The sequence below is a fragment of the Asterias rubens genome, chromosome 3 (assembly GCF_902459465.1).
Source record: "Asterias rubens chromosome 3, eAstRub1.3, whole genome shotgun sequence".
Classification (NCBI taxonomy): Eukaryota; Metazoa; Echinodermata; class Asteroidea; order Forcipulatida; family Asteriidae; genus Asterias; species Asterias rubens.
This window is the reverse complement of record NC_047064.1, coordinates 22327661-22429028: the sequence shown is the minus strand read 5'-3', so window position 1 is coordinate 22429028 and position 101368 is coordinate 22327661. Positions and strand designations below refer to the sequence as shown.

The 101368-nt window shown below is 38.3% G+C and overlaps 3 protein-coding genes, 1 long non-coding RNA gene and 3 other non-coding genes across 7 annotated transcripts; 5 read left to right on the top strand and 2 right to left on the bottom strand.

Annotated features, from left to right (window-relative positions):
• Positions 1-332: 332 nt before the first annotated feature.
• On the bottom strand, positions 333-15041 carry LOC117288625 (protein zwilch homolog). The gene is made up of 14 exons (XM_033769547.1): positions 14863-15041; positions 11978-12167; positions 11440-11570; positions 10626-10843; positions 10335-10414; positions 9888-10052; positions 8910-8981; positions 7881-8015; positions 5775-5972; positions 5235-5391; positions 4485-4656; positions 3305-3400; positions 2109-2218; positions 333-535 (listed from the first exon to the last, which is right to left on the bottom strand). Exons 1-14 carry the CDS (start codon positions 14910-14912, stop codon positions 450-452), a joined length of 1860 nt encoding a protein of 619 aa, XP_033625438.1. The 5' UTR covers positions 14913-15041; the 3' UTR covers positions 333-449.
• Positions 15042-15522: 481 nt separating this feature from the next.
• LOC117287945 (60S ribosomal protein L4-A-like) lies at positions 15523-30558 on the top strand. Its single transcript, XM_033768595.1, has 10 exons — positions 15523-15605; positions 19827-20004; positions 22205-22311; positions 23321-23459; positions 24330-24454; positions 26587-26716; positions 27358-27514; positions 28450-28533; positions 28915-29077; positions 29609-30558. Exons 1-10 carry the CDS (start codon positions 15603-15605, stop codon positions 29759-29761), a joined length of 1239 nt encoding a protein of 412 aa, XP_033624486.1. The 5' UTR covers positions 15523-15602; the 3' UTR covers positions 29762-30558.
• Positions 20569-20638, top strand: LOC117288634. Its single transcript, XR_004518899.1, has one exon. It is a non-coding gene; the product is annotated as a small nucleolar RNA SNORD18 (small nucleolar RNA).
• LOC117288633 lies at positions 22765-22834 on the top strand. Its single transcript, XR_004518898.1, has one exon. It is a non-coding gene; the product is annotated as a small nucleolar RNA SNORD18 (small nucleolar RNA).
• LOC117288631 lies at positions 27007-27073 on the top strand. The gene has a single exon (XR_004518897.1). It is a non-coding gene; the product is annotated as a small nucleolar RNA SNORD18 (small nucleolar RNA).
• A 16921-nt stretch (positions 30559-47479) lies between the features above and the next one.
• LOC117288380 lies at positions 47480-64866 on the top strand. The gene is made up of 5 exons (XM_033769223.1): positions 47480-47771; positions 51849-51917; positions 59570-59631; positions 60522-60602; positions 61927-64866. Exons 1-5 carry the CDS (start codon positions 47678-47680, stop codon positions 61957-61959), a joined length of 339 nt encoding a protein of 112 aa, XP_033625114.1. The 5' UTR covers positions 47480-47677; the 3' UTR covers positions 61960-64866.
• A 10196-nt stretch (positions 64867-75062) lies between these two features.
• LOC117288169 lies at positions 75063-87945 on the bottom strand. Its single transcript, XR_004518860.1, has 3 exons — positions 87844-87945; positions 79546-79641; positions 75063-77647 (listed from the first exon to the last, which is right to left on the bottom strand). It is a non-coding gene; the product is annotated as an uncharacterized LOC117288169 (long non-coding RNA).
• Between the last annotated feature and the right edge of the window lie 13423 nt (positions 87946-101368).

The following is a 101368-nucleotide window of genomic DNA, read 5'->3' as shown; positions in this document are numbered from 1 at the left end:
TACATACTTGTTGCTTTCTGTGGGGGTGGGTCCGAGGTCTTGTGTATTTCAATTTAATAATAGTTCCTCAGTTTGTAATAATTGAATAAAATAAAAAAATTAAGATGTTGACTTAGTTTGATGATTTATCAAGTATACTTTATACCATTCAGACAAATAAAATAAATTATGTTCGTTAGTGTCTTAGTATTTGAAGAAACATTTCAATGCTTGAGAAACTGTCTCAGCAAGGATTTTTTATTTTGTAAAAAAAAGAAGTCTGGTCCAGCACATATTTTGAGCTAGAACCCTACAGTCTTACGTCCCCTGAACCCCAGCCCCCCCCCCCCCCCCCAAGAAAAAGAAAAATATTTAGCCCCAATTCTTTTCATGAAAAAAGTGCCGCATCCTCCCTTTAAGAAAGTAATTCACACAGACATTGCCATTTTACCTTCTGGCAAAGACGTCCCTCACAGAAACGAGACGGTATTTTCTCTTGAGTGTGCCACGTGGTAACAGAACGTTTCCCCACTTGTCAGATCACCCATACTCATATCTGCAAGACATCATAATTAAGATAGCATTAGAATTGTAAATGAGTCCTAATGTTCAACTCCAGCCAAATCAACTCTCCTCTTGATGCATTATTCACATTTATTAGTTTATAGTTTGGGGGTATGATACAGATATACATGTACATACACTGTGCCGTGCTGTAGCATTCATATTGGTACTCAAACTACATTACTATTTGAGTACCATTTTCATGATACTCAAACTCAGCTATGCTATGATACTTGGTACTCAAACTACAGTACTATTTGAGTACCATTTTCATGATACCCAAACTCAGCTATGTTGTGATGTAGTACTCAAACTTGGTACTCAAACTACAGTACTATTTGAGTACCATTTTCATGATACTCAAACTCAGCTATGCTGTGATACTTGGTACTCAAACTACAGTACTATTTGAGTACCGTTTTCATGATACTCAAACTCAGCTATGTTGTGATGTAGTACTCATACTTGGTACTCAAACAACAGTGCGACTCAAGTACCATTTTTTGAACAAAAACCCATTTTCTGATGCAAATGACTGGGAAAACTGGTGAGGAAAGAAGAAAAGAAAACACTTCCAAGCTAAAACGATCAAAACGTTGCAAAAATCTGAACTGTACGAGAGATTACCAGGTCAACAAACTGACAGTTCCCTGGACATTATGTGAGCACAAACAAGCACAAACTGACACAGCCAATGCAAATATAGAGCATAATTTCTGTAGAATTCTTCAGTGAAAAAGAACTGACAAAAGGCAACGTTTTTTCAGAATCGGAAGCAGCCAATATTATCTCAGCATTTGCGAGGCCTTTGTTTGTGCTTCTGTGATATAATTTGATCAGGGCAAGAAGTGGATGTCTCTGTGTTTTGAAAGGGCACAGACTAATTCAATTTGGGGCTAGAGCGATGCCTGAATAGATTAACTACAAAGTTATTGCGCGGCTGTGTTATATAATTGGTTTTCTTTTCATCAGATTGAGATGAAATTCATTAGCAGTTCCTAAGGAGTTTCTAAGCAGCACATCGAGTGGACTTCAATTATAAAGCCTCATGTATCAGAATCTTGGTATGGGAAAAAGTTGGGGGGGGGGGGGAGGATGAATGCTGCTGTTGTATAGGTACCGAGGCCGGTCTCCAGACCCTATTTGTCAACGTCTTGATTTTGATGATCTAGTCTGGGTCTGAGTCTCTGAGCAAAGGTCTTGAAAGGTCTAACGCCAAGGCCTTTCAAGACTGTTATTTATAGAAATAGGAAAAGGAAAAGCATTTTTTAGAAATAGGGAAAGGATTATTTTTTTATTTTTTTTAATAGATAAATTAATTGAATTGAATTGAATCCCAAGGTCACCAGGTGAAATGTGTTGTGTTTCACACAGATATGACTGGTGCCCTTCCGTGTTTTATCAATTTAGAAAATGACTCAGGTGTCATTTACTGCTTCACAAAGTTATGCAGTGTTTATAGCAAAGTATAGTAGTGAACTCGAGGTCTGCTTTGCATTTGAGTGAAACAAATCATGAAAGATGATTTGATTGATGAATGATAATAGTTGATACTAATTAATTACCTGGATTAATACCAATGACATGAGGTAAGGGTTGTTTAACACTCAGCTGATAGGATGAACAGGTCCCCGCATTACCTTTCACATTCAATCTCCAGACAGAAGGCTGGTAACTAGACACAGATCAAAATTAAGTATAATTTGCATCTCATTAATAATGCATGAGTGTATGGTCTTTGACAAAAAGAGTCAGCTTCATACAGTTGACTAATTACATCTAATTTCCATATCTGAATATGTCTACAAAAAAGTTAGAATTTGAACCAGAAATTGTAAATCTTTTAGGCTTTATTCAAAGGAGTGTAAACAGTAGTGCTAAGATTAGAAACATATTTAAGTGGTTTATTTTTTGTGACTTTGGTGACTAGTTTCACAGGTTTGTTATTTCAAGCTGTGCTGCCGTCGATTTCACAAAACTTGTCCTACCTTAAGATTAATCTTAGGACTTAGGACGAGTCTCAACCCTGCACTGTAGCATGCAGACCTTAAGATTAATCCTAAGTTAGGACGAGTTACTCGTCCTAACTCATTGTGAAATCGACCCCAGGGTCACAAATAATGTGGGTACTGGTCTTTCACCATCGCCAATGTTGTCCATTGTTAATTGGGGGAATTGGCAGTAAAATGTGGTAAAAATGCACAAATGTATATGCCAGACATTGATAAACCCAACAGGAGAAATGGATTGCGTTGCACTGATATTGTACCTTTCTGCTAAGCAACAGTGAAATGAAATGAAATGAAACAGTTAGTATACCAGATACTACATGATATATCAAATAGTATTCTACCTGTAATCTACCTTATTTCTACTTAGTAGACTTAGATTTCTATTTTTTTTTATTGGCCGCAGCGTGACGGTAAAAAAAGAGTGCAGAGTTTTCAACAACAGATCTTCATTTTGTGTCAACGAGGAACTTTAACACCATAGTAATTAATTATTGAATTTGGTGTCTTTTTCCAACGATAGCGTCCAAACTATTAAAAGGGTCAAGCAAGGTCAAACTTTACCATGTATACAATATTGCCTGCTATGAATACCACTGTGGTGCAGTTTGCCCTTCTGAGTTCGGTGATTAATGATGCATGGGTATACATTGGCATTCTTGAGCGTTCCCAGAAACACAACTGATTACAATGGAGGGGGGGGGGGGGGGGGGGGGGGGGGGAGATGATGAAACAGTAATGAGAACTCTAACCTTGTATAGAGTGGCTGTAGAATGGTGGCCTCTACAGGTTGGCTGAACGTGTGGCAATCATCCTCAGGATGTGACTGGTAATATATTAAGGCAGACCTAATTGGGGTAGAGGGATGAAATGTTAAACCATGGATGTAGAAAATGCTCAAACCAAGAAAAAAAGAAATGTAATGGTAACTCTACAGTTTACACCCAAATGTTTGGACCCAGATAAGACTGGTATGGCTTGCCTCAGTCTAAGAGTGTTTGTAGATGGTTAGGAGCCCTAACCCCCAGTGTCTTTGGCTATAGACCCTCCCACATCCTTCAATACACTCCCCTCTATGGTAACTCCATCACCCAAATGTTTGGACTCAAATAAGATTGGTATGGCTGGCCTCAGTCTAAGAGTGTTTGTAGATGGCTATGAGCCCTAACCCCCCCCCCCCCCCCCCCCCCACTGTTATTGGCTAGAGACCCTACTGTATCCTTCAAAATACTGCAGTCCATGGTAACACACACCACAAAGATGCCAGGCGTCATGTGGATTGATTGGAAACATATCAGCAAATCCATCAAGTTCAAGCAGAACCATTTAATGGATTTTGGAGGAATTGGGGCAGACTGTAGAGTTAAGTGGTCTTTTTGAGGACACTATAATGGCTACTGTGTCTTCTTAGAAATGAAAAGTAAAATATTCATTGTCAATAAAGGTTCATCAAAACAATCAGAAGCCCCAAGCAATTGTGATTTTGCTGCTTTAGTATCCATGCCGATACACCTGTACACAGCTTCAGTCTCTTCCTCTGAACAGGTGGCAATGACAATCAATCAATCAATGGCAAGAAAGGTCACTTTGTTTGATATACACAAACAAAATCAGCAATCATTGTTAATTGACAAAATGAAACACCTGCTCCCCCACCCCAACTATACTCAGAGACAAAATAATAGCATTTGTAATTATTAAACAAAGATATTCACAAAATGCTGTTTCGTTGCGAAATGTTCACAGGTTGACGTTTTGTTTCTTGACAACTACAACATAGAAAGGATACCTAAGAAGGCAATGATGATCTTTCCCTTAAAAAAACTCAGAATATCCCTAAGCAACAGCCACAAACAGCTACAGCTTAATGCTCTTCATCCACCCTCCATCCAAAATACTTAACAACCCCGGAGCGCTGCGTGTCTTGCTCACCTGACGAGTGACCTACGATGCTCAGGGGGTAGCTTTAACGAGGTGACAGAAACCACAGCTACCTCCAGGACATTGTGAAGAGCTCTGAGACGTAACACCTGCTCAACGATGTCACAGGACTCGGACGTCTTGATGTACCATTGAAGCTGGTTTAAGGTCGTCAGCTCACTAGCTAAAAAGAAAAGAATGTGTAGAACTCCTTATTTGAGATTTGAATGGATACTTCAGTAAAACCACTTATTAGGCCTATGGTGCATTAATGCATGAATTGCACCCTCCCACGGTCTGACCATTGCATATCATCTAACATGGTTTTGAATGATTAAGTAAACTATGGTGAATGCATCTATACATGTACACAGTCAACCCTCCTACTGTCTCACCGTTTCATATCATCCATTGTTATTGAATAATAGATTGGCCCCAGGTGCATGACCTCACCACGAGAGGGTGAGTGATCGTTTGATTAGCTCTTGTCAGGGACTCACCCGAGTGAGCACAGTGGGGTCGACACAGGGCAAGCTAATCGAACGCACCCTAAACTTATCCGCTGGTTGTTCTGGACTAAGTTGACACAGTCCCTTAAGGCAGCGGCCACTGCACATATAAAGATTGAAATAGCCTCCAACATCTAAAACTGAATATTTGATCTTCTTGTTTCCTATTCACCATCATTGGTGCTTGAGCTGTTGGGATTAATACAAAACAAATGAGCAGTTTCCAATGGCTTTTTTGTGAATTAAGACTTACCGATGAAGAAGTTTGTGTAATCCCTTCTGAGTTTGTCCAGACCGATCTCAACAAGCATGGTGAGATTGTCGACGCCCTCAATGTTGATCTTATTCATCTCCTGCTGGTAGGACGCTCTGATCATCTTGGCCAATGTGCTCTGATTATCTCCATGAACCTGCAAATAGAAAACAAGTCAGATTAGAGATGTGTTGTGGCTGAGCTGTCAAGAGCACTGGACTCAAGGACTATTGTTTCTGATCAGCAGAATGGGGGTTCAAGTGTTGTGGCACCTGGGTCTTTAAGCAAGACACTGAAACATAATTGATTCTTCCTTTGAATGGGACATTCAGCCATATGTCCCATGAACTAGGATTGATAGTGCACTCACAAGAACCCAGAACACATGTCGTGGAAGAGTAGCGGGTTAATCCTGGTGTTTCTTTTTCACATAGCAAGCACCCTTGTTTACAGGTTTCCTCAGGCTTGTGAGCTACAGTGATTGAGTTCGCTTATGAGACATCCCTGGTGTCATTTTCAGAAATAGTAAAGAACTCTTACAATTGGTTGAAGTTCCCCCTTTCTCAGTTCACTAAAGACCAATGAGAAGGCTCTGATGAAGTCATCATAACAGGTTGCTGTCGACCACAGGGTCGTCCACAGGGATTCTGAGAAGTAGAGATCTTGTCGCTCCGGGATGATGTAGCAGCGAAGGAGCGAGTCTAAATCGGTTTCACCATCCTGGATTGAAGTCTGCGGCTGAGTGTCATGAGAAAAACACAAATTGGGTTAGCCTGAGGGATTCAACATTTCTTGTCATTTCTGACAGGCACTGGCTGCTACATATTTTAGAAATTTTAATTTCGTTTGTGTAACTTTAATTGTTCTTCAAGTGTTTTTATTGTAAAATTTGTAATGGATGTTTTAAAGGGTCTATGTACTTTTTCCTAACACAAAACACAATGTCCACAGATTTACATTAAACTTACACAGTTTGAAGATTATGATAGTAGAAAGCTTCCGTTGAAATTTTACTAACTATGAGGTGCTGTATTTTTTTCAGAAATAAGTAAAACAAATAATTTTCGTCTCAGTTTTAGCATGGTTTTGGTATAATATTATAACTGGTTAATGGGACTTTACATGCTAAAATAGTTTTCGTCTTCCTAGGGATGTACCAGAACCTAAACGAAAGGACGTACGGAAACCTAAAAACTTCGTCCATGAGTGTGCAGTAGGCCGCATCTGATAAGCCTGTACGTGTCACATGGGTACCTAATTATTCCATTTGGCGTACGCCCAGTTCTGAATAATGAGCAATGAACAGTGCACTGGATAATAGAATTCACTCGCAGAACTATACATACCGCCCATTTGGGTAAATGGGGGGGGGGGGGTGGGGGCTACACTGTGTGGTTTTCTTTCTAAATAATAGCCTAATCCCGGTGGTATAGACGCATTTACAAATGGCGAAGGGAAATATTGTTTCCCCCTCTTTAGCCATGTATCTTCGTTTCGTGCATGTGACCTCTTAATAGTGACTATTGTTTTGTTTTCTCGGGGAAGTAATGTTTAAATTTTAACTTCAAATATTCAATTTCTAGGAGATTTTACAGCCGAGTTTTGCTTCTAAAACAGCCCTTGACTCCCCTGAGAAAATCGGAATGTGCATTCAGCTCCTTAGATACTTGAGTGGGGGTTGGGTGTATGTGGGGTGTACATTTACTCGAGGGACACACATGAAGAAATTAATGTTATCAATAAATTAACACAAAACTAAACAATTCAAACAAAGCATAAGAGAGTTCTACCCTAAATAGTTAAAGGTATTTAACACGTTTGGTAATTGTCAAAGACCAGTATTCTCACTTGGTGTATCCCAACATATCCCATTTTATATAGGTAACTTCCGGGAGTACTATTTCAAAGGAATATGCACGGCCGTTTCACACTTACGATCAAACCCAAGGAAATACTTATGGTGTGAAAAGGGCTTGTCTTATGTTTAAAAAGATCGACCAAAGGTTTTCCGGGAATAACTATAGTGCGAAAAAGTTCATGAGATTCCACACTTTACTTAATTCAATTTGGCGGGTTGAACCAACCTCATGTGGTTACACGCGTGCCGAGGCTCTAAGCTGTCCCACTGCACATGACTATCTCTTCTGTCAGGAGGTATGCCCATCCTTTGTGTGCCACAATTGGACATTAGGGCTACAGGTTAATCTGGGCCTGGTCGTTGTGCGCCCTTCAGACCGCCTCTCGGACAATAAAGATTTGCATACGTTCCAGTAATGAGGGGACAGGCAGTGCTGCTGATGCAAGAGTATCGAGTGACCAATCAAAATTCTGGTTACACGCCCGAGCATTTACCATACGTCCTATTTAGGTTTCCGTACGTTCTTTCGTTTACGTTCTGGTACATCCCTACTGAGACCAAATTTATGTGTGACTCATTTCTCAAAAACTACACAACCTCAGTTAGTAATATTTGAAGGGAAGCTTTCCACTATCATTATCTTCAAACCCTTTAAATCTGTGGACATTTTGAAAAAGTACCTGAATCCCTTAATTTGGTGTGAAAACATCATCACTGAGCATGGTGTTAGCAATAGGTGCGTTTGGGTGTTTTTTGGTCATCGGTCAAAGGTTAACATTGTTGCTGACCTTTGGCTCTGGTTTCCTCTGCGGACCTTGCTTCTCTTTCTCTATGAGTCTTGCTACAGCCTCCTCTACTGACTCTTTGGATGACTCTTTCGTGTTCCATTCTAACTCCTCCGTTTTCAACCCTTCTGTAAAACCCTGCAAGTTGAAAATCGATCAAGAAAAAAATGCAAGATTCGCTGTTTTAAAAGCACAACAAACTTGACCGTTCACATCTTAAAAACAAACAGGAGTTGATGAATTTGATCTATCAAAGGTCATGCTAATATTATTTTCATAATAGTCTGTTCGGTGGTTGTTCACTCATGGTGTTTTAGTATTGAAGATGGTTAGGAGCCCTAACCCCCCTAGTGTCTTTGGCTATAGACCCTCCCACATCCTTCAATACACTCCCCTCTATGGTAACTCCATCGCCCAAATGTTTGGACTCAAATAAGATTGGTAAGCCTGGCCTCAGTCTAAGAGTGTTTGTAGATGGTTAGGAGCCCTAACCCCCCAGTGTCTTTGGCTATAGACCCTCCCACATCCTTCAAAATACTCCCCTCTCTGGTAACTCCATCACCCAAATGTTTGGACTCTAATAAGACTGGTATGGCTGGCCTCAGTCTAAGAGTGTTTGTAGATGGTTAGGAGCCCTAACCCCCCAGTGTCTTTGGCTATCGACCCTCCACATCCTTCAAAATACTCCCCTCTCTGGTAACTCCATCGCCCAAATGTTTGGACTCTAATAAGATTGGTATGGCTTGCCTCATTCTAAGAGTGTTTGTAGATGGTTAGGAGCCCTAACCCCCCAGTGTCTTTGGCTATAGACCCTCCCACATCCTTCAATAATACTCCCCTCTTTGGTAACTCCATCGCCCAAATGTTTGGACTTTACTCTGCCTGTTTTGATAAGCAGTCATTAATAATTGTGGCTCCAATACTCTTTCTCACTTAGCCAGACAACTTACAGAACAGATTATTGAGGAATTGTAACCTATAGGTAGGGTATTTTGTCAAGTCTTTTATCAATATTCTGACTTAGTGACTCACCACAAGCGTTGCTAATTCTCTGTACATACTATGAGCAGCACTCCTCATGTCACCGGCCACAGCACACACATGCTTTACACAAAGAAAGAGAACAGAAGAAGAAAAATAGTCAGCTTTAACGTTCAGAGCACAAAAAGTTACCAACCGATGTTTATTTTAGACCAAAGAAAATCATGCTTAGGAGAATCAAATAACCAGTGAGCTAATAATATTGCGAATAGTTCCAACTCATTATTTGCTGAGCAATGAACTTGAACAAGGAGAATAACGTTGTCTAGAGTTAATAGGCTTTGCATCTTGAGGTGGGAACTAACTTATTACTGGGGTAAAAATAATAAATTAGGAGGACGCCCAAAGTGAGATGTCTTCTGGAAGGATTAAACAGCTCAAATTACACCTTAGGCTTGGTTCTGAGGTGGGATTCGAGGGGGCCACAGAGCAGTGGTGTAGCCAGGATGTTTTCATGGGGGTGCTTTTCAGTGGTGTAGCCAGGATGTTTTCATGGGGGTGCTTTTCAGTGGTGTAGCCAGGATGTTTTCATGGGGGTGCTTTTCAGTTGGGGTAAAGGGCAAGGGTCATGTTTCTTATTTTTGAGGGCACTACTGTATAGTAGATTTATCTTCAGGGAGGGCACTACTGTATAGTAGATTTATCCTCAGGGAGGGCACTACTGTATAGTAGATTTATCCTCAGGGAGGGCACTACTGTATAGTAGATTTATCCTCAGGAGGGCACTACTGTATAGTAGATTTATCCTCAGGGAGGGCACTACTGTATAGTAGATTTATCCTCAGGGAGGGCACTACTGTATAGTAGATTTATCCTCAGGAGGGCACTACTGTATAGTAGATTTATCCTCAGGAGGGCACTACTGTATAGTAGATTTATCCTCAGGAGGGCACTACTGTATAGTAGATTTATCCTCAGGGAGGGCACTGGAATGTTGTGGGAGTTAGAGACTTGAGCTAGGCCACTCACCACGTTGCACATTGCGCTATGAGGTCTCTCCAGCATCCCCTTTACATTATCCCAGCTACAGTCCATTGTGACTGATGTATGTGTTTGGCTGGCTACATCTAGCATAGAGACCTCATGATAAGACATTCCTACGATCTCGTACTGGGCAAAGGCTGTAGTGCTCACCTATAAAAACAGGAACAGGTTACCCATTAGTGAATGGCCATTGACTAATGAAAACTAGCATTTACAAAGAAAGACACAGACATGCACATTTCTAATTGTGAAAAAGAAGAAATGGCCGATAACACTTTTGAAAAGAAAAAGAGAAAATCAGCTGATCAGCTGAAAAACTACAAGCCTGGAGACAAGAGCTCAACTTGAGAATAAAATCTCACAAGATGACAGGTCTTGGAGCTCCGATTCTTTGATGAACCAGAGTAAAGTAAAGATTAGATCAATACTTACACTCTCCTTGTTTGCAAGACTACCACTCTGTTGTATAACCTGATCCACAGTTAGAAGACTTGACTTGGATGTGACTGGACCTAAAACAGATCATTGCAGAAACGTTAAGATTAAGTCTTGGTTTCAACCAGTTTGCTTTTTTTCGGGGTGTGCCAGTCAAAAGACATTCAACCTGTAAATGCCATATACCAGTAGTCAGGGATCACACATTGTTTTCAATACAACCCAAATTTCAACCCAAACTTCAACCCCCAATTTCTATAATTCCACCGAAACCAATCTTCCTCTTACCAAAACATGACACGGTAGTCACTGACACACCTGGTGACCTTTGACCTCGATGGTCACCTGACCCTGCCTTTACAGAGGAGCATCCCATCACAGCGATGTTCTCGTTGTCTTTCCCGTCACAGATAACCAGCATGTCCGGAACTGTAAACTCTGTGCTTTTGTCCAACGTCAGTGAACGGTTTGAATTTGTACACAGATTGTGAATGGATAGAAGATACCTGCATTCAAGGAAAAGAACCCAAAAAAACTCTCTGCACTATTCCAATTAAATATAAATCTGTTTGTTTTTACTCTACTGTAAAACATTTCACCTCATATTGCTCACAATCCAGGGAAAGACAGCAGGCTTAGCCTGGAATTACAATCCAGGGAAAGACAGCAGGCTTAGCCTGGAATTACACATAGGTCAATTAGGCCATAACTTCAAGATGTTCCAATGGAAGTGCTATTTGCAAAACGAGACAGGCCTCTCAAAGATGAAAGTCCAGTGGTAGGTTTCACAAAACTCTTCTTAACTTACAATGCATCTTAGGATTTATGATGCCTATATACATCATAACTTAAGATGGGACACATCGCATCGCTTCGTGAAATAAACCCCAGGCCTAAGACAGGCCAAGAATGACATGCAGGCCCCTGAGGCCAGGGCCTCCATTGCTCTGGTCTTGGCCTTTGTCTTGGTATCCGATCAAAATTTTACCATTGACTTTAAGATTTTCCACAGGAATTTTTCCAAAATGGTCTTGCCCTTTCGAAGATGGAATTCCAAGCCTGTTGAGACAGTCCAGTATGAGCCAGAATAACTCCAGTTTACCTGGCTTCGTCAACGGACACCGGATCACGTAATGAGCTGTCCTCCCCTTCATTCCTAATGGAATCACCCAAAGTTCCCTCCGTCTCCTCCATCGATTCATTGTTAAGACTGATGTCTTCTTTCTCAAGATGCTTTGATTCAAGAAAAAAAAATACAGTTCATTGGAAGACAAAACTGTCACTTTAATTTGTATTAACACCTTTTAAGGTTTTAAAAGAAAATGCTGACTGCAAAATGCTTTGACCAACCAGCCAATGTGGAAAAAAACTTCCATGGTCCAATGGAGAAACAGAAGTTGCAATGCTATCGTTTCTGGGAGTAGCTTTGTGCCAAAGATTGCAAATTTGTATTGAAAAAAAAGTGGGCACGAGGGCAACTGCCTTTGAGGCACCGGGAGCAATTTTTGTTGCCCATATGAAATTCAAGACGGTATACCCCACGTTACTCCGTGTGAAATACAAAGACATATTTTCAAGTATGGCAAACTTTAATTGAATATAAACAATGTGAAACTATTAACAACAGAAACTACACAAACCTTGAGTAAGTCTTCTTTTTCAACCAGAATTACTTTACTGTTCTTCGCAGGTCGTTGATTCCATTCTAACATAAGCTCACTCACTTCTTTCGATGAGTAATCAGTTAGACAAAACTTAAAGTCTTTGAAGACGGCGCTTGTCTTCTTCCCATTGTTGACGCTAGTATTTTGACTTTCTGATGACAATAATCTAAACAGTCGAAACAAACTATTTTAATAAATATTAATCTATAAATATACCAATCATTACAACAAAAATAAATTGATGAATAAAGTATGCCAAAGACACAAGGTCAAGGATGCAAAACAAACCAAAAGAACCTTCCTCACATCTCACCCGATCTTTCCCCCTATAAAAAGATCAGATCAGATTGATCTGTGTATGGCCATGTAGGAATGATCCTTCCTTCATGGTTGGTACGGTATAGTTGCAATATTCGTTGTTTAATACGAAATACAGTGTCTGCTGAGTGTAATCGGCCGGCCGTTTATCAATCACGATTCAGGGTTATTGAATATTATAATTGTATTGGAAAGGAATGGTTTTTATTATTTAATTACACTGTGTGACTAGCCTTGCTCAAGGCAGTCGCATTATTCGCTCCCAAAAAGACGCCGCTGTAAACCCACCCCTATACCCTGTGCGTGGTGCTTGTGATCACACCGCATGACCCACCCGTATACACACTGTCACATCGTACGACTACTGTGCCCACAAGTCATCCGCACTCGTACCACTACCCGCATGCGGAGGCCGTCAGGCCGACAGCCTTGTCGGGTCTGTAACTTCCGGGTTAAATGTGTTTCATGAAAAATGTCCATTAATGGAAAAAAAGGGGGGGGGGCTCTCGGATATGCTAGTACATGTATGCAGTCCATGAATATGTATATCTTTCGTCAGACCTATCAGACACAACAGGATATGAGGCAAATGAATTATTCATTTTGACGTCCAATCACGCACTTCCCTTATCACGACCTTTGGACCCTATCATGCTCACTGAGCGTCCGTGCTGGTGGTGTGTGATGTAAACATGTCTCGTCTTTTGCGGGAACTCTTCACTTATTATAGTAATGAGGTCAGTGGCTTCAACACAGACCCTACAAAGCTGTCGGCCTGACGGCCGACGCATGCGGATAGTGTACGGGGGCATCGTGTCGTGCGATGTTACGCACAGTGAATACGGGTGGGTTTTTATCAACGGCGGTCTTTTTTCGGACTGAATAAATCGACTGCCTTGAGCAAGGCTACAGTGTGACTGACACTGACATTAATGACAAGTGGAAAAGTTTCCGTATGGCACCACCACTTTTTCATTCCACATTATACCTCACATTCACAATCAATCCCTTTTTGTAAAAATGAAGGAAAAAGTGGTGGCGCCATACAAAAAGTTATCCACTCACTGTCACAGTTAGCCCCACTTGTGTGGCCAAGGATCATCATGGATTCAGCCATCCTTGGCCACACAAGTGGGGCTATGTCACAGCATGGAGGTAGAATCCTCCATGGTCACAGTGTGAGTGTCAGGAAACATGGACCTGAAAGTGAAATAGCCCATCCAGCAACATGGTGTGTCGTAGGAGGTCCTGTTTTCGAGGTGTCCCTAAAATCGTGGCAAATCTTTTACCTCTCTGTGCGCGATGTAAACAGTCCCTAGATACAAATTGTGTGGTTTTATTTGCCAAGCAAAGAGTCTCCTCTCCCTTGACCAAAACTTAGAAACACGTAAGGCTCCACTGGATATTTGCACTTGTAAATGCAAAAAGTTTGGTATTTTAGGCATTTCTACAAGGTACAAAAATATGTCATAATGTTGAGGCCATATACAAATATTTGCCCACCGAAAAAGTTTCATCAAACTATATTTCAATTTACAAATCATGATGATCAAACCATGTGACTGAATATTTTGCTGAGCATTCTGGAAAAAAAGTACAGAGGCTTAAAGAAGCCATGTGCCTTATATCATTTTCTAATATTTTTGGAGATTTATTTTTTTAACCCTCCGATCAATATTATTATTAATATTAAAATTTAAACGATCAGCTTGTTGATTCAATTATCACTGTTTATTTATACGCTTTATTATAAATTTTTTAAGAGAAAAAAAATGGGGGAAAATAAATAAAAATCAGATTTGAAAGCCAATGATTATTCACACTTTTTTTTTAATTATTTATTTTTGTTATTTTTTGCAAATTACCATGGTAATTTTAAAATTTCATAAAAAAATATTTTGAATAAAACGAAGACAACTGCTGGCTATAGAGTAATACACAGAGTCTCAAAGAACAATTGTAGTCACTGTAGATGTTTCTTCCATGTATGGCTTCACCGGGAAACTATGCTTTCTTGTTTGCCATGAAAACAGGAAAAACTCAAGACAAAACAAATGGGGCCAGTTGAAGTCATCGAAGATCGGTGTGTAGTGTGAACATTTCAATCATCAATGTCCATCAAGTTTTAATATATGTTTGCATACTTCATATTAACAAAAAAAGGTAATTAGGGCATCGGTTGATATAAGGCATCATTATTTTTTCACAATTCTAAGAAAAAGGCATAATAATAGCGTGAAAACTGGTATTGGTAAGGGGGAGGATATATGATCCATCACATTCACAGCAGAGTATGGCATATGATGGACGGATGAGATGAAGACAAATCTGTCTCTGTGAGGAGAGTGCATGCAATGCAGTGCTATAAAAACAACTGCACTTCGTTGTTGACAAAAGTCAGTAATTACTCTATTTTTATACTAATTTATATTATGAATGATATATCTATCTAGCTAGTCCTAGCATCCCATGGTCCTTATATATAGTAGAGTAGTAAGTAGGTAGTGAGAGACAACAAGTCAATTTTCATTCAATTCACTTACTCTTTTATGGTAGCCAAGAACTCGTTGATATCTGCCGTGAAGTTCTTCATGTTGAACGATGTGAAATAAAACAATCATCTAACCATGAACTAACTATAAAGCAGACGAAGACAACCCACCAAGAACTGACACATAACAAAAAATGTCAACATAATTTTCATGCAAACTTACCGCCTGGATATTTTTCCCCGTCTATTACCAACCGTGTCTCCATGAAACCTCTCGTTGATTCGTGCACAAAGTTGTGGTTACTCGAACTCGAACTCACAACAGATCTTCGTATGCATTGATGTAGGTGTGGGGACGGTTATGGTTCTATTACTTTAAACTAGTACAGTCGCTCCTGCTGTAACCTTAAAGAGCTTTTCAACAGAAGGACCTACAACGTTGAACTGATCCGTAGCAAAGGACTGAAGCAAGTTTAACCCACATTTCCGAGCCCCATCACAGAGAGCATAGTCGCTTGCGAATAAAAATGTAGTTCTTATTGCGATAAAAATTATCGTTCAAAATGAACCAAAAACACAAAATTATTAAAATCAATTGACAATTTTTTTCCATTCACATGTTTTTGTTGATGTTTTTAAAATAGTATCTCTAACTAAACCAATTACCGAAAATGGCTCAGGTCGACCCCGAAGACCGAATTACAATTAAACTCGTAAATATCAATCCTCTTATCCCATGCAGCCAAAATCGACGAGTAGGCAGACTAAATCTGCCCTAAAAAACGCTCCATAATGGTAAGAAACGACCAACAATACGGGAAGAGAGACTTTGTAATCGTGTCATGAACTATATTTGTACATACATTTGTGCTTGAAGTAGCAATTCATTTTGCATTATTTGGGGAAAATTAGCAATTTCTGCTAGGAAATTCTGTAACGTTTCCTTGCCGGTCGCCGCCATTTTGCAATGGTGTCCACGTGCCGCATGCCGTGAACTGAAATGTGCACAAACGAACTGGCAACATAATGTCGACGCATTTCTCCATCAGCAACCCATAGTCGATGCTCCTGAAACAACGCCAAAAACACGGATTTCTTATCCGTATTTTGAGAGATATATTTATGAGTCGTTGTTTAATAACTGACGTTTTTGTAATGTTAAATAAAGTAAAGAAAAGCCTTGCTTAGCCTTAGTAATAGTAATTAATAAAAATGGGAAAAAAAACGGATAACTTTCCGTATGGCGCCACCACTTTTTCACTCATTTTTACAAAAAGGGATATATCAATCAGGTAAATTAGATACTATATTATTTTATTTCGAATGAAAAAGTGGTGGCGCCATATGGAAACTTTTCCAAAAAAACACTTTTAATAAATGGTGAAGGCAATCTTAATTAAGGGAATAAAAGGGTAGCGCCGAGTTCTTCAACGTACGTTTAAAGCCGGCAGGGTCGGCGGGTCGCACTAAATACCGACAACTCACGACCCCTCACGACAACTCATAACAACAATTTTTAAATGCACTTTAACAGAACATTTGAACATATAAGTCAACCGGTAAATATATGCACAACAACACAAAGAGTCATATGCACCCAAATCACTTTCAGGGTCTCGCTAAATACCGACAACTCACGACAACAATTTTTAAATGCACTTTTAACAGAACATTTGAACAGAAGTCAACCGGTAAATATATGCACAAGAGTCATATGCACCCATATGCACAAAAAGTGTTTTTTACCCCGAATTTAGTAACGAACGGAAATATCCACCATGTTGTCTTTCGGCGTACTTGGACGATTCCATTACACCGCAGGGGTGATACAATATGTATGATGATTATTTACCATTTTATGTGCCTCTCACCTAGTCCCCATAGAGTTAAAAAAAAATATTCTATTTAAATCTTCCCTTTCAATGAATTCCAGAGTGTCGGCTTAGTTACTAACATTAACAAGAAAGAAGAAAAAAAAACCAGCTAAAACCCAAAAAAAAATACAACTCAGCCCTCAGAAATTACCCATGCCCCTGCGGTGTAATAGAATCGTCCAAGTACGTCGAAAGACAACATGGCGAATATTTCCGTTTGCTACTAAATTCGGGGTAAAAAACACCTTTTTTACAGTTAAAAGAACAAAATTTTCAACAGTTTAAAAGTGATTTAGATGCATATGACTCTTGTGCATATATTTAAAGGTTGGCGGCCGTGTGATAAAGGCCCGATCTGAAGGCGTGGGCCTTTATCGCACGGCAACGACCTAGCCCCACTTGTGTGGCCAAGGCTAGCTGCTGAATCCTTAGCCACACCTCCACACCATTTCCTCATGCAGCTAAGAAATAAAAAAATTCTGGCGCCTTATCTCGGAGCCACCTGGCAGTATAAACCAGCTGAGTGTGTTCACCTAACTCTAGTCTTTGTGTGTATTGGAAAGTGAAACAAATAAAATTTTAACAATAAATTTTTTACGATAACTTTGCTACCTTTCGCCGACTCTAATTTCATCGATTTGTACACGGCGCAGCCATCTTGGAATATTCGAATCAGCATGACGTCATCGGCCTGCCGAGCTGTGGGCCCGTGATGGCGCGAATACAAATCAACTGCTGTTTTATGTGAATTCAGCTTGTGTTCTTTTTACGCGCACGTGCTACTTAGTTCACGAAAAATACCCAAGCTCAATTCACATAAAACGGCCGTTGATTTGTATTCGCGCCCTCGCGGGCCCACAGCTCGGCAGGCCGATGATGTCATGCTGATTCGCACGTTCCAAGATGTACGAATCGATGAAATTAGAGTCCGCAAAAGGTAGCAAAGTTATCGTTAAAAATTTCTTTTTAAAATTTTATTTGTTTCACTTTCCAATACACACAAAGCAAGCTAAGAGTTAGTTGAACACATTCAGCCGGTTTATACTGCCGGGTGGCTCGTAGATAAGGCGCCAGAATTGTTTTATTTCTTAGCTGCATGAGGAAATGGTGTGGGCATGTGGCTAAGGATACAGCTAGCCTTGGCCACACAAGTGGGGCTAGGCAACGACCCTGCAAGGTTTTAAACGGACGTTGAAGAACGAGTCACTACTCTTTTATTCCCATTCATAAATGCCTTTTTGTTAAAAAATGTAAACAAATACAGTTATAGACACTTTAACAATTGAAAATTTGAGGTTTGTAAAAAAAAAATTCCAAAACCCTTGTGAAGAATCTGTCCGAGGCGCGTGGGTTGTGTGTACGTGCGCACGCTTAGTTAACGCGCTGATAGCATTCTGTGTGATAATCTTGCGCGCCCGACACGCGGAAGCCAGCTCAGTGTGCATAAACAGAGCTCCAGTGTGCATTAACAAAAGTTTTATGCACACCCACGTGACGCGCTCTCCACCAAGAGCAGTAGAGAAACTGTCTGGGGTATTTATGATTTTTGTTTTAAAGAATTCAGCTCGGGTTCAGGCAGGGTTCTGGTGGACTGCCACATTTTACAGTTTTGGTAGTTTGTTTGAGTACTGATATTGACAATGACCTTTGAAGTGTCGCTGTCATGAGTGTTTTGCAGACCTGTTGTGTGTGCTGGACAACGAAACAAATTTGTTAAACTTGCCTTTAATCAAATAATACTATAGATGGAAATGATGTCTTGAATTGTGACTGTTCAATAATGTTTTACCTCGGTTTTACTTTTTAGACATCAAACAAAGCCAAGTTTCTGTAATTTTAGGTAGATTTTCTTTATTATAAAAATACAACAACGTTCCAACTAGCTAAGTAAAGTAATTAATTTAACTAATTATTAATTGGCCTAAAAATAGTTATTCAATTGGAACCACACACAAGTAAAAATGGAGTCCATTGATTATTTTTAGCGCTGGAAACGTAGAAATGGATGGTCTGGTATTTTTTATTGGGGACTAGGTAGGCGTCGCCGAGGTTCCAAGATATTTTGAACCCTGCATTGTGATGCATTTTTTGGGTGATGATTGTATTTCTTTTCTTTTTTAATTGTAGTCATTTCATGTTAAACAATTAAGTATTAATTGGAAAAAGCTCACAACAATCATGACTGATGCAGGCCTTGCGTGCTTCTTTTTTGAAAAGGACCCATGAATTGTGGGGACTTCCACACATGTACTTGGCAGGATCTCTAAATTAGGCAGTTGTGGTAGTCCTGGCAATATCCCGCAACAAATTGTACAACCCCAGCAAAGTCCCCACTATTGCCAAGTAGGGCGTGGCAACAAAATTGTACTCCCTCGACCAAGTTCCCCAATAAATGATGCTATTGTCCTGGCTCACTAGTCATGTTTGTTTGCTTTTCCCTGTCAATGTCCAGTCACTTCTTCCAAGGGACTATGTTGGGACTATGATTGATACATCAAGCACCGTTTGGAAAATCCCAGTTTGAGACATTGCCATGTCAAGTTTTTGGTATATATTTCCACAATTCTGCATACTCTTATTTTAGAAGTGAAAAATCTGAGCTTTTGTCTGGTACTGAAAAGAATCCATTTTCTACATGGTGGCATAGAAAATGTCCTTGTGCCTGAACTCGCTTTAACAGCTAGTTACAAACCTATAACTTCTTAAAGGCAGTGGACACTATTGGTAATTGTCAAAGACTAGCCTTCACAGTTGGTGTATCTCAACAATATGCATCAAATAACTAACCTGTGAAAATTTGAGCTCAATCGGTCATCGAACTTGCAAGATATGAATGAAAGAAAAAAACACCCTTGTCACACGAAGGTGTGTGCGTTTAGAGGGTTGATTTCGAGACGTCAAGTTCTAAATCTGAGGTCTCGAAATCAAATTCGTGGAAAATTACTTCTGTCTCGAAAACTACAGCACTTCAGAAGGTGCCGTTTCTCACAATGTTTTATACCATCCAGCTCTCTCCATTACTCGTCACCAAGAAAGGTTTTATGCTAATAATTATTTTGAGTAATTACCAATAGTGTCCACTGCCTTTAATCTACTATCTAATATTATTTTCACTCATTTTATCTCCTCTTTCCAATTTTAGGCTCTAGCCGCCGCCCGCCCCTTGATCACCGTCTATTCGGAGAAAAATGAAACAAGTGGCGCCAATGTTAAACTACCGGCTGTCTTCAAGGTGCCGATCCGACCTGACATTGTGAACTTTGTGCACACCAACATGCGCAAGAACAGCCGTCAACCCTATGCTGTCAGCAAGAGAGCTGGTGAGAATTGTCCTCTTTCAAAATCAAACTGGAATTTCCAGTGGAATTTTTTTGTTGTGGCATAGCACAGACTGGTTTTTTTGCAGTTTTTGTTGTATCAACTCGTACAGATGTTGAGTCCTTTGCACATAGAGGTCAAACATCAACTCTTTTTGTGTTTGTAGCCCAAAAGTTTGTTCCTCTAGCCCCTCTTTTTTCAGCAAGGTGGTGATAGTAGCCTCTGAGATAGAGGGATCAATTATAGTGCTTAGTTAAAATCACTTGTCAAATGGAAACTTATTTTGTCTTGGCTCTGAATCAAAAACAAACAGTTAAAGAATCTTAGACTTTCATTAACCAGTGGCACAAAGAATCTGTTTATGCCTTGCCCAGTGATAAGCAGTTGTTATTTGGGCCTACACCTTTCTTATAGGGTATTGCAAGCGGTTGCTTACAAATAAGAAATTATTTAATTAATTTTTTCAGCCATCCCATATCCATGTGTTTTCATTTTGCCAACAAAAAATAATTTCTCCCATATTCAGGCCTTACAAATGAGCTGATGGCTTTGGTGATGTTCATTCAGGGAAATGATGATTTCTTTAACACTTGGTTCGTGTTTCTGAATAGTTGATGTTATTGAAGTACTGATCCCTGTTGCCCAAACACCAACAATCTTAACTGAGGCACTGATGTTCATTAGCCCAAATCACATTTTAAAATGTCATTTCCAAAACATTTGAAGGAGGCTGACAACATTTAGATCATCAAGACTATCCTGCACTATCCTTCACTCAATGGTCACTCAATACCACAACTTATCTTCAAGTAGGCTTGAATCCTTGATTCTGATTGTTCGATCCATGGCAGCAAGGAGTGTGATATTATACACATAATGAATGGTTATGAGTGCAATGGTGCGAATATGTTCATGAGTTGAAAGGTGGAATGTTCTATTCAACGAGGCGGAGCCGAGTTGAATGGAACATTCCAGCTTTCAACGAATGAACATATTCGCACCATTGCACGAATGAAAAACATTCATTATTTGTTTTATATAACATCCAAGTAGAACTTGGATTGAAAGAAACAACTTTCAAACAAACAATTTCAACTGTAGAAGCCGAATGCTAGTAATTTTACTATGCCTTCTTGCAGTAACACCTGCTGCGTTACCAAAGACACGCGCACGCAGTGATGTTTTTACTCAGCTTTTTCGTTCCTTCCGAAAAGTACCATTGCACGCTGGCAGCGTGCCAGCGTGCAATGGTACTTTTCGGATGGAACGAAAAAGCACGGCGAGTGACTCAGCGTGCAATGGTAATTTTATTTGCTATCACGTGACGGACAATCCTCCAATCAAATGGCAAGGATCTGCTTGGGTGTTATATAAAAACCTATATTACACGGCCCAAATCACACCTTGCTTCTTGCGTGTTCTTACTGCATGCCAAGTTCACTTGAAGATAAATATGTTCTCACACGCGCACTCATGGAATACAAAAAATTATAGTGCGTCTTACAACTTATTATGTTTAGACTTGGATAAGATTGGTATGTCTTGTCCAATAACATGCATTATGGGTATTTAGTCCTCAATCCGCCACTATCCTCCACTCTATGGTCACTCAATACCAAAATGATTGGACTGAGCAGATAATAATATACACATAATGAATGTTTATGAGTGCAATGGTGCGAATATGTTCATGAGTTGAAAGATGGAATGTTCCATTCAACGTGGCGGAGCCGAGTTGAATGGAACATTCCAGCTTTCAACGAATGAACATATTCGCACCATTGCACGAATGAAAAACATTCATTATTTGTTTTATATAACATCCAAGTAGAACTTTGTCATTTTGATTGAAAGAAACAACTTTCAAAACAAACAATTTCAACTGTAGAAGCCGAATGCTAGTAATTTTACTATGCCTTCTTGCAGTAACACCTGCTGCGTTACCAAAGACACGCGCACGCAGTGATGTTTTTACTCAGCTTTTTCGTTCCATCCGAAAAGTACCATTGCACGCTGGCAGCGTGCCAGCGTGCAATGGTACTTTTCGGATGGAACGAAAAAGCACGGCGAGTGACTCAGCGTGCAATGGTACTTTTATTTGCTATCACGTGACGGACAATCCTCCAATCAAATGGCAAGGATCTGCTTGGGTGTTATATAACATAAACTATTGTTACATAAGTATTTATTTGTTCTTGACAGGTCATCAGACGAGTGCCGAGTCTTGGGGAACTGGCCGAGCTGTAGCTCGTATTCCTCGTGTTCGCGGTGGTGGTACCCACCGGTCTGGTCAAGCTGCTTTTGGAAACGTATCCTTTAATGACAAATGTAACAAGGAAAACAGAACTACGTTTTCCCTCGGTTGCGAATCCTCAACTTGACAAGCATTCATAATTTTCTGAGTGCTTTCTTTGCTTTGTTCCATGTAATGAACGATCATGCCGCCTGATTTTGTTTCCCTCAATGCCTTGCTCGATCATAACCCCTGGAAGTGTTACTTTGAAATATCCAAATAAAATGGCTAGTTTAAATAAAATAGTCTTGTGGTTGGTCCATTTGGTGTTAGTAGCATATCCAGAGTGCATAATCAGAAGACAATTTTATAACGAACCCTTCGGAAGTGTTCTGGTTAAATTACCATTCAGCCGTCTGTTATCCATATATTTTCTTGATAACTCCACAACACTGTACAGGGAATTTTCCTTATCTTCAGCCCAGACAAATTTGCTGATTGGTATACATTGGGGTACTTGTGGAAAACAGGGAAATGATGATTTCTTTTACACTTGGTTCGTGTTTCTGAATAATTGATGTTATTGAAGTACTGATCCCTGATGCCCAACGACCAGCAATCTTACCTGAAGCACTGATGTGCAACTGCCTAAATTAAACATGTGAACAATGTCAACATTTAGATTGTTGAGACATTTTGTCAGAAACAAGACACACCCCTAGGCTTTTACAATGGTCTGACCCAATTAGCCCCAGTTAGGCTTTCATAATATGCAGACATGAGAACTTGCAGATTTTTTATCTGAATTCAGATTTGTTAAGTCGGCTACATTTCACATGGTGGCTGATATCAATCCTAATAATAGTTCACCTTTATGTTGTTACTTTGTTGCGTTGAAATGTTTCTGTGAATATTAAAATTCTCTCACGAGGTGTCTTTTTCTAGAGGAAACTGCCTTGCTCTTAGATAACGGCGAATAAAATATAAAGCCTACATGTCCCACTTTTTCATCATAACATAATATTATAGCATTTAAATTGTTCACAAAAGTTTCACAAACTGTTTTCTTTGACTGCTAATCTCAGATGTGTCGCGGTGGACGTATGTTCGCACCAACCAAGATCTGGCGCAAGTGGCACTGCCGCACCAACACCAACCAGAAGCGTTATGCCATGTGCTCGGCTCTGGCCGCTACGGCTGTGCCTGCCCTTGTCATGTCTAAAGGTAGGATTGATTCATGATTATTTCATTCATGTTTTAATTATTCTTCAACCATCCCATATTCATGTATTTTTTTGTTTGCCACGAAGAGAACATTTCTCAACACTGTACATGAAATTTTCCTCAATTTCAGGCCTTTCAAATTAGCTGATTGGTTTGCTGGTGTTTTGTTATAAGCAGGGAAATGATGATTTCTTTTACACTTGGTTCGTGTTTCTGAATAGTTGATGTTATTGAAGTACTGATCCCTGTTGCCCAAACACCACCTAGAAATCTAATGCCCGAGGCACTGATTTGCAACTGCCAAAATCATGTCTAAAATGTCTTTTCTTTAAAGTGAAGGAGGCTGACAACTCTTACATTGTCAAGGCGTCTTGTAAACAACAGACACCCCTAGGCTAGCACAATTGTCTGGCCCTTAGCCCGGGTACAAACAAGTTGAAATGCCTTCAGTTCAACGTACCCTTAGGATCTTTGTTTCTGACCTTTTGGTTAGCAATGGCTCTCATTCCTAATCATCTTCAAGTGTCTTGACTCGGTCCACTTTCTTCACCTAATCAGGTCTGTTTGTTTCATTTTTTAAATGGCAAGGGCACCAAGACATTTTCTCCTTGGTAGAGAGCACCCAATGAAGAATTTGCATGTTTCTACATTCAAGGGCACAAAGGCAATAGCCAGTGGGCATGGAGGCGATTGCCTTCATTGCCTTCGTGAAGTATCAGGCCTGCCTAATGATAAATTTTGTGTTTAGAATCTGATTCCCTTTGTATTACTGCAGAAGGTTTGTTTAGAATCTTATATATAGGTGTGAATCAGAAACCAAGAACCGTAGTTGTTCATTTGGTTGTTTGTTTGTTTGCTTGTTTGTTTTAGGTCATTGTATTGAGAGAATCCCAGAGGTTCCTCTTGTTGTCAGTGACGCCATCCAAGATTACAAACGCACCAAAGAAGCTGTTCTCTTCCTCAAGAAATTCAAGGCATGGGCAGACATCAAGAAGGTTAGTCTGTGGATAAAACCGTAGTTTGCATAAGAATGTGTGGAACTTTTTTCATAAAGCTGCGAAACATGCAAACCTGCTTAGCACTGAAAAAAACTTGCTTAGCAGTGACAGGGATGTGCCTGTGAGTTTTTCCCTGCCAGGGAAAATGTGCTCAGATAGGAAGACGGCCGATGCAAAGTTGAATTTTTAACATTTTGGCCATTGTTTTTTTATTAAAATTTGTTAAACTTTGGTCTCACAGCTGTATGTTTACAAACTAGAAATCTTTGCGTTGTAAAATGCTGATCGAAAATGTAAACAGCAGACGGTCACTTGCACTCCTTCACGCTCACAACAAGAATTGCCCTCCTTTAAATGTTAAGTGGATTGAAAAATAAATGGGGGCTCACTAGAATTTAAGTCAAAGCAGGAAATGAACTGCAGTTGTGGCGTTTATTTGCTTTAATCAGGTGTAACAAAAATAACAATCTGCCAATTAAATTCCATCTGCGCATGTGACTCATCAAAAGCACTTGAGCTGAATTTAAACAACTCGTAGTCAGATTACAAGAAAAACGTGTTAAAATATCAGTTTTCAGAAAAATATATGATCTTATGAGGTTTGATTTTGAGAGGTGCTACCTTCAATAATTTCAAACGAAATGCAGTTCAATTTCCTACAAAATGAAGGACTGCACAGTTGGAAAATAAGGGGGAAAAAAAACAATTAAACATTTTGACAGCGATTTGCTGGTGGAAGCACACACAGTGCAATAAGATACTAGTGATACTAGCTAGTGGTAAATCGTGCCTGGTCATATTGCAGTCAGCAGTAAACTGTCGATCAAGCTGGCTGGATCTGATTGCAACCAGCAGGCTGTACCCGTATACCCTTACCTATCTCATGGATGAGGTTGCATAAGGGGTGAGAGTTAAACGTGCAAAATCTGGCAAAATAGTAAATGATGAACTGTGAACACATCATAGAGTAAAGATTTGTTCACATATTTGATCAGCTGAGAGCAGAAGGAAATTGTAAGACCTATAAAGCCTTGGTCGGCTCGTAGCAGAAATGACTTAGAGAAAGGGCCAGTGGGCTCGGAGCATAGAGGAGTTATAACATCTACATGCAAGATGGGGTTTAAGACTTTCCTTCCCCTTTGAGCTGAAGATTTATTATGACACTCTGTTTAAAGTGTCTGGGGAAAAAACAGGTTTATCTTGAAGAGATGTTTAAAAAAAACTAATGGGACAGATGGTTTTGCTTGAAGTGCCAGAAAGCAACTCCTTCATTAAGTTTCAATCATCCTATCCTTTGCAATTATCCTATCTTTTGCCATAAAAAAGTTAGTTACGCATTGTACAAAAATATTCAGCCAATATTTGTTGATTGGTTTTGTGGTGTTCATTGAAAACAGGGAAATGATGATTTCTTTTACACTTGGTTCGTGTTTCTGAATAGTTGATGTTATTGAAGTACTGATCCCTGTTGCCCAAACACCAACAATCTTAACTGAGGCACTGATGTTCAAAAGCCTAAATGGCATTCAGTTAAGGTGTCGCACACTTTAACCAAGCCCTAAATAGGACTCTACCTAAGACGCTTGGGCTAGCCTTGACAGTTCCTTGACACATTCACCTGACCTTGACCACCATTCAACCTTGGTTGCCCTGATTTTAAAGGCACACCATTCACCTGACCTTGACCACCATTCAACCTTGGTTGCCCTGATTTTAAAGGCAGTTCCCGGCGACACACGTTTGGTGAAACAAACATTTTATATGCAAATTGATTCCCAAAATGGCATACTGTGTGCACAGAGTGGCTGCTTGTGCTGTCAGTGCAAGATGGAGACAGTTGTGATGTAACTTCAAAGTAATTCCCCCTTGTCCTAATTAAGAAACCACAATGTCCCTTCGTATGTGTATAAGTGCAGACATTGTTTATTCCTCAACCTTCCCAATCATAGTTTTAAATAAATGATATTTTGCTTTTATTTTTCAATATTGGTTTATTTATTTTCATATAAAAATACACGACCAAATAAAAAGTCATAGACTTATGGCATTTGGTTAACAATAAAATTACATCAAAAATATATGTACAAGTTTACATGATAAAACAATAATATTAAAAATATTATTTGCAGGTTTACAAATCCAAGCGGATCCGAGCTGGTAAAGGAAAGATGCGAAACCGACGACATGTCCAGCGCCTAGGACCCCTTATCATCTTTGACAAGGATAACGGAATCACACGAGCATTCAGAAATATTCCAGGTAGCTGAGCAAGTCATTATTTATCTGTCTGTTTCCCACCTTCAGGAGAGAAACTAATCAACAACAAAAATTGTTTTAATGTTGGCTGAACAAGAGAATTTTTACTTCAATGTAGTTTCATCTTGTGACAAATTCTTTTTTATCAATTTTGCCGGAGGTCACAGGTTTAAATTGTGTTCTGGTCAAAATTTTCTTTGTTTGACCCATAATTCAGTGACAAAATAAATATAACTTGTCAAGTGATAACTCTTGGATTTAAAAAAAGAAACTGCTCCCTTTTTACAACAACAGAGATATGATGATCTTCACACTTGGTTCGTGTTTCTGACTTAATGATGATAGTGACATTCTGATCTCTGTGTCTTACTAAACAGTGCCTCCAAGGTTAAATTCAGTTTTCTGACCCATCTTCTGGCCATGACTGTCATTTCACTGAACAAACTTGACCCAAACTCATCCATTTTTGCTTAGATTCCCTGAAATGTTCAATTTTTCTTATAAGACGTGACTTAATCATTCTGTAACTCTGGTTCTGAAACTGAAGTGATAAAGAAAGTCTGTAGGTCCTTTATTGTATCATGTTCTTTTTAAGTTTTCATCTCTAGACTAAAACAAGACCTTAAACATTGTCTTTTCTTGAGGAATCAAATTGATGAATGTCGCTAAGATGAGTCTCCTTCGTCTTGCCCCCGGTGGTCATGTCGGTAGATTCTGCATCTGGACCGAGAGTGCATTCCGAAGACTTGACTCACTCTACGGCACATGGAAAACACCATCAACTGAAAAGAAGAACTACAAGTAAGTCAACACAGAAAATAATATTTCGGGACAAAATCAGGTCATGTTAAAAGTTAATGACTTAAGCGATAAACTTTGTAATACATGTACAACTTTATTTTTTTTGTGAATTGTGCATTTTGTGTGAACTGACTGCAATTCTCCAAGTGAAATACATGCAAGCTCAAAGGTATATTAGGAAGGATCTAAATATCCATTCAAGCTGGTAACTGGCAGTATTCACAAGCCTCGAAGTGTGCTGTCAGATGATTAGGCTTAAGAAACAACTTAGTTAGAAGCAGCGCTATGATGTTTGGGATTGTTCGTTGAAAACAGGGAAATGATGATTTCTTTTACACTTGGTTCGTGTTTCTGAATAGTTGATGTTACTGAAGTCCTGATCCCTGTTGCACAATGACAAACAAAACTAAAATGTGAAGAAGGTTGCCTAAATATAAAGCAAGGTGTTCTGTAGATGCCTAGACACCCCTAGCTAGCAATGGTCTGAACCATTCAGCTCTAAGTAACACTTCATGTGCATTGGGTACACCATGATCGCAATGTGGTCAGTGTTTTGCAGCACTTAAAAATGTGTCAAGGTTATCCGAACTGTATACGTGTTATCGGACGTTCAGTGGGTCTCGCGTGTAACCATCAGTCATGCTTATTTAGTAAGAATGCACAACGCTAAATCTCAAATCTCTGATTTGGTGGGGTGGGGGCTTATTTATAAGGTGATGTTGATCAGACGCGATTTAGAAATAATTTAAACCTTTAATTCCAACCCTGATTCCTTTGTGTTTTGTTTGTCCACATCTTGTTCTGAAGAAATTAGGGAAGGAGTTAAATCTGATTCCAACTCTGGTCTCCTTTGTTTTTTGCTTATCCAGATGATATCTTTTAAACGAGATTTGGGAAGGATTTTAGTAATGAGATTAATTTGTCTTTCTCTGCAGCTTACCAATGCCAATGATGATGAACTCTGACCTCAGTCGTCTCCTTAAGAGTCAAGAAATCAGAAGAGCGCTCCGACCCAAGAAGTGAGTACGAATTTTCCATTTAGTGTTGTATCTTTCTTGCTCAGGACGAACATATGATGAATACCATACACACCTTGGTTCATGTTTCTGAGTTTAAAATCAGTGATGTTTGCAATGTTCTGGTCTCTACTATAAGCAGTCCACAAGGCTGTATGCTTTGTTTATTAAGGGGCAAGGGCACCAATGTATTTTCTCCTTTGTAAAAGGCACCTTACGAGGAAATTTTTACTGGAGCATTTCATGGAGGCAATTGCCTTCATTACCTCCGTGAAGTATTAGACCCGAGTTCATGCCAAAGATTCCATCAGTTTTGAGTTTGGGTTTCAGTATGGAGAGATCTGAGTGACAGCCTTAACAAGCAACTTGTTGATTATTTCTTAGGTTGGATGCCAGCAAACGCAAGGTCCTCAAGAAGAATCCATTGAAGAATATCCGCATCATGTTCAGGCTGAACCCCTACTACCAGACTCAGAAGCGTCAGGCTTTGCTCCAAGAGGAACGCGCCGTGGCACAAAAGAAGGCCTACATGGACAAGAAGCGTGGTGTAAGTTCTTGTCTTTTTGGGGGGTGGGGGACCACCAAGATGTCCATAACATGATAAGACAAATCTCAGAGCTGTGCTTTGTCCGTTAAGAGCCAAGTTCAAGGAATAGGTTTTAATTATTCCTATTGCATAGTTTCATAAAGCTGCTCGAACACATAAAAAAGCAAAGCACAGAACCATTGCAGAAGAGTAATGGCGCTTTTAGCAGGATAATGGTACAAGCCAAACTGGCAAAATGTCACTGAATACAGGGTCACTCAATACTTTTACCTGTTTGTTAATTGTGAAATTTCATTTGTGTAATTTTTGACTATACCTATTTGTTTAATACTGCTATTTACATGTATATGGTCAGCATTTTGTATTACTTTGTTACTTAAATAGTTTGTGTCTGAACAGTTATACTTTTTAAAAACGTTATGTTTTATTTTATTACTTGTACATGTACATTGTTAAATTTGTCACTGACTAATAATTTGTGTGATTTCTAGTAGTGTCTGATTTGCTGTTTTACCATTTGTCACATTACAGATTGTGCCTGCTGAGGAACCAGCTGCCAAGGTCCAGAAAGGAAAGGGCAAAGGCAAGGCCAAGGCTGCTGTCAAAGCCCAACCTAAGGCTCCAGCCAAGGCTCCAGCCAAGGCTCAAGCCAAGGCTCCAGCTAAGGGAAAAGGCAAGAAGTAAATCTGACAACAGCGGACATCAACACAGCTTCACAGCCTCATCCCATGGAGGAGTAAACTGTATAAATTAACCTACGACTGAGTACTTTTCTTTCTTTAAGTGCAGCACGCACAGCAAATTAACATCGCTGTAGAAGATTGACAGACAATTGGATCAGATTTCAACTACTTGAAAGCTCTGGTTTTATTTCCAATGTGATGTGATGATTTCAGTACACATACCCATCAACCTGACGTAGTTCTTATCATTGATGGTCTGGATTGAGACATCAGAGATGTGGTCAAGATTGGTTTTAAAGCATGTTCTAATGTCTACATTATGTTTTACTTGACTTTTGGAATCTAAGACATACTTCAACCTTCACTCATATTTTGTAATCACTCACTGCTTATTCATGGAAACAATATTTAAACAAAATTATCGGATTTTGCTCTGAAATTGAAGCTAAGGAAATTGTTTTCCTGTAATAAACTTGGTTTGAGAATAATTCGCTGATATGTGACATTCACAGTAACAGACTCTGCAAGATTTTACAAATGTTTTTATTCCAACACAATCTGTGTGTGAATGAGCATAAATGTAATTAATGGTGTGAAGATACTATTTTCTAAAGGAGGGACAAAGCGCTTGTAATAGTTTAATTTGTTCGATGAATTGTCCAGTCATGTTGATGTCGTGTTAAGCTGCATGTTTTGAAGTGGTTTAGTTTCTACACACCTTGGTAAATTCCTAGGTCTGTAAGGCTATACAAATACCACACGATCCTAAGAATAAAACTGAATTCTCGAATCAGTAAATGATGCTTCTGTCTTATTTGTTCTTGCGTGAGTTTAGCAAAGTTGTCTTTTTTTTGTTTCCAGGAAATCTAACGGCAAAGAAAGCTGTCATCATTAATTGAATGATGAATTATAGTAAATTGAATAATCATTGAAATTGTATCCCGTTTTTGCCTAGAGCATGGTGGTTCTGTTTGATTAATGAAAGTGACATTTTGGGGTGTATGAAGTTGGGATTCTGTGAAATGCACTGGACACCTTTAGTAGTTGTCAAAGACCAGTATTCTCACATTAGTTGGTGTATCCCGAATTGGACTCGTCATCGGTTACATCAGATTATCTCAATGTTTTATATTAACAGCTCTCCATGTAATTTTATGCGAGCAATCATCTTGAGTAATTACACAATGTGAGCCGCTTGAAGTAGATGTGAGTGTGATTTTTAGTTGATAATGTGTAATGAATTTAAAGGTTTCGTGAATGATTTGTGGCCTACAGTGTTATTTAAAGAAGCGTTAACAATGTATCATGTGCGAGAATAATAGTTTTCTTTATCCCAGCACCGCCTCGGGGAAACAAGAAACCACCGACGGATTTGATAAATTGTTGCCACTCCATCTTCTCGAAATGCTTGCGGGAGGACATTTTATACGTGGCCAATTACCGCTACATGTATATGCAATGACTGAGAGTGTCTTGAGAAGTTGAACTCGGTATCTCTGGACAAACAACCTGCGGTGGTCTGTAATTCATAGACGGTGCTGCTTCAAAACAAGGATTATGTACGAAGAGTCAGAAAAACCAATGAGCCTTGGACAAACATGAATGTTTTCAGAGTGCCCATCTTAATTTCCTTTCATTTTCCCCCGATCCTTGTGAAAATAAAGCGTTGTTTGGAAACAGTCCCGGTTTTAATTCTCTTTCTACTTTTGGATTGGGAAAGGTCATGATACAAAGTGTTCCCTTCTGGTCTGATTTGAAGCCGTGGTAACACGACGCAAACGGGGCAAATTACAAGCGGCATCTCAGCCGTATTAGGTGCCGTAGCAGACGGCGCAGCATTGATGGATGACACGCTCTTGAAGACTTCCTCTAATGAGATGTCGTAGTCGCTCATAAACCTTACGACTTAACTAGGTTTTAATCCGTGCAAGGGTTGAAGACGAGCATGCAACAAGTATATGCAGTACAGTACTATGGGTTGTTAACATTGACACCATGGGTGTTGCCACACATTATAAATGTACATACCGAAGAAAGAATCAAATAAACACTAAAAGGGTGTTCTAATAACACCAGTATGATTGTTATTTTAACATCCTTTTTTTAAATTTATTGTAGATGTATGTCAATGTGACAGCATTCATGGTGTCTAAATGTAACATTAGTTTAACTGTTGCTACCTACTATTGTGTTTTATACATTGAGTGTGTTGAAATGGTAACCGAAACCTCTGGCTGGTTTCATTTCAATTTGACTGCTTTATTTATTTATTTATATTTATTTATTTTTTTATTTATTTATTTTTTTTTTTATTTATTTTTTTTTTTTTTTTTTTGGGGGGGGGGGGGGGGGGGTACTCTTATGGGCCTTGTCCGAATTCTCAACGAGTCTACTGAAAAACAATTCAGTTTGTCATTTACCACCCCGCCACCACCCCCCCCCCCCCCCCAAATAAATAACTAAATAAAATAATCGAACACAATTAATAATTTCTAGACTACTGTACTATACTTATTATAAATAATACATCACAAAGCAAACATTCAAAAAATAATAAACAATAGATTACAAATACTAATTTATAATAAAATGTGAAACAATTTATTTACTATTAAACAAATTCACTACCTGTTTAATGTATATTGCGAACCTCGTTTTCCACAAACGAAATAACAGAAAAAGCCAAAAAACAAATAAGGAACAAAAACCTTTAAACCAATACTCCTTGTTATGTTTCCTAAGCAGGGATCGCCTAATGGTATTTTTAGGAATAATTTCCGATGGCAACAGATTACCACATAAGACGAGCCCACTTTCTTCATTTTGAAGTTTCATGAAATCTTCGCGTTGTAATTTCAGCGGGTAACCCCAAACGAGGTGCAATTATCAACGATCAATCAAAATCAAACGACTTCTAACGGGGGGGGGGGGGGGGGTGGGGTAAGCTCCATATCACTCCTCCGTCCATCCGGGCCCTCAAATGCCGAGTTTTTGCGGTGGGTGTAAGCGAAGAATGCCTGTATATAAACCAAGCAAAAGCTTCCCGGCTAACCTAGGAAACGACGCTCAACATGCGAGGAATTCACTGCTTCCATAAGCGCCGATTATTTGCTTATGGTAAACAGAGCCGAATATTGGGCCTCGATCTGCACGCACCTGTAGCGCGCCGTGTTCGCAATTTGCGTAAAAACGTGGAGTTATTATAAATGTACAACAACAGCTCTAATGGTGAATTAGTGGGGGTACTTGGCTACCAAACTCGGCATCATGAGTGGGTGACTTAAAAGCTTAATGGCGTCCGAGATAAGAGAGTGAAGTGATTTGCCAATACTATAGGGACGACCAAATAAGGCATTTATAATGTTATGGTATATATTTAAAGGTATTGGATATGCATGGTTTTAGTGAACAACAGCTCTTGACGTGAAATAACTTGTACAGTATTGGTTATGTAGTTGGCAAAATAATTGATGATAATTAATGTCGGAAAAAATTATGCTTATGTTTTTGTTGCTTTGGTTTTTGTTTGTTGTGTTGATGAAGTTTTGCCGATGTCCCTTTTGTTTGGTTGTTTGTTTGTTTGTTGGTGTGGCGGGTTCAATGTTAATTGTACAAAGATGGTAGCTTTGACTTTTGGCCGAATTTGTGAAAATTGGTTTATAATAAGCTGTAGTCCTACTTATATTAGTAATAATTAGCCCGATTTATCTTTTTCCTTCATCCATGGTTACATTTTAAAAGTAAGCTCTTTACAAAGAAGCCCCCCCCCCATCTCAAGAAAAAAAAACGTTGTGGGCGTGGTCAATCCAAGGGTAAAATGTGGCGCTCCCAAATTGAACCAATCCGTTTTGGATTTGGCTGGAGGCAAATGACTTTCTCACCCCACCCTAAATATGACTCTCCGATCAGTATGTTCGGACTTGCAAATAGAGCAGCAATGATTTGATTTAAGACCTAGAGGTCACCCCAATAGCCACATCAGTTTGTTGTCTCCGCTTTACGTTATTTTCATTCGCACAGAGAGATGTTGTGGCGTCATTGTTCAAATTGAATTCATTGAATAGTCAATAACTGGCCCAGATAATAACACAAAAACTGGAACTTGACTCGGGATTGCTATGGACTTCACGGCACAAACATAATGGCAAACTGACGTCAAATAAATAACTTAATTTAACAATGATTTTGTTTGGTACAATCTGACGAAATCCTCTCTTAAAATGTCTGTGGTTTTGTCAGCGTTGACTCGTTTTTTATATATTTTTATGTTGTTAAACTAAAAACAACATCCCTTGTGGTGGGCGGGGTTAGGGGATCGTTATTGCTGACGTCACCAATTGTTTTGTGAATAAATAAGCAACTTTATGTTCTGCTTGTTCAACATAGACATACAGAGCTGACGTGATTTTGGGCATGCAAGCTTTACCTCAAACCACTGGGGCTTTATTGTTGAGATTTCTTTCCCAAATCAACAGTTTATTGAATGTGAAGGGCCGCACTTTTGAGTTTACGAATTTATGATCACTTCCTGGTTGACCTGCCAGCTTAAAAGCCTTTTGAGTTTCAATCATGTTTTAGTGGCAGTGATGTCTTCACCCTCCTCCCAAAATTTATATTTCGACTTCATTTTTCCATTATTATGATTCATTTTTATTACCACAGAGATCTGTTATGTGTGCGTTTTGTGTCTGCGTTATGTGTTTCGAATGGTGATTACTGTTTCATAAAGTACTTTTCTCATTCTAAAAAAAATGATGCATTGGAACAGCTTAATTTCAATAATTAATTCAAGGACACAAGGGCCTATGAGTAACCACAAACAAGTTTGCACACAAACTTAATATGATGTGACGCAATTTATGATTATTATAATCAACCAACATTAACGATAGATTAACCTCCAATCAACTAACAGCAATGTTGACGCCAGACCTTGGAAATTTATGCTTTCATTTTTTTCTCTCTTCAAATTTGCACCAAAAAAGCAAATCACAGGCTGTGGAAAAAAACAAGCTTGTGGTAAACCTATTAGTATAATGGATTGGAGTCAAATCATAAGTGGGTTTGGCACTATTAGATGATGTGCATTATGTCATGATACACCTATAAAAGTTGACTCTACTTTTCTTGATTAGCCTTCTTTGTGATGACGAGTTGATGCGTTGATGAATCGATATGGAATCCATCGTGTAATGGATGAGAACCATTAAAACACCCATAACTCATTTTTTGATTCCGGTTGCTGAAAAAGGCAGGGTGTATTTATACCCTTTGTTTTTTAAACCGTTAGTTTTGTTTGTGAAAATTCCAAATCAAAAGGTGATAACCAAAAATCTGGATCGGTCATTATGTCCAGGCAGTAAGAATAATTCGTAAATAGAATTTACAACCTGAAAAACGTACCATGCAGAAACGTTTCTCAGGCTGACATATTTTGGAACCTCTTTCTCTGAAACCACATTTAAGGACAATAATGATTTCCCAACATGTTACACTGATAGATGATGTCATGATGCTGTAGTTGAGGAAGCTAAACAAGTAAACAAGTAAACAATCTAGCGAGGAAATCAACAAACGAGTCAGAGCATACCATTTTGACAATTTTCTGGCTTGGAACTTTTCAGCTATGGGTCCATAATTCAGACGTCCGCCGACGTCGTCATTGAACGCTTAAGGTTTCTGTAGCCAGAAACTGCCGATAAAACAAGGTAATTGGAGACACCAAATCGTTCACACTTAAAAAAACCTAAAGAAAGAACTTAAAAACCCATTCATATGATTCCAAAAGACTGACAGCAAGTTAGATTCTTGAAAGAATTGAAAGCAGATCTAATGACAGCTCGCCTTCAAAATTACTCCAGGGTCTTGTGTTTGTGAAATCAAGCCCTGGTATTGAAGCTAGAGCGTTGAATACCTTGCAATACGAAACAAAGTGACTCTAAGCGTCTGGAGTGGAGACTATTCAGCAAATTGTTTCAATTTGGTTTGTTAATAATAATTGTATGGCGCAAGAAAAAAAGATATCATGCGCGGGAAAATATAGGGGTCAATGTGTGACAATGAGGGGGGGGGGCTTTTCTGTCACTGTAGCTTGCCCTTTCTCCAGATGTAAGGTTGCCAATAACGTCCACAATTCAATTGTAATTAGATCCATCGATGGGTGTCCTCAAATTTATCTTTTGTGATATTGCATGTCTTTATAGGGCCACCGTAGTCGCTTAAATCATCGTTTTAATATTATCACTATTTAATCATATTCTGCTTTCTTAAATAGCTACGATTGGAAACCATTCAATTTCAAATTATCCCATGCAGGGTTGTGGGTTGAAATAGTGATAACCAGTTCAGAATGGTAAAGGCAGCTTTTGTGAGGTCAAGTTCTTGTGTTTACGAGTTGATGGTTCAAATTACGCCCCCCATCGGGGTTTTGTAGTGACGCGTGACGCGTGACGCTGGGGGTGGCGGTGCACACAAGTCCCACAGAGAAACACAATAGTGTATTACCCCATTTATTTCACTTAAACGTCGACACCTACCTGTATTGTTATCAAACCTCCTGTGAATTCAAGAACAGGGGAAACTGATTACTGGAACATTAATGTATGCATTATTAATGTGCTGATCGCGGTGCTTGGACGGAATTTATAGTAGTTTGGTACATACAATTCTGCGAAACCGAAATTGCAGACAATAAAGTAACTCATTAAAAATGTTTTATCAAACTTTAAAAAAAAAAAACATGAAGACTTTTGTCTTTAAAGATTAATTTGTCTGTTTCATATATAAAAACAATAGTTTTTAATGCACTCATCTTATGAACACGAACATAAAATACAAATCTCCAACCGCGTGTTAAAGGCAGTGGACACTATTGGTAATTACTCAAAATAATTATTAGCATAAAACCTTACTTGGCAACAAGTAATGGGAGAGGTTGATAGTATAAAACATTGTGAGCAACGGCTCCCTCTAAAGTGACTTTTTTTCGAGAAAGAAGTAATTTTCCACGAATTTGATTTCGAGACCCCAGATTTAGAATTTGAGGTCTCGAAATCAAGCATCTGACAGCACACAACTTTGTGTAGCAAGGGTGTTTTTTCTTTCACTATTATCTCGCATCTTCGATGACCAGTTGAGCTCAAATTTTCACAGGTTTGTTACCAATAGTGTCTAGTGTCTTTAAAAGACGGTGTAAGAGACATTTTTGTTTAGTACTCTTTCAGTTAGAGAGTCGGAGCGAAATTTGAATGATGACGTCACTGGACATCAGCAACACCTGGACATCAGCAACACCTGGCTCTGTACATTCCAAACATGATTTTTGTAAGTCAGTAAAAAGGTAAAATTCAATTCCGTTTTAATTGAGCATCATACGAAGTAGGAAATGAACTAAAACAATTTCCTGAACATTAATGGGTAGAATTGAAATGTGACGTCAATGGACGTTTTCAATATTGACAAAACTCCATTCGAGCGGTACCAAAAACAGCGGTTTACTCAACACCACTTTACGTGAAGTTAGAGACTTGTAATTTCCCCCCAATCTTTTATAAGGCTATATATATTTCGGAAAATGAGTTTATTACAAACCTGAATTCGACCTTGGAATCCCTCAAAGTATACAATCTTAAAATAAAATAAAATGATGTTTTATCCCGTTGAGCTTTTAGAGAAAAAAAAGCCTCAAAACGTTGGCTAATAATGTGTGTGCAGTTGTTGATGACGAGGTGCTCTTGATTCGATCCGGAAGCATTTTGTCCGAGCGTAATAGACAAGTAGTGACTCTTGATGAAGATGGATAACCATTGCATTGATTACACGCACTGTAATTTATGATGCCAAGTCGGCCCACTAATGGCAGCGATTGCGTTTATGAATCACTATTCCATCTCGTCCCCCATCATCGCGGTGTTTCCGTAAGAGCTCCATGCAGCCACAACGAGAAATACGATTTGCAATCAAGCGAGATTTGGTTTTATAGTACCTTCATTTTAAAGATGTTTCCAATGACAGGGCCACCACATGTAGGGCTATGTTCAGAAGAGTTCCAATACGGTCGGGAGGGGAAGGGCCCTCAGCTGGCCCCAAGTTTGATTATTGGTCGTTTTATTGGTCCTGATTTTTCAGCCAGGAAACGAGCCAATACTAATGTTGTCGACCTCAATCTTAAAACAATGGACTCCTCCCCAAGTTAATATATTAACATATGTATGCGGGCTCGAGACAGACGTGTATATACACTTTGTCTGCCCGAATTCTTACTCATACTTTGTCCGAATTCTTGTTCATATTTTGTCTGCCTGAATTCTTGTTCAAAGTGTGTCAACGCAAGAACAGAAACACCGACGGTTTTAAATGACTAAATCCATTTACTCTGGGTCTTATCCTCAACGACAACGTCTTGAGGTTCGTCCACAAGTATACTTCCTAATGCCCGGATCTGATCCGGAAAATTTGTGTCCATAATCTGGAGTAATGTGTGGCAGATAAGCATTTTATATCATGGAGACAGAGGAAGTAGAACATACGTCAGATCTCAAGTAACCGCACTCGAAACCAAATTTATTCAACCTAAACTTTACGGCTAGCTCAGTCAATTTCTCTCCGGATCGGTGGAAATTGATATTTTTTGATATGTTTGGATTAAATTGAGAAATCCTGACCCGGATTTATTCAACAGTCCGAAGTTTAACACACGTTATATCATTCTCATTTATTCATGGGCGAATTATTTAGAATCCCCCCCCCCCCGTTTTTTCTGGATGCCTTACCATAATTTAGTGCTTCTCTTTCTTGTCATATAAATGGATTTGTTTGTGCTTTGTGATTCTGATGGTCCATAGTTTGGATCGAAACCTTAGCTACAGCAGGGGATTTGGCAAGTTCATTGATTAAAAGTTTTCTTGCATAAAATCGCCAACAAAAAGCTACAAATATTATTATAAATACGTCACACTTAAAAACATGGTCATACTCTATTGCTACAGATCCTTGGGAAAAATTTGAGTATTTTGTTATCCGAAATGCTAATAATAATATGATGTGATGTTCTGTCTGATGTGTCCCGGGTGATAAGAAATCAATAACAATGTCTACACTGAATCTGAGAAGCGATTCATGCATGAATCTTTTTTTTTTATTTCAGTGACTTGGTGTCCGTAAAATAGCGAATGCTGTTGCCAGATATGCGGTTGGTACCCGCAGCTTGTACCTGACTATAATGTGGATGGATTCGATATTCTTAATGTGACAGTTTTCTGCTGTTCATACTGTATTCAGCTGTCACTTTAACATGTAATTTTTATTGTATCTGCATTAATAACTGGGCCTATTAAACAGCATTACATTTACACAAAACCAAACGGTGAGCCTACCTTTAAGCTAGCAAAACATAAGTGTCAATCACCTATACTGTCTTTAATCCCCACAAGTTTATTTTCCGAGTTGTGGTGAGACAATTTCTTGAAAACACAATTTGTATGACTCAATGATGTGTTGTATAACTCTTGTCTTCACCTTGCTGGCACTTTACTCTTCTGGGGACAATTCTATCCATAATTATTAGCCATCAATAAATAACCCCAAAGTTCCATTCATTATCCCGTAGGCCAACTCCTTCCACAAACCGTGTAAGACGAATAGAGAGGCTTGATGATGATGAACACGATTCTTATTCATGGACAGAACAATAATTAATTACCCTTGGCGATGGGGGATCCTGGAGTCTAAAGTAAAGTGGATAATTTAAAAATTAAGGGGACAAAATAACTATGACAAATGTGTTATAGCTGCACAAAATTAATAAAAAAGTTGCGGCTTTTGTGATGAAACAACTTAAATTGCAGAGAGATTTAGCAGTAATTGTTTCTTAAGGACAGAGTTAACCTTTTAAGAGTTAATGGAAATATCAGACAGGACGAGGAAACAGATCCGTCCAGATTTCCCGCCTTATTTCATTGTCTCGGTTTTGGCGCAATTTCCTTCAAGTTGTTTCAGTCGTGTTCTAAGGCCGAAATCGATATATCCGGCCGATTATGATCCCAGTTGACCCAAACCCGTTTATATTTTTATCGAAAATGTCAACGATGGGTTGCTAAAGGCGTAACAACTTAGGTCCTATTGTTGTGTTTACTTGCTATTGTTGTGTTTTATGACACATTGAACAAATTATGACGATTCAAATACAGAATAAAGTATTTTTATAGGCCAGCATATAATTGTATGACGTCATCGACATTGACGTAATTGACGTCATAGTTTTGCTTGCTACGTGTATACTCGCATGTGTGTTTGAGCCTGAAATGGTGTTATCTGCTTTGGAGCGGTGTTTGATGCACAACCGCTTCAGATTCATTTGTATTACTCACTTAATCTAAACAAGTAGACCTTACAAAAACAGACGATAGTCCTGAGAGTAGAAATAATCCATAACAAATTATTTTTGCGGTGATAAAGTTCTATTACATTAGCATATTTGTAAAGAATTTCAACCGTCCAGAAATTTCAAAAAAAAAAGTTTTAAGGCAAACAAATATTTCACGTAATGTCCGTATGATGACGTATTTTGTGGCCGGAGCTGTAGCGCAACAAAATGAACACATGCGTAGTGGTTACTTTACTCTCAACCAACCGGAAATACGTCACTAGCTACGGAGTCTTAAGCCAACACGTATGTTAAATATGTAATATTTGGGGGTTGAAAAAGATATTGACAAAATTGTTCTTTATTTTGGTGCTGTTGCCCTGGTTTTATAGTCTTCACCAGGACACCAGCACCATGCGCTTAGAAACGTAGTATTAAGCGCGGTATAAATTTGTACTATTATTATTATTATTAAACTAGCGAGACCGCAAACATAGAGCTGTATAGCTGAGATGGTAGAGCGCCTGCACATTAATCTGGAGGTCGTTAGTTCAACACCCGCTCTAGAACATAAACACCTTTATGTTCAAACCCCAAATCATTTAAATATGATATTATCTGAAAAGTCATATCCAAGACGTTTATTATGACCACGTGACTGATTACGTCATCAAGCTGTGATAGCCTGACAAACTTGGGCCAACCATATTGCTCACTTCGTTTGACCACTTCGTTTGTTGTCAAATTGGCATGATAACTTGGTCGGATTAAAAACTGTTGCATGCACCGTCGTGGTTGCTGTATCGGGAGAATGACCACAACAGTTGTCCGATTTTGTTGACCATGAAATAATGTAACCACGTTGTTTTAAGAGTGTAGACAACAAGCTGGATTTTTTCCCACTAAACATGTCAACAGGTTTCTATGAAACCGATAAGAGTGTTTGATTCATTATTCAGTTGGTGTTTAGTCTTTATAGCGAGATTCTGAAAAGGTCTTCCAAATTGATCTCTATTCCTGGAAAGCCTTGAGTAAAATGGCAAATGTTTATCCGAAGTCATGTACAACTGAGGAAACTTCCGATTTGAATATAAAACTCCATTAGAACACGAGTTAATTATGCAAGTTACCCTTTGAAACCGCATGCAGTTAATGCATGCCCAGTGTACTTTGATACGGGTCAGGTCTGTTTAAGTTCCCCCCCCCCCAGTTTCTTCCCTGAAATCATTTTAACGAACTTTGAAATCAATATAAGAAGGAGCCTTTCGAACTGGATGGAATTGTAGACGCTTTCGATCATCTTTGTCGACGATTGATAGTTTGCGTGGGTGATGGGGTGTTATTAATGGTAGAAATTCTTCATTCACTTTCCAGTTTGACAGTTATTTCATCGTCCTTCTGTCCTGTTCAGATTGACTAGAATAATCAAGTATCAGAAGGAGTCTATCGTAGGTAGAGAACCAGTGTTAGACGCAATCCCACATGGCAAACACAAATTGGTTTTATTATGGACCGCAGAATTGTGGTTATTTACTCCTATATAAGGGGTTGATATTTTTACGCTTATAGAATTGTTTTTCAAATATTGATCTTAATTTCTTAAACCTTATTTGGAACTTCAGAAGTTGTTGCTGTGGTTGTAGGTTGCTCTCTACGGCATTTTAGCGTAGACTTGTCGAAGTTTTATTTATTTTTATATTTTTATTGTCGTTGACGTTGTGTTGGTGGTAATGTCGTTGTTAATATTATGATCCTCATCGTTGTTATATTATTGTCGTAGTCGTCTTGTCATTGTCGTCGTTCCAGTTTTTGTGACAGCTGCTATCAGGTGTTACTGTCCCTCTATTCAGCCTCATCCAGCCCATTCACTCGCCAATTGCTGTCACTGCAACCCTCGTTGATCGTTAATTGCTGTCACTGCAACCCTCGTTGCAGTTACCGATTGCCAATCTTATTCCACACATCGTTTCTATTTTAGTTAAGCGAACAAGGAATTAAAACCATAAACACGAGCGTCATATGAGGCCATTCGCCTCCCAAACCGTTTCAAAATCGTTACTCTTGCTTGGGTAACAAACATTGACCATTTTCCTCCTCACACATAACACTGAAAATCTGATACCTATCTTGAATTACCTTTTCCACATCTCTAAAGCATATTTTTATACGTCTGAAATATCATATGAAATCGATATGTGGTGTAGATTCTCCCACAGACCACATGCAGACCGTCATATCCTCGGGAATTGATCCATCACAATTTTAATAGTTTGCAATTGTGTCTATTGAGAATGGGGTACGTGTTATTTACGTGGTTCCCCGGGCGCATCGGGGCTTGGATCCGAAACCCGGTTTAGCCTTTCACATTCTTTGTTATGCATTCATCAGGATTCAAGAATGAGCCTGCAAATGTCACAATATCAGTCAATGTTTCATGGCAACGAGAGGCAGCCTTAGCCTAGAAACTGCATTGTTTTAGAAGGTCAATCCCAGTACCCTTCCCGTCCATTTTCACCTTTTAAAAACACAATTGACAAAATCACAACATAAGAACTGGGTAGCGCCTTCCTGTTTTTAAAGACCGAAGGGCAAACTGTATAGTAATGACTAACAATGTTGTTGAGCTGACCGGACCCAGCCCTGTATCTGTTGTTTAAGTCATCCCAATCCATCAGAATTCCTACTGCCGAGTTTCCTTGAGATATTGCCCATGCTTAAGACGCGAAGGTTTTTGATAATTTATTATAAAACCTACCGAGGATGACCTGCCATTAGCGACGGTCTTTGATGAGCTTGAATTATAGGCGGGCAGCGACAGTGACATGACTGGTTCGCGTTGTTTTGAAATGTGAAACATCAGGCAGCATAAAAACAGTACAATATCTGCAAGGTTTTGTTTGGTTTTCCAAATGTAATCAAATAAAAGCAGATGAAATAATGTATTTTCAGCTTTTCTGTACGTTCTAAATACTAGGTTAGAAATGACTCGGATCGGGTCCAAGGGCTCTGTCCAATTGAGTCAGTCTGACAAATTGACCTTAGAATGGGTCAACTGTCGCTTAATCGAATTATGTGTTCGCAAACCAGTATCTGGGTCAGCCTGACTCTTATGTGCCAGGCTCTCTGCTCTTTTAGTGTTGTTTTTGTCAGTTTTATGTAGGCTTTTTACGGATTACAGGACATCTTTTGTTTTTCAGTGACAGGGTAGTGTAACAAAAACATAAATAAGTAATTAAATCAATCAATCAATCAGTCAATTATATTCGGTTAAACAAATGGAACAGAATATTTTGAGTGAACGTTAATTGTAACCTTCATGTATAAGATAATTTCCCCCATGGTTCCACGTTTTGGCTGTCTGTGGGTGAACTTGCCAACATTTTGTGTTTTATTGATACAGCATTAACTATCGTATTGTATTTCCGCTATATTCTCAGCATCATTTTGTATATCATTCCAGTTAATGGTTGATCTAACTTTTACATTTGAGCAGTTTCTAGTTGCCTGCTTATATCTTTTACAATGTAAAGACCGGTAAATATAATTGTTGAATCCTTTAGTTTTTGTTTTAATCCTGTTGGCAGGGTTTTGTATTGAGTTTAACGCAAGTCATCTATGATTGCCGTTTGTTTTTTTCCTTCCTTTTTCGGTTTTTCTTCCCGTTTTTTTCGGTTTTTCTTTTCTTGTAAATACATAGTTTGTTGTTCAAAGATTCAAAGCTAACGAACAATCTCTATAATATCAGTAACTTGATAATGTGCTCCATCACGGCTAAAACAAAACATGCTACAAACCGCATCAATTGTTGTGAAACAGTGAACCATAGCCACTGACCATTAATCACAAATCTTAACCAAGACCCCTTAAGAGCTGAGACTACTAAGACCCGGCTCGCCATCTGAGAATAGGACTACACGTAACACGCACTGATGTTGTCCATAAAAGTCGATTCCATCTTTCTTTGATAGCTGAAGTGCATCAATTGTTTAAGACTGTGGTCAATCAACCCATAAGATGCAGTCCTGAGTAGTTCGGAGTTAATCACAGAGAACATAACTAACCAGGGAATTGCCTTCTTGCAGAGATTTTATGCGAAACTAAATAATAACATCAAACTAAAATAAATCTATAGTATTCTGCGTTTATACGTGTACGATAGCGTGAACCTTTAAATTGCGGGCACAATGCATAGTTTTGATTATAAAGGAGTTAAAACTATTCTGATTCCACAACATAAACAAACCGCACGCTTCTGATCTATGAAGTTATTGAGTAAGAGGTTTTGGGGATATCGAGAGAAAAACAAATCGAAAATTATTTACTTCGTTGAGAAACGTGTATTAGTGATATAAACCGGTTATTTATGCACGTAAAAATACCTTCGTAGCTATTTATGCTAATTATAAACATTCTTTCGAGTGCAGTGGGTTTGAACTCTCTTAAGTAGAAGGGTTGGCTCTGGAAAGAGCTGGGTGGTTATGCTTAATATTTTGGACATATGTGCTCCAAAGGTAGGGTATTAAATCGTTAAATGCTAAAAATATTAGTACCTATACAAAACTTACAGTGAGAAGGGCTAGAGCTGTTGATGCTAAATTGAGAAAGGATTTCCGTCGTTAGAATAAATATTTGTCCAAAAAGCATTTGAATCTGAGAAACGATAATTGCATGAATCGTTTCCTTTCGCGAATGCTGTCAGAGACGACTTCCAGAGATGACTGCCAGAGATGACTCTGGTGGTACCCGCTGTCACCTCGCTAAACGTGGATTGATCCACGTTTAGCAAGGTGACAGCGGGTACCGTTTAGCGAGGTGACAGCAGGTACCACCAGAGTCATCTCTGGAAGTCGTCATTGGCAGCATTCGCGAAAGGAAACGATTCATTGTTGTTTGTTTTTTTGTTTTGTTTTCGTCAAGTAGACACTGTATTCAGCTCAATTATGTGACTTTCATTAATTCTGACTTTGTAATGTTGTACCTTAATAAACGCTGACATAGACCATTATATGATACGTAGAAGTTTTTGGGACCAATACACCCTTGGATGACAAATCTTTGAGCTCGAACATGACATTTGAAGTTTCTCCTGCCGCCCGCTCGAATGTTGAATAAACCGATTCATTTCATCGCGCTCGATTGCGTTCCAATGAATAAAAGAGAAAAGCACGTCCCCACGGGTGAAGCCTACAGCACAAAAACATGTACACTAGCATCAAGGTGAAGAAAAAAACATTATTACAGCACCGAAACAAGACTACGGTAGCTCACACCATAACGAGAGTCGCAGTGGGGGACTAGCCGTTCCATTAAGCGGGTCCAGAGGGGACGCAACCCCGACCGTAGTCTATCGTCTATGAACGGCCGAGTGGCACAGCGAGGATATCAAATGTCCAGTCGGTTGGGAGTAAACTCTGGAATAATTCGTTGATCTGCAAAACCATGAATTCAGGCATATCCGAATTGTCGCTCAATAAGGATTTATTTCGCTCGTCATTTAATAAAGAAAAAACACAATTCCGATCACTGCAGGAGCGCAATAGCGTTGTATTACATGGTGTGTGAAATGTATGAATAAAATATTATAGCGACAATTGCCGCTCTGCAATTTGCTTTGCCATTTTATCGCATCCTATTGATAACTTTCCCTTAAAGGCATTGGACACTATTGGTAATTACTCAACATAATTTTTAGAATTAAACCTTACTTGGTGACGAGTAATGGGGAGAGGTTGATAGTATAAAACATTGTGAGAAACGGCTCTCTCTGAAGTGACGTAGTTTTCGAGAGAAGTAATTTTCCACGAATCTGATTTCGAGACCTCAGATTTAGATTTTTAGGTCTAGAAACGTAGGATCCGAAAGTACAAAACTTCGTGTGACAATGGTCTTTTTTCTTTCATAGTTATCTTGCAACTCCGAAGACCAGTCGAGCTCAAATTTTCACAGGTTTGTTATTTGATATGTTGAGATACACCAAGTGAGAAGACTGGTCTTTGACAATTACAATTAGTGTCCACTGTCTTTAAGATACACCAAGTGAGAAGACTGGTCTTTGACAATTACAATTAGTGTCCACTGTCTTTAAGATACACCAAGTGAGAAGACTGGTCTTTGACAATTACAATTAGTGTCCACTGTCTTTAAGATACACCAAGTGAGAAGACTGGTCTTTGACAATTACAATTAGTGTCCACTGTCTTTAAGATACACCAAGTGAGAAGACTGGTCTTTGACAATTACAATTAGTGTCCACTGTCCTTAAGATACTTTTAAACTACTCTGCACTCATCACTGTCCACAGTATCTTATCTTGGAAATCAATGAGACTCATTTTAAAAAGATAACACTATAATTATTCTCAATTTAATTTTAGTATTATTATACACACTAATGAAATATCAATTTTCCCGTTTAGTTAAAATTATCGTTTAGCCTGAGAGAACGACTCTGCTAGGACTGAAACTTCTGGTCATTAACCTTTTCTGGGGAAGATATTCTTTCTTGGATGGAGACAATTCACAGCAATTATCGTAATTATCAGGTACTTAAACAAAATGAGCAATTTATTTCTTTAAGTTGTTTTGTGAGTTTCATAGACAAATGTCCGTCTGAAGAAGTGTACTCGGCAACAAATCATTCTATGGACAATTAAAATAAATAATAGTTACATTTGACAACTCTCGTTAAAGGAAATAAGCCCAAATCGAACTCGCACATAATTGATGTGGGTGGTTGTGGGGGGGGGGGGTGGTTAGGATGGAAGACCTAATCCTCCTACAAGGTTGCAGACTGAAGTGGGATTCAAACCGAGGTCCACAGATATGAAAGGCAGGTATAGAAACCACTCAGCCAACCTTGACCATCATACAACTTCATTTTTATTAGATTTGGTCAATCAGTAACTAATTTCAATATATTATTCTTTGATTTTATTTTAACAATTTTGGACTAACTTCAATGAAGAAAACAATCGGAGATAAGAAGGGGGAAGGGAAAAGTACAAACGAAGTTCAATAAAATAACATAATAGTTTACATAAAAACAAACAAAAATCCAAATGGATTTGCGTCTAAATATCAAATTCTCCGAATATTTTCAACAAACACATTTTGATTTATCCATTTAATATGATTTTAATTATTCAATTTGCCACTCAATAGTGTGCCTGGTCTCGATTCATTCAAGGTCATTATTGGGGTATCCGGTCGGTGAAGCTAAAAGCTAAATCACAGACTTTCACTCCAACGTGGTCTTTTTCGAGGTGAATAATTAATTCAATGGCTTTATATTCAACCGTTCACTTCGATATCACGTGATCTAAACTCCACGTATAAAGAGCGCGCTTGGCTGGCATTTCATCAGTTTCTTCAGCTATTTAGTCCCCGTATGAAATAAGTTCGCGTTTGTTTCACATCAGATCTAGTGGATTTGCAAAACCAAAACCTCGGAGCACAGCCAAGATTCAACTGAGGGAGACGGGCGATTACTTTGGGGTGTGTTTTTTTGGCGGGAAAGGCGAGGCGACTGAAACGTGTACAGTGTGTTGCGGTAACTATGGGCTACTACAGAATGAGTTTGCCTTCACTATGGGTCGTCATGTTGTTTGTTTTGACCACAATTCTCATAATAAACACATCAACAACAAATGGTAAGCAATATTATTTATTCAATTTTTTTTTTCAAAAGGTCTCCGATAGGCCGAGTCAATTTTATTCAAGAGGAGTATACGAACCAAGAATTGGTTGCAGTGCAAAACAGTAAGCTGGCACTGTAAGAACTTTATGTAATTCAAGATATAAATAAACTGACAAACGTATAGAAGTTTGAAATCCATCAGCCATCTGGGTCACGAGCAAACAAAGGTTAAAGTTCGATTACACATTTTGCATGACATCGATTCAAAATAAAAAGTGAATAAATGCTCACTGGGCGATAAACTCCAAACGGTAAATTAGTTTTTGTTGTCAAAAAACAAATATGACATTTCAGACAGAAATAATTCAAGCAAATGTTTCTACTATCATCGTCATCTTTAATTAGACCGTGTAAGTTTTATGTAAATATGTTCACGATTTGTTTTCTTTGCAATTCATCAAAGATCCACCATGTTGTACTTTTTACAAATTTTTTTAGCGTAAGACCAAAGGAAATATTTTGTTTTCAGTGGGGTGGATTTATGACGGTTTTAGATAACTGTCTTGAAGCTAAAGTTCCCCGCGTTTGTTCCCTTAATATGTCTTTAACTTATATTTCATCAGTCTTATACACAGTTTAAAATGTTGTAAGATAGTTGTGTGCTCTAATTAATAGAAAGTGGGACAATGCAGCAATAGGGGGGGGGTGATCTGATGGTTACTCGGTTTTAATTTATTTGTCGGTTTGGTTGCACTTGAATAGTTTAAAATGCACTGGACACTATTGGTAAATACTCATAATGTATAATGTAAGTAACGTATTTTTGTTTGAAATTTTTGAGTAATTTCTCACTCAAATATTTGAAAGCATCTGAAAGCACACAGAATTTGTGAGACATGGGTGTATAGAAGAACACTTTACACAGTTTCACATTTGAGAGGTTTTTGGAACAAGCAATATTAGAACAACCCCTTCTTCTGATGAACTCAAATTGTTTATCGCTAAAAAAGAATTCATTAGGTTTTGGTATTGATCATTTGAAATTGAAAATGCAGTGAGGTGTTATTTTTGTTAAAGAACGAGACCACCGGACTTGTATTGTCTTGCCCTGTGATCATTTGAAATTGAAAATGCAGTGAGGTGTTATTTTTGTTAAAGAACGAGACCACCGGACTTGTATTGTCTTGTCCTGTGAATCGCTAAAATCACTAGCCTCTGTTGAAGTAGAATGTGGATAATGAATTTTATTTTAATCTCGCCATTGCAACTATAAAATGTTTGAAAAACGCTGTGGTCTAATCTCTTTTCATCAAGAGAAGGTACAACGTTGACAGATGTGCTGCTGATGTATATGCATACTTAACTTTGGTGAATTAAATATGGTACATAATTGGTAATGTTTCAACCTGGTGAAATGGTCACAGCATTCGTGGTGAAAATCATGTTGCTATTGTCAAGCGTATACTATCTCTGAATCAAGCTATAGTATCACAAATACCGCTACCATGCATGCATACTTTCTTTGAAAGGTAAAACAATGGTATGGTTGACCTGTTGCAACAGATTTATAATTTATTCTTGTTTTGCTCAGTTTACAAAGATGTGCTTTACACTATAATGACCTGTGGGGGATTTCACAAAGAGTTAGGACTAGTCTTATCTCGAGTTACTAGTCCTAACTTGGGACTAGCTGTACATGTTTGATATCTTTTAGGACTAGTCCTAAGTAAGGACTAGTCCTAACTCTTTGTGAAATCGACCCCTGGTCATTTGGCCAATAACATTACTCTAATCTTGATCAACTTCCTGGCAAGAAAGCGGCACTGGCTAGCCGTGGCGCTCCAAAGGCTTTTTCATACACAACATCAACCTCTACTACCCTCGCAGGTACGAATTTATACCAGGGTACTTGTGGTGAAAATTGATGCTATGGCGTACGTTCTTTCTTTTTAATCAATCCATGAGCAATGTGGACGAGTTGTCACTGTTGCCAAAAGTTTGCTGATTTTTTGCTCTATTTGGTACAAAAAGCATACTACCCACCAGCCAGTAAAAACCGGTTGGTGTAGAAAGGTTTTTCCTTTTTTAACTCTCTTTTAGCTTCATGTAGTGTTCTCAAGTAAAATACATTGAACACTGTGGCAAAGTACAATCCTGGTCTGAAAGACAACTTTCACACGAGTCTCAGACGGAGAAATGCTGTGACTTTGAAAGAGCAAACAATACCCTTTGTGATGAAAATGTCACTGATAAAGTTTGCAGATGTGTGGGGGAATCGGGAGTGTTGAATGTTTTTCATGCCAGTCCGACACCCCTTTCAAACAAGTGCCCCCGTCTTAATAGAAATCATAGGTGGATTTTGAATACCTGGCAAACAATGCCGATGCTGCAATTGAAAATTTGTTGCCATTCCTAAAAAAAACAAAAAAAACAAAAACACGATACTTCGACCTGGTTTGATCTTACGAAACAAAACTCTTCAACAGTTTATCACAGCCCACTACACTTTCTGAAATTGATATGAAATCCTTAACGCCCAATGCAATCAATGCGTAGAGTTATAAGCATCTTTTCAATCAAGGCCTTTTCCGAATTAAATCGGATGATTTCTTCTTTCAATCGGCATGTTTTGACTTCCCTCTATCTTTCGAAGTCAGCAATCCTGTTGCTTTCTAAGACCGCTAATTCATTATAAACTATATACGCAGTCTCAGTCCGGAAACTGTGGTTCCGTTCTTTTATTGCGGCATATAATAGACAAGTTACCCATCCGTCTGTCTGATCTTGTCGCAAAGATTTTGTTGAGAAAATAGTTGAGAGAATAAGAAATCACTGTTAGACATGTCACCAGTCCATCTGTTTTATTATAACGCCGCTATTTGGTTAAGGTTATTGAGTTTTAATCGAAAAGCAAGTAGACAAGTTACCATTCGCACTATCATGGCATGTCGCCAACTATTTATTTAACTGGCAGATGTGGAATTAAAGTCTAGAAATAAGTGGACTAATAAGTAGACTAGTTAATAGTCTATTTAGTCTGGTATAATTTTCGCTTCATTTTGTCTTTCTTAATCACTGCATCGGGAGTGTACACTAGTCCCATTGTCTAAACAGATTGTTGTAAATGGCAAAAGCAACATGACTCAAGACTTCTTTTTGACGCCTGTTAACGGTCTCCATATTCTTCATATAAAATCACTTATATATTATAATAAACTAAGACATTGCACGTATTTATAGCAGTCTTTGTTATAGCAGCTGATACGATATTAAAGTATCATAAGTCAGGCTATAAGAACAAATTTTCTACATTATATTAATTCTGGGTTTACCCATACATCGGTGTATGAGTAAAAAAAGAAAAAAGAAAAACAGGGGAAAAAAATCTTTATCGATCCCCGATGCAAATTTAAAATATATTATTTTCTAAACATGTTGATCAAGTTGTTTTAGCACTTGGTGAAAACTCATTTAATTCTGGCGTCAATTCCTATACAAGTCCCATCTGGTATAGAGTTGTTGAAAGTCATTGGCTGAAAAGATTAAAATGTTGGTTGCCAATGAAACAGATCAAATCTCTCTAACCTGACGTACACATGTTGATAGTAAAAACCTCGTTTGGAAAAATGGCAGTTCATTGATACGGTCGGATAAATCACTGCACTGTCTTAATTATTGTTAAGCGTTTGTTTTAACTGTAATCAAAATTCGTAGCTCATATAAATGACAGTGACAAATTATAGCAATCATTAAAACTTTAATTTATAGCTATAGACAGGCCTAACTTGCGCAAAATGTTTTTTGATAAGATATTTTTGATTTTGTGCAACTACCACATTCTAAATCACCGGTGTGATTTATCTTAGTTCTAGGTGTATGTCCATGTTTATTATTTCTTAGTGTATCTTCTTGAAAAGACGAACAAAAATTAAAATGTTTTTTTTATAGAACGCGTTTTGTGCTGCTCATAATGATTTACTTAGAAAGCAGGATCCAAACAAATGATATTAATATTTTAAGCAGATTCTGGAAATACAAAGGATGAATTGTTTTGACAGTTTTGCTATTTTTGTTGGTATTTTCTTCTTAGCCACCAGCTGCGCCACACTGAACTGTGTAGACGTTAGTACGGCAGCTTGCAGATTCTGCCGCAGAAGAGGTAGGTTTGCGGCGTAAAATATCAGTCTTTATACATTTATTTCAGATGTGTAGGCGATAATAGTACATTAAGTCTACGACCTTGATGATAGGGAATTCTCGCAGTACCATTTAGTCATCAAGCTTCTTGAAGGGCGTGTAAATCTCGCCCTTCAGTATCAAACCACGTGAAGTTACGTGTGATTTGAAGCAATGTATCCGAGAAGCTGGAAGTCGATATCCTGACATGATTCAATGTAAGAAACAGAGATATGCGTACTTCATTAAAGTCAGACGACCTAGGGTAGGGTTCATTACAAATCATATCCTTTAAAGGATCTGTATGTTTGGTAATGACTCTGAAAATATGCAAATAAAAGCTTAGGTGGTAAGAAGTACTGAAGCTTTGGATAGTATAATGCCTTCTGAGAAACATTTCACTTCGAAGTACTGCGCCGCGGTTTTGCCAAAAATATCCCTTTTTATCCCCGAACATTTGAAACTAAGAAGCGTTAGGGCGTACCGGTAACGCCTCTAATAAGAAGCGTTAGGGCCTACCGGTAACGCCTCTAATAAGAAGCGTTAGGGCCTACCGGTAACGCCTCTAATAAGAAGCGTTAGGGCGCACCGGTAACGCCTCTAATAAGAAGCGTTAGGGCCTACCGGTAACGCCTCTAATAAGAAGCGTTAGGGCGTACCGGTAACGCCTCTAATAAGAAGCGTTAGGGCCTACCGGTAACGCCTCTAATAAGAAGCGTTAGGGCGTACCGGTAACGCCTCTAATAAGAAGCGTTAGGGCCTACCGGTAACGCCTCTAATAAGAAGCGTTAGCGCCTACCGGTAACGCCTCTTAAGAAGCCTTAGGGCGTACGGGAACGCCTCTAATAAGAAGCGTTAGGGCGTACCGGTAACGCCTCTAATAAGAAGCGTTAGGGCGTACCGGTAACACCTCTAAGAGTGTCTTTTCCTTTCAGGCTTCCTGCGTGGACTTATTCACTCCAGATTTTCGTCGATATCTAAAACAAACATGACCGCCTTTTGAAATGAGATTTTCCTGGTTAAGTTTTCCTAGTGGTTTAGTAGTTTTTTAATGTCTTATTTTTAAAGACATGAAACACGGAGGGCGGAATACCACCAGAGTAATATTATTTGGTTAGTGTGGACCCAACGAAGCATCCTAAATCATTTTCCACAAAAAGAACAATTTTATTTGTTGATTTATTTATTTTTTAATTTATTTCCAATATTTCCACCACGTCTAAGCTATATGAAAACTTACATTATAACTTAATTTCACATGATCAGTGTTTGAATCCAAGCGAACAACTCTCTTATCTTATTTTATTAGGGTTATTCCTTGACGCAGTATTGCGTAAACTAAGCAATAACCTTGTGGTCAGTAGGATTTGAAACTTTGCATGGTGGAAGTAAGATATAGAAAAGTTTGCGGTAACACCATGTAATAACAATCTCTAAATGAGTTGGGGTGGTTCTGACTTCTTTGGGTCATCTATACCCTCAGTCACCTAGGCCCCACACCCTCACTATCCCCTGTGCTTGTTCCTACTGACACGGTTCAGTGAGCACACACCCCCACACACCACCCAAGGCTCCACAACAGGTTTCACCACGCATCTTCGAGTTCCCTTCCCGCCTCTATTTCCCGCCTTCATGCATCACCGCTGATCCGCCGCCCAGTACTTAAGCAGCATGCAGCATCAGAGTCCAGCATTCTCCAGAAGACGATCAGAGCATACTGAGCGAAACGTCGAGTTAATCCAACGGTTCTTTTCAGAACCACCCCAACTCATTTAGAGATTGTTTTTACATGGTGTTACCGCAAACTTTTCTATAACCTTGTGGTCGTTATGCAGAAAGTGTTGATCAATGTCTTAACTTCAGTCGCTCATACATCAAAGTTCCGGCGTACGAGCTAAATCACTCGTTCGCAAGTTTGATTATGTTCTTGCAAAATTTAGATGTTGAAAAATTGATGGCACATCATTTTAACACGGTCTGAATACCGTTTGATATTTGAAATTGACAGTACATTATTTCCTCGGGCATGAAGTTTATCTTGCATGTTCTGAGAAAATACTGCTCTAGGGTCTTCTGTTTCATCTAAGATATGTCTCGCTAACATGCCCAATAAATGGGGGAATCTGCTTGATTTGGGGGTGGGTGGTTATATAGCTCCCGCTGGAAGCTAAAATTTGCGACAAACACAAATTGATTAAGCCCGGATCTCGTATTAAACAACATTGACATCAAAGTGACGTAGGGTTATCTTTAAGCTCGGCCCGTTCATTCATTCAAACTTTACACCATTTTAATCAAAATCAAGCCTTAAATTATAAGGGGGTGGAAATAGCTCAAGGCTTTTCATTAACGTTACTTTTTGGAGAAGTCTCTGTTATTTTGAGTATCCTGGTGAGGTTGTGTATATAACTTTGTTATCAAATGATGTTGGGTTGTAGAATCTTGACAGGTCGTTCATGGTTCAGATAAACAGCGACCTCGAACGCAGTTGTCTAGTAAACGCGTTCCTAGTAAACGCATTCCTCTAGTAAACGCGTTCCTAGTAAACGCGTTCATCCAGTAAATGCGTTCCTAGTAAACGCATTCCTCTAGTAATCGCGTTTACATAGTTCCTAGTAAACGCATTCCTCTAGTAAACGCGTTCCTAGGAAACGCATTCCTCTAGTAAATGCGTTCCTAGTAAACGTATTCCTCTAGTACACGCATTCATAGTAAACGCATTCCTCTTAGTAAACGCGTTCCTAGTAAACGCATTCCTCTAGTTAACGCGTTCCAAGTAAACGCATTCCTCTAGTAAACGCGTTCCGAGTAAACGCATTCCTCTAGTAAATGCGTTCCTCGTAAACGTATTCCTCTAGTACACGCGTTCCTAGTAAACGCGTTCCTCTTAGTAAACGCGTTCCTAACAGCGATATTTATCGGTGCCGATTTCAGTTTTTTCTTAAATCCCTTTGTCTTTTTTTAAATCCTTTTTTTCTCCCGGGGATGTTGGTTTGGTATACTCAATCATACTCGGGATCTATAAACAAACTGACAATAGGATACCAATTGGGTAAAGGTCCCCAGCTGGAAAGTACAGAACAACATAATATAAATGCCAAAAGGTTAGGTTCAAACACAAGAGGGACAAAAACTACATTTGTAAAGAAGAGGACTTGTATGCCAAATTTAGAGATAAGTTGTCTGGAGATGTTAAAGAAAAAAATAATTCAGGCAGTATTTGCGTGTAGGTCTATCATACAAATCGACTCTGCTTAATACGAATGGCTTCCGTGTGCACTTTAAGCCAAGAGGTGGGCCTAAACATTGATCCTGTCTCATTATAAAGAACTCATATTCGCCCTATATTTTGTTAGTAAACATAAACTTAATGACATTTGGTACTGTCTGCTCTTTCTCAATCAGCCGCGCATTTGAACGTCCCAAGTTTTCCAGTGGGATTTAATGCGGGCAGATGCTCCGACTAGGCCGGGATTTCCCCCCAAATTGTACCAAACGGGAGCGGAAGCAGTGACCCCTCTTACAGGGGGAGATGGGACTTATTAGGAGGGGGAAATCGAAACCTCTTCTTACCAGCTGCCACTTTGGTCTCTAAAAACAGAATATGTTTTATCCCTACAGGCAGATAAGATGTACGAATTGCGCACCGAGTTCTGTGGAGTTGGTTTTCTTCTGACAAGTTTATATTACATTCCTTTTTGCACATGCTGTTGTGGATACAGGTTCAAGTACACACACTTACTTTCCTTCCTGTTGGGGGAGGGGGCGGGGCGGGGGAGCAAATCATCGACGTGTGTGAGAGTTACAAAACGAATTCTTACGCTTGTCTCGTCTTGCAGAGCTTGAAGTGTGATCATGCTACTGGGGTTCAATTTGTTTGCAAACTGACCCTCAGGAACAAAACATTGGCGCGTAAAAAAAAAAACATTGTCGGCACGCGCGTGGGTGTGTTGGTGTTAAGGAATTAGTCTGGTGTAATGTAATTACATCACGTCAAATTAATTAAGGACGTCCGGGTATTTTTCCTGTTCGTCAAACCACTCCACAGAAATTGCATTTTCTCACCACCCTATTGTGCATCGCGAACTTTCTTTAAGGACAACCTTAAGGTAGACTACTCACAAGGCGGAAGCCAATGTGTTAAGTAATCGTTTACAGAACACTTCCGTTAATCGGTGACAATTCATGCTTTTTTGGATACAATAGTCTTGGGCTTACACAAGAGACCTTGCAGGGAAACGACACAGAGGATATCCTCCAAAATCAAAACTTGACATTGACGGGGCGGGAGAAGCAGTTCGTTTTGAAATTACCACTACATCAATATTTTCGTAAAATTAGTTGATAAAACGTTCCTTGACAAAGTTGTGGCGACAAACAAAATGGCCATGGTGGTTAACAAAGGACGTGCGCGTGCAAGTCCTTAACAAATTGCAAAGCAAATTTGCAGTGGTTTTTTTTCCGAAACGTGACAAACTAAGTTGATACAAAGTAAATAGATGGTATAATATATTTCACTCTTCTATAAACCACTGATGATTTATACCTATTAAGTCGTGGGTCAAGAAAGATTATCCCACAAAATATAATGTTTCTTAATCCTTCCCAGTCATGCGAATTAAAGTCAAGAGACATCTTCGCCTATCTTAACGTATAATACACAAACACCAGTTCAACAGCGATCTAATATATCTTCATCAGAGCAGACATACCGATAGGTCAAAACTATTGCCTTAAAGCTAAACACAAATAAACACCTGATAATTACATTATTTGAATGAGGGGTAAATTATAATCCGAAATGTACCTATAAATCAAGTTAACAATTCTCCTGTTCGCAACCTCCAACAGCAACCTCCAAGATACACTTCTAACAATCTCGCTTATAATACAGAGAGGCCTGGAGGTTGCAGGGGGCGTCGTTCTTCTTCTTAGGTAACACGGATAATTGCTCCGAGTAGGGCAGTTCGTTCGTTGATGTCCTTAAATTATGGAACAAGCTGCCGTGTGATATCAGGGAAGCTGCCTCTACTGCAACCTTTCTTCATTTTTCTTTTTATTTAATTCAGTCATTTATTGTTAGACGCTTTGCTCTTCAAAGCACTCTATAAATGTCTTTTATTATTATGACTAAACACACAAATCAGATGATTATTTTTAAAAGGGGGAAGCCTTTTGACACCACAGAATTTCTTTCTCTGGAAGTCATGAATTGTCTTTCACAACGCGGCCCTGCGATGCGCATTAATGAATGAATCGTTCCAGGTCGTATCCACTGTCAACTCTGATTATCTCTAACGATGCTGTGGAATAATAGTTTGATGTCTTGTGATTTAAAGTGGATAAAAGCTTGTCATGATTAGAGTAAAGGCTAGTTCTTAATGGAGATTGATTCCTAAAAAAATGACTCAGCTGCAAATCATTCTCTTTATTTTTCCACTCGGAGTTGAAGTTATTTTGGCCCATAGTCGAGCGCTATACTTTCTTGTACTCCCAAAGCGTAATTCGACAACACCCAACCAATCAAAGAGAACATGTTTCTGTAATGTTGCTGTAAATTTAAATATAAACGACGTCAATTGCGCCACAAATTGAACTTATAGTTTACTCGAAAGATTAATAACAACTGAATGTTTTTAAGAGTTTTTTCCTTTACTTGGGAGAGGAAGTTGAATTCTCAAAGACAAACTACTTATGTTTCCATGGGTTTTATTGCATGAGACACACAGCGAGAACAACAATCCCTGAAGCATCATAGTTCGATTGGATAGAAATGAAAACGCATTCATTAGAAACCATAAAAGATATAATTTAAAAAGAAGTCTTAGAAGTTTTGAAAAGTTTCTTGGACTACAAAGGTAACGATTAATGATGTTTTTGATTAGCAACGTGCGCGCCCATTTCACTACCGGTGCTGCATCATTCAAAGGAGTTGGATGAGATAATGTGAGGAGACGGCCCTAACTTTAATATGGTGAGGCGATGTGATACAAGGTTAAGCGTCCGTCAAATTCAACCTGCTTCCGCAATTATTATTCATTCATTTAATTTATTTGTATTAATTGGTCACATTGATGTAAAAGAAAATGAAATTCTTCTACCTGCAATGCGAAATATATTTTGTGTCAGCTTCTTGTTGCGATTCTGTGAAGCGCCTTTGGTATCTTGTAGAGCGGTTTTTGAGCTATGTATTAAGATGTAATATTCATTATTATTACTTCACACTCTCCTATAGATGATTTGCAATATATATCATTGGCCGCCATCTTTGATGAATATTGTGCACGCGTATAGAGCTACCATTGGCTAGCTGAGAGTCGTGCCCAGCTCGTATATGCGTGCACTTATCCCTTGTTTTACATCAAAGATGGCGGCCAATGACGCGTATTGCATTTCATCTTTTGGAGGAAAATTATTTGAAATGCTCATTTTATGGAAACGACCAACCGGTTGTAAAGATATCGGTGAAAAATACCGAGGTTATTTGCGAGTTCACTCGAAACCATCTTCCAGTGTATCATGATACGTTATGTTTGTAAAACCTTCCATAGATTGAAAACCCCGGAACCCATCCATTTACAAATACAAGGTAATGTTGTTATACCTGTATAATAAATTGCTTACCGAGATGCATGCACACACGACCCTGCCTGTGTAGCATCTTATAAGGGCCCCTGAAGTGCCTGGTGGGGAGGGGGGCATCGTCTTCAAGATGGCCAAACTGGCAACACGGAATTATCACTCTAAGGTTTAAAATACTTTAACCTGAGATCTCTATAAAAACGTATACTGTGACCAGTGTTTGCTTTCATATCAATAAAAGAACAGGTTGTAGTTATGCGTTTACGGGGGAATAAACGCAAAGTCAAAAAAATGTCTTATTTGTTTCTGATTTGAGCTGGTAATGGATATCATCAGCTATTACACTTGAACTGTATACTCATATCCATGCGCTTAATATCGCTAGTATACCTCGATGGAACAAATTAATCAAAACAAAACATTCGTAGGGGACTTAATCGGCGAGCATTGGTTATATTTTGCTACAGTTTATAAGTTGATGTTTTGAGTTGCTAACTCTTATTTTGTTTATTTGTTATTTGTTAAACAAAGCAGTTATTCAGTATCCATTAAATTTCATGGTCGCGTTTTTTAGATATCGCTAACAATCCGGAGCGAAGTCCTCGCTGGATTCCCTGAATGATTACACAATAAGAAACATTTTAATGACTTACAACGCCTCTCAGATTTGAATATATGGGGCATAAAAACCGATAAATTGTTACATAATCACGTTAGGTCCAATTGAAATGTTTCTCAAAATGCTTTAGACTATCGAAAGCTGCTATCGAAAAAAATGATTTGTTTTACTAAAAGATACAAATTCGTTTTAAGCTCAAAACTGAATTTGAGTCTGTGAGCGAAGTGGTCAGACTCTACCCCAATTCCAGAATGTTATTATTTGTGTGTCAGTCAGTTAAACAATCCAACTCGGTAATTAGTGACGGAGATTTGAAATCAATATTTGTTTGTAAACAGTCCATAGGGAAAAGACAGGACAAAACAAGTCGAGTATTTTGATACACAAATCTTGATTTTTCAATCATTTGTTCTGAATGTTCTCTTCTCTTTCAGGTGGTAAAAGATCCGCAAACTATGCATGGCGAGACGACAGGGAACTTGACGAATCTAACGATGTAAGATTCACTTTTTGTTTTAAATATCAAACCAAAATTAATGAAAGTTGTCAGTGAAATCCACATCAAATTTATCAAATTCCTCAGTATTTTTGTATGTTTATTTTATGGGTAATATCCCCCTTTTCAATGTGATATCCCTGTTTTGTTTCTTTATTAATGACATAACGCAACTCTTAAGAATAGATGTCACATAAGAATAACAAATAATGAAGTGTAAAAAATAAATACAATTTCTGCCAAAGAAATTACATTGGTGTTAAATCAACACCTCTGGTGTTAATTTGTAATTCTTTTTCGGTAACTCTGTTACGACAACGATGATGTCAGTTTTAAACACCCCAGTTATTGCAGTGTTGTTTTTAAGTCAGACTTTAATGTGTGGTTGGAGTTTTATTATTCTCATGCACGATATTGTTGTATAATATTGATACATTCTGGGAAATTGGGAAATTGGGAAATTGGACATTTCCAAATGTTTTAAATTTGATGTTTTTTAAATTGTGTAATTTTTTAATATATTAAAATAACAATCTAGTAAACTACATTTTTAACAAGGCACTGAAATGTTTGGGTTTTTTTAAGAAAAAAGGCTAAAGGAAACTCGGCCAGAATTGCCCAAATAGGGAAAAAATGTAGCTTGACCATTATGGCACTGCCAATGATTATTGGGGACACTGACGAAAATTCCCCTCTTCCATCTTCTGACGAAAAAAATGCGAACGCGTTTGTTCTGTTCCAGCTAAACATGACTTGTTTTTGTTTTTTAAACACATGTCATGTTCTATCAGGGTCTGAGGGATAAATGACGTCAGATTTTAATCTAAAATGTCTCTTGTATGTTGAGGCGGATCATTGTTCATTGTGTTTGTTTATGCGCATCTTTACAGAGAGGATCGATGACGTCAGAGTGTTTCCTTGACACTGAGGTAGCCAGGTTGCCGCATGATCTTCAAGAGCAAGTATATGAGGTGGGTAGCTCCCCCCCCCCCTTTTTGGACAAAAATAGAAATAAAGTAAAATAAGTAAAGTAAAAAATGCACGAAGGAAGGGGGAATGACCCTGCTTTTCTCTTCATTAAAGAGAGAAAAAGGGTAATTATTAAGATTTGTGTTTTGGGAGACTTACACCGAATCGTATCCATGCAAACATAATCCACAGGGTCCCCCTCCCCCTCCCCTCACTAGAGAGACATGGTGATGAAGTGGGTATAGTGGCTCCAGGGGTGGATTGCACATAGTGTTAGGACCAGTTACTCGTCCTAACTTAGGACTATCCATGATGCAATTTGTATATCTCCTAGAACTAGTCCTAAGTTAGGACCAGTTACTCGTCCTAACTTAGGACTATCCATGCAATTTGTATATCTCCTAGAACTAGTCCTAAGTTAGGACCAGTTACTCGTCCTAACTTAATAGGACTATCCATGCAATTTGTATATCTCCTAGAACTAGTCCTAAGTTAGGACCAGTTCTTCGTCCTAACTTAGGACTATCCATGCAATTGGTATATCTCCTAGAACTAGTCCTAAGTTAGGACCAGTTACTCGTCCTAACTTAGGACTATCCATGCAATTTGTACATCTCCTCGAACTAGTCCTAAGTTAGGACTAATCCTAACTCTTTGTAAAATCGACCCCAGCTCATGAAGAAATTTGCAATAATAAGGGACGCACAAAGTCCATAACTTCATCGATTGACCCAAAAAAGGCTTACCATAAAACACTCGTCTGCAATATTTGGCTGAGAATTGAAAATGAATCTGAAAAATGTACAATGACCGACGCACCAAAGCCCATCACCCAATCGAGTACAAAACCAAGATTAAACATAAAATGCTTAGGCTATCAAGCAACACTATGCTAAGATCTGAAAGAGAAGAACAGTCAGTACTTTTCAACACGAGTGTCAAATTTATTTAACTCTGAAACAAAATTATACTAAAATAAAGTGAAGATGTGTCTGTGACTCAACTAATCGTCTCCAGTTCCACGATTAGCAGCGTGTTCCGGCTGTGATCGTTCCGGTCTGCTCCGCCTTCTTCCTTATGGCATTAGTGTAATAATCAATTACGATTCCGAAGGAATTGCCCAATTACTTTGCTATTGTCTCATTTCCCGGAGCCATAACAACCACGGATCAATTAGCTTTCCTAATTGAGGTGTCGTAACTTTAAACCATCCCCATCATACATCAATGTCCGTTAGGTTTGCATCGCAGCAAAGAAATTAATAACCCCTGTCTGCAGCTAAACTTGTCTCACTGATGTTTTTTTCCCTCTTTTTTTTCTTGGCAGGTATTAGAGGTTGTGCTTGGCATGAATCGATAGAGGGCGCTGTGGTGTTCTTTAGTTTATGGATACGACACTCTGGAATTCGACGACGACGACGTGACTGAGATTAAACTACTACAGTGCTACAATTCGGACAAAGTGGTGATAAAATAATGTTCAGTGACACAGTTCTTGTTTAACGAGCACCCCTGTTGACTCTGAACTGTATTGACTTTTAAACAATGTTAAAAGCCTAAAGCTGGTTATATAAGGCACAATTTATAGAAAGCACCAACTTCTTAGTGTTGTACTTTAGCTTGATTCAAAGAGTGTAAAGAGATATATGACCAATGTTCCCATTTATATAAAGACAGCTATATCCCAACACCAACACCACTTTAGGCCAAGGTTGCTAGCCCTAACTTGATTCGAACGCAACACTCGTTGCACTTCGGCGACTATTTCTGCCGTACACTAATTTGATGCACAGAGGGTAATCAAATCGTCAGAAATAATTGGGCCTGCGTAAACGACGTTGTTCACGTTTACTTGTGAGTACACACAACATGGTGCCTCTGCCGTCATTACCAATGTTGTACCTTATCTTACTTCACCGAGAGTTGCGTAACTTCGTAGTCGGTTTATACGTCATCTTCAGTGCTGTACACTATCTTGTTTCAAGTACAGTAAACATGGCGGGAGTAGCACGCATTGGCTGGCCAATGGTACACCTTGTTTCTTCGACACCCAATTAAATAATTGTACCTAATATTAGATTTGTAAATATAGAATCTATTAAAGAAACAAATTAGAGTGTACTTAATAACACAAATCGATAACTTAAGAGGTAATTTTACACAATTATTTGCGAAATGGTCGCTCTGATGGACCAGTAGACCAGTAGGCGTCTTCAAATCATTCATGTTTAGTCTTAGGCCTAGTGTTAAGTCGTTTCAGTTTCTTTTTCTTAAACGCCCCCCCCCCCCCCCGTAATGGATTTGGCTTGACTCAGTTGAAGTCAATAGGGCAAACAGCCATATTCAAGCTCACAGTGTTGTGGCTATGGTATTGACTGTCGTACTACAACATTCCAGTCATGCAACATGTTCAGCCCTTTGCCTCAGCCGTATGTTCACACCCGACCTAAGCTCTGGTGTTGTAGCAGAGAGTGGGTTCCAATCCTGGTCAGGACATGTTTGCATTTGAGCTAAGCATCATGGGTAGTAACAGTGGTGCACTTACAGGAGTCTAGTGGTATCGAAGTTTGCATAAATAATTCATATTATTATTTGCTATTTTATGCTAATAGGGAATGCAATGTTTGGCGTTAAATTATAACTAAAATGTGTTTCAGTGTACAAGCTCGTGGCTATGTTTACAATACCGTTAAAACTGTATCTGACCTATTTTATAATGGCCGTTTAATAACTGTATCTTGCATAAAGGGTGAAATTTGATGTTAGTTTTTAGGCAAGTATCGAGTGACGTGCAAGTGCATGATATAGACACTGACGACAAACAAATAATAGCACGCCCTGAACAAACGATTTAGGTAGAAAGGTTAGATCACGTCATCCCACTGCTGTATATCAAGCCGTTTTAGTCCAAATCGTGACGTCACCATCACTCCACCCATCCATTCATACCTAACGCACCAGCCCTTCTCTGACCACGCCCCTTTGGATTGCATGCCGAATGAACCCTGTTAGCCGCAAATTGACCTCTATTATTAACGTTTACAGTGTGCGTTTATAACATACTCTTATTGAGTGTTTCCAGTTTTTGTGAGCCTGTTCGGCTAAGGTTTACTCGCGGACTTCGCATTCCTCTCCACACAGTCCTAAGACCGTTCTTATTCAAGGGCGCCCTCTAGTTTCCTTATGATTCCTTGTTTGCTCATCCCCGCCATCATTATGGTGTTTATCCAGTTTGATCTGGTATAGAACATTTTTTTTTTTTTTTTAACAGTCGTAGTTCAGCTCCCCCCCCCCCAAGTCCGATTGGTCTCAAGTAAAAAAGCAGTTGTAGTGATGAGTGAATAGGAATACGAAAGATGAGATTAGACTGGCCCAAATCAAACAGACAATGGTGGAACCTTCCTTGTGGGTGGACAGTGTATGTCACATTCATATTGCAAACCACATGATTAATAGAGTTACTGGTACATGATTAGTGTGTGTTGCTGGTGTAAGCACTGCGCCAATCAGCAGGCCAGTCAGCCAGTCTGCACCAATCAGCAGGCCAGTCTAGTCCCATCTTTACATCACCTGACCGCACTTGCATAACGTACTTAACTAAAGGTCATCGACCCATCCCAGAGGTATTGGTTGGGAGACCGATTGGGGGAAAGTGAATGTTCATTCTAGTTTGGGGTAGACTTCTCTGAAGATGTGGCCATCTTAATTTCAATCTATTTATAAAACTTGATTGGTGTAACCAAACCGAGGTTTCGGGGGAAATAGTCTCAGAAAACAATTTTTAAAATAATCCATTATTATTTAGTTGTTATATTTAGTACTAGTCATCTTATTATGACGAAAAAGAAAGAAATGTTGTAAACTTTGACATGCGACGCGACTTTAATTAATTGACAAATCCTTAATTGTAATATCCTATGAAGCATGTAGAAATATTAAGTAATTGTTGAATATTAATTAGTCCTGTAATAATTTGAAAACTAACATTATTATGCAGTTGTTTTGTTTTCTTCAAAATTATATTCAACTTTCCTGTTAGCTTTGTCATTATGTCATTATTTATTTCTAATTCGATGAGTTTATTCAAGGTTTATTTATTATTGTGTGTTTTTATTGTTAAAGATTTTCTTCTGGTGTAATTTTATGAGTTGTTAACTTCTAATTGGTTGACCCTCGACATTTCACCTTGCCTTTAAATGAATAATATAAACTGAACTTTACGTGTTGTAAGAAACTGATTAAAGCACATTAAACTACGTGTACCAAAGTCGGCGTTCTCTGTAGCAATATTTGACTATGTTGTCGTTGTTGTGTCTCGGGAACCTGGGGTTGGGGACATTGTGTTTGGGTTAGGGGGTTGAGGGGAGATCAACCTCGCTTGCTGTATATAGTGCCGTGCCATTTTATTCTTTCCCATAATGTGGTGTTCGATCATATCATTGAGGTAGAACTAAACCTCACTGATCGTTGTGACGAAAGGTTTCGTATGTACGGCGTGCTACCCATGGAAGCGAGGCGATGACATATTGAAATAGGTAGCAACGATGGGTTGCTACTGCAACGTCAGGGTGCTAGACAAACGCGAATCCTATCGGGTTATCGCTTAGTTTCCACATCACTTTAACCTTAATTAGGTGGGGTTTTTTTTAAGGTTTATCAAATCAAAACCCTTTTGACGTAAGTAAGAAATTAAATTCTATTTGCAGATCTGTTGATTATGCGCTCATCCCGTTTGTGATCATTTTGGGCCTCAAGCTAAGAATATTAACTATTTATGACCCCATCAAACTTCTTGAAGATCCTTGATGTGACGTCAAGACTTGAACAAGCATTATGGGAGTGCTTGTCCCGAGAATGTCAACTTAAGTCATTACGAGGCTGAATGCCTCAAAACCTACTATGACAAACCTGATGACGTCAATAGTACGTCATTGCCCTCCTGTGTACTTGTGTATGTTAGGGTGATATAGACTATTAAGTGTCAATGATGACATAACAAAATGTTCATTTTGCATTCATAAACGTTGTTCGAGTTTGTGTTTTCCGTACTGCTCAACGACGGCATGGTACCGCTTGTTAAATGATTATGTTCGGTGTCCCCATTAAATCTCCCCGGACATTCTGTCCCTCATAAAGGGAATTTACCATGGGTTGCGGAGGATGGCTCAAAAGAGGGCGCTATCAGAAGTAGTTTGTACTCAGTTTGCCATGGGGGGGGGGACGTGGGGGACAGAATCTCATCCCACGCCGGGCCTACTGGGTTAGTCTTAAAATCCCAATTCATGGAACTGTTTAAGCACCGTCAGTATCTAAAGAACAACGTCGTGGGTTCGAATCCCACCGAGTAATATGCCTGTGATTTGTTTTCACGGAGATCGGATAATTAGTACTGGGTGTAATTACTTACACATGTCAATATATAATATGGGTAAAACCACAAATAAATAATCTTGATCGCCCATGCAATTTTCCATCTGTTAAAGATTATGATTACCAGAATAACGTTACCAATAACTACCATGTCACAAAAAGAAATTGTGACTGGTAACCTGCTCAATTCCACTTAACAGAAAATTGTTAAGCAATATTTCCTTCTAACAGCCATGATGAATTGGTCCCTTTGAACGGATTATGCCGTACTAGATTCTCGAAGAGAGTGGGGTATTGGGGTTCTTTGTGTTCTACAGTGGCCTTGGAGGGCGCCCTAATTAATAGTTCTCAAAATAACAAATTGTGTCGCGAATATCAATGTATCACAGAGTCATGTCATGCGTTTTACACTGAAGTTGAAAGGGTTAGTCTTTCCATCTGTATTTTGAGTCCTAACGTGTATAAAAGCTCACTTTGTCTACTTGTTACTAATATTGGTTTTAATTATTTTGTGAACAACGGCTATATTTATTCTGTAATCAAATCATGTTGCGTTTAACAATTCTACCTCCATGGTTTAACCATGTATCTAACATGTTTATGATCTTGTTCCACTCTCGAATCTGAAGAGCGCCACCATGGGATTCTCTTCGTACAACGACTGAGGGGAGACCTGCTGTGGATTTCACAAAGGTAGTCTTAACTTAGGACTAGTCCTAGGCAATGCTAAGAGATAGGACCAGTCCTAAGTTAGGATGAGTTACTGGTCCTAACTTAGGACTGGTCCTATCTCTTAGCATTGCCTACTAGTCCTAAGTTAGGACTACCTTTGTGAAACCCATCCCTGGGCCCAATTTGTATATCCAGCATTGTGAGCAAAACAGAGCAGTGGCTGACGGTGTCCAAAAGAATGGCTTCCAGTAGTCAATGTAGCAAACATCCACAGTCGTAGCCAAAGGCGTAGCCAGTCGAAGCTAAGAGTGGCTCGTGGTCTTACTTCTTTAGTGTTTTGTTTTAATTCTTTTCATGGCCTAATTCTAGCACAAAAGGAGCTTATAGCAAACACAATAATGCTTACCATAATAAGGTACCAGCCAAACACCCATGTACCGTCTTTTACTGACTTCCTGCTAAGCAGAAACTGTTAACAACCATTTTCTGCTCAAGCAGCGTTATAAAATCGAACTCATTTGATGTCGGAGGCGGTCTTTGTTCTTTGAGTTCTTCTTAGATGATGATATAAAAGTCTTAGAGTAGAGTATATAAATAAAATCCATTAAGATCTTGAGTCTACTTTTTACAAAGCGGAAAACACTTATCGTTTTAAATGCATAATTCAACCCCCACTCCGAAGTTTAATGTAGCAGGGTTAAACAAAAAAGGCAAGCCTTAATCTGAGCTTACGGTATAACGGAACCCAGCGTTAAGTAGGGAATAGGCGGTTCACCTGGTTTATTATATTTGTCTGTGATTGACCTGGCTTTTGCTGACCGCGAAGGGTGGGAATGCACCTCGGGGCATCAGCTTCTTGAGTTCCCCTCGTCGATGCTGGCCGAGTTTGCCTCACACTGACCGATATCGTTGTCAAGATAGTAAAGAACTGACACACCCCCCAAAAAATACAAGACGGACAAAAAGTACGGGATTCGCTGTCTTCGAAAACAAAATTGATTAGTTTCAATCTCATGCTAGCACTTATCTGGAGAGGGTATGCGTCCAAGTGTATGGCACAACATACCTGACAAGACAAACATTTTACAATGGGTTTATCTATAATAGAAACTAATGAATTTTGTTTGCTATTCCACGGGTTTGCTGTATGTGTTTTAATGCAAGAAAACGGGTTGAAATATTACTCTTCCATTACCCCAAGTATTTTTAATAACTAGTTGATTGCTGAAAACACTTTGGAAAATGTGGATAGTTACAAATACTTGGGTGTTATTATCTCCAGGGACTTAAGTTGGAAAACACATGTTAATAAAGTCAGTTCCAAAGCCACTAGACTCAACGGATTTATTGGTAGAGTAGTTAAAACTAGAAACCCTTACATTCTGACTTTACTTTATCGCTCAATTAGCAGACCCATACTTGAATACGCAGCTCCAGTCTGGTGCCCTGTTCTTTCAACTCAGCAAAAAAACGCTAGAGAAGGTACAGAGGCGATTCACCCGTTTTTGTTTGGGTCTGCCGAGAAGGGTTTTAATTGATTCTGTAAATGAAATTGAATATTCTGATAGGTGTGTCAAGCTGGGTCTGCCTCTTTTAATCAACAGGGTTCATTCCCTTTCAATTACGTTTGTTATTAAATGTTATATAACAAATTTGACATTGACACGGACACTCTAATTCCCATTAATTGTAGACATATCGAATCTGTTAAATTTGTCCATCATCGGGCTCGTTCCAATGCTGCCCATCATTCTCTTTTTCACAGATTCCCTAGATTATGGGACAAACTACCGGCCTGCGTTAAAGATACAATTATCCATAGTTTATCCTCCTTCACAAATTCCCTCAGGAGTCATTTATTAGTCCCTGGCGAGGAGGTCCCCTTGACCAAAACAGTTTAACTTTCTAGTTGCCTTGCCCATTCAAATACCTTGCTGCTGTTTTTTATTTCTCAAATTTATAGTGCCTTTTGCATAATTAACTAGAATCTCTCTTTTAACGATTTTGTATGTTTAATGCCCATTAATGCTCTTATAGTTTTAACTGCTTGTATAGATCTATATTTTTATACTGTATGCCATGTTTTAATAATGTCCATCTGTAATGTCCCTTTTTGTCTCTTCGTAAAATGTGGCATCAGGAGATTAACTCGATAGTAATTTAGTTTCCTTTTTTTTTAATCCTTCAGGGGTGCTGCTTTTTTTGTTATTGTATTGTATGTTCTTGTTTTTGTTTTCTTACTGTTCTTACTGTCTGTGCTTGAATTTTTTCCTGTGAAATTAATAAATGAAATGAAATGAAATGAAATGAGTAAGGTGTTTTCTTGTGCATTTTTGTTTGTTGTTATTAGTGGAAAACCACACAATGTAAAATGTCTACTTAAAGGTGAACACAGGCGTCTTCACATACGCCTCTTTAATAACAGACAATACAAAAGTCATTAATTAAAATATGGAACTTGTAACTGCAAACCCGATTCATTGTTCTGTAGTAAAAAAAAACGTGATAATATTTTAAGTAAAATGAATCGATATAGAGGAAGCGTTTCATATTTCAATGTAATTTAACTATATCTAAAAACCGATATGTGATAATATTTCTGGTAGTGATACAGGAAACTATGGTCCTTGATCAATGCAGTTCAGATGATTGATCATTTTTAACAGCTTCACATTCGAATCAAACCTGCCTTTGAATGCTGCCTTTGGCTTGTCCCCTTACACTCGATGCACCTGATAAAGTAGCCGTTGCTACGAACGCTAGACTAGCACTTTTATTATTGACAATCTTCATTAATTGGAAATTAGCACACTCAAAGTGCCCTCCCCCGAGCTCTTCCCTTGTATCTGAAAGTCATTCTCCTTAGAGAGCTCTTTGTGAAAAAATGAGGTTATCGTTTTACGGAAACAGTCCAGATCTATACCAAATCTGAAACGAGATAAATTTTTTTCCGTCTTCTGCGCTCGTCAGACGCTGTTCCTCAGAATATTCGCTCCAATAATCTAGCTCAAGTTTCATTTTGGTCATATGATTACATCTCCACCCGGCACACTGAATCTCCGTAAGGGTATACACCTGGTCTCTATAGAAACATATAAATAATAGAATATTTGGGACCTTGTCTTTTGAATGATGGTAGCGGGGTATCAAACTTAATTATATGAGGACACAAAAACACGGACCCACTACTTCTTATTATTGGGGGAAATGTCAGCAAAACTCTGGAGAAATCATGTGCACAGCAGGCCCTGGCAATATTGCACTGGCCCTAGTACAAAGGCTAGCTTGGACACTAGCACTAACCCACACGTGCAAACTTCTAGAAAATTTGCTATTTTTGACATTTCAAATTCACTGCCATCAAAAACGCAGGACGCAGTGTCAAACGATGGGAAGTCAAAACCGTAGCAATGTGACGACCCATCAAATATAGTTATTATGACCTTTTGGATACTGTTTCAGTTTTATTCGCCATACCAAAACAAAATTTAATAAAAATTTCAAATCTCAAATTGTGGGAATTTGTTTGCGTCTCCTTTTTTAATTATTCGTAGCCATCATAAAAGCCCAAAATGTCAGTGAATGAAGCAACGGACAATGTCACAGAATATTTAGTTACAAAAAAGGCGAGATCTAAGACAGGGTCATAAAGTATGAATTATTAGATTGAAACTAGAGGTTGCTTTCGAGACGCAATAACGGCCATCACGCTCGATCGAGAAAACTTCAAGACGGCATATTCTGGAATCAGCAGTACGATGTCATCAAACCGCATACACGGAAGGACATTATATGTCCACAAGTGTTGACAGTGTCAATACATAAATAGTTAATTCTTTATTTGTCTGCCAAAGATGTCAAAATCTTAACCAGACCTCGAACACGAGGCGTAGAGGCTGAATAATTCAAATCAAGCGGATTGATTTTATTTTGTGGGGGGGGGGGGCGCCGCGTTGGGAGGTTGGGTGGGGCTTAGTTTAAGAAACATGGGAGTAATATCTTGGGTTTGCAACTCTTCACTGATTGGTAATAAGAATGAGGACTCTTTAGTTAAGGGGGTTATACCTCTTCCAATATCAATACAAACGTATGTTTTGCTTTCTAAGTTCATCTTCGTGATGTGCACAATTTGTTTTTGGGAGGCAGTTGCCCATCCCCGGGTCGCACGCCTATATGTAAATAAGGGTGGTGTAGTTTTAATCTCTGAAGTGGTCTAGCTACTTTATGTTGATGAATTGAATTGAAGGACTGTTCATTTTACATGGTACAGCTTCGCAAGTATACCCGTGCAGTTGTAAACAGTATTCCAAACAGTAAGATAGTCATACTGCAAACCTTTAGTTTAAAAACAATATATAATTATTGAATCATCTTTGAGATACATTGTTGAGATTTTCCCACTCAAAGATTACTCTTGTTAATATGGTTCCGTGTTTTTATCTTATTTATGTCTTTTTACAATTGTTGTGACCTTCACAGACTGCAACAATCCGAGAGAAATCTCAGAAATGTTCCGCTAGACGAAGCTTTCTTCAAGATGGTCGGGTTCCATCCAAGGCCCAATTTCAGAAAGCTGTTAAGCAGAAAATACTGCTTGGCGAACTTCTTTGCTTAGCAAAAATTGGATGGGTTTACCAAACGCAACAATTCAAACCTAATGTAATTTTGGCTGGTAACATGTTTATGTTCGGCAATACTTTTCTGTGCTTAGCAAATTTTCATGCTTACACAGGCTTTATGAAATTGGCTTCTTCTCAAACCATAATGTTCCATGTTTTTAATAGCTCTACCGTGCATTCAAGAGAACAAAACAGTCAACGAATCATTTAAAGTCGGTGTTCGTGAAATCTTCATTGGATGATTAAGATGGACTCAATGTTACCACTAGTGTATCTTTCCTCTTGTCTGTTCCAGCAGTATCGTTGATGTTGTTTATTCATGACCCAAAGCACTATGACCGTGCTCACGACGTAAAGGGTGGTAACGTTTTTAAAGGCAGTGGACACTATTGGTAATTACTCAAAATAATTATAAGCATAACACCTTACTTGGTAACGAGTAATTGGGAAAGGTTGATATCATAAAACATTGTGAAAAACGGCTCCCTCCGAAGTAACGGACCTCAGATTTAGAACTTTGAGGTCTCAAAATCATGCATCTAAAAGCACACAACTCCGTGTGGCAAGGGTGTTTTTTCTTTCAATATTATCTCGCAACTGCCAATCGAGTTCAAATTTTCACAGGTTTGTTTTTTAATGCATAATGTTGAGATAAAAGTGAGATGACTAATCTCTGACAATAACCAATAGTATCCAGTGGTTTTAAGCTATCGAAAAAGATCCTGAGCGGTCTCGTCCACACAGGGAAAATGACTTAGAATGATTTATAATGGAATGTACAAACTATCGAAAGCTGCTGCGTAAACTCCCAACCAAATACGTTTTTATTGTCAATAATTTTAAAAGTAATTACTGAACGCATACATACCCTTAAAGGCAATGGACACTATTGGCAATTACTCAAAAGAAAATTGTTATCATAAAACCTTACTTGTTAACGAGTAATGTGGAGAGCTTTATAGTATAAAACATTGTGAGAAACGGCTCCCTCTGAAGTGACGTAGTTTTCGAGAAGTATTTTTCCACGAATTTGATTTCGAGACCTAAAGTTTAGAATTTGAGGTCTCGAAATCAAGCATCTGAAAGCATACAACTTCTCATGATAAGGGTGTTTTTTATTCCATTCATATCTCGCAACTTCGACTACAAATTTAGCTAATGTTTAGATACACCAAGTGGGAAGACTGGTCTTCAAATAGTGTCCAGTGTCTTTAAAGTGCAAGCTTGACTGTTTTTCATACTTTTCTTTTTAGATAGATGATACTTCAGGTATGGTCCAGGCCTCAATTACAATCAACATAAAATCGGGTCTGTGCACTCTGCGGTGTTGACCCCGCCCTTGCCCCCAAGAAACCCACACCATAGACCCTACCAAACATCACTCCACACCCAGCACACAACCACCGAAATATAATAAATATCGCCCCTTCAAAATTGAACCCAATTCTCAAATTTTCTAGTGAGGCAGATTTTGTAACAATATTAATGGGATTGTGTCTTTGATTACACCAGCATGGGAGTTGTTTTTTGCTCACAGTTCGAGTATGTCACGAGAAAGATATTTGGCTGTAGGGTCATCGCAGATTATAATATCATCCTGCTTTTAAAGCAGTTCTCACAGTTTTCAAAATGGCCGCATTTACGTGCTATTATTACTTATATATTTTTTTTCCAAAGGAAATTATCTGTGAAATATCTTCCTCGTAACCTCTCGGACGTGCTATTCAGTTGGAAAGAGCTAAAAGAGGTTTTTTTCTTATAAGTAATGCTGTCGCATAATTATGCAGAGACGAAATTCAAAAAGCACTTGAAATGCAAGATGCAATATTTTATTAGATTATTAAAACGAAATGAAATAATAATTTAAAAGTCACTGAGCTTTATTTATTTCAATTCATTCCACGACACCCCCCCCCCCTCCATTCACATTCAATTTATATTTCCAGTCTCAAGGTTGACAACAAAACATAAAATAAAACAACAAAGAAACGTCTTGTTGAATACTCATAAAATTTATTGGCCACTACAATTAAATCATCAAATGTAAATTATTATGCACACAAAACCTTGATTAAAAAGAGCAAAAATGTTTAGACTTGTCGGCCAAATGAAAACACAAATTAGTTCGCGTTGCTTCCTTGAAAACATTATGAAGGTGGGATGTTCCATTTCGTGGAGGGGGGGGGGGCTGGTGGCTCGACACATTTCGATATTTTTGGGTTGTGCTATTGTGTCCGTGCACGTTATACATCTTGAAACAGAGACTCAATATGGTCCCCAGTTTAAAAGATCCCCGGTAGGAAAGTGTGTACAAAACAAATGGGAGCAAACAAAAGAGGGACATCAGTAGGACCCTTAGTGTGTGGGCTGTTGTTGTTGTTGTTTTTGTTGTTGTTGTGGTTGTGGTTTGGTTGTTTTATTTTTTTATTTATATATATATATGTTTTTTTTTTTTTTTTTTTGGCGGGGGAGGGGGGTAACCACCGAAGTAAAATGGGAAGGCCGATTCCGAAGGCCGGTTGGTGAGAAACACTAACAAATATTTATTTTGATATATTTGTGTGTCATATATCTTGGACTGGTTCCCTAGATCCAAAAAGCCTTAGAACACAATGATTCTCGTTACCACTGCATAGTTACCAGACTCGTTTCTGCCCATGATGTCACGTTTCAGCAGAAACTGAACGAGACAACGACCCTTTTCGAAACCACGACTTCGGCTCCAGACTCGGCTAAGGCTAGTTTGTCCCTACGGTTGTTTTTACATTTGCGTATGCTTCATGTACGCACTCTCGACTTCAAACGAGAGGACGGAGCCTGAAGCCGAATCCAAGGCCGAAGCCGTGGTTTCGAAAAGGTTTTTATATCAGCTAGGCCTAACCGATACTTGACAGTACTGACACCCAAGTAAATTAACTGGATTTTGTAAGCTTCTATAGTAAACTTGGTTTAACGCTTCTGTAAGCAGCACCTAGAGCTTGTTGAAGACGATCATCTTAAAGGGGGTAATAGCATAAACTTAAGTGGGCGGTTCAGGTGCGGGGAAAGTGACCCACAGTAACGGATTTTTAATTCAATAATATTCAACCACCTTTTAGAAATCGATTTCCGTAACACCGCCGCGCCTTGGGAAAATACATGTTCCTGGCTTGATGTTAAACTAGAACACGTTTTGTTGAATGGATTTCTGTATCACCTGAAGCCTATTGTTTAGTAAAAGCAATTTATGACGTCGACGAAACCTATGTCTACCCCCACCCCCCCCCCCCCCCCCTCTACACCAACCTAGGGAATTTAGACATTCGCCTTATTTTAATATTATAATGACAAAAGACAACCCTCTAACAACAGTTTGTTTCCTAGTCTATTTCTTTGGTAAAACTAGCTGGAGAGATAATGGTATGGGAACACATCATTACAAAACGACCCCTTTGAAGTAACGATTTTCACCTATACAATTTGAATGAGAAAGAGTTCCAGGCTTGAAGCATTTCTCAGGCATCTGAAAGATATTATTCTATACATTTTCATCAAGGTTTTTTTTTTTTACTTAATTATTTTCTTGTAACTTCGATATTGCCCAATAATTGAATAATAAAAAAATAAAAACACTTTTAAAATTTAGGCTCAATTATTAATCCTACATTTTCAAAGGTTTGTTTTTGATGCATATTTTTTGATACACCAAGTGAGGAAACTAGTCTTCAACACAACATTTATACCCGGTCTTTAAATTGTTTCCTACAGGGAATGTTTACTGCTTCAGCAACCTTAGTGTGAGAGGCTTTTGTCTTTTTTTCCCTTTTTTTTTTTTTTTTTTTTTTACTTTACTTCTATTAAGATAAAACATAGGTGGGAATTAACCAAATATCACATTGCCCGCCAAATACAATGAATATTTAATTATCTTAACTTCTTAAGGGTATATTTATTTGTATTATCAATGAATAATTAAGACTATATTCATGAATTATTCTTAAAAACTGACACCTATTGTAATATATGAATTAGTGGGAAAATAAGGCTGGATTTAGCGCTGCTCGAAGTTTCACACAGCGGGCGTTAATCGTTTTAAATAAAGGTACAACCGCTTACCGGTTTTCTGCGAAAGTTAGTTGTGCTTTTTTTTTTTTGCTTTTTTTTGGGGCGGGGGGGGGTGGACATAGGAGGTTATTCAAAAACCACATTGTCTGAAGCGTTTGCCAAAAAAAAAAAAGATTTTCAAAGACTCTGAATTTGATAATACTATGAATATGTTCATCTTCATCCAAAATGTTTTTCTTTACAATTCTAGCTATGCGAAACGAGTCAACCAAGCTTCCTTAAAACCTTCGCTTTCGAGGAAATTAGCTGTTGCAAACTGCTTACCAAACAATATGACCTAATAGTATACCAAGTCTAAACAATAACAATGTCCTCGCAATGCGACCCCAGCAGAAACCAACTGCAAATTCATAATGAGTTTGTTTTATGTTACCAGGTACTAGTTTACAAGAAGTGCTAACAACTTGTGTAATGCTAAGCTGTTTTACTTTTGTTTTTGCTGCAACTTGAAAGAAACTAAAGGTACCAGGTTTGACTAATAGATTGCCCTTTGATTTTGTGAATAATTATGAGTTGATATTTAACACTACTTTAGAAGGCACTTGAGTTGAACAATTTTGGCAAAAAGATCAACAGTTTAACATAGACGATTTTAATTACATTTAATGCACGCCTAAGTAATTTGCACCGCACAATAGTTTAACAATCTACACAAAGGTATAATTTTAAGTAAAATTCGGAGCCCAAAAGTTCAAAATGCAGAAGGGTTGCTCAGAATGTGGAAAACACATCGAGTGAAATGCGTGTTAGTGCATTCCATACTTCATAAACAAAACACAACACCACCGCAGTGTATTAAAAAATGCAGATTATGATTGGGGGGGGGTATAATAAATGAAAAAAATAAATAAAATACAAAATTCGCGTTTTGGAGAAGAAAAACGGGGAAAAACGAAAGCGGATGTTTTCTGCTCTCTGGGCGGTCCATAACATAGACTTACTTTTAGATCAAATTTCATAGTAGGCCTATCTTTAGAAAACTGGCAACTTGTAACAGCTCAATAAGTCATAGCTCATGGCCCTTTTTGAAACCACGGGTTGGGAGAAGGCTCAGATTTGACGCTTCGTCTGGCTGTTTGAAGCCAGTACCTAATGTGCATGAACGGGTCATGAGACCAGAGCCTGGCGTACATTGTACGTCATGGTGAGCAAATACCAAACAAAGTCGGTTAAGCAGGAATGGATCGCCAGCTGTTTAACCATAAACGTCTTAATCTGTAGTGACTGTTGTCCATGCCATGTTTTGCTTACCGAAAAAAAAACTACTAAGCAAATTATTTCTTCCTAACGGCTTTATGAAATTTTGCTTAAATGCAAAAGTCACATGCTTTTCTGCCAATCGTTTCCCATTATGAAAAGCAGAACATTTTGTAAGCATTTTTATTAACATGAAATATTAAAATTTACACATTAATTTTGTTTAACAAGTTCATGATTCGACTTGTTAAGTATAGACACAGTAGCACGTATTTAACACAGCAAACACTAAACGAAACGAAAGGTACACATCAGAATGTACATAAGTTGAGATAATAAAAGTTCATGTTTGGTTTATGTTAGTGTAGGAAATGCTTTTTGTATAGACGCTAAGAGCCAATACACATGAGTAATTATTTACAGACAACCAGTTCCAGGCAATCTCCAAGAATAGAATCAATTCATATTTGGAAGTTCTCATATCTTGCTTTGGAACCGTAGGCCCAAGCCGTTGTTTAACAAATGACTCCTGTGCTACTAAAGTGGTCATGTAGCATGCACTGCAGTTGGAGGCCTCCAAGCTACATGGACTAGTTGCCTCATGTGACAAGGCCCTAACAATCTGAAAGCAATTTTTTGTTTTGCCCCTTCAGTTTTCTATATGTTTTGAACTATCCTAGTCACCGTTATATCAGACATAATTTAGTTTAAGTGTCTGCAATAACGTTCAAACAACATACTACGCAAGTCTTGCGCGTATTCGAACATCAGATCCCGTACCGTGGAGTTTGTTTCCTGCACGAGTTAAAACTGTATGTGAACTCATGTCCGAATACACGCGAAACTTGCACGGTCTATTAAGACATAGGTTTGACAAATGAACTGTACCCTCCCTATGATGTAGAATTAAAGAAAGCAAAAGAGATACATTTCTTTTTTTTTACTGGCATAAATCTGCACCAGACTAATTTTCAAAAAATGATGTTGACGATCAACCACGTTGCGTGTTGAATGCAAAAATGTCTAACCGTAAGCATCGTTGATTTATTCATTGGCTTGCAGTCCACGTCGTGCCCACTCTACAAGCTGTTAGAGTAGAAAGAAACAATGGAAAGGGTGATTAGGAGATAGTTGATTGCGTTTAAGCTGAAAATTAAATTATATCTAAAAGAACACTTCAAAATTCACTGCTGAACCTTTTGCGCTGATTTGACATTTTCGATTTGATTATTATTTTAATCTCTCTAAGGTCCCTATGGAAGGAAAACAATCAAAAATTTGGTTTTGTTATGATCAGTAAGATCATTTCTGAGTTTTGTTGAGGGAGATTTTCACATTTGAAAGTTACAAAGCATCGATATGAATATAGTTTGTCTTAATTCTGCCTCTGCTTGCAATTTCGTCCCGTTTTAATGACAAACTGCTCATCTTAGTTTCTCAAAATGTTTAATGTCATTTTTTTAGTTAGGCTGATTTGCCACTGAAGTGCCGCCTTCCTCTTCGGCGATTGAATACCTTTATTTATTTATTTTAATAAAAAGCAAGATCACATGATCCAAAAATTGGGTCAAATACATCCCAAATTTACGAAAGATTTTCAAGGCGAAAAAACCCTCGCTCTTCGATCGCAATGAATGGTTCTCAATAATAATGTCGATTTTGTTTTCTTTCCAAATAATAGGGACGGACAAAATCTGTATTCACAGATATAAGATCCACACCTCAGTGTGAACATTTATAAACGCATGGTCCCAGTGTGTAAAAGTCAAATTCCTACTGGAAAATTTGATTATTTGTTTTTACATGGGCACACAATACTTCAAACCAAATCAAAATGTGGAGGCCAAATTGACTTGATTGACTGATTTTGCCGTAGCACCTTGTAAACCCTTATAAGGTGCTAAATAATTGGGTCTCAGAATTCATCACTGCAATAACCTATCTTTCTGAAAGTTTGTATATACTCAGCGCCTTGAGTACCTTGTTTGGTAGATACGTGCGCTATATAAGACTTTGATATTATTATTATTATTATTATATTAAATGAAACTGTAGGAGGGCTCAAGGCAAAACAATCGGCAATCTAAAGATCAGCTGTAATAATGTGGATTGCATGGTTGTGTGCCAAAGAATGCTCTTTTGTCACAATCAGCTGTTATAATGTGGATTGCGTGGTTGTGTGCCAAAGAATGCTCTTTTGTCACAATTAGCTGTTATAATGTGGATTGCGTGGTTGTGTGCCAAAGAAGACTCTTTTGTCACAATCTCACATTATTCACAACACAGGATACCTCTTAAGAATATTGAGTTTCTTCAAGATTGTAAACTACTCTGCCGCCTGAATAGAAAATTGCCAGGATACCAACCCAAAATAAAATAACTCCCCCGGGGAGGGGGGGGGGGGGTGAGTAGGCGGGAATACGTTGGAAGTTAATCATCTTTCGCCTCGTACCCAACATTTGTGGATTCATTTCCTCCCGGCGCTTTTATACGGGTGCAAGTGGAAATAGGGGGATTGCCCTGGGGAAAAGTCGTTAAAGCTAGACGAAGTGCGGAACTTGAACAGATCTCTGCAACTCGATGCGTTCTAGCTTTATTCAGGTTAATATACGAATGATACATAGTAGTAGACGAAATGACGGCACTGTTTACAAAACCATTTTGTTATTGACCTCGATTCATTATGTGTGAAAATACACACAATATCCAATAATGAAGGTAATGGATAGTCAATGGAGACGGAAATCCACGTTTTATTTATTTAAATCAGGAGAAAGAATCGGGAAAACCGTGAATGATGTTGTAATGGGTGCGATCGAAACTGAGTGAGGCTGTGTCGGAAAGGGCGTATTTGGCTACATGGCTATACTTATCGCGAGCATCTGCCTATTCTTTAACACTGGCAACAGACGCGCTGATGATCTAGCCGTAGCTGTAGTCGAAGTCGCCGTTTCGAACACGGCCTTAGTGGTTGGTTTACTTACCATGTCCAATGTTTCTGAGCATTCAGTTGGTAAGAGGTCGTATATTTGCGGCAGAGAACATTGCTGAATATCGTTCATGCGCTTGTATGGGTTCGCCTGTATTATACAAGGGGTGGAATAAAACAAATGTGATGAGAACAGTGTACTCATCTTGGGTTTTTCCAAATTAAATATTGTACGTAAAAAGAACCCAGTTCACTTATCAAAAAGAGAAGGAGTTCGCCATTACATGGTACTGCAAAAGGACTATGTCCCATAATTCAAACGTAGTCCTTGCAGGAAATACTTAAAGGCATTGGACACTATTGGTAAATACTCAAAATAATTATTAGCATAAAACCTTACTTGGTGACGAGTAATGGGGAGAGGTTGATAGTATAAAACATTGTGAGAAACAGCTCCCTCCGAAGTGACGCAGTTTTTGAGAAAGAAGTAATTTTCCACGAATTTGATTTTGAGACCTCAGAACTAGAATTTGAAGTCTCAAAATCAAGCATCTGAAATCAAGCATCTGAACACACACAACTTCGTGTGGCAAGGGTGTTTTTTTTTATGCATATGTTGAGACACACCAAGTTAGACAATTACCAATAGTGCCCATAGTTTGAGCGCCACTGATTGACGGATATGCACACTATATAATTGTTAAAAGCCACTTTTATTGCTATTAAACAAATAATATGACAAAACTCAGGCTAATTTATATGTTAATATAATTTGTTTTTTCCACTTTTTCAAAGTCGTTTTTTTTTCTTCTGAAATCGACCGGGTTACACGTAAGATTTGATACCATTATAAGAACAATTGTCTTGAACGGAATTCCCATTCTGACACACTAGACGATGGAGTGTTGGGGCGCGAGGTTCTTGTCTTTAGGCAAGAGTATAGACCATGTTATGTGATCTCTTTTAATGATGCGTCTGTTGGTTCTAGTTCAGCGGTCCACGATCGCCGATCGCCGATCGCTGATTGATTAAAACCACCTGCTGCATGGAGGTAATGTTCGAATCTAAATGCATGTTACTCTATTTAGCTTTGATTGATTGTGAGATTTGTGCTTACTGAATGATCGAAGTGTTACAAAACATTTTTTATTTTATTTTTTATTTTTTTTTTATTTTTTTTTTTGGGGGGGGGGCTAAGGTGGTTTGCGATACGTTGATTTAGTTTTCATTTGGCGACTACAGAAATCTAGACGTGTGATAAAGGAGTCCTAAACACTTGTTTCGGGGTAGTCTTGATGTCTTTAGGTATGGTCTTGATGTCTTTAGGTATGGTCTTGATGTCTTTAGGTATGGTCTTGATGTCTTTAGGTATTGTCTTGATGTCTTTAGGTATGGTCTTGATGTCTTTAGGTATGGTCTTGATGTCTTTAGGTATGGTCTTGATGTCTTTAGGTATTGTCTTGATGTCTTTAGGTATGGTCTTGATGTCTTTAGGTATGGTCTTGATGTCTTTAGGTATGGTCTTGATGTCTTTAGGTATGGTCTTGATGTCTTTAGGTATGGTCTTGATGTCTTTAGGTATGGTCTTGATGTCTTTAGGTATGGTCGTAGGCTAATGATACAATAGACCCACTCCAATACAAATGTCCAAACACATTTTGGGGTGAGACACTGCATCTGTTGAAATAAACACTATTTTGAGAAAGGAGTCCCTAACAATTAATAATGGTTTTAATAATAAACTTCTCACCCAAACACAATCAAATTTGAGTCACGATTTCTGCATAATCTTTTCTCAGATATCTGAGGAATAATGTTCGTTCACCTCGCTAAACATCTCATCAAATTCGTTCCGCGGAGTCACTTGCAGTTTTCAAGAAACATCTCAAAACTTTCCTGTTCAATGACTGATTGCTTTGACTGTTTACCCATTATCAGTGCCATTATTTATTTGCTTATTGTAAAGTTTCTTGTAAATCGCTGTGGTACCTCTTGTGAGAGCGCTATATAAATGTCTCTTATCATTTATTGTTATTATTAATTTGTTGCTGTTTTCTCAGCAAATAGCGGTTTATTCATGTGTCTGTTACTACTTTTAACTGTATCTTTCGTTATAAGTTTTCTAGTAAAGAAGTATTTCATTTCACTTCATTAATTTATTCTGGTCGTGAAGCCAAGGACCTCAGAAAAACGATATCCCAACAATACATTTAAATAACAAATCTGTGAAAATATGGCCCCAATTGGTCATCAAAATTGCAAGAGAAAAATGAAAGATAAAGATGAGATGCACAGAATTGTGTGCGCTTTCAGATGCATGATAAAAGCTTCCGGCCTGAATTGTTGTATTAACTATATTGAGTAAGACAATTACCTCTTTCTCACAAACTACGTTACTTCAGAGGGAGCCGTTTCTAACAATGTTTTCTATTATCAACAGTTCCCCATTGCTTGTTACCAGGTAAGTTTTTATAGTATCCTATATTTTGAGTAATTACCAATAGTGTCTGGTGTCTTAATAAGGCCTCTCTATAAGATGTCTGCTATGGTGCGATTGGCTGCAAACATGGTATGACGCTGTTGCGATTGTAAATAATTGAACAATCTTGCCCTATACATAAGTGAAAATCGCGCATGTTGGAATTGGGGCATAAGAAATTGGGTTTGACACGGTGTCTCTTGACACATTTCTTTCTTATTAAGCTTGCACCACATTAGCCTGTAAACCGCAAGAAGGTGTTATATGTATAAAGGGCTAATTTAAAGAAGATGGCTCTTATAATTCTTAACCGAGGTCTTCATAACACGTAAACAAAATAGTAATTGACGCTAAACTGGACGCTACTCGAGTATGAAAAGTAACTCAACTTAGGGCCCTAATCATACAAGGCGGGGGCAGCGTTATGCTACTCTCACACTAGGGAAATTATGCTAGCGAATGGGCTTACGAATGGAATAATTTGACAATCGCTCAAACTTCGCAACATTCGCCGTGTTTCGTAAGCGTTGGTGACAATTTCGGAACGTTCACTAGTCATTCTTCACCTCTTTTCTTCACCTCATTCTTCACCTCTTTTCGAAGATCACTCAATCAAAATGTGGCGAATATTCTTGCGATTATGAATAAATTCTTGCGAATAAAAATGTTAACATTCGCGGTGAATTCGCCAAACAATTGCGATTGGATGGTGAATATCACAGAAAAATGCAAAAGCTTGGATGTTATATGAATATTCATTTTCATCTTGGTCACCCCTCGGTCGTCCCTCGACCTCTCCTTAACAATATATAACGAATGCTTACCAGCGCTTGACCATTCCAGCCAATGCCTTACAAATAGGCAACGAACGTTGCGCACGTCGCGACTGAGCTTACCAACAATTTCAAACAAATGAAGCGATTGCTAGCGAATGTTACGATTGCTTGCGAATGCTTACGAAAGGGCTTACAAACGTTAATAATGCACTTCGGAATGCTACGAATGTCTTACCATCGTTGCCAATGTCTTGCCATTTTCTGACTAATTTCCGCGATTGCTATAAATACCGGGGCGAATCTCGCTCTGGCCACTTGTTCGTTTGACAAACAGCAACAGCACATTTGTAAGAAAGGGGACCCGCGAAGGTTACAAACGCCTTACGAGTGACTTTACAAACGTTGCCACAGCTTACGCATGCTTTACAGACGTTAACAATGGCTTACCAGTGCTAACGAATGTCGAGGCGAATGACCGTCTTCGCAACATTCGCTGAAATTAACAAACCGGTTTGTAAATTGACCGATCTTCGTAAGGAGATGGGGCGTGACGGGTTACCGCTCCGAATTTGATACGAACGCTTACGAAGACACGGCGAATGTTGCGAAGTATGAGCGATTGTCAATTATTTTCATTCGTAAGCAAATTCACTCTAATATTATTCGCAACAGTGTGAAACAGCATTTGGAAGAGCTTTTTAATTGCAGCGAATGTTGCGAAGACGGTCATTCGCCGTAGATTTTCGTAAGCATTGGTAGCCATTGGTAATGTTGGTAAAGCGTGCGTTAGCGTTGGCAACTTTCGTAAGCTATTGTAAGGCATTGGCAATCATTGGCTAGCATTGTTAAGCATTCGTAAATATTCGTAACATATTGGTTCGGACAGTCGAGGGGTGACCGAGGGCGAACGTGAAAATATTCACTATCAATTCGCAAATTTTGGGCGAATTCACCGCGAATTTCAAATATCCATAATCGCAAGAATATTCGCCCAAGTGTGAGAGTAGCATTAGGTCTCGAGATGCAAATGTTACAAAGATTTCCCCAAAAATAATAGTTACGATAGACGTACATGTATACACGACGACTACGTGTTTGCCAGCAGCGAAATACTTAAAAACCACAACACCTACCCCCCCCCTGTTTCCACCCCTGCCCCTCTATTTCACCCCGTGTTGGAAATTAATATCCGGAGTCTGCCGGATATTTTAATATCCTCAAATCAAAGAAATATTTTGTGATTAAGAAAAATATATGTCCGTATTGCCTTTAGACACAAATAACAGTTATTGTTAATATCTACCAGCCCCCCCCCCCCATCTCCAATCTTAAAAATAAAATAAACAAAACATCCTGTCTGTAACCAATGCTATGATAGACAATACCCGGGGGTGTTTTGTATGTTTCATTACACTTTGGTTATTACCTACAAAATGTGTAATTTTTGTAAAATTGTCTCTTGTAAACAACCATCATCTGTAGCCTACCGTTACGTCATAAAGAGACTGTAATACAATCATCTGTAGCCTACCGTTACGTCATAAAGAGACTGTAACAACCATCATCTGTAGCCTACCGTTACGTCATAAAGAGACTGTAATACAATCATCTGTAGCCTACCGTTACGTCATAAAGAGACTGTAACAACCATCATCTGTAGCCTACCGTTACGTCATAAAGAGACTAACAACCATCATCTGTAGCCTACCGTTACGTCATAAAGAGACTGTAATACAATCATCTGTAGCCTACCGTTACGTCATAAAGAGACTGTAACAACCATCATCTGTAGCCTACCGTTACGTCATAAAGAGACTAACAACCATCATCTGTAGCCTACCGTTACGTCATAAAGAGACTAACAACCATCATCTGTAGCCTACCGTTACGTCATAAAGAGACTGTAACAACCATCATCTGTAGCCTACCGTTACGTCATAAAGAGACTGTAATACAATCATCTGTAGCCTACCGTTACGTCATAAAGAGACTGTAACAACCATCATCTGTAGCCTACCGTTACGTCATAAAGAGACTGTAATAACCATCATCTGTAGCCTACCGTTACGTCATAAAGAGACTGTAACAACCATCATCTGTAGCCTACCGTTACGTCATAAAGAGACTAACAACCATCATCTGTAGCCTACCGTTACGTCATAAAGAGACTAACAACCATCATCTGTAGCCTACCGTTACGTCATAAAGAGACTGTAATAACCATCATCTGTAGCCTACCGTTATGTCATAAAGAGACTGTAATGACCATCATCTGTAGCCTACCGTCCCATAAAGAGACTGTAATACTTTTATTCGTCGATGACATAGCTATGGACAATTGGTGTACCATTGGGTGGGGGTTGGGCAAACTGACAGCCCTGCTTGTTTGTTGGTTTGTTGGTTTGTTTGTTGCTGTTGTATTGTTGTGTTTTGCGTGTTTTTTTTACCTGCTATTGTTTCAACTTGTAACCCTCCTACACTAATAATAATAAATAAGAACCTAAACAGAATTAAATGAAGCGCATCAAGAGGAAAATAAAAGCAAAATGAGGCTTTCGAAACAAAGAAATTGTATTTAAACAACCTACCGACAACCGCTTGATATAACGTACAGACATGACGAACAACTTAATGGGTATAAAACAGAAAGGTGCACCCCCAAAACACTATAGTAAACACCATACCAGAAAAGAAAGAAATAAGTAATTTCTCACTAAATAATTAAATTTAATTCGAGACCTCAGCTGAGGTCTCGAATTCTAGCATCCTTGGTGCAACAAGGGTGTTTTGTTTCCATTATTCTCTCGCAACTTCGTCGACCAATTGGGTTCAAACTTTCACAGGTTTGATATTCTATGCATATTTTATGTTTAGATTCACCAAGTGAGAAGACTGGTCTTTGACAATTACTAAACGTGTCTAATGCACAATCGGCATTGAACATACAGAGTACAGCACAAACTGAGATTTCTGCGAAAAGCTGCTGCAAAGTTGACTTCCGTTCGAGTTGATTGTGAAATGAATCACTTTTGACCGAGAAGACAAACTGCACTTATAAGCGAACTGAAATAAAGTAACGCGGCAGTTAAGCTGACCTCTTAATGCCGAAAAAATGATATAGAAAACCCATTACTGAAATAGGTCAACAATTTTAGTCGACATAATTATTCAATATTTTGAAATGGCTCAGTAAATCTCAACATTTTAGTGATTACAATATTTCTTTAAGATGATTCATGTATATCAACTCTGGAAGCAATGGAGAAGTATTCACTATTATTATAAAGTAGGGGTGTCATCTTTTAAACAATCTGGTATTAGGTTTGTGGTGATCGACGCCATTGTATAATCCCATTAGAGTGTTTTACTTTTTATTTAAATTTTTACCGGTTTAAGGGATTGTGTTATTTTGTCACCTCAAACCATATCAATTTATTATAATTATTTATTAATTAAATTTTGAATAGGGGTCATTTTTCTTCTTCATTTAACTCATTGGAGCATGTTCGTGGTTATTTTGAATTAATACTAAGTCCCTTTTCGCAAGAGAGCAATATAGCAAGTTTAGCAAGGGTCCCTTGGTATATTTAGCAAGGGTCCCTTGCTATATTTAAGCATGGTAATACTTTTTTTTTAGAGAGAGATTCTTCGGATGAAGGGACAATAATTTGTTTCCTAACCAAGCCGCTTGTGAAATCTTCTCAGTCATCTCAGTCTTCTCAGTCATAAGATGTTTTCACACGGCGGCAGTTTAGCGCGGTTTATTGAAGCAGGGTTTATACAATTTTATAAATTGCACTGCGTTTGAAATGACAACAATATACTACACCTAGTTATGGTAACTACCCCCCCCCCCATCCCAACAATTATGTTCCTATTATGTTCCCCAGTATTGCATGTGGACGGTCGAACTATAGCCCCCCCCCCCCCCCACACCCCCTCCTACAGTCATACTTGGCACGTGACACTCCGCACACAAACACCAAGCAGTGATATGTACTGCGCAATTCTCGCGCGTTTTAAAAAGGAGAAAATAATCCTTAGGAATATTATATTCTTCTATGAAGTCAAATCTGCTTTTTTATAGATATTATGCTTGTGTTTACAAAACTAAAACAATACTGAACATTTCCTGTCTGTCAATGATGACACCCCTTGTGCAAAACACAAGAACTCTGCTATAACTTAAGACAAAATACCACACTCTAAAAACTCCCGGGTCAGAATTGACCCGGATTTGGGTCCCAGAGGGCCAGACCCATTTCTGGGTCAGTTTGACTCTGAATCCTTTTCAATGTGTCCCGGAATCCGAGTCAAAATCACCGCTTTAAACTAAATTTCTGGTCACAATGACACGGATTGTGGGTCACATTGATGCGGATTCCGGGTCAAACAGACCCAGAAATGGGTCTAGCCCCCTGAACCGGGTCAATTCTGACCCTGGAGTTTTTAGAGTGCATAGTTTCCACAGTCTACATTCTAAATAATACAAATTTAATATTCGTTTTGATGAATCGGAAATACAGTATTTTCATGTATGCATAAATTATCCATGGATTCAAAACACAGGAAGTAAAGTTAGAAAAGCGTGCTTGACAATGTGTTGTGCAAAAAAGAATAGTTAAATGGATCGGGCGAGTTGGTCTATGAAAAGCGTTTGATGGAAAAAAGCTTTGAAAGTAGAATATAATGGTCCATACACAAATGCCTCGAAATTGTGGAATCGTCGACCGTGTTAGTTCGCAAAATAAAGGGAAAACCGCGCATATTTGTGTGGATCATTATAATTCTACTTTTAAAACATATTTCTATGCCTCGCCCGACTCAAGGCAACGTGTCCCTTTAATGGCCTGACGTTTCGACCCTAGCAGAGTTGTTCTGAAAGGCTAGAAAAAAACCGGATAAATTTAATTAAATTGCCATTATGATAAAAACATCATTGATAATACTTGATGGTTGTTGAAACCAGATTCATCAAAGACGAGGGTTGCAAGATGGTGCAGGAGATGCTTCGGGAATACAGGGATTATCAAAGCATGACTTAGTTGAGAAATATGGAAATGCAGATAGAAACTTGTAAACTATCACATTAACTCACCTGAAAGATATTGTAGCCTCCTGTATAAGAATCGTCGCTTAGTGAACTTCGCTTCCCACTATTGCCTGTGGATGAAAACAGTACAGCATCATTATTTCAAACTTTAAATTCAATCTTCTGATGCTTATGTTCCTTTATGGCTATTATATTGAAATGAAGTAACGTTTGAAACGGTTCAAAATTCCTCAACCGTGATATATTACGTGAAGGGTCGGTACTAAGACTTTTTACTAACTCGAACTTTCAGATAAAAGTTGTTGTGTTTGATAATAATTGATAATCCTCGTTTTTTCGGTTACTTTACACATCGAGGACATTTTCTTGAAGCAAGAACCTTAACCCACACCTGTGACGTCATGGTATTGTTAAATCGCTCCATTGTTAAATCGCTCCACTATTAAACATTACTCATACAAGTGACTTAAAAATTAAACAATATCGCGCCAATCGTGCAAAATAATGGAGCGATTTTAACAGTAGCATGACGTCACAGGTGTGGGTTAAGTCGCATAATGTCCTCGGTGAACGCGGCATTCGTGGGTACCCGGTACGAATGGCGCGCACCTCGGACAATAACCTATAAATAATGTTTTTTGTCGTCGTCGCCGTCGCCGTCGCCGTCGTCGTTGTTATAGTTGATAATCTCGCTAATTTGTAGCTTTTGTTATTTGGGTGCAACAAATAGTATGAAAAACCTTTGAAATACGAATGGAACAGCAACTTACCACGACACAGGAGGTGGTGTTGGTTCTTTTTACAGAATGTTCGAAGGTCTTGTTGTCCTTAGAAAGGAAATGATGAGGTAAAACGAAGTAAAAAAGGGATTACGTCACACACATTACCCTAAAGAGTTTTTATTTCATTTTATCACAGCATGCAAAACAAAAAATCACCTTGGCAACGGTGGGCAGTTAAATATACTGGACACTGTTGGTAATTTTCAAAGACCAGTCTTCTTACTTGGTGTATCTCAAGATATGCAAAAACATAACAAACTTGTGAAAATTTGAGCTCAAATGGTCGTCGAAGTTGTGATATAATAACGAAAGAAAAAACACCCTTGTCACTAGAACTTGTGTGCTTTAGATGGTTGATTTCGAGACCTCGAATTCTAAATCTGAAATCTCGAAATCAAATTCGTTGAAAATTACTTCTTTCTAAAAAACGATGTCACTTCAGAGGGAGCTGTTTCTCACAATGTTTTATACTATCAACCTCTTTCCATTACTCGTCACCCAGTATGGTTTTATGCTAATATTTTGTTTGGGTAATTACCAATAGTGTCCACTGCCTTTAAAAATAAATTCAGATGACGTGACGCTACGCAAGTTTGAAAACTTTTGAAAATAGACTTTTTGAAGTTTTTGTAAACACCTCAATGCCTCAAGGTGCACTTGTTGAACTTGTTTAACTCCCGAAGTAATGATGCGATCATGTTGAAACTTAGGTGGTTGTTAGATAATGGCAAGTTCTTGTGAATTGGAAATGACCTCATGATGACGTCATCACATAGTTTTTTTATATAAAAAATCATTTTTGCACCTTTAAGTTTGCTAACTGAACATGGTAATAATCTAAAATTATTTAACAACAAAAAAGGCTGATTCAGTTGAGAAATTTGAAAATGTTATTAACGAAACAGCTAAATACATGATAAAACATGTGATGTTCCTTTCAATTGAAGATAATAAATTATATTTTAGTACTGCAGTTGTCATCTTTCCTTCAATATGAAGAAAAAAATGTTTATATAAATAATGTTAGTTAAATACTTACGCAAAGTACCTGAGGATTGTGCTCCTATCCAAATACATACAAAGACTGTCAGCGTGTACGATGTAAAAAGAAAACGGCCGATTCTACGCTCCATGGTTGTTTATTTCCTTCCAAACTGGACACCGTATAATATCCACTTGAGCCGGGCTCGAGTCGTTGGTGAAAGCGACCTCACAGTCTGGTATGTTCAGGAGATCTCGTTGGTTTCCCTTCTTTTCTCAAACTCAATTCGGCATTATGCGGTGATGTTTGTCTGTCTGCTTGTATCTAGAAAATGACTAACGGTGACAATCAGCTAGCTAAAATAGACTCTGAAGCAGCCAAGCGGCAAAAGCAGTGAGAGCTGTCAGCAAATATTATGTCTCGCCTCGCGATTGGTTCAAACATCCTCCATCCCCTCCCTCCCCCGATCCTCAGTGTTTGTTCTTAGACTCGATACCAGTCTGGTGGGCGTTGCAAAGTGACACGTCAGATTACAACAGTCCAGTGAGCAATTGTTTGTCTGCATATTAGAGTTGCCACTGTCGTTCCTGCTGTCCAATGGAAAAATTGTTTCGAAATCGATTCAAAAAAGGGAATCCGTTTAGGGATGGCAACTTTAATAATATGCAGAAAACAAAATTGCGTGCGGTGAAAATTATTCGAGGTTTATACTGTTGTGAAGTTGTCAGGAACATGTAGTAGTATTTTCCTGGTGGTTTGACCACGAAGGAGCTTTCATTGTCATAAAAAAATATTATTATGCAGACAAAGGGTGATTGACATAATTGTTATATGAATGGTATGACAATTATATTATGACAATCGAATTGAGAGCTTAATGGTAGCATGCGGGGAAGCAATGGTCGCTCACATAAACTGACTAACCACTCTGTTACTGCCTAAACCTGCCATGCCCCCCCCCCTCACCTACCCCCCCCCCCCGCCTCCATCCGCCCACGTCCCATTTGCAACATAAAACTTACCTAAACAAATTTTACACTTTAAAATAAAATTATGTATTAAAATTAGTCTTAACGCAGAAAGCTTATTATGAATAAAGGAACATTGCAGATTGGTTTTTGCTAGCAAAACATTTGCTGGAAGTGTAAACGCTTTATGTAATCCATCATATACATAAACTGGCAAACCTGTGGAAGTTTGAGACCGATCGACCATCTGGGTCACGAGAGAATAGTGAAAAACCGATTTCAAATTTTGCATTGCATCGATGCCAAAATACAAATGAATAAAACGCCCAAGCGATAAACTCCAAACGCGAAGTTAGATTATTTTTTTCTCATCAAATATGACATTTCAGACAGAAATATTTCAAGGGATGTTTTCAACTATCACCATCATTAGACCGTGTAAATTTTATGTAGAACTGTGATCTTCACGATTTTTGTTTCTTCCCAATTCTGTAACATTCCTTTAACTTGGCCTAATGCATGTATCATTTAAGATTATATATTGTGATATTTGGAATAAACAAACAAACAAACAAACAAACATACCTTTAAATTCACATCGGAGAATCTTTAAACAAATTAACGGTGCACTGAAAAGGGGCGGATTGATATGGGCTAACAAACATAAAAATTGAATAGAATTTTGACTGGCCAGAAGTTTAAGTTCACAACAACTTTTTAGGCGCGCACCTTTTGCTCAGGCTTCATGTTATCCTTCGCAGTAGTGTAGTCAAACATAGGCATGTCATAGCCGAGTGTTGAAGATTACTTGACCCAAGTTCAGGGCCAAATTTCATGGCTCTGCTTACCGTAAGCAAAGAATCAGCGCTTACGGAAGCAGTGAATCCTTTAGTCTTACGTCAAAAAAATATTAACCCTTAATTGGAAGATCATTTAAAAAACAAACAACAAATACTATTACCCTTTGAAAGGCAACGTAAACCTTTGGTTTATAGTTTGTCAACTGTTTTAATCCCATATAAATGTAGATAATATACAATAAAACTCACCTCTGAACATTTAAGCTGCCGTAACTCTAACCATGTAGGTTTTAATGTCCATTTATTCTAACGTATTTGTATTCAATTTAAAAACCTGATATAATATTTCTTTACTTATTTCACAGTGTTTAAGTTTGAGCGATTGGGTGTCATCTCCCATTCTGCATTTCCATTTACCCATCGATCAACAAAAAAACAAGTGTCACTTTAGGGGGTTTCTTTTCGTCTTGAAACTAAAAGATAGTGTCATAGTTTGGTTCTGTCATCGGAATGCGGATTTATAGGCGGTGGACACTATTGGTAATTACTCAACATAATTGTTAGCTTAAAAACTTACTTGGTAACGAACAATGCAGAGCCTTTTTCTATGAAGTACCGGTAGAAAGCAATTCAAAGAGATAAAGAAGTTTGACGGTAAGGCACGTTGTGACTTATATCCTTGAAGACAATGATTACCGGATAAACATTTCATAAAGACGAACAAGTGTGTCCTTGTCAGAACTGTATAGTAAACGGTTGTCTTAACATATCACATTGTCGTAAAAACGCCACTTCACTAATTGTCTTGCCGAAGGTTGCTATAGAGAAGACGATTGATTTGAAAGGACTAATTGAGGCAGATCGCCACAAGCACGTTCCTGCTTGCAGCCATTTTCAATCGAAGGCGTGTAAAACATAATGACGCACTGGAATTGATGCCCTTTTTTATTTTATGGAAAATTTTAGAAGGAGATGTCGTTTATCTAAAGGCCGCTTTGGGTTATAAATAGATATGCTTCATGCGAGGCGACATTTTGTTTTATTAGATTGTTTTAGATTGGAAGTTGTGGAAGGGGTTTTGTAACAAATTCCTTGTAAAGAAATGCTTAGAGGTTGCGAGTCACGAATGGATGCTATCAAAATATTCACCGATGGTCATTTTACTTGTACTTTTCTTTTATATTTTTATGTTCATTTGATGCATACTTTTTTCTTTGTAAGTTTTATTTTGTTTTCATTTAAAAATGTTGACTCTTTAATCTGGAAACTGTTTTTTCATTATATTGTTACATGACTGTAAGTAAACACAAAAAGCCTTTTTGTTAAAAACTATATAACTTATCCATGTTCACCTTCGCTAAAATTGTTTTCATTATTATTTCAATAATTTCTTTTAACCTTCTCTTAGTTGCTTTTACTTCAAGGTTTAAGGAATTGAAATACCTAGTTGCTTGTGTTTACACTATAATCTAAAACATCAACATTTTTTTTACCTATTTTGTGTAAATTGTCACACTTCAGTATTTGACCTACCTATATTAACTATGACATTTATGTAAATTAATATATAAATTTAATTTGCTCTCTGCTTCAATTTTACTAGTTGTGGCAACTTCTCCACTTGACTGCTTGCGCTCAACCGACAACTTGAATCTGTTGCGTTTCTGTTTCACTATTAGAAAAAGACTCCTTTGCGATCCGAACGTATACCCATTAGTACTGATTATTTAGATGATTTATAACAATGTCCTTTTGATAAGCTTAGAAGCTAATGGCGCGGAATTCCACAAAATTCTTTCAATTCAGACCCAAGCTGATTAATTTGACTCTTCGTCAACACGACGTATTATTGTAATAACACCTCCGATAACAATTAGGCTCTGAAATGGGTCTGTTGAATTCCAGATGAATTATGAATGTATTCAGAAATATCAATGGCCGTTAAAAACGGAAGGGAAGGATTATTAAAATTCCGTTCGTAATTGCTTTGGACAATTTGTTGACTACGTTGCAAAAAGTTGGGTGTTAAAAATGACACCATGGATGTTGTCACATCTAGACATTTAAGATATAATCAAAATTAACATCATATGCTGTTAAAACAACCCCAATGTAATTGCGTTGGTAGAAATGAGTGTTATTTGAACATGATCCAGTGGTGTCAATGTTAATTACCCGTTCGGTATCTATATGTAACAAGACACCTATTGTGTTAATTACCCGTTCTGTATCTATATGTAACAATACACCTATTGTGTTAATTACCCGTTCGGTATCTATATGTAACAAGACACCTATTGTGTTAATATTGTAACACCTCTGTGTTTGCCGTGCAGTATTTGTTGTTGTTTGTGTACCCCTATGACAGTTCTTTTCCTATACGGGTTTAGTAAGCCCCCCCCCCCCCACCCTTCTTCATCCCACTCCACCCCTACCTTCTCCCGAAAAGATCAAGTTTCTTAAATGACGTGGATTTACCCATCATGGGATTGATTTGTCAGTAACTCAAACACCCAGACTCTCTCCGGGCATACCATATTGACCCGTATACCACATGATACCTCTAGTCTGGCACCAAACACCTTCCACGAGCGATCGATTCAACCAATTTACATGTTACTTGTCAACATTCAGGGTGTCGCAGTGGAAACAATCGCCTTCGTTCTGTGATCAATAAAAATCTATTCCACTCTATCTTTTGACCACGATCTACATTATTAAACGTCTCTACGTGAAACAACGACCTCAGCATCCGAAATCCCACACCACACTATTATACATCGTTTGGGTTTTTCTGACGTTTCGAGCCTACAGGGTCTTTCTAGAATGCTTAATGACAAAACAGATATTTTCCGCGAGAAAGAGGACAATTTTAACATAGACAAAAAATTCCCGAATAATTTGGAAACAAAATATTTGTTTAAACGAGAGTCGATTGACATGGCATGTGCATTCATGGCAATTAGTATAACTCAATGTTGCGATTTGCGACGTCCCTTCAGATCATCTGTAGGAGCGGAGACAGAGCCATGATTAATTACAAAAAGCAAAGTAGCATATTTTGTTGATATAATACTAATATCATCAAGTTTCTTCAATCAACAAATAGCAAAGACATTACTAACAACATAAACAACAAAAGCAACAGCAGCAATAATGTCAACAACAACAACAACAACAACAACAACAGCATTATGATTATCAACAACCACTACAACATCAACAACAACAACAACAACATCAACACGACAGCAACAACATCAACGACAACGACAGAAAGATCAACAGAAACAACTACAACAACAATAATAACAACATAACTATTATCATCATCATCATCATCATTGCCATCACTACCAACATCAACAACAACAACAACAACAACAACAACAACAACAACAACAACAACAACAACAACAACAACAACAACAACAACAACAACAACAACAACAACAACAACAACTATAACTAATAATATCCGCGGACTGACGCCCACCTCTGTCTCCCTTTCCCGGCCTTGGACAAACGCTCCCAATAGCTCATTTCCATCCATCTTTATTGAGTTAACATAATTATGAAATTGTATAGTAATTACCCCAATTAAACCGCCCACTTGATAACCAAGACACCATTGTTAATTCCCATTGTCATTACACGGTAACAAGGCCTTCAAAAACTCTGACGTCATGTGCTTATAAGAGGGGTAGCTATGAGGTAGGATCTGTACTTGTGGGGTGTTTTAACACTTTGGGATGCACCCTACAATGTTTTATTAGGAAATATTAAAGAACATGGATCATGGACCTCACCAGGGAAAGCCAATATGTCACTCTACTCATATACAAACATGAAGTACCACAATTTACGCACAATCAATGTTACTCGTTGCTGTATTGAAAATGACACATCTAATATCTAATAGGCTCATTTATCAAGAGACAGTTTACAGGCAACCAGTTCCAGGCAATCTCAAGCAAGAACATTCATTCACATTAGAATGGTCACATATTTTTCTAGAGGTTATTTAAATCTGATAAACGTTTCGGCATGAAACGTTTCTCAGATCGTGTTATGTTCCAATTATGGAATAATCTTCCTGTGGACAATATCTTAACAACGCTACTACATTTTGAAATTAGTTTTTCACAGAAGTTCTTTGTTCGTAATCGATTTAGCGAGATGTCCAGGTTTCCATAAGGAGCTCTAAAGTTTCGTCTTTCTGGCACTTCTTATCAAACCTTTACCAGCTGAAACTGTCTTGACATGTCATTTTCAAATTCGCAGCAATCTAAACAAAAGTACGAACAGTGGTTTGGATGACGTCATTGAAAAAAGAAAACGTACGACGGTGGACTCACCAATGTGTGAAATCCCTTGAGGGTAGGTTCTAAAGTAATTGCTGGAAAGTGCTAACGGAAGAAAGAGAGACAACAAGTTGTCTCTTTTTGACAGATCGAGTCTTTCCAACGACTATTGTATCAGCCCCCGGTAAGGGGGTGTTGGGGAGCCGATTAGTCAGAATCGATTCCACGTTCTTTTATCGAATCATGGAGGTAGAAATAGATCGAATCGACTACACTGTTTTATTCCGTGACGTGGTGCCGGATGAATCGAGCTTTCACATCTACAAGAGTGACAATTTATTTTCAGGCAACTTAAGGACAACCTACTGCACTGTTACTACTGGGTAGATAGAAGGGAACAGTGTGGGCGACTGTGATTATGCAAGCATGCAATTTGTCAGAGTGTGTCGTGAGAAAGATACTTTGCTAGAAAACCATGAGTTTTGAATTTAAGAAAACAGAGAAGGAATAATAACAATCTATTTTCTAGTGGTGAATGACTGCCAATACTTGTTAAAATAGCTGGGTTGTTATTTTGCGAATGTGAAATAGTCTTATGTGGTAAGCTATTGTGTTTCAGCAGAGTGTGGGTTCGAGTCCCGGTCATGACACTTGTGTCCTTGAGCTAGACACTTGACCATTATTGACGCGTCCTTCGGATGGGACGTAAAGCCATATGTCCCGTGTGTTGTGTACTGCATGGATACAAGAAACCTAGGCTTGAATTCATAAAGCTCAAAGATTCACTTTGAGATAAAATGTCTCATTTTGCCATACTGACTTGTGTTGTGACATCACACATCAATCTTAGCTCTCTAGAAACCGAGTGCACTTTATCGTAAAGAGAAGGTTCGCCCGGTGTCCCTGGTTTGAGTGGTAGCATTGGCGCCACAGCACCTTACAGACCATTACATGGTGCATGATGCTCCTTTTTTAGAAGGATTTTGTCATACTTCCACTACGTAGCTCAAAATAAAATAAACATAAAGCTGTCACACTATTTCGTTGAAATAACTCGAACCACGACTTGATTTCGCAAAACGCCATAGCTGAAGATGAAACATCAATATGACCATTGTTTGTATTATTGTTAGAGTAGACAATAGAATAAGTAAGTCAATACATTATAGATCAGTCCATTATGATACACCGGCAGCTCAAAAGAAAGAGGTTATTACTCAAGCTTGTTAAAATATATATATACACTGGTGGGTTTTAGTCAATACAAAAAACCCTTTCCACCTTCTTTGGCTGTTATTAGCCTGTTATTGTTATTGAAAGCAAGACTGCCTCATAAGTGAACTTAATCACTGAAGCTCACAAGACTGTGGAAACCTGTTAACAAGGGTGCTTGCTTTGAGAACCATAAACACCGGGGTAAGCCCCGTTACTCTTCCACCATAAGAGTACCTGTGTTTGACCAAATTTACAACTGATCACCCAAACCTCATTACTTGAATCCGATCAAGTTAAGTGTGTGTACTTTTAAGAACAATAAACCTACATGATAATTCAAACGTGATGAGGGTACTGACAAACAACCAACTTCAAGGATAGGAATCAATTGATTCCAATGTCAGCCACCCCCCCCTCCCCGCCCCACTAATGCGGCCTCCCAAATTACACATTTCAGAAGTGATGAATAATGCATAAGAGTCATCACTCATAATTACTTGTTGAACTGACGACTCTGGGTGGTTGTAGGTGATTTACACGTGTTGGTTTCTTTTTTTTATAGTGATAATGCCTATCTAAGGAACAATAGACATTATATTGAAATCCATATCGTCTCAGGAATAATATGCATTATTTAACCATTTAAGACAAAACAAAAAACATGTTTTTGTTTTTATAAAAGCTTTAAATATAAGTTGTTATGTTATTTTATTTCATTTTGTATTCATTTATTTATTTATTTATGTATTTGTTTATATTGTTTGTAATGTTATTTGGCAGCATGCAGACTCGTGCATTTCCCGCGTCTTTCCCCCAACGCCTTCTTTCGCAGTTGCATGTCAAAGTGTGAGGAAAAACCTCCAAAATTCCATGACAACGTAGTTGTTGTTGCTTTTCATTACCTTGGTGTTTCTAGGTTTCAGTATACGAACACCGATAAATCAATTTGTGAGCAATAATTTGATAAAACTCAGTTGCAACGTTTTTGTGAAATTGAATTGAACAATGGAAATTTGTTTTTTTTGTCTTGGATTGTGTGTACGTTTTTAACATTAACTTGTTTGTTTGTCATTATGACGGTCTAATCTAATCATATATTGAAGAAATCTTCCCTTAACATAATACTTGCTGAGGTTCTGTAGTTTTTAAGAAATTAATAAAACAATACCTCAGTGAGACGAACATTATTTTATCACGTAGCCATACAACGGGTTAACGCGATCAGTCTCCTAAAACATTGCTCTGCGATTTTCACTTCTTTTTCTCAGAAACTTGACTTCTAATGAAGCTGAGACTTCTACACGAAAGTTATTTATTTACAGTGAGTATGTTTAGAAACAACTGAATCTCAAAAAGGCAAACTTAATCACTGAATTAGCCAATAACCCAATGGAGAGAAGATAACGAAGGAAGTTTTTGTTGTGGAAAGAATACCCCAATAGAATTATTCTAGGGAAAACCCTTGCGGTCAGGTAGGGACTGAAAACCCAATCCATATAGTGCCCCGTGTGGGATTCGAACCAGGGTTCTAGAGGTTGAGGGTGTGACATGGTGAGCGTGTACAAAACCAATGTGAGCTATTGCAACAAAAATAGTTTCAACAACAGCGGGACCATTGGGGTCCCATGATAGCAGATATTTACACACTTGTGTGCGTGAGCGGGCGAAATCCGCTACACCTACATGAACTTAAAAACATAATAACACCAGTACAATTTGTAAACTATTGTTCATGATCCAGCATCCCCACACCTCTCTCTGATGAAGGAAAAATAAGGTTCTAAACTGAAAGGGAAACAAGATTCCAGTGTTAACACAATACATGATGTAGCTGTTTTCGTCTTTATTCTATTATACCAAACAGCATGACCTATGCGAGTTAAGTTACAACTACTTTGTATTAAAACTGTCACCTTTATTGTCCGACTAAAACACGTCTGTTTCCCCATCAGACAAACTGTCAATGCATGTCCTGTTTTACCTAATGTTGAGGGCGGACGCGGCAGGTTCCAAATGTTAAGTCAACAGATTTCGTTGTGAAAGCTTTTTTATTGTATCAAATATCTTTACATTTTCAATGTTGCTATAGTTACTGCTTACGTAATCATCGAAATGAACTACTTGAATGTAAAATGCACAAATGAATTTATCAATAATCTTTACGAAACTTGGAAGCCCACACAACTTTTAAAAACAATCATTTTAAAAAGTTCATTTAATATCGGGTCTCCTTAATTTGTCCACTTAAAGTCGAATGCTTGCAATTTTTTTTTCAAACTGATAGCTGACTTTATTTAAGTAGTAGTTAAAAGGCAGCGCAGTTCTTTTTAGAACTGAGAAGTCTCCCTCAAATCACATCATGATTTGGTTTGATTTTGCGAGTATCATAAATTTGTTTCACATGCAATCCACTCATATTATAATTTACGTGACAATTTTAGTTCTTAGGGTTAATCTGTTATTTCCAATCTTCCACAGCTGCTATATAGTGTTTTTATAATGTCGCTCTATTTTTACATTCATCCCATATTTGTTGTACATGTATATACTTTGCTTGGTTTGTTTCATAATAATTTTATGGGTGATATTTTGTTTTATCAACCAGCGTTCAGTTTTGGTCTATTGTCATTATTTTGCCATAATGTTTGTGCCAGCTCGGTGTTTAATGATTTTAATTTAATGTGGCGTTTTGTACTTTTATATGTTATTATCTACATTTTTTAAATTCATGCTTTTATTTTCTGTTTTTTTGTAACATGTATGTTTTTTGTTGGAGGGGTCTGGGAGGACACCTCGCTTTGATGACAGTTTTTAAAACTGTTGCCTTACCCTGGACGGCCCCTGCCAACAAAGTATTATGTCCGAACTTAATTTTAAAAAATAAATAAATAAAAAATTCGATCATGAATTTGTTTCAAACAATTTGCTAATGGGAGCGCTCATGGTAAATTGCACTTATTCGATTCTTACATAATTGAAAACTATAGCGTCTGTTTCATGCAGTTAACTAATATTATAATTCTTGCAACATAAAAACATATGTTACCGTTTCAAACAATAATTTAAAAAACTCTTTAAAAAAATGATTGCATTTGTCTCAGACGATTAACCAATATTAAAATCTTAAATAATATAAGATTTATTGGAGGCGATAAACTCATATCCAATCCTGAAAAGATGAGAGTATTTGATCTAAACATGATTAGCTATTCGATTCTCGAATAAGGAAATTGGTTTCGTTTTAGGTTTTTTTTCAGAAAACAAGTGCACATTCAAGTTTGTTCACATCCACATACTGCGCATGTAAAATAAGAACAGCGCTACATAAATTATTGTTGGAAGTCACGGTAAACAAAAAAGGGAAAAAGCAAGGGGAAAAGAAAGACAGACAAATTAAATAGGTTTCTCTTTCCTGCCGGCATTTAATAACTATTCTTGCCCGAGACGGAAACGACCTTCCCTTACCACCCCTGAGTGTTTTGCCTCTTAGATATTAAATCCCAAAATGCTTGGAACTATCACCAAGTCCCTTCAAACTAATCCCGTTTGAGATCTTCAAATGCATTTTGGCTGCTTGGAGGTAATGAGTTTATCTACTTCGTCATCTTACTGTTGGATACAGGTATTAGAGTTGACCATTATTTGCGGAGCAATAAGATTGGGGTATACATAATATAAGCCTCGGATAAACTCAAGTCACTTGGGAGATAGAGTCTTAAGTCACTTGGGAGTTAGAGTCGTAAGTCTCAGATAATAAGCCACACACTTAACGCTTTGATACAGTTTTCATGGAAGTTTGCATTTCTGTCAATTGTATCTGTTTAACCTAAAGATGCCTGGAATGAAGGTATATACATGTAGACGTGTATAATATTAATACGTTTTGGGTTCAGTCATTATAACCAACAGCGCGTGAAGACGAACCTCCCCCGGGAAATTTGCTAATTGCCCCAGGAGCACGAGGGCCCTGGCCACCGGTTGATTCCGGGCTCAGTTTACGGTGTAACTCTCTTGCATGGGGAGACAGGTTGGCCGGAATTGACAAAGGTATTCTCAGTTGTTTTATATTACCATCAATCGTTAACAATGATCATGATAAATAGCGTGTCAATATTATACTTTGCTGTTTAATGGGGAAATTTAATTTCAATTCACCAGTTTACTGTACTTTGGAGCAATTATGAAGCATTTGTGAGAATTAATAGTAACTCTATAATAGTCAGACTGGCCGTGAATTAATTAACAATAAAGGCACTGTTCTTTAGTCATTGCTGGCATGTATTGCCTTGTAAACCTTGGGGTTTGTTCTGACTGTACCTTGACGTTTACAACACGAATTAATTGAAATGTCGTTTCCGTCAAGGATTTGTTTCTCTTCTTAGAACTAGCAACACAATATTCTACACATTAGTGAGTGCAAGGGAAACAACGTTATGAATGATGTAATGGTTTGAGACTGGACTTTATGAATTGACAAGCCACTTGAAATAATCCTAACTACCAGCCCCCCCCCCAACCC

Excerpts from the sequence above, each read along its gene's own strand:
- LOC117288625 (XM_033769547.1), bottom strand. The coding sequence starts at position 14,912 with ATGAAGAACTTCACGGCAGATATCAACGAGTTCTTGGCTACCATAAAA. Across the intron at positions 10,053-10,334 it reads GTCTTGCAAACAAGGAGAGT|GTGAGCACTACAGCCTTTGC; the intron begins GTAAGTATTGAT and ends CTGTTTTTATAG. Across the intron at positions 2,219-3,304 it reads CTACAGCCACTCTATACAAG|TTACCAGCCTTCTGTCTGGA; the intron begins GTTAGAGTTCTC and ends ATCTGTGTCTAG.
- LOC117287945 (XM_033768595.1), top strand. Across the intron at positions 20,005-22,204 it reads TGCTGTCAGCAAGAGAGCTG|GTCATCAGACGAGTGCCGAG; the intron begins GTGAGAATTGTC and ends TGTTCTTGACAG. Across the intron at positions 22,312-23,320 it reads GTCAAGCTGCTTTTGGAAAC|ATGTGTCGCGGTGGACGTAT; the intron begins GTATCCTTTAAT and ends TGCTAATCTCAG.
- LOC117288380 (XM_033769223.1), top strand. The coding sequence starts at position 47,678 with ATGGGCTACTACAGAATGAGTTTGCCTTCACTATGGGTCGTCATGTTG. Across the intron at positions 47,772-51,848 it reads AAACACATCAACAACAAATG|CCACCAGCTGCGCCACACTG; the intron begins GTAAGCAATATT and ends TTTTCTTCTTAG. Across the intron at positions 60,603-61,926 it reads TTCAAGAGCAAGTATATGAG|GTATTAGAGGTTGTGCTTGG; the intron begins GTGGGTAGCTCC and ends TTTTCTTGGCAG.